We start from the raw sequence: 144,179 nt of genomic DNA, 5'->3' as shown, positions 1-144,179 counted from the left end.
GAGGTGCAAGATTACCAGGGCCAGGCGAGATGTCAATCGAGGGGGGAGTCTCTTGAGCAGCGGGGCCAGGCCCCTCCCTGCCCAAGCAGTCCGATTTCTGAACGCATTCGATTCTTATGAATCGACTTTCTCGTCACTACTGCACAGACATCGATTATGATGTAGTTCTGTGTGGACTGGCAGCTGGAGGAAAAAATATATAAACTAGCAGGATCACGTCCGCAGCGAGGATTCCAGCGTGCAGACGACGGAGAAGCCTCCGCCTCCTGTTTTCCCCTAACAAACAGAGGAAAGCACTGGGACACCGCAGCTAAGGATTGCTTCACTTCCCACATGGTACATTCCAGAGACGCATCTGACGTCTCATCGCTTACTGGAAGAAAGCGCTGTCACTGAACTTCCAGAAATTGTTTCCAGAGAGAATGCTAAAAATGTCAAGGATTTCATAAATGCCACAAGAGCCAAACAATGCGAGCGCTCAACAGACGGCGCGGAGAGGAGGCAGCATTGTTCTCATGTCAAATCCCAACACTATGCCCTGCGCTTTATAATTACGTATACGCCCGGCACGCCATACAGCCATGTCGCCGACAGGCGAGGACAGCACAGGTTTAGATCATTTCACACAAAATAGCGGACGGTCAGCACCATAATCTGAGGGACAGCGACTCTGCACGAGGGTGAGGACTGCGCTGAACGGGCAGATGTAGGTCTCTGTTGCCCACAGCAAAAATAAAAAATAAATGGGGATATTTATCAAACTGGTGTAAAGTAGAACTGGCTCAATTGACCATAGCAACCAATCAAATTCCACTTTTCATTTTCCAAAGGAGCTGTCAAAAATGAAAGGTGGAATCTGACTGGTTGCTACGGGCAACTGAGCCAGTTCTACTTTACACCAGTTGGATAAATGACCCCAATAGTTTTTCTTTTAGACATAAATATTCTCCACTGACAACTATCCAGCTCCATACACTACAACAGAATTGTAATGTATAGTGGTCCAGAATTTGCAGGGCCTGCCCCTAATTTTAGGAAACTGTCCTGGTAAATTCGGGCTTTTCCAGGCCGAAAATGGGCAGGGTGTATGCAAGTTCCACCCACTAAAGGTAGGTCCTGGGTGGGCTGCCGACAATATGCAAAGAGACTAGGGGAGAAAGAAAAAGTAACAACGAACACTCTGCTCCCTTTTCACTTTGCATTGGGCCATGTAAAAGGGGTTTTCTAAGTGTCTAAGGCCTCTTTCACACGGCCGTTTTTTTTTCCCGTTTACTGGCCGTTTTTTGCGGTCCGTATACGGTCCGTATACGGAACCATTGATTTCAATGGGTCCGCAAAAAAAACGGAATGTGTTCCGTATGCATTCCGTTTCCGTTTTTCCGTTCCGTTTTAACATAGAACATGTCCTATATTTGGCCGCAAATCACGTTCCGTGGCTCCATTAAAGTCTATGGGTCCGCAAAAAAACGGAATGCATACGGAAGTGCATCCGTATGTCTTCCGTATCCGTTCCGTTTTTTGCGGATCCATCTATTGAAAATGTTATGCCCAGCCCAATTTTTGCTATGAAATTACTGTATACTGTATTTGCCATACGGAAAAACGGAACGGAAAAACGGAACGGAAACACAACGGAAACAAAAAACGGAACAACCGATCCGTTTAAAACGGACCGCAAAACACTGAAAAAGCCATACGGTCGTGTGCAATAGGCCTAATACTGATGACCTATCCTCAGGACAGGTCATCAGTACCGGATTGGTGGGGGTCTGACACCCTGGTCCAATGATGATCAGCTGTGGCCTCCTCGCAGTTAACCAAGCACGGCGCCATCCGTATAGCAGGCGTTTTTTTTTGGTATTGCAGCTCAGCCATTCACCTGAATGGGACCGAGCTGCGCCTAGGCCACGTGACCAATGAACGGAACATCACTGGTCTAGGAAGAAGCTGCAGCGCACACCGGAGTGCTGCGGTCTCTTCAAACTGCCGATCAGCAGGGGGTGCTGGGAGTCGGATCCTCACCCCTCAGATACTGAGGATAGGTCATCAGTAATAAACACCTGGACAACCCCTTTAGACAAAATCAGCTAGACATGTATATTAATCGGCACTCATTTCCTTCCAAGCATCGGCCCGACATGTTCTGGAACGCTCATCTAGAATGTATTCTCCTGTGTGCAGAAACTAGGTAATAGATGATTAGCCCAAACCTTCTTTACTAGGCCTCATGCAACCTTCATTACTAGGCCTAATACATGCGCTGCAGTATAGGCTCCCCTGGGAAGGCCGAGACGTATAAAAAGGTACAGTAGAGGCTCTTCATACCTCCATAATGGCTCCATACAGCATGGAGCTGTATTAGGCCACCTGCACACGTTGCGGAATACATGCAGAAAAACCGCAGCTTGTTATAGTACCAGCTAAATGTATAAGATTACCCAAATCTCACGTACACTTTGCAGATTTTTTCTGTGCGGAAACTGACCTGCCACGCGGATTTAAAAAGAAATAGCATGTAAATTATGGGGAGGAACCTTATGGCCCCTTTCACACGGGGCGAGTATTCCGCGCGGATGCGATGCGTGAGTTGAACGCATTGCACCCGCACTGAATCCTGACCCATTCATTTCTATGGGGCTGTGCACAAGAGCGGTGATTTTCATGCATCACTTGTGCGTTGCGTGAAAATCGCAGCATGCTCCTCTTTGTGCATTTTTCACGTAACGCAGGCCCCATAGAAATGAATGGGGTTGCGTGAAAATCGCAAGCAAGTGCGGATGCGGTGCGATCGGGATGGGGACCCGATCATTATTATTTTCCCTTATAACATGGTTATAAGGGAAAATAATAGCATTCTGAATACAGAATGCATAGTAAACTAGCGCTGGAGGGGTTAAAATAAATAAATAATAATATTAACTCCCCTTAATCCACTTGCTCGCGCAGTCGGCATCTCTTTTGTCTTCATTTTAGCTGTGTGCAGGAAAAGGTATGTGCAGGTAAAAGATCATGTGATGGACCATGTGATGACCGGAGTGACGTCACCACAGGTCCTTTTCCTGCACACAGCTAATGAAGACAGAAGAAATGCCGGCTGCGCGAGCAAGTGGATTAAGGTGAGTTAAATAATTTTATTTTATTTTTTAACCCCTCCAGCGCTATTTTACTATGCATTCTGTATTCAGAATGCTATTATTTTCCCTTAGGCCTCATGCACACGACAGTATTTTTTTGCGGTCCGCAAAAAGCTGTTTCGTTGTTCCGTGATCCGTTTCCGTGTGTCTTCCTTGATTTTTGGAGGATCACGAGGCATGAAAAGTGAAAAAAAAAATCTAAGTCAAGTTTGCCTTGCAAATGATAGGAAAAAAACGGACGCGGACAATCTTGTGTGCCTACGTGTTTTTTCACGGACCCATTGACTTGAATGGGTCCGCGAACAGTTGTCCGTGAAAAAAAATAGGACAGGTCATATTTTTTGACGGACTGGAAACACTGATCACGGACGCGAATGACAAACGGTGCATTATCCGAGTTTTCAACGGACCCATTGAAGGTCAATGGGTCTGCAGAAAATCACGGAAAACGGAACAACGGACACGGGACACAACAACGGTCTTGTGCATGAGGCCTTATAACCATGTTTAGGGATCGACCGATATTGATTTTTTAGGGCCGATACCGATAATTTGTAAACTTTCAGGCCGATAGCCGATAATTTATACCGATATTCTGGGAATTTTCATTTTTGGAGAAAAAAAAAATTCCTACACAAATCTGCTGAAAATTAATATGTTTATTGTTAATGTGTATTTTTTTTTTAGAAATCTTTTTCATTTATACTTAATATTTTTGTGGGTTTTTTTTACTAACTTTTAGCCCCCTTAGGGACTAGAACCCTTGTCATATTCCCCCTGATAGATCTCTATCAGGGTGAATAGGAGCTCACACTGTCCCTGCTGCTCTGTGCATAGTGCACACAGCAGCATGGAGCTTACCATGGCAGCCAGGGCTTCAATAGCGTCCTGGCTGCCATGGTAACCGATCGGAGCCCCATGCTTACACAGCTGGGGCTCCGATCGGAGGAGCAGGGGAGAGGGGATCCTGTGGCCACTGCCACCAATGAGTAATACTGGGTGGGGGGGGGGGCGCACTGCGCCACCAATGTTTTTACTATTGATTGGGATGGGGGTGGGGGGCGCACTGCGCCACCAATGATTAAAACTGGGGGGCTTGGGGGGGGGCGCACTGCGCCACCAATGAAGATAAGTCTCTCAATCATTCATATACAGGAGGCGGGAGCCGGCTCCCGACCTCTGAGCGGTAGCTGCGATCCGCGGCACCTGAGGAGTTAACTACCGCGGATCGCAGCTATCGCTCATAGAGGTCAGGAGCCGGCTATGTGATTCTGCAGCCAGCTCCCGCCTCCTGTATATGAATGAATGAAAGGCTTATCTTCATTGGTGGCGCAGTGGCCACAGCCCCTCCCCTCCTCTTATGTTCTCTCCTCTCATTGGCGGCAGCGGCAGCAGCATCACAGGGGGAGGAGACACGGCTTCCTTCTCCCCTGTGCTGCGGAGGGAACACAGAGAGCGCTGAGAGCAGCGCGTTCTGTGTTCCCAATACATTATCGGTATATCGGCAAAATAGATGCCGATACCGATAACGTTCAAAATCCTCAATATCGGCCAAACCGATAATCGGTCGATCCCTAACCATGTTATAAGGGAAAATAATACAATCTACAGAACACCGATCCCAAGCCCGAACTTCTGTGAAGAAGTTCGGGTTTGGGTACCAAACATGCGCGATTTTTCTCACGCGAATGCAAAACGCATTACAATGTTTTGCAATCGCGCATGTTCCCGCAACGCCCGTGTGAAAGAGGCCTATGAGATCTGATGGTGTAAAACCGCATGGTGTGAAAGAGGACCTCAGGAATATCTGCAGCGCGATCCTATTTTCGTACAATTTCAATTATGGCTGTGGTTTTAGCTGCGGATTTCACCCTTTTCAATCGAAGGGCGAGATCTGCGGCAAAACCGCATCAAATCCGCACCAAGAACTGCAATTAGACATTGCGGATGTGCTGCAGAAATGCACATAAATCCGCGCAAAAATGTGCGTAGATCTTATGTGCCTTCCCCCGCACCTGAGTGCAGGTGGTCTTACAATCCAAGAATGAGACCTAAGTTAGATACTGGTGAGCTGAACCTATGCACTTGTATGGTCACCTTTATCTGAGGGGCATGCTACTGTCATATATATATATATATATATATATATATATATATCTCATAGTGTGTTACTGGATCTCTATTTATTAGCATGCATTGAACTATATGTAACACCGCAAAGTGGTGTTACCACTCCTACACCCTGCTACTATCTTTAATGGTCTAACCTAAATGCCATCTTGTGTAATTTTTGTCCAGGTCCTCTACACTGTGCATTCCTAGTCTCGTTATGCAACGGTTTTATTACATGTAATGTGCCTGGTTCACCAGCAGGTGGCAGTGCAAATGGCAGAGCTATACTTAGATTGGAATGGTGAGTTCCATTCAATTCTCCCCCCTTTGGGCAGAAGTGGGCCAGTCCTGCTTGCTAGCAGAATGGGGAGTGTCAGTTCTAGATTGTTCCGGGTTTAGACTCCATGTTGGTGCCGAGAAGACATGAAAGATATAGCAGCCATAGGAAAGTGTTCTTCAGCTGAAAATAAGTTATTTGCCGAGTCTCAGGAGGGGACACAGTTGATGGCACCCCATCCAAGGATACCAGAACAGACCTAAAGTACAGAAACCAAACTTAGGCTACTTTCACACTAGCGTTTTAACTGGATCCGACAGGGTTCAGCAAAAACGCTCCCGTTACTGATAATACAATTATCTGCATCCGTTATGAACGGATAGGCTATATTATCTTTAATGTTGCCAAGACAGATCCGTCATGAACTCTATTGAAAGTCAATAGTGGACGAATCAGTTTTCTATTGTGGCAGAATGCAGCAGAGAAAACGGATCCGTCCCCATTGACTTGCATTGGGGGTCATGCTGGATCCGTCTTGCTCTGCATCCTAGGACGGAAAGCAAACTATAACATGCTGCGGTTTGCTCTCCGGTATGGGAACGCAACTAAACAGAACGGAATGCATTTTGGAGCATTCCGTTCTGTTCAGTTTTGTCCCTATTGACAATGAATTGGTACAAAACTGAAGTGTTTTTCATCGGTATTGAGCCCCTATGACGGATTTCAATACTGGAAAACAAAAACGCTAGTGTGAAAGTAGCCTTAGGCCTCATGCACACGACCGTTGTTATGGTCCGCATCCGAGCCGCAGTTTTTGCGGCTCGGACCTATCCACTTCAATGGGGCTGCAAAAGATGCGGACAGCACTCCGTGTGCTGTCCACATGCGTTGCTCTGTTCCGTGGCCCCGGCAAAAAAATATAACATGTCCTATTCATGTTTTGCGCACAAGACAAGGCATTTCTACAATGGGCCACCAGTTCCGTTCCGCAAATTGCGTAAGTCACAAGGGCGGCTTCCGTGTTTTGCGGATCCGCAATTTGCGGACCGTAAAAAAACGGAATGGTCGTGTGCATGAGGCCTTAAGCAGAGTTTAATGCAGCACAGAGGAAGAAAGCAGTACAGCAGAGACAGAGAGCAAGCAGAGTTGAGTTTGCCTGCCAGTTTAAGCAAAAGCCTGCTGGAACTAAGACAAAGCCTGCCAATCGTTTGGAAGAATGTTTATTCAAGTAAAGCTACCATTGAATTTCACCACAAGGTCTGGACTCAAGTTATTTTCCATTCATCCCTCAATTATTCCCCCTTTATTTTGCTTCGGAGACAAAGCCTGGGGTCCAGCAGTATCCAGGTAGGAGCACTGTGACACAGAGACATTTAGGCCGCACTACACCACTCGGCATTCCTACTATACCTGGGACGCGATAGGGGCCCTGGGGGATGGCACATTGCATACATTTATTAGTCTATTCAAACTCGCCATCCAAAAAATAAATTAAAAAAAAAAAGCACAAAAAATAAAATAAAAAATAAAATACACTTGTTCTTATCATGCTCTACGAATTCTAATGTTGTAAATGTTGATGGCTAGATGGGTTCTCACAACTGCTAATGATAAAAACTCCACAAAAGCCATGTTTGTCCCTACCTAGAGCCGTCAGCAGTTTAGCATTGTCAGAACTGCTGACAGATTTCATTTAAAACAGAAAACCATTCCCCCCCTTACCTCAGAATTTCCTTTTAACACTCAGCCTCTCACAACTACTGGTTAAGACAAAATACCCTGAAAGTTCAACAAGTCAGAAAAACCTATTAAAAATTCTTCACATCTCTCTTTTCAAACATTGGCTTTTCAGTTAAAATTACCAGGAATCCGATACTTAAAAAAAAGCTGGGCTTGTCAAAGAAAAGTAAAAAATTTGTAGTAACAGCTCACCTGATGTGTATTTACTGCGGAGAGATGTGAAAGAAACAGTCCACAGTGTGAATGAACAAACTGTAAAATAAATGGTAGCAAAACATTAAATGGCAGCTCCGTTTTTAAATAAATCCATAAGGGAACTGAACTTAAAAAACTGGAATGTTTTTCGGAAATGCACGGACACCCACCGTGGGGCAGCCGCAGCGGATCGCGGACCCATTCACTTTAATGGGTCCGCGGTCCGGCCGTTCCGCAAAAAGACAGGACATGTTCTATCTTTTTGCGGAACGGAAGTACGGGACGAAACCCCACGGAAGCACTCCATAGCGCTTCCGTAGGGTTCCGTTCCGCACCATTCCGCATCTCCGGACCCATTTTAGTGAATGGATCCGCATCCGTGAATGGATCTGCGGTCTGCAATACGGCCACGGGGGGCGCACACGTGCAATAGGCCTTATTCTCACTTCTGGAACAGTCAGTTACACCATAAGTGCACAGTGCCCAGTATATAAAGAGGGTGGCACAGAGCAGAGTGGAGGACGTGTGGAGGACAATTTTTCGAAATTCTATGAAAATTCTGATTTGGAAGACGTCTCAGAAAACAAAATTATAATTCTATAACCTTTTAATTACGGTAAGTACTTTTGCCCGTTTCAAAATGTTCTCCATGCCTGGAATATTATGTCAGCGGCTCGAAGCAGATGGCACACAGCGTGGGACTTGGCCAGTAGACCGCAAGGGCTGCAATACTGCTCGCACAATAACGGAACGTCTTAACCCATTCACAAATACAACGGTTTCGGGTTATTTCAGGTATCATTTGGGACCTTCTTTATGTTCCCAGTATGATGCAGTATGGCAGGAAGACCTCCTGCGGCTGCACTCCAACTGGGCGTCTCCTGGACACACAAAAAATAAAATAAAAAAGTAGCCCAATGTGTTCTTGGTGAATTACATTTTATGAAAATCACCTTTTGCACGTTAAACGGGTTCGCCCAATCAGACATGTATCGCCTATCCTGTGGATAAGTGATGAATGGGATTTTTGGGGAAAAAGCTTTTAAACCTTTTTGTCTGCGGCAAACTTGGTTTACACTGAAATGAACGGACTATCAACATTCACTGAAATCAATGGAAGCCAAACTGGCAGACCTCGGCCTAGATTTACTGGTGCGTCTGCGCCAATACTCCATCTAGAAAGTGGTGCAAGTTGGTACAATTTGGCACATATAGGATTTCTACATGCTTGACAAGGGGGTGGGGCATAGCGCAAAGAGGTGGAGCTTTGTGAGAAATGGGGCAGGCTTCATTTTGTACCAAAATTGGGACACAATTCCGGCATAAAAATCTGTTTTAGGCCTCATGCACACGAACGTATACTCTTTCCGTGCCTGTTCCGTTTTTTTTGAAGACCGTATACGGTACCATTCATGTCAATAGGTCCGCAAAAAAAAAATCCATTTCCGTATGTCCGTATTTACGTTCCACAAAAAAAAAAAATACATTAGAACATGTCCTATTATTGTCCGCATTACGGACAAGGATAGTACCGTTCTATCAGGGGCCAGCTGTTACATTCCGCAAAATACGGAATGCAAACGGACGTCACCCGTATTTTTTTGCGGATCCGTTTTTTGCAGACAGCAAAATACATAAGGTTGTGTGCATGAGGCCTTAATGTAATCCAGCCATTAGTTGGTATAGCGCCAGAGAAAAGTGTCCATCTCGGCACGTGTGCTGTCCGCATCTGTATTTCTGTCCCTGGGCAAGATCAGACATTTGTGACCATGTGCAGGACCTGCGGAGGGGAGGGAAAATGAGAGAGATGCACACAGCCGGTATCCATGTTTTGCGGATCCGCGATGTGCAGACCGCCAAAACAGTTACGGTCGCGTGCAGGAGGCCTTAGGGTTAGTGGGTCTGGGCCCATATGTGTATGGCACAGCCGTGTGCATGAAACGTGTACTGCACCAGAGTGCCTATGGGTTTTGTACTACATGGGCTGTAGATACTTTGTGTGCTGCCATATGGCACCGTCATACCGCACCATGCTAGGAGGGTATTCTTAGAGATGGAACAAGGCACTTTATTTTTTTTATGGGGAAATCGAGGGAAAAAGAAATGTAATGAATTGGGCATAGGCAAACTGAGGTACAGCAAGGTCCACTGACTGTACAGAGCCGACATACAGCCATGTGCCTGAGGGGGCGCTGTCAATGTGCCTCCATTATTTTCCGACGAGTCGATGACAGGTCAAAAGACAAAGAAAGAGGAGTTAAGCCTCCAAAAATGTATTGTGCCAAGCAGACAACATTCTCTAGCCACATGGGCTGGCATTTCCATGTTTTATGGATGCACGCCGCTTATTTGCATAGACACAATACGTTTTTTCTTTCAGAAAGCCTGAGGCTCCTACGACGCACCGGCCCCCGTCATGCAAATGGAAGGATTTGAATGGTAAAAAAAAAATAAAAAATTAACATAACTGACTCTAGATTTTGCTAAAAATAAGAAAAAAAAGAAGCTCCCAGTAGTGTCTTGAAGGTTCTGTCGGCATCTCTTGGGGTCAAAGGTTCACTAGTTACTGGACAACTGCATATATAGCAATTACCTATCAGAACTCGATTAGAAATTGCGGCCACAGGGTATTTAAAACCCCTTTCATATATCAGTCAGCCTCCCACAGGAAGGGGCCAACAGGGGAAAGCAATGAGACGCTTGCAGGCCGACGGGAGGGACAGTACCTGTTCGCAGAAAGCAGCCTGTACTCTGCACACCACTTTATTGGAACAGCGCCTTGCTGGCGGATTTGCAGGGCGGCATAGAAAGCAGTCTGTACTCTGCGCAGGGCTTTACTGAAGTAGCGCCTGTGCTTGCTGATTGGAGGGGCAGCATGTTTCACATCGGAGAACTACTGTCAGTGCAGTTCCCTAATGCCCAAGCCCCGACACCCTACTGGCCTATGAAAGGTGAAGCTTTCAAGTTTGTTTTTTTCTTCAATGTATTCTTTTGCTGACTGTTGCCCACCTGAACAGATCACATCCATAGAGGATACCACTTAAAAGATGCAACTTCATTGAGCAAATAAAGGGCATCTGTCAGCAGATTTGTCCCTATGACACTGGCTGACCTGTTACATGTGCACTTGGCAGCTGAAGACGTCTGTGTTGGTCCCATGTTCCTATGTGCCCGCATTGCTGAGCAAAATGATGTTTTAATATATGCAAATGAGTCTCTAGGAGCAACGGGGGCATTGTCATTACACCTAGAGGCTCAGCTCTCTCTGCAACTGCTGCGTCCTCTGCACTTTGATTGACTTTAGAAGTCAGGGCGTGATCACTTACATGTCCTGGCCCTATCAAAGTGCAGAGGGCGCAGCAGATGCAGAGAGAGCAGAGCCTCTAGGTGTAATGGCAACGCCCCCGTTGCTCCTAGAGACTCATTTGCATATATTAAATTTTTCTCAGCAATGCGGACACATAGGAACATGGGACCAACACAGATGCCTTCAGCTGCCGAGTGCACATGTAACAGGTCAGCCAGTGTCATAGGTACAAAGCTGCTGACAGATGCCCTTTCATATGTTAATAGTGCTGCAAAATTGTTCTCTAATAATATCACCGCACTTCATGTGGCAACATTTAAAACTTTTATAAAAATAAAAAATGAACATATTTTCTTTCCGTGTCCGTTCCGTTTATTTTGCCGACCCATTCATTTCAATGGGTCGTCAAAAAAGAAAAAAATGGAAGTTACTCCGTGTGCATTCCATTTCCGTATGTACGTATTTACATGTACTATTATTGTCCACATTATGAACAAGGACTGTTCTATTAGGGGCCAGCTGTTCCATTCCGCAAAATACAGAATGCACACGGACGTCATCCGTATATTTTGCGGATCGCAAAATACATACGGCCATATACATGAGCCCTAATAGAGTAACCAGCCAAGTGAATGATATCAGACAAATCTCCTATACACTTTGCGCATTTTTTACTTACAGAAAGGGACCTTCCATGCAGATTTTAAACCGGCTGCAGGAGAAAAAAAAAAGTGCTGTACGGTCCAACGTGCTTATTCCCCATTGAAATCAATGGGGAAGTTGTGCATGAGTTTTTCACGTGGATTTTTGTGCAGCTTTAGGCCTCATGCACACAACAGTTGTTTTGGGCCGCATCCGAGCCTCAGTATTTGCGGCTCGGATGCGGACCCATTCACTTCAATGGGGCTTCAAAAGATGCGGACAGCACGTGTGCTCTCCGCATCCGTTGCTCCGTTCCGTGGTCCACAATAAAAATATAACCTGTCCTATTCTTGTCCGTTTTGCGGACAAGAATAGGCAGTTATATTAATGGCTGTCCGCGCCGTTCCGCAAATTGCCGAACAAACACGGACATCATCCGTGTTTTGCGGACCGCAAAACACACAACGGTCGTGTGCATGGGGCCTTAGGTGCAGAAAACTCATTAAATCCGCACCAAAACTGCACAAAAAAAATGCACATAAGGGCTCATTCACACGACCGTATGAATAGGGCCGCACCCGTTCCGTGGCACGGACCCATTCATTTCAATGGGGCCGCAAAAGATGCGGACAGCACACGCTACTCTGTTCTGTGGCCCCGCAAAAAAGATAGAACATGTCCTATCCTTGTACGTTTTGCGGAATAGAACAGGCATTTCTATAATGAGCGTCTATTCCGGTCCTCAAATTGCGGAATGCACACAGGCGGCTTCTGTAGTTTGCGGATCCGCAATTTGTGGACCACAAAACACGGCGCGGTCGTGTAAATGAGCCCTAATTCTATACTATTTATCAAATTTTTGGTGCGTATTTGATGCAGATCTTCCTCTTCTGCGTTTAGAGCCGAAAAATCACTGACCGAACACTGACGTGTGAATAAGGCTTTATATCTGCACAAGAGAAACTCAACATTTGACACGCTGCAGATTTCAAACTCTGCAGCCAAAGGGTCCATTCACACGACTAATTCTGGGTCCGTATCCGTTCCGCAATTTTGCAGGACGGGTGCGGACCCATTCATTTTAACGGGGCAGAAAAAGATGCGGACAGCACACCGCGCGCTGCCTGCATCCGCTGTTCCGTTCCACTCTCCCCCGCATAAATATAAAGCATGTCCTATTGTTGTCCGCGGTCGCAGACAAGAATAGGCATTTTCTATATAGAGCCGGCCATGGGCGATCCACTAAATGCAGCCGGTATCCACGTTTTGTGGATCCGCAATTTGCAGACCACACGACACTGAGGGTCGTGTGAATGCACCCTAAGAAAAAAACGTCAAGTGTACGTGACATTTTGTCTAATCTCATACACTCTGCTGGTACTGTATTACGCTACGTTTTATTTTCTGCACTAAAATCCAGGCAGAAAAACCGCACGTAATCCGCATCGCGTGCAGGCATCCCAAACGGTGCAGATTTCAGACATGATCAAAAAGCGGAGATCGGACCATCGCATAAAAGCATAATAATATTACATGATGATCCTAATATTTCTCGTATTCGTTCCCATCACTGGAAACTCCTGCGTCTTTATTCATAAATGGACTGGATTTAGACCGTCCGAATCTCATCCCAAGCCCCTCAGCACTTGCCTATGGAAAAGGGGGGCAGGGGCAGGTTTTGCACAGACCCTGAGAATGCAGCGGGCATTGTTCACAGTCAGATCCTCCGCCGGCCCCCAGCACATGTACAGACAACAGGCACCCAGGACTTACCAGGACATACAGCAGCACAGACAAAAAACAAACAACTTCTCTCCAACTTCCTTCATTCAGAGCCAAAGATCCCAGCGGCAGCAGCCGACGCAGCCCTCCCCCACAATGTGAGAGGCTGGAGGCTGATGGCTGCCTCCCCCCTCCTGTGACATGTGAAAACCTCAGGCAGCCTTTAACTTCAGACTCCTGGCTGTAGAGTAACCCTCTCCTGGCCAGCTGACCCCCCCCCTTCCCCAGTCTAGACAAATAGGCCACCGGCCCGCCAGCTCCCACCCAACCACCACAGGTAGTGCCCTTCCTCAGTCACAAGACATGGCACATGCCTGGAGTAGTAGTACAATAGAAACTGCTGCATCATACAAAGATGACCGCACGCCCTCTGTGTGTACTGCTATATATATCCCTGAGATCACCGCATGAGGTCATATAGACTAATGGGAATCGCCAATCAATAAGTCCAGAGAGACTAAGGATTTAGGCTAGGTCTACACAACGACACTGCGACATTTTGTCGTCGCGACAATTTTTATAACCATAGTCTATGGTGTCGCACTGCGACGTGACAGTCGCAGAAAAATCCATGCGACACCATAGACTATCATTACAAAAATTGTTGCGTGACAAATGTCGTAGTATAGACCTAGCCTTAAAGTTGTTGTCCTGGGACACTAAAAGATTGGGGGGGGGGGGGGGGGGGGTGGGGTCCATCACTTGGGATCCCCCACATTAGAGATGACGCACCCTGCGATATTACGTAGCCCTACGGCCGCTGCTGAATACTATGGCGGCTTCCTCTTGAGGGATTGTCCACTTTAAAGAAAATGTAGAATTTCTCTGAAGTTTCCAGGTCTGCTTACAAGTTAAAGAAGGAAAGGGGGGGGGGGGTCCCCATTCAGAATTCCCTTCTAGGCCCAGAGCAGATCTCTCAGGCTAGCGTCACACGGCTAAAAATCCACCACGTAAAAAACAGTGGCAGATCAGTCCGCTGGCTGCCTATGTCAGCAGTCCGTCATTTCTGCCACCAAAAATGTGCAAAAAAATAAATAAATATAGCTATTTTAGCCCTTCACCATTGACTTCTATGGGGAACGCAGCTAAAATCGGCTTCGGTTTAGTAACGTGCCACTTCTGAAGTGAAAAAAAAAAAAACGTCATGTGCGCAGGGTGTCGATTTCCCCCATTGGAGTCAATGGGAAGCTGCTGCTGTTGGCGTTCTGATTGCGGATTACGCCACAGACAATGGTTGTTTTCCCGCATGGATTTTCGCCACCGTTATGGGCGTCCCTGTAACATGGGCAAGGTGGTAACTAGCGTTGAGCGAACTTGTGTTTTAAGTTCGGCGTCTAAAGTTCGAGTTATCGAAGAATCGCGTTATGGATTGGTCCGTGGTAGCGGAATCCATAACGCGATTGTTCGATAACCAGAACTTTAGACGCCGAACTTAAAAAAAAAAAAAACACACAAGTTCGCTCAACACTAGTGGTGACATACATTACCCCACTACAGACAGCCACTTCCACCAGAATTAGGGCCATGTCCGATCCACGTTTTTAGGGTTAGCACACAGACCCAACAGGCAGTCCCCGGATGTCCATCCCTGTTCCACGCACGTGACTGGGTTTTGGACATTGCATCCATGTCCCATCTGCATTTTTTGCGTATTGCACACAAACCCATTAATTTCTATGGGTCCAAAAAAAAGAAAACGGACAGCACGCGTGTCCCGTCTGCATCTGTACGTCCATTCCACAAACTACAGAACACGTCCTATTCTTGGATGAGAATTGCCCCTTCTAGTGATGGGAGTGCGGATCGCACACGGAGGGTACCCATATTTTGCGGACCGCAGTATGGACACGGTGGCGTGCGCGAGTGATCGGTTCTGTCCAAAGCCTTTAACCAATGACTGCCCCCCAAAAAAATAATACAGAGGTCATGCAGATACAGGACACAGAGTGAGAAATATCTGAAATGAGAGGTCACAATCGATATCGTCCCAATCTTGGAACAATCCTGAACTGATCGATAGAAGTCAGCGTCCAGGAAAGGCAGGAAGTATGTGTCACATTGCAGGGACAGGCACAAAGACGCAGTAAACAAAGTGCCTGTCATGCCCCGTGCACACAGCAATGCAGGACGGAGACATGCACACAGTCACACACTGCAAACACAACTCACCAGAGCAGCAACTTTGTAAAGATCCAACGTGCTGGAGTCTGGGGGGGGGGGGGGGGGGAGCGGTCACAGGAATCCACCAATAATCTGCGGATTTGCAGATTTCTAAGCCCAGTGGTGATTTAAAGGGGGGATCCCAGCAGGAGTAACGCTGGCGAGGATAAAGAGTCCGCGTTCTCCTGGGTGGCACCTGCCGGGTGCTATCCGTGTAGGAGGAGTTGCTGAGGGGCCCCGGAGAGCTGCTGGTTGGGGGCTGCGGGGACCCCGGGGAAGCTCCTTGCACAGCGCCGCGCTCCGCACTAGGAATGTGAGGAATGATGGAATTCTCTTCCTGGCAGGTGGGCAGCGCAGTGCTCGCTGATTGGCGGAGCGCCGGTGAGGTCAGCGTACATTAGCATAATGAGGGCGTGACGTCACGCGCTAGGCAGCCGCAGGTAGAGAAGGGGGTGTGTGAGGGAAGAGGACGATGACAGTGAGGGACACTGACCGAGCGGGCACGGGGCGTCCTGTGGTCACAGGTGTGAGTGCATGCTAAGAACTACCATGTAACAGGGCAGAAAAATGTTATCTGCAGCCCTATGTAACACAGGGAAGTTACCATGACATATGCATTGGGTGGAGACAGCGCAAAAAGGTCATCTGCAGTCCCATGCAACAGAAAAGTGTATGCATAATAATTCTAAGAAGAGATAATCATTCAGTGAAGGTACCTGCAGTCCCATGTAGCACCAGATGTGGAACCATGGCATTAACTCTGAGTTCTATGTAACACCACTGGTTACATATGGTGAAAACTCTTGAGAACAGATCATGCAGTAAGATTATCTGCAGTCCCATGTAACACAAGTCATACATGGCAAAAAACTATGAGAACAGATAATCCACTAAGGTTTCCAGCAGTCCTGTGTAACACTGAAGGACACACATGGTGATAATTGTGAGAGAAAAATTATGAAGAACAGTTATCTGGTGGTATTAGAGGCAGAGCTTGTTAAGAGCCTATGCAGTCCTATGTAACACTGAAGGACGCATGGCGATAACTCTGAGATCATATCATGCAGTAAGGTTATCTGAAGTCCCATGTAAGGCCTCATGCACATGACCGTTGTGTTCCGTGTCCATTGTTCCGTTTTCCGTGATTTTCTGCGGACCCATTGACTTTCAATGGGTCCGTTGAAAACTCGGATAATGCACCGTTTGTCATCAGCGTCCGTGATCCGTGTTTCCAGTCCGTCAAAAAAATATGACCTGTCCTATTTTTTTCACAGACAACGGTTCGCGGACCCATTCAATTCAATGGGTCCGTGAAAAAACACGGAGGCACACAAGATTGTCATCCGCGTCCGTTTTTATCCTATCATTTGCAAGGCAAACTTGACTTCGTTTTTTTTTTTCACTTTCCTTCATGTCTGGTGATCCTCCAAAAATCAAGGAAGGCACACGGAAACAAAAACGGAAACGGATCACGGAACAATGGAACCCCGTTTTGCGGACCGTGAAAAAATACTGTCGTGTGCATGAGGCCTAACACTGAAGGACACACATGGTGATAACAGAACAAATCATGCAGTAAGGTTATATGCAGTCCTATGTAACACTGAAGGACACATGGTGATAACTCTGAGAAAAAAAAATCATGCAGTAAGGTTATATGCAGTCCTATGTAACACTGAACATCACACATGATGATAACTGAGAACAGATCATGCAGTAAGGTTAATATGCAGTCCCATGTAACACTGAAGGACACATGTGGTGATAACTGAGAACAAATCTGCAGCGTAAAGCCTCATTCACACATCCGTGTTTTAGTACGGTCCGTGGGTCCATGGTTTTAGCAGAGATGCACGCTCTATTTTGTCCTTGTTAACGGATCCATCACGCCTATTATAGTCTATGGGTCAGTGAAAACCACGGATATATGCAGTCCCATGTAACTCTAATGGTCACACATGGTAATAACTATGAGAACAAATAATCCACTAAGGTTTCCTGCAGTCCCATGTAACACTGAAGGTCACACGTGGTGATAACTCTGAGAACAGATCATGCAGTAAAGTTATATGCAGTCCCATGTAACACTAATGGTCACACATGGTAATAACTATGAGAACAGATGATCCCCTAAGGTTTCCAGCAGTCCCATGTAACACTGAAGGTCACATGTGGTGATAACACTGAGAACAGATCATGCAGTAGCCTGCAGTCCTATGCAGGGCCGCCATCAGGGGGGTACAGCCGATACCCCAGTAAGGGGCCCGGACCCCAGGGGGGCCCGGCCAGTTCCAATTTGAATAAAAATTTTTTTTTTTTTTTTTTGCCATTTGTCAGTGACTTCATTGCGTCGCTAGAAGGGGGCAATTGATTATTCCTTGCCCGTTCTCCCCCTCCCCGCTGATTCTCGTATACCTTCAGACTGCAGTCCCCTTTAAAAGGCTCTGACTCTCTGAGCCGCTGCACAGAGGAACGCAGCTGCGCAGGTGACGTCAGACGCTAGCCGCTGCCTAACGCCGCCGCCGCCTGCCTGCCAGCCACTGCCAGACAGTCAATTCTGGTTTGCAGACTTGCAGCCAGGAGCGGCGGCGGGAACTTCTGGGACTGGAAACTTGGAAAGAACTTTTGTGGAAGCCTGCCCTAGTGCCCTCGCCCCTCTTAGCCAGCCCAGGAAGGAGTCAGTGCCAGCTCCATGCTCCAGCCTCCACTCCATCACATGTTGGACGGACCCCAATGATTCAGGTTACTTGTTTCCATAAATAATGTTATCATTTTACTGTTAATGGTGGCATACAGTATTTTCAAAGCAGAACACACAGCTAAATGGCTGGGGCTGGGTGGGCTGGAAAGGGAGGGGTTAATAACAATAAGTGATGGAGGATCATGGCCCTGTGGGATAATCCAGAAATGTGGCATACTGAGCTGAGCTATTTCAAAGGCTCCAAATTATTTATTTTCATATTGATCCTTATGTTGTCTACTTGGCTAGGCAGCTCTATGTTGTGTAGTCTTTGCTCGGGGGTAAAATGCAAAGCTGTTTTCTATATTATCCCACAGGGCCATGATCCTCCATCACTTATTGTTATTAACCCCTCCCTTGCCAGCCCACCTAGCCCCATTTAGCTGTGTGTTCTGCTTTGAAAAAAATGTTTAGGCCATGAAGGGGTTAATTAAGTGTTGCAGGGGGTGGGGGGTGTTATTGTGCATATTGTGTTTGGGATCCATTTAACAAGTTTGACCAGTTGGGTTTGAGAGTGGTTGAGTGTCGTCCACAGATTCCCCCCATAACAGTGCGTCGTCCACAGATTCCCCCCATAACAGTGCGTCGTCCACAGATTCCCCCCATAACAGTGCGTCGTCCACAGATTCCCCCCATAACAGTGCGTCGTCCACAGATTCCCCCCATAACAGTGCGTCGTCCACAGATTCCCCCCATAACAGTGCGTCGTCCACAGATTCCCCCCATAACAGTGCGTCGTCCACAGATTCCCCCCATAACAGTGCGTCGTCCACAGATTCCCCCCATAACAGTGCGTCGTCCACAGATTTCCCCCATAACAGTGCGTCGTCCACAGATTCCCCCCATAACAGTGCGTCGTCCACAGATTCCCCCCATAACAGTGCGTCGTCCACAGATTCCCCCCATAACAGTGCGTCGTCCACAGATTCCCCCCATAACAGTGCGTCGTCCACAGATTCCCCCCATAACAGTGCGTCGTCCACAGATTCCCCCCATAACAGTGCGTCGTCCACAGATTCCCCCCATAACAGTGCGTCGTCCACAGATTCCCCCCATAACAGTGCGTCGTCCACAGATTCCCCCCATAACAGTGCGTCGTCCACAGATCCCCACCATAACACTGTAACAGTAAACCTTGTGCTTTTAAGGTGTTTTTTCTTAAATGTGCCAGGGGAAGATTGCTAGGGCAGCTTAGAACAGGTAGTGTAGTTAGTGTTAGTGTAGGGTCCTGCTTAAAAGAGTTTACCTTGTCGTGGTAGCAGGCTTCATATTATTTGGTCAAAAAATAATTCCTTACTGAAATCACTGATTATCACTTTTTGCTGTCTTTGTAGTTGTAAAAAAATAATGAAATTGGGGGTGGAGGGGGGCCAGTAGGTGGAGTCAGGACGGATTCTAAAGGGGCGGGGTAGGAGGGGGGGCCCAGGCCTTGAGCTGTGTAAGGGGCCCCAAAATTTCTGATGGCAGCCCTGGTCCTATGTAACACCTCCGATTAAACACTGTGATAACTCAGAACCGCTGTGTGCTCTCCATTTAATTCTATGGGACTTTCCAAAATAGCCGAGTACGCGGCAATGGAGGGTAGCTGTGCATGTGCGGTGCACCCTCCTGAATCTTGGGTGCTCCATTCTCTAGATAGGTGCAGGTTCCAGAGGTGGGACCTGCACCTATCTGACATTGGTGGCATATCTTATAGATATGCCTACAATGTTCGAGGTGAGACAACCCCAAGGGATTGCCCAGTCGTTTTTTTTTAGTTTTTTTTTAGTTTTTTTTTATTTATTTTTTAGAAAGGGTCAGAAGAGCATAAAAACTAAAGAAGTCATAATTACCTCACCAATCCCCCCACCAAATCCACTCGGTGCCTTCTGGATCCCAGCTGGTTTCAGAATCCTGCCCCCTCTCGACACACAGGAAACCAGTCAGCCAATCACTGGCCTCAGCAGTGGTCCATCTCAGCCAGATATTGGCTAAGCAGCCATTTCCTGTGGGGGGAGCTAGAAATGAAAGACCAGTGGGGATCATGGAATCATCAGAACTGGAGAAGTGGCAGATCAGTGTCACCAACATCTGGAAACTTCCAGAACCATAGGTCTCTAGTGTGCACGGCTGGATAGGGTCTGCATGCTGGACCACCACATACGGGGCACGGACATGTGAAGCTCCAACCTACTGAGCGTTGTCTCTGACAACTGACATTATGCTACACCTTTCTTGTTCCTGTCTGTAGGACCAAGTGTCTTCTGCAAAGTCCAGCCCGGTATTTTACATCATGCCACTGTAGACTGCAGGCTATGTTCACAATGGCATCAAGGCTTCCATTCAGAAGTGAAGCCATGGAGCCATGCTAGAGTTATAATGGGGTCCACCAAGGAACAGTCAAGGTTAATGTAGTCTTGACCTCCAGAATAGTGATTTAGGCCTCTTTTAGATGTTTGTGATGACATCCGTGACAAGATGGCCCGTGGTTCATCCATGAAGATGTCCTTGAAGGATCTGTGTTTGGTCCATGTGTCTGTTTTCTGCCCTCCTTGTGTCATCCATGTTCAACAGACACTGCGAGGCTAAACATTAGTTTCCAGAGCTAATTAGATACCAGACACAGCCTATGGACAAGGGTGGCGCCATTCTGGAAAAAAACTTTTTTTTTTTTAAACAATTAAACATAATGGGGGTCATTTATCAAAGACCTGTTGTTTTTTTTTGCCGGTCTTTGATTATCCCGAAGCTGCCAGGAGAAGCACATCATTTATTATGCGGCGGAGGCCTCGTTATAAATTAGGCGTACCTCCAGCAGTCCGTGCGTCTGTAGTGAAACTACTCCAGCCTCTGATTAGATTAGTTTTCACTCCTCTTTTAGGCCTCCTGCACACGAACGTGTGCGCCCCGTGGTTGTGCTGCCGCAATGCACAAACACAGTCCGTGGGGCAGCCGCGGCGGATCGCGGACCCATTCACTTTAATGGGTCCGCGATCCGGCCATTCCGCAAAAAGATAGAACAAGTCCTATCTTTTTGCGGAACGGAAGTACGGGGCGAAACCCCACAGAAGCACTCCGTAGTGCTCCCGTAGGGTTCCGTTCCGTGCTTCCGTTTCGCACCATTCCGCATCTCCGGATTTGCGGACCCATTCAAGAATTCCCCCCCCCCCCCCCGTGATTTAACCACATAAATGCCAAAGTACTGTAATTGCAAGACCATCAACATGCTGGCGCTCATACGGTTTGAGATGGATGCACATGTCCAAGCCACGTCCACCTGCTGCAGCCAATGACTGTGCCCTTTGGCGGTAAAATCCTGCGGCCATTGGCTGCCGTGGGTCGGCCGCGCCATTTGACCGTACTACACTGCTCAAAAAAATAAAGGGAACACTTAAACAACACAATGTAACTCCAAGTCAATCACACTTCTGTGAAATCAAACTGTCCGCTTAGGAAGCAACACTGAGTGACAATCAATTTCACATGCTGTTGTGCAAATGGGATAGACAACAGGTGGAAATTATAGGCAATTAGCAAGACACCCCCAATAAAGGAGTGGTTCTGCAGGTGGTGACCACAGACCACTTCTCAGTTCCTATGCTTCCTGGCTGATGTTTTGGTCACTTTTGAATGCTGGCGGTGCTTTAACTCTAGTGGTAGCATGAGACGGAGTCTACAACCCACACAAGTGGCTCAGGTAGTGCAGCTTATCCAGGATGGCACATCAATGCGAGCTGTGGCAAGAAGGTTTGCTGTGTATGTCAGCGTAGTGTCCAGAGCATGGAGGCGCTACCAGGAGACAGGCCAGTACATCAGGAGATGTGGAGGAGGCCGTAGGAGGGCAACAACCCAGCAGCAGGACCGCTACCTCCGCCTTTGTGCAAGGAGGAACAGGAGGAGCACTGCCAGAGCCCTGAAAAATGACCTCCAGCAGGCCACAAATGTGCATGTGTCTGCTCAAACAGTCAGAAACAAACTCCATGAGGGTGATATGAGGGCCCGACGTCCACAGGTGGGGGTTGTGCTTACAGCCCAACACCGTGCAGGACATTTGGCATTTGCCAGAGAACACCAAGATTGGCAAATTCGCCACTGGCGCCCTGTGCTCTTCACAGATGAAAGCAGGTTCACACTGAGCACATGTGACAGACATGACAGAGTCTGGAGACGCCGTGGAGAACGTTCTGCTGCCTGCAACATCCTCCAGCATGACCAGTTTGGCATTGGGTCAGTAATGGTGTGGGGTGGCATTTCTTTGGAGGGCCGCACAGCCCTCTATGTGCTCACCAGAGGTAGCCTGACTGCCATTAGGTGCCGAGGTGAGATCCTCAGACCCCTTGTGAGACCATATGCTGGTGCGGTTGGCCCTGGGTTCCTCCTAATGCAAGACAATGCTAGACCTCATGTGGCTGGAGTGTGTCAGCAGTTCCCGCAAGACGAAGGCATTGATGCTATGGACTGGCCCGCCCGTTCCCCAGACCTGAATCCAATTGAGCACATCTGGGACATCATGTCTCGCTCTATCCACCAACGTCACGTTGCACCACAGACTGTCCAGGAGTTGGCAGATGCTTTAGTCCAGGTCTGGGAGGAGATCCCTCAGGAGACCGTCCGCTACCTCATCAGGAGCATGCACAGGCGTTGTAGGGAGGTCATACAGGCACGTGGAGGCCACACACTACTGAGCCTCATTTTGACTTGTTTTAAGGACATTACATCAAAGTTGGATCAGCCTGTAGTGTGTTTTTCCACTTTAATTTTGAGTGTGACTCCAAATCCAGACCTCCATGGGTTGAAAAATTTGATTTCCATTTTTTTATTTTTGTGTGGTTTTGTTGTCAGCACATTCAACTATGTAAAGAACAAAGTATTTCAGAAGAATATTTAATTAACTCAGATCTAGGATGTGTTATTTTTGTGTTCCCTTTATTTTTTTGAGCAGTGTATAATGAAGCCAGGATCGTACTCTCTCCACGGACGGTAACATGTTCGTTTTTATTTTATTTTGTAAATGGTTGGAATGGAGGATAAAACTGCTCACACTTAACAACCTGCATTAATTCCAAAGCCGTCGCAAATCCGGGATTTCTGAGATCAAAGGCTCCAGAACAGATTCCAACAAGTGTTTTACATGGAACGTCTAGAACTTCAGAAGTAAGAACTAAACACCTGGATTACATTCCTGCCGCAGAGGAAAGGGGTGAGATGAAGGCGGATCAGTTCTGAGACAGCGCAAGAAGTGTCATAATCTCTAGGAAATGACAGCTATGGGCTATATTCGCATGAATGCATCGTGTCAAACGGTACGGCCTCATTCACATGGGGCAGTTTCTCGTTCAGATGCGATGTGTGTAGTGAAGCGTCGTCGTTGGATGAGCGTCGTTTTTCACGCATCATCTTTAGATTCAGTTAAAATTGCAGGATGTTCTATATTGTGCGTTTTTTACGCGGCTCCAATGAAGTGAATGGGGCTTGTTTGAAAAACTGAAGGTATCTGGATGTAGCGCTTTGTCACTGTTGGTTGCCAGGAGATGTAGATTCTCATTCCTCAGTTCTTCGTCACACGCTTGCGGGGGCCAGGTGAGGCACCAGGTAGGGACAAGAGGGGGCGCAGTGGAAGGGCCATGGGAAATGAGCACTTTCATTGTGGCATAGGGGTTAGGTTAAGAAATTGGCATGGGGGGGGGCGCCGTTTTAGTTTTCGCCTCAGGCAGCAGAAAGGCTAGGTGCACCTCTGCACTCTTGTAAAACGTATGCAGTACGGAAACAACAAGAACGGAAAAAACACATACATTGAAAGCAATTTCAGAAAAAACTGAGTTAACTTGTGTGCAAAACCATCCGTTTTTTCCTGAACGGATCCTGGCACAATCCTTATTGCTCATGTGAAATAAGCCTAAGTCTACTATCACACTTGCATTAAAGTTTTCCGGTATAGAGTTCCGTCCTAGGGGCTCAATACCGGAAGAAAACTGATCAGTTATATCCCCATGCATTCTGAATGGAGAGCAATCCGTTCAGGATGTCTTCAGTTCAGTCCCTCTTACAGTATTTGGCCGGAGAAAATACAGCAGCAAAATTCCAAAATTCCGGAACACTTGCCGGAATGCCGGATCCGGCATTATTTTCCATTGAAATTTATTAATGCTGTATCCGACACCAAGTGTTCCGGAAAAGCGGATCCGGATTTCTTTAAAAATGCAAAAATAAATAAATACCGGATATGTTTTTCCGGATGACACTGGAGAGACGGATCCGTATCCGTCTACAAATGCTATCCGTTTGCACACGGATTTCCGGATCTTCACAACGCAAGTGTGAAAGTACCCTAATGGACGCTCACAGGCACAAAAGCTCAAGACCCCACAGTCTGAAGGGTTCCTATGGCACTATAGGGGACATTTATTAAAGGGGGTTTCCGAGATTTCAATAATGATGACCTATTCTCTGGATTGGTGGGGGTCCAACAACGCAGCCTTCTCGCTGTTCACCAAACACAGCGCCGTACATTGTATAGTGGCTGTGCTTGGTATTACACTCAGCCCACTTCACTGGGCTGGGATGCGGACCCATTCACTTCAATGGGGCCACAAAAGATGCAGACAGCACTCCGTTGCTCCGTTCTGTGGCCCCGCAAAAAAGACAGAACGTGTCCATTTCTATAATGGGCGTCCCGGTCCCGTTCAGCAAATTGCGGAAGACACACGGACGACAGCCATGATTTGTGGATCCGCAGTTTGCGGACCGTAATACATGATGCGGTCGTGTGCATCTAGCCTTAAAGTCCCTGAAAAACCCTTTAAAGGGATTCTGTCACCTCGTTTTAGGTTATAGAGCTGCGGACATGCACGGCTAGATCGCCGCTAGCATGTCCGCAATATTCCTGTCCCATAAAGCTGTGTCCTTTTATTGTGTTTAAAAAATGATTTTATAGATATGTAAATGAGCCTGGTAAGGAGCCCAAGGGGCTGTACTAACCTTGGAGCCCAGCACCGCCTGCGTCCTCCGAATCTCCTCCTTGCTCATAGTTAGATTGCCGCGAGCTCGCGCATGTACAGTGCCGGTATAGTGTTCCTTCTCTGTGCTGGCATCAGCCTCAGGGAAGGAACTGCGCATGCGCGAGCTCGCGCATCGCAAGATTACGGCAATCTAACTATGAGCAAGGAGGAGATTCGGAGGACGCAGGCGGTGCTGGGCTCCAAGGTTAGTACAGCCCCTTGGGCTCCTTACCAGGCTCATTTACATATCTATAAAATCATTTTTTAAACACAATTAAAAGGACACAGCTTTATGGGACAGGAATATTGCGGACATGCTAGCGGCGATCTAGCCGTGCATGTCCGCAGCTCTATAACCGAAAACGAGGTGACAGAATCCCTTTAAGACCAGGGTATTTGTGCTGACAGGTGGGCCACAATTATTAAGAGGAGCACACCTCTTTATAAGGCCGGGTTCACATCACCGTTCTGATCAGTCAGAAGAACAGAAAAAGAAAAGCGGATCCTTTATTTTGAGAATCCGTTGTGCTTATTTCCCCTCCGTTTTTTGTCCGTTCCATTAGAGATCTGTTATTTTTGACTGGAGAAAAAGTCTTCCACGCAGGACTTTTCCCCCCTCATCAAAAATAACCGATCTCCAATGGAACTGACAAAAAACGGATGCAAAATAAAGGATCCGCTTTTCTTTTTCTATTCTGCAGACGGAAGTATTTTCTTTCATTTTAACCCCTAAAGGCACACAGTGTAGCCATTTTCAATGGCTGTTAGACGGGTGCATTCTTGTCTAAATGGCTCCGTTGATTTTAATGGGAAAACGGGCAAAAATAGGACATGTACTAATTTTGGTGGCCGCTATGCGAATAGTCTGAAAGACTTTAATTGGTTCTAAAAACCAACCGTGTGATGGTCGTTTGGCAACTGGCCTGCATTGCTTTGCAAACGATCCACTCTCAGTACTGTACGCCGCCTCCCATTCCTCCATCTTCCGTCCCGGCTTGTTTTCTTTCGGCCAGGGCATGGACATGGCCACGTTCTCAGTGGCAGCCAATGACTGGCTTCAGCGGTGGACACTGCTGAGGCCAGTCATTGATTGCAGCAATGCACATGACCCCATCAGAGTGGAAGATGACAGGCGGGGACGGAAATCCAGCGAAGAGAGACCAGGAGCTTTGGAGCCAGAAGGGAGCAGGTAGGTCTAGATCTCTTCACGACTGGGTGGGGGGAAATTCCGGACGACCCCATAAACCAAAGCAAGATGCATATCTAAATATTCTTATATTACACCGATGGACACAATGATCTGACGGTTTTCATAACACCGAGAAGTATGGTTTTTCCAGCTTAGCCAGTTCATCAGTACTGGGTTGCCTGCACGTTTTTTAGATCTGGCAGATGTATTTCTTCATGGTCTTGTCTGAGCTTGTCGTTGACTTGCTCTCCAAATCCAGTTCTCAAGCGCAGCTCAAGTGAGCCGGCTGGCAGAGAGACAATGTAGTCAACGTGACTCATTTACACTTGCATCTGAGGCTGACAGCTGGCGGTCTCATTGGGGAAGATGTGCTATTGTTACATCAGATACGCTCTAATCATAAATTCAGGACAGATATATGAGCCATTGGCTGCTGTTTAAACCGTATACACAATTTCATCTAATTTTCATATCTGGAGGAGAACCATCAGGTGTGTTGAGGGAGACAGGTTCAGACATGGGGGGGCTGTTGCGCATATTCTGCACCGTAAATCCACAGCATAATAGTGCGGATGAGGTTTTCATCCTGAAATTTACGCGCCACAAAATATTAAACGTAAAAAAAAAACAAGCATGCTGCAGTTTTTTCAAATGCACAGCATGTTGGTTGTGTTCAGCTGTCAATTTTGGGGTGAAATTTGTCGTGAATCCGCAACACAATGTACTGAATTTGTGATGCCATCCGTGGAAAGAAAAATTCCCGCCACATGTCATCTTGTCACTGCAACTTTGGTTAAATTCACACTTAATGGAATTGTTACAGAAATTTCTGCAACTGTAAAAATCCTTCCATACATCTGAACGGGGTTGTTCTAGCAGCATGTGCTTGGATTTCTGCAAACCCCGTCATGCTCCCTATATAGGAAGATGTGTTTTTTTTTTTTTTTTTTTTTTTTTTTTTTTTTAATACAACAAATTTCTAGAAGGTCTTTCAGCATTTTACAGGTTATTTATTGCTATAATCTACACAAAAAGTTGAGAAGCTTTGCATCTAGTGTACTTTACTTACCTTGTACTGATTCTGAGCTGTCACCTATATTATATACTTCAGAGCTGCATTCATAGTTCTGCTGCTCTGCAATGAAGATTTTTTTTTTCCTACAAATAAAAGTGTCAGCAGACCTCAGGTGAGGAAGTCAGAACTGTATCTTTGATGGATTTGCCAACACAGTCGTCAGATCAGGACAGTATTGGGGGATGGGCTTCACTGCAAGATCGAAGGAAATCTTTTTTTTTCCCAAAATCAGTGGATTTTTTTACTGATTCAACAATGCACACTAGGGCATGTGTAATGTCCCGGAGTGCCATTAACATTTTTTTTGGCACCTTGCTACTCTCCTAATAATTTGCATATTCATTCATGTAACTGGTTATGTTAATGCAGTAGCCTGGTTTACCAGCAGATGGCAGCAGCATTGGCAAGAGAGTTTCCTTGGAGAGGAACCTTCTAGTTCCTTCCAGCCTTCTCTAGAGAGGGAGGAGTTTAGGTAGTGAGTAGGTCAGTCTACCCTACCCGCTCATGGGGAAAGGTTGTGTGAGGAGTCTTGTCTGACTTAACCCCTGCTAGGGGAAGGCAGCAGGCCTGGTCCTATATGAACGGGTTCTGTTAGTCCTACGCCAGCCTGATCACTGGAGGTTGTGCACACCCAAGCATAAGTAAGCTTGAGGTACTTCAAAGCAAGGACAAGAAGTTCCTAGGATTCAAGTAAGAGACAGACTACAGCTAGACTAAGTTCCAGCAGAAGAGGAAAGTTCCTATTTACTCCAGCTAGCATAGCAGAGCTGAGATTGTTGCAGAGAAGCATGTGCCTGCCATTAATGCCAATACCTGCTGATGACCAAGATACTGTTTGGATCACCATTTATGCCAAGTAAAAGCAACTGTTCAACGTTACTACAAGTCTGGACTCCATTTATTCCACTTCATCATCCAACTTCAACTACCCTTTTTGCACTTGCTTCAGACGACACCACGTCTGGGATCCACAGATATCCAGGTAGGAACACCGTGACACGTGTATACAACATCTACAGAGACATTGTAGGCTACTCTACACCACTCTGGCAATCCTATCCTGGGTACCAACATTACCATCTATAAAGGGGACTCAGTGTCCTTGTTGCTTAACCGCAACTGGCGTCACGTTTACTTGTTCTATAAGTGGGACATATTTCGTAGAAACCTCCTAAGGGGCAAGGGTTCCCCCAGACGCTGTCAACTGCCCACTGCAAAGCAAGTGGCGTCACTACAGGCCAGGGACTCTTCCACTTTAAGGGACCCCTGGTAGGACCCGGTCCGATGCGCATGTTCCAAAATACTTACAGCTGCTAAAAGGGCCTACGTAGAAGAGGTGCCACTTCAGATTGGTTCCTCCACAGGCATCACGAAAGGGAAGGTGGAGACTGACCTAAGGGACACACTCCACATTACTCTGGCCAAATCTGGGAGGAGAGGTGGGTAAGAACCAGGACTTAACTACATTCTGAAGACTTTGCACTGAAAGGGGAGGTGGGTCTGTCACATGTTGACGGATTAATGACTTCCTGGTGCCCTGTAGGTCACATTCACAATATCACAGACATACTTTTTTTTTTCATGGTCATAGCTCCAGAAAAACATCTTTTGAGTCATAAGCAAATTAGTTGAAAAGAGCCCAAGGGGCAGCTCCTAAGGCTAATGGTTCCCGGGCACTCCCATCTACATCGAGCCCGACTCCTCACCTCAACATCTTCTCTACACCTCCTTCAGCTTACTACAGTGCATCAGCAGACCCAAAGATGAAATCCTGCACATGCGCCACTGCTGTTCTCCCGGTTGTGCATGCAGGGGAGTCATCTACAGTCAGGTCCATAAATATTGGGACATTGACACAATTCTAACATTTTTGGCTTTATACACCACCACAATGGATTTAAAATGAAACGAACAAGATGTGCTTTACCTGCAGACTGTCAGCTTTAATTTGAGGGCATTTACATCCAAATCAGGTGAACGGTGTAGCAATTACAACAGTTTGCATATGTGCCTCCCACTTGTTACGGGACCAAAAGTAATGGGACAATTGACTTCTCAGCTGTTCCATGGCCAGGTGTGTTTTATTCCCTCATTATCCCATTTAAAATGAGCAGATAAAAGGTCCAGAGTTAATTTCAAGTGTGCTATTTGCATTTGGAATCTGTTGCTGTCAACTCTCAAGACGAGATCCAAAGAGCTGTCACTATCAGTGAAGCAAGCCATCATTAGGCCGAAAAAACTAAATAAACCCATCAGAGAAATAGCAAAAACATTAGGCGTGGCCAAAACAACTGTTTGGAACATTCTTAAAAAGAAGGAACGCACCGGTGAGCTCAGCAACACCAAAAGACTCGGAAGACCACGAAAAACAACAGTGGTGGATGACCGAAGAATTCTTTCCCTGGTGAAGAAAACACCCTTCACAACAGTTGGCCAGATCAAGGACACTCTACAGGAGGTAGGTGTATGTGTGTCAAAGTCAACAATCAGGAGAAGACTTCACCAGAGTGAATACAGAGGGTTCACCACAAGATGTAAACCATTAGTGAGCCTCAAAAACAGGAAGGCCAGATTAGAGTTTGCCAAACGACATCTAAAAAAGCCTTCACAGTTCTGGAACAACATCCTATGGACAGATGAGACCAAGATCAACTTGTACCAGAGTGATGGGAAGAGAAGAGCATGAAGAAGGAAAGGAACTGCTCATGATCCTAAGCATACCACCTCATCAGTGAAGCATGGTGGTGGTAGTGTCATGGCGTGGGCATGTATGGCTGCCAATGGAACTGGTTCTCCTGTATTTATTGATGATGTGACTGCTGACAAAAGCAGCAGGATGAATTCTGAAGTGTTTCGGGCAATATTATCTGCTCATATTCAGCCAAATGCTTCAGAACTCATTGGACGGCGCTTCACAGTGCAGTAGGGTGACCACATTTCCTAACTGCCATTCAGGGACACTTACTTTCACAAGTGCATTTCGTCAAACTTATTTTATTATTTATATAGCGCCAGCAAATTCCGTAGCGCTGTACAATGGGTCGACTACAGACATGTAATTGTAACCAGACAAATGGACGCACAGGAACAGAGGGCCTTGCTCAATGAGCTCACATGCTACAGGGAGTGGGAAATCACAGTTATCAATGTATTATCTGACAAATACTAGTGGGGCGGCAGTGTGTCAAATGTCCAATCTGTGGTATTTTTACGTTTGTTATTTTAATCATTAGATAAACAAATTTTCACTGGAGAAGTCCAGTTCACAGCACCTTTATTTTTTCCTAATGTCAAAAACAATATGCCAGACTTGCATGCCCTAACATCTACATATCCATTGCTTATATGTTGCCTGAGCCTCTCTCCATTTATCTTTTAATTTGCACTTACATTCCATTTCCTGCCTCTAATTCCATGTAGTAACTAACTTACTACACGTTTTACAAGTCACACAACATCCGATCCAACTTTCTAATCCCCAAACCCCCTCAACTTCCATCTTTTCCCCATCATTCTTCTTGGATGAAGTAGCATTAAACATAGATTGTTAGGTTAGCTGTCTATTTCCGCCGCTGCCCCCTGCGGGCATGATACCCACGCAACTCAACATTCTACTGTCTCCATGCCTGAGCTTTAGGTTTCCTGGGGACTAATGAAGTGTTTTGACAGTCCTGTGCTACTGTGATTTACCTGCGTTTATCCTGCGTTTCTTCCTGCCTGTGTATTACAGCACTTCGAGTTTCTGTTCAGTCTGTGTTTAAGTTAACCCTGTCCACCTGCCTTGTCTGTATGTTCACTATAAGGCCTCCTACACACGCCTATGTGCATTCCGTATTTTGCGGAACGGAACAGCTAGCCCCTAATAGAACAGTACTTTTTTTGTCCGTAATGCGGACAAGAATAGGACATGTTCTATGTTTGAATGGAAATACGGTAACAGAAGGCATACAGAAGGTACTCCGCATGCCTTCTGTTTCCGTATTTCCATTCAAACATAGAACATGTCCTATTCTTGTCCGCATTACGGACAAAAAAAGTATTTTGCGGAACGGAACAGCTAGCCCCTAATAGAACAGTACTTTTTTTGTCCGTAATGCGGACAAGAATAGGACATGTTCTATGTTTGAATGGAAATACGGAAACAGAAGGCATGCGGAGTACCTTCTGTTTTTTTTGTAGATTTATTTAAATAAATGGTTCCATATACGGAGCGCAAAAAACGGAACGGAAACGGGAAAAAAAAGTTTGTGTGCAGGAGGCCTAACACTGCCTGCCTATTTATCCTGTGTCTTCAACCATCTACGCTTCAAGTGTGCTGTCTGGATCTCAGAAACCTGCATTCAAGTCTTAGTGACTCTCCAGACTATACCTGCGGTTTTCCTGCATTTTTGGTGCATTTTCGGTATCTGGCGCTTCTGGTGCTTGCACTAGAGTCCCTGACCTATGTGGGTCATCTGCCAACTACATCGGGACTATCCCAGGAGGTAGTTGTCCGGTTACTTCCCTACAGCAAAGGCCAGATCCCTGTACAAGGGGTAAAGGATGAATGCTGGGGGAGCGCCAGAATAATACCCTTAGGGTTTACCCTAACAGGTTGACCCATAACATGTTGTGAATTCTTAATTTAGCCTGGAATTGAGCACGCAATTCTTATGCCTTTTTTTTAAGCCAAGAACTGATTCAAAAGGAGTGGAAAATATTAAAAAAGGATTTATACACACACATGTCCTTCCTGCTGGATCCACGCCTGGCTTTGGCGCATCATAAACTGCATTTGTGTTTCAAGCCTAAGAGGATGTAGAAGCATGCCTCTATGTACTGAGCACTAAGATCTAATTATTTTGTATAATAATACCATAGGGTGGGCGGTGAGGAAGAATTTGCATTTTTTTTGCAGCCTACTCTCGTGTGGGACAAACCATGAACAAGGCCATTACAGCACATGGTAATGCACAAAATACGCTTGTAAATTAGGTTCACTATGCAACGGTTTTAGGCACATTTTATAGGCAAATTTAGGGCATTTTTGTAAGCCTATTATTGCTACGTATAAGCCAACAAAACTTTTTAAACCACGTTCGCTGGAAGTTATAAAACCGAACGACTCTGTGAAGGTGTCAGGAAAAATCCAGCTCCCAGGCTGAGACACACATGCAACGTATTAATGTCAGCAGCCTCAGTGTTCTCCGAACAATGACTACAATGCAGCCATTGTCACCCCAGCATTCATTAAAACTCAACACCAAGCGACCGGGCGGGGGTTACTTCTGGGTGAATTGTTCCAAGTGAAGAAATAGCAGCTCTTGAGTTCTCCCTATTTGTCACCTGAATTAAACCTTACGGTTAACCCCAACGATAGCAGCCATCAATAGCGGAAAAAATATTTTTAAAAAGTTCCATCCCTGGAATATTTAAAGGGTCACGCCACAGTCAAAGAATAGAATTCTCTGGCCGGAAACGCTCATTGAGAATGGCTATTAGTTTTATGTTCAATTTTAGGGCTCCTGCACACTGTATCCGATTTTGGATGCCACCTGAGAGCCTGCGCCACTTTTTTTTTTTTTTTTTGCTCCTTCAGAAATGTCCTATCCTTGTCTGCAAAACAAACAAGAATAGAACATGTTCTATTGTTTTGTGGGGCTGTGGAATGGACTCACGGATGCGGACAGCAAACAGGTGTGCTGTCCGCATTTTTTGTGGCCCCATTGAGATGAGTGGCAACTACGGAAATGAAAACTACAGATGTGTATATGAGCCCTTATTCAATGACCCTGAGTTGGGACAGTTTCAAATGAGCATGTTCGGTCCCGAAACATGGTCCTTGTGACGGCCACATCTCCCAGACCGACTGCAGCTCAGTTGACCCAAATAATACAGTGGGGCACATTTACTCAGATGGATTTTTTACACTGGCGTTAATTGTTCCCCTTGCCCTGCCATACCGTAGTATACGGCTAACTTTTGACAAGGCGTACGCCTCTTAAAATTGCCACTGTCAATACTGACTGATGAAATGACCAGGATTGGAGATATCTCTGATCCCGCCTGTTGGAGCAGAGTACCACCTGTGTCACACAGCCTGCACCAGCAAATGATGTCGAAAGCACAGTTCCTCTTTTTATAACCTTTATCAGGGATGTGTTCTTTCTGCTGTGGTTCTTTCCCTGTGACTGTCACAGATTTTAACAGAAGATACGGCTGGTGGCAATTGAAGATATAAACTGAACACGTGTGGCCATCTCAGTGAGGTGGACGGAGAAATAAAACAAAGAACAAACAGCAGGTGGCGCTATACAGATACATTTTATTGACTCACTGGCTATATTAAATTTGTAATTACATCTAATTACAAAAGTATTCAGATCCAGGTGCTGGTTTGAATTTTTTTTTAAATATTTTTAAGTATTTAAAAATAAATACTTAATTACATGGCCTGGGGCAGCCTGAACATAAATCCGGGTTGTAAGCACCATTATGCCGAATTTCGGGATCAGAGTCCTTCATGCCCTTTCCACGTTATCCTGTTATACAGATTAGGAGCTCTGCAGCTAGTGATACCTACAGAAGCAGAGTCAGAAAACACAACCTCAAATAGCCTAAAGTGGGACTGACAGCCGACCCATGCGTGTTCATGTGAGACTACCGTCTAGCTGTCTGCGAGCCAGTCATGCAGAAGCAATCCGCCCAGCTGCCTGCCCATTGAGGGGAAATCACATTTGGAGCTGGGGGCTGGGGATGAATCCACTTACTAATGACATAAATTGTACATTACCATCTGCCCATTAAAAGTAAAGTTCCCATGATCCGAAGGACCAAAATTGGCAAACGGTCAGGATTTTGTTCACTTTTGTGACAGCGTTTTATGCATTTTTGATCGGCGATTTCTTGCCTAGTATATATATTTTTTTTCCATATTGCAGATGCATAAAAATAAAATAAAAAGTGAACCCCCTGTTTGTATTATGGTTTATGATGGATCCACTTTTGCGACTCCTTTGATCACCTTCTGCACCCCACATAATATGGGCCATGTGCAATATTTAGTTACGTGGATTTTGTACTGAATGAATGCACCACTGACATAGGCTCATTCACATATCTCGATGTAGCCAGGGATTGTCAGTGGAGGAGAAAGCTGCATTTAAATGTGTATGGGGGCCTTTAGGTATCTTACTGAAGCCTTGAATTTTAAGGGATGAAGGCCAATTTAGGCCATTTTTGGTCCACTCTTGGTGTCTTTTCATGACACTATAGAGTGGTACATATGCCAAATGAATACTGAAATCTTTGCAAAATGTTTTTTTTTTTTTTCATGACTTTTTTTCCCCAGCTGTTATCAGGTGCAGTTGTTGGAAACATTTGGAAGTCATTTTCAAAACTATAGATGTGCACCCTTTCAAAAGAAGCCCAGCCTTGGTCAGCCGAGGTGACACATCAAGGCAGAGGTCGATTGCCGATTTGCTATTTTAACCTATGGCATCCAGACTGACAACCTTCATAAACCGACCACGAATGAGAACTTTGTCTGTACGGCCACTTTCACTCTAGTACTACAACTAGCATTCACTTTCCTTGTTTACGCTTTTAAAAGAGGCCCCTTGGCCATCAGTGATATGAAGGCATCCCTTGATGAGACGAGGGTGCATGTAAAAGAGACCTGAAGGTTAAGTGAACCAGTACAATGACCTCTCACCAAGGGTCCCAAGAGGACAGTAATGACTGTGGTCAGAAGCAGATATTGGATAATCCTCTACTTAAGATTTCAAAGGTCAAACATATGGTAGAAAGTGAACTAATCCAGTTTATCTTCTTTTAATTGTTTTTGTGCTTGCTTTGCTCTGACTTGCTGTCTTTCTATAACTGAGCTTAAAGTTGAAATATTTGAGAATATATTTCTCCCTTACACCAAGTGAAATTAGTAAAAGGCTTGTATCACTTTGGGAGTGGAGCAGGATTACAATCTCCGCATGTATAAAATGCATAATATATTATTAAAACAATATTCTAATGTTACTTTGCAAAATGAATAAAAACTAATTAGAAACAAGGACTGTTGGACTACGTACTCCCAGATGCATCTGAGCCTGATCACATATCTCCTTCCCCTCTGTATAGTGATCTCTGCGCTGGGCACAGAGCCTGCCTATTACAGTCTCCCATAAAAATGGGGTCATTTATCAAGGCCGGCACTTCTACCCCTGCACCGCTAAAGGATATGCTTAAAGGGGTATTCCAGTTCTAACAAGTTATCCACTATTCACAGGATAGAGGATGGCTATTAGATCAGAGGGGGTCCCACTGCTGGGAGACCCACTGGTCACAAAAATGGTGACTCCATACCCCTCAGAGCCCCCTGAAATGAATGGAGCATTAGGTTGAGCATGTCCACTGCGGCTTTATTCATCTCTACGGGGGTGCCAAAGACCGCCAAGTACAGGGCTCAGCTATTTCCCGAAGTCCCATAGAGATGCCCAAACTGCCGCTCCATTTATTTCAGGGGGCTCTGTAGGGTACCAAGTCTTCATTCTTGTGATTAGTATGCTTCGTATGCTACATCTGACATCGCTTCGCTTAAAACATCGGAACCGAACTCGACTTTGGTTCCGAGGTACCAGTCGGAACCGAAGCAGAGTTCAGTTTCCAGTTTTAAAGTGGTTTTCCACTTTAAAAATCAACTACCGAAGTTTTTCAACAAAGTCTCGCACAACTTTTCAAATAATAGACTTTGGCTCATCAGAGCCCATACATTTTAATGCTATACGGAGACGAATCTCGTACAGTATTAATCTGAAGTTTTTAGCGAAGCGACATCGGATGTCAGTGGGTGGATTTGTCAATTAGTCTGATATGACAGAGGATATAGCGTGCCTCATCCCTGTGGGCATGGCTACTGGAACTCTTACCTTCTCTCCTCTGTTGTTCCCCTGGAGGTCCGTGCCTGTTAGTGTCCTTCTGTTGCCTCCCTGCAAGTACTGCTGCCGAAATAGCACAGCTCTGTCCCCTCCATGCAAGCTGAGGCCTGTTTGTCACCTGCTCCACAAGTGTGTGTGCCTCCTCTGGCTCTTAATGGGCCAGCGTCGATCCACCTCAAGTCTTCCCCTGAGGTGCCTGAGAAATAGGTTCTAGTTGTCTTGTATCATGCAAAGGTGTGCCATTGTCTTGTTTTGCTTGTTGGATTTGACCCTTCACTACCTGACCTGACCTCTGCCAGTTCCTCCCTTGTTCTGACCCTGAGCTGGCTGCCCAGACCCTTGGACTACTTCTGGATTGCACAAACTCTGACAACCTGACCTTGGCTTGTACAGTTTTGACTGACCCTTTGGTGCTTCACACCAGTGTCTCATGACCACTGTGGTTCAGCGGCCTCTGAACTAAGACTACTCCAGGAGGTAGAAGCCTGGTGGTTCCCCTGCAGCAGAGTCAAGATCCCTGTACAGGGGTTAAAGTGTGAAGACCAGGGGGCTGCCATGATAATTAGAAGTAGCCCCAAGTCAAATCAGATCAGTAGGCACAGTGTCTCCACATCCACTTCTGTAGTAGTCCCCATCCTAGCCAGATCATCGGAGGTCTACACAGGATACTGTCTGCAGGTAGCGTACAGTGTTGTTCAGGTAAACACTAAGTACAACAGTGAACGTACTTGTAATGAATTATTTACATAAGCCCAATGAACACAAGCTGAACGGTTACTGTGTTCATAGTGATAACACTGAGCAACCAATATTTCCCTCTACTCTCTATATCTCTTACTAATATATAAAGTCACAGGTTACAGAGAGGCCACCAGGGACTCTACCGGCTCCTGGCAACTAGATTTGTTTTCTGGATAAGATCATTATGTAAATGTCTTGAGTGTTATGGTTAGGTATTACAGCAGAAATAAGCAATAGTAGTGCTCAGCAGGTGCTGATGCCGAGTTGTGCCATGTAACTAGTGTCACCACTGAGTTCTCTATGAAAACAACACAGGTGGGCGGTCAGATCCGCTATATAGTTAGTTTTATATTTATAGCTTTTTATTTTCTAAGTGGGTCCATAAGGCAACCTAGCATGTGTGATTTCATAGCCAATTTCATGGTAGGCAAGATGTCCTACTGGCATGACAAGTAGAGCTGGAACGTGCACAGCCCATTTCCATAGGTAGCAGGAAATAAATTAAATAATAATAATAATAATAATTAAATAATATAAAAACCCTTTGAAAATAGTTTCCATTTTGAAAAATCCAAATCAATATTTGTTGTACTGCACCAATATAAAATTATAGGTCTCCCCATGGTAACAGACTTCAAACAAACCATGTGTAGTCTGATCCTCTGACCCTGCAGTGATTGTCTTTTCTATCTGTTCTATATCTTTTAGTAAGTTAATGAATGAATGCATGTTAGCAACAAGAAGAGGACAAGCGGAAGGGAATAACATTTAACAATTGGATAGGGGTAGAGAAAGCTCGAAGTGGAGAGGGCGCGGCAGTTGCAGAGAGAACTGAGCCCCCCCGTTGCTCCTAGAGGCTCATTTGCATATATTAAAACTTCATTTTTCTCAGCCATGTGGACACATATATGAAGATGGGACCAACACAGATGACTTCAGCTGCCAAGTGCCCATGTAACAGGTCAGCCAGTGTCATAGGTACAAATCTGCTGACAGATGCCCTGTATTTTGTAGGGATTTTATGTGATAGACCAACATAAAGTAGCAAGTATGTGTGAAGTGAAAATCAAATAAATAAAAATCTGGAAAGTGTGGCGTGCATTTGTACTCAGCCCCCCTGAGTCAATACTTTGTAGGACCACCTATCGCTGCAATTACAGCTGCAAGTCTTTTGGGTTTATCTCTACCAGCTTTGCACATCTAGAGGCTGACATTTTTGCTCATTCTTCTTTGCAAAATAGAAGATTGGACGGAGAGTCTGTGAACAGCAATTTTCAAGTCTTGCCACAGATTTTCAATGGGATTTAGGTCTGTACTTTGGGCCATTCTAACACATGAATATGCTTTGATCTAAACCAGGCATGCTCAACCTGCAGCCCTCCAGCTGTTGCAAAACTACAACTCCCAGCATGCCCGAACAGCCTACAGCAGGGCATTGTGGGAGTTGTAGTTTTGCAACAGCTGGAGGGCTGCAGGTTGAGCATGCCTGATCTAAACCATTCCATTGTAGCTCTTGCTGTGTTTAAATGGTCGTTGTCCTGCTGGAAGGTAAACCTCCTCCCCAATCTCGTCTTTTGCAGCCTCTACCATTTAGGCCAGGCATCCTCAAACTGCGGCCCTCCAGCTGTTGTAAAACTACAACTCCCACAATGCCCTGCTGTAGGCTGATGCATGTAGGCTGTTCGGGCATGCTGGGAGTTGTAGTTTTGCAACAGCTGGAGGGCCGCAGTTTGAGGATGCCTGATTTAGGCCAAAAAGTTCAACTTTAGTCTCATCTGACCAGAGCACCTTCTACACACATGTTTGCCGTGTCCCCCTACATGGCTTGTGGCAAACTGCAAAAGTGACTTCTTATGGTTTGATTTAAAAATGGCTTTCTTCTTGCCACTCTTCCATAAAGGCCAGATTACACGACTAATAGTTGTCCTGTGGACAGATTCTCCACCTAAGCTGCGGATCTCTGCAGCTCCTCCAGTGTGACCATGGGCTACTTCTCCGCTTCTCTAATTAGTGCTCTCCTTGCCTGGGCAAGGTGGACGGCCATGTCTTGGATGGTTTGCAGTTGTACCATACTTTTTCCATTTTTGGATGATGGATTGAACAGTGGTCCATGAGATGTTCAGAGCTTGAGATATTTTTTGTAACCTAACCCTGCTTTATACTTCTCCACAACTTTATCCCTGACCTGTCTGGTGTGTTCATTGGTTTTCAGAATGCTGTTTGATCACTAATGTTCTCTAACAAACCTCTGAGGCCTTCACAGAACAGCTGTAGTTATACCGAGAATAAATTACACACAGGTGGACTCTATTTACTATTTAGGTGACTTCTGAAGGCAATTGATCACACTGGATTTTATTTAGGGTGTCAGTGTACAGGGGCTGAATACAAATGCACACCACACTTTTGAGATTTTTATTTGTTAAAACTTTTGAAACCATTTATCATTTTCTTTTCACTTTACACATACTTGCTATTTTTGTGGGCTATCACATAAAATCCCAATAAAATACATTTAAGGCTACTTTCACATCAGCGTTTTCCTTTCCAGTATTGATGTCCGTCATGGGATATCAAAACCGGAGAAAACCGCTTCCGTTTTGTCCACATTCATTGGGAACAAAACAGAACTGAATGGAATACATTCCATTTCGTTTTGTTGCGTTCCATGACGTTATGAGTGCGTCATGGGAGACTGAGCTAGACAGATCCGGCATGAAACACAATGCAAGTCAATGGTGCCAGATCCATTTTCTCGGACACAAAAGAAAACAGATCTGGTGTCCATTGACTTATAATGGTTTTAGTGCCCTGATCTGTCTTGGTCATTTTAGAGATAATACAACTGGATCCGGTTGTATTATGCTAACGGAAGCGTTTTTGCTGACCCATGACGGATCCAGCAAAAACGCAGATGTGAAAATGTAGCCCAAGTTTATGGGTGCAAAGTGAAAAAATGTGGAAAAGAAAAGGGGTATGAATACTTTTTCAAAGCACTGTAAGAGGTTTTATATAAAGAAGGACAATATTTTGTATTTGATTTTTAAAAGGTACAGCACTGCTGAAATTAAAAAAGTTAAACAGCCAAAAATTCTAAAAACAAATTTTTGTCTATGGATATAGATTTTATAAAAAAATAAAATACTTATTTTGATGGAAGTGTCTGTTTAGGGACTTGCAGTTATGTTCCAGTGTGGTTTACTTAGGGTACGGCCCAGTGGCGTAGCTAGAAATGACTGGGCCCCACAGCAAATTTTTGAATGGGGCCCCCCTCCCCCAGTAATTTTTTCACAACCCCTTCCTTTCATGCCGCCCCCATTCCTGTGGCTAGTAAAGATCGCTCTCTCAGACCAGGGCTGGCAGCTGTTCCATCCGTTTTCTACACTGTGTATACTGTCACTGTATATAATTTCGATGTGTAATACTGTTGAGGGGGCCTTGACAAAATCTTTTAGTCCTCCTCCTCCTCCTGGATGGGCCCCCTTCTGGGTCAGGGCCCTAAAGCAGCCGCTTCCCCTATAGCTACGCCCCTGGTACAACAGACACAACTTCTCCACTCTTTATAATTCACTTCCTGTTTTGGGCTTCCAAAATTGCATGCAGAAACCTGAACCATGTGGTCGTACCCTTAGAATTTGGGTCTGGTCATTGGTCAAAGAGAATGCAGCGTACGAGGAAGCAGGCTATCGAGGATCACTTTGCTTTGTAATCTCTGATGTTTATGCACTCAGGGCCCGATCGAAAAACACACACCCATATGAACGTGTACCCTGCATGCTGTAGTGAGCAGGGAACAACATGAACATATGCTAATCACTCTGGCCTTGGTCCAAGGAGGAAGAAACAAACAGAAGACCTGATCACTTGAGAGATGTTTAGGCATTCAGCACATCTTCTGTATCGTGCCAAGAAAACACAAACCTTTCTCATGTCACTTAAGACCCCAGAGCAGACAGTCTGTAAGTGGATGGAGTGCCGGAGACACAAGCAAGGCCTGGAGCTTAACCTGTGCCCCCTCAGGAATAATAAGAGATCTTTGCTGTTGCTGCACACAAAAACATCTCTCAGGTAGTAGGAGAAAGATGATCGCCAAGGTCCTCAAGGACACATGATATCTTCTCATGTTACCAGCAAGCACTGCTATAAACTAACACCTGCGAGGAAGTGCGGACGCCTTGGTTGAAGCAGACAGCATGCAGCTGGGAATGATCTCTGGCAGCACGGAGGGGGCATCTGGTCTGTTTAAAAAGAAGTTAATTGGCGCAAAGTGGCCAAGAGAGAGATTTCTTCTGTTAGGTTCTACTTGTTTTTGCTTGCCAAGTGGTCTAAACAGAAAGACTTCAGTTTAAAAAAGTTTTTCAATTAAAAATCTTCGGAAAAATTTTCCCTCACGGTAAATACAATTTATAGAAATCAAATTCATATCTTGTGGTGATTAAAGGGGTTTTCTCCTGGCCATCAATGTTGAATTGGTGAGAGTATGAACCCCACAGGGGGAAATTTATCAAGCCCTGCACTCCAGAATTCTGTCTTCTAAATTTAGTAAAATAGGTGATTTGTTGACTTTTTTGGGGCAAATGTACACAAAAAAATTTGCACCATTTTGCATTTTTACTCTACTTACTCTGGATTTGAAAAGTGGGTGGGTAAATGGGCACGGCTAGCCAGTCGGGGTGATGTAAGCCAGATTGATCAACTGAGACCTTTTAAAGAGTTGCAAAAATTGTTACAATCTTAATCCAGTGAAGGGATGGCATAGAAGGTGGAGATGCATCTTAAAGGGATTTCCCATCGCAGACAATGGGGGCATATCGCTAGGATATGCCCCTATTGCCTAACAGGGTGCGGGACCCACTTCTGGGACCTTCACCTACACAGAGAAAGGAGCCCTGAATGTGGTGGAGGGTTTAAATGAGCATGCGTAGCCGCCCTCCATTCATTTCTATGGGCTTGGCTATTTCCGTCGGCCCATAGAAATGAATGGGAGCGGTAGCCGCGCTAGGGCGGTGCGCTCCCATTCATTCTTATGGGGAGAGTGCTTGGTGGTGGCCGGACCCTGGCAAACTTGGGTGTCCTCCAGCCACCACCTTCCCTGCTCCATTCTTGAAATCGGTGCAGGTCCCATTTTGAAATCCACACGGCAGGTAAAATTTCCACGTGGAAAAAACACTTTGCTGGTACTGTAGTACACTGTGGTTTACATATTCCGCAACGTGTGCAGCCGGCCTTAGGGTACATTCCCACAACAGTAAAATAAAAAAATACTGGAAGAGGTGACAAATGTATAAAATATATATGCAACATTTGATAAATTTGGAGCAAATTATGCCAAAGCAGATTTTATGGTGAAGACTAGACCACCACCAATCATAAACTGATATTGTAAGAATAGGCTGTGAATGGAAATTTCTTGAAAATATACCCTATTGAACCTTTGTTTGCTTCCAACTTTATTAAAGTATGCAGCATTGCACGCAACGTTACAGAGGTACTCTTCCCTAGAGAAGGCCGTGTTGTGCCTGTATACGACGCAGCATCAGGGTAGGTCCGCACGTGTATAAAACCCTCCAAAAAAAATCAGCGTCGGCTAATGCCTCATTCACACGTCAGTGTTCGGTCAGTGATTTCCATCAGTGATTTGCCTCGGATTTAACGCTCTGCATTGTAAAGTGTGAAATCCGTAACAGAGCTCCACAACATACATCGCCATCTGCAGATTTTAAAAAAAATCTCCATTGCAGGTCAATTTTTTTTCTGCAGCTTGTGGATGAGATTTTTTTCAAATCCCGTCCACTTTGAGGTAAGGTATAACGCTGCCGATTTTCCGCACACAAATCTGCAGCATTTGTGGATGTACCCCTACGCAGGTATTTTCCCCTAGAAGCAATGCTTGTCCTACAGCATCTGAGGGAACCTGGCAACTGCCTCAGGTTTCGTATCATGGAAAAAGCGTCTTATGTTGTTGCACGCCATGCGGACACGCACTTAGGTCATTACAGGTGTCATATTACTGTTTGTACAGAACAGTAAGGGTTGTGCCTAAAACTATTTTTTTTCTGCTAATTTGTATTCCTAAGCTCTTAGTTTATCCGTTAATATCACACATAGGCTTTGACATATCGTTTTGTTTCAGGTTTTGAGATTCGGAAGAGGATCTCAAAACCTGACCAAAATGGTTCGTTAGGATGCAGTTGTGTGAAATTGAAATGGAACAAACTGGAACCGTTACTAAATACATTGTGAAAGTCAATGGGTGACGGATCCGAAAAAAATAAAATAAATGGATCCATCACCATTGACTTGCATTGCTTTTAGTGACGGATCCGTGTGTGTTCCGTGTCAATGACCCTACACAAAACTGCAGCTTGCAGCACAGGACGAAGGCATCCTGATGCATCCTGCATCTCTTTCCATTCAAATGCATGAGGACTAAACGGAAAAGTTTTTTCCTCTGCCGGATCAGAAAACCAGAATGCCAAAACGCATATGTAAAAGTAGCCTAATGCCTATGTAGAGGAGACGGTACACAGTACATTCATGACCCAGTCCCGCTGTCCGCATTATCACACTTTAGAACAGCTACGTGCAGATTTCATTACACGACTTTACAATAAGCAGTTTGTCAGAGCCTGGTACCTATGCAAATTCTCCAACAGCCGCATATCGACGTCACTGCCCCTTTTGTGGTAGCGTAACCCGAGATTCCCCGAATCCAAGTTCCAGTAATACAGGCAGCTAATAATGGAAGGTAGAGTGACAACTACTGGTCTACCAAAAGAAGTGTCTGCATTCGTTAGAAATGGGGGGCACTCTTTATACTGGAGATGCACTATGGGGACCATTATTTACATTGGGGGGGGGGGGGGAAAGTCAATAAAATTTGTTTTTAATGGCCATTAAAACGGGATGCAAAATGGCATGAAAACTGACAGGGTGCCTGGTTTTTTTTCACTATCGTGTGAATGTAGCCTAAGAAAGCTACTGTACACCTTGTTTAAAGGGTGTGTCCAGCTGCTGAATATACAGATTATCTCATAATGCTGCAAAGCCACCTGAGCCGTGCTAAGGCCCCCCCCCCCCCACCATAATTAAACAATATTAAAAGTAAAGCCATTAATGTTATGATAAATGCAGCTCCCACCTTTGGACTTGCAACTGCCTTAATCAGTGAGAAGAGACTTATATGCCATACCTGCTCCTCTGGAATTCTGGGAAGAAAGGGATGCAAATTGAGCTGTTAACAAGCTCCGCCTCTAATGCCACCTGATGTAAGGCAGCTATCCTATAAGTCACTGTTCAGCTCTTTAAACAGGCCTTGAGACATGACTTGGATATTAAATAAGCCAGCACCTCATCTGCAGACAGCTGTTTCAGGGTGATTGCCCCCTTATCAGTGCAGAGTAGAGAGCACTGGCTTAACTGGGGCAAGAGGCCTGTCAGGATTTGAGGGGGGTACTATCTCTCCTTGGGGAGAGAGCGCCTTAATCTGACACCCAGGTGAGACCTGAATCTACACTCACCTAAAGAATTATTAGGAACACCATACTAATACGAATGTTTGGACCCCCTTTGCTTCAGAACTGCCTTAATTCTACGTGGCATTGATTCAACAAGGTGCTGATAGCATTCTTTAGAAATGTTGGCCCATATTGATAGGATAGCATCTTGCAGTTGATGGAGATTTGAGGGATGCACATCCAGGGCAACGAAGCTCCCGTTCCACCACATCCCAAGAGATGCTCTATTGTGTTGGAGATCTGGTGACTGTGGGGGCCATATTAGTACAGTGAACTCATTGTCATAGTTCAAGAAACACAATTTGAAATGATTCGAGCTTTGTGACATGGTGCATTATCCTGCTGGAAGTAGCCATCAGAGGATAGATAAATGTTCTCATTCTGTTTACGCCAAATTCGGACTCTACCATTTGAATGTCTCAACAGAAATCGAGACTCATCAGACCAGGCAACATTTTTCCAGTCTTCAACAGTCCAATTTTGGTGAGCTCGTGCAAATTGTACCCTATTTTTTCCTATTTGTAGTGGAGATAAGTGGTACCCGGTGGGGTCTTCTGCTGTTGTAGCCCATCCGCCTCAAGGTTGTGCGTGTTGTGGCTTCACAAATGCTTTGCTGCATACCTCGGTTGTAACAAGTGGTTATTTCAGTCAACGTTGCTCTTCTATCAGCTTGAATCAGTCGGCCCATTCTCCTCTGACCTCTAGCATCCACAAGGCATTTTTGCCCACAGGACTGCCGCATACTGGATGTTTTTCCCTTTTCACACCATTCTTTGTAAACCCTAGAAATAGTTGTGCTTGAAAATCCCAGTAACTGAGCACATTGTGAAATACTCAGACCGGCCCGTCTGGCACCAACAACCATGCCACGCTCAAATTGCTTAACCCCCTCAGCCCCCTAGCTTAAACACCCTGAAAGACCAGGCCACTTTTTTACACTTCTGACCTACACTACTTTCACCATATATTGCTCGGTTCATGCAACTTACCACCCAAATGAATTTTACCTCCTTTTCTTCTCACTAATAGAGCTTTCATTTGGTGGTATTTCATTGCTGCTGACATTTTTTGTTATTAATCGAAATTTAACGATTTTTTTGCAAAAAAATGAAATTTTTCACTTTCAGTTGTAAAATTTGCAAAAAAAACGACATCCATATATAAATTTTTCTACTAAATTTATTGTTCTACATGTCTGATAAAAAAAAAATGTTGGGTAAAAGTTATAGCGTTACAAACTATGGTACAAAAATGTGAATTTCCGCTTTTTGAAGCAGCTCTGACTTTCTGAGCACCTGTCATGTTTCCTGAGGTTCTACAATGCCCAGACAGTACAAACACCCCACAAATGACCCCATTTTGGAAAGAAGAGACCCCAAGGTATTCGCTGATGGGCATAGTGAGTTCATGGAAGTTTTAATTTTTTGTCACAAGTTAGTGGAAAATGATGATTTTTTTTTTTTCTTACAAAGTCTCATATTCCACTAACTTGTGACAAAAAATAAAAACTTCCATGAACTCACTATGCCCATCAGCGAATACCTTGGGGTGTCTTCTTTCCAAAATGGGGTCACTTGTGGGGTAGTTATACTGCCCTGGCATTCTAGGGGCCCAAATGTGTGGTAAGTAGTTTGAGATCAAAATGTGTAAAAAATGACCGGTGAAATCCGAAAGGTGTTCTTTGGAATGTGGGCCCCTTTGCCCACCTAGGCTGCAAAAAAGTGCCACACATGTGGTATCACCGTACTCAGGAGAAGTTAGGGAATGTGTTTTGGGGTGGCATTTTACATATACCCATGCTGGTGAGATAAATATCTTGGTCAAATGCCAACTATGTATAAAAAAATGTGGAAAAGTTGTCTTTTGCCAAGATATATCTCTCACCCAGCATGGGTTATATGTAATAGACACCCCAAAACACATTCCCCAACATCTCCTGAGTATGGAGATACCACATGTGTGACACTTTTTTGCAGCCTAGGTGGGCAAAGGGCCCATATTCCAAAGAGCACCTTTAGGATTTCACCAGTCATTTTTACACATTTTGATTTCAAACTTCTTACCACACATTTGGGCCCCTAGAATGCCAGGGCAGTATAACTACCTAAAACCCACAAGTGACCCCCATTTTGGAAAGAAGACACCCCAAGGTATTTCGTGATGGGCATAGTGAGTTCATGGAAGTTTTTATTTTTTGTCACAAGTTAGTGGAATATGAGACTTTGTAAGGAAAAAAAAACAAAAAAAAACATCATTTTCCGCTAACTTGTGACAAAAAATATAAAATTCTAGGAACTCGCCATGCCCCTCACGGAATACCTTGGGGTGTCTTCTTTCTAAAATGGGCTCACTTGTGGGGGAAAGTTATACTGCCCAGGCATTTTCCAGGGGCCCTAATGTGTGGTAAGTAGGTAAATGACTGTGAAATCCTAAAGGTCTCTTTGGAATGTGGGGCCCCTTTGCCCACCTAGGCTGCAAAAAAGTGTCACACATGTGGTATCGCCGTATTCAGGAGAAGTTGGGCAATGTGTTTTGGGGAGTCTTTTAACATATACTCATGCTGGGTGAGAGAAATATCTCGGCAAAAGACAACTTTTACCCATTTTTTATACAAAGTTGGCATTTGACCAAGATATTTATCTCACCCAGCATGGGTATATGTAAAATGACACCCCAAAACACATTGCCAACTCTCTGAGTACGGCGATACCACATGTGTGACACTTTTTTGCAGCCTAGATGCGCAAAGGGGCCCACATACATTTTAGGAGGGCATTTTTAGAACATTTGATCCCAGACTTCTTCTCACGCTTTAGGGCCCCTAGAATGCCAGGGCAGTATAAATACCCCACATGTGACCCCATTTTGGAAAGAAGACACCCCAAGGTATTCAATGAGGGGCATGGCGAGTTCATAGAAATTTTTTTTTTTGGGCACAAGTTAGCGGAAATTGATATTTATTTATTTTTTCTCACAAAGTCTCCCTTTCCGCTAACTTGGGACAAAAATTTGAATCTTTCATGGACTCAATATGCCCCTCACGGAATACCTTGGGGTGTCTTCTATCCGAAATGGGGTCACATGTGGGGTATTTATACTGCCCTGGCATTCTAGGGGCCCTAAAGAATGATAAGAAGTCTGGAATATAAATGTCTAAAAAATTTTACGCATTTGGATTCCGTGAGGGGTATGGTGAGTTCATGTGAGATTTTATTTTTTGACACAAGTTAGTGGAATATGAGACTTTGTAAGAAAAATAATAATTTCCGCTAACTTGGGCCAAAAAAATGTCTGAATGCAGCCTTACATGGGGGGGTGATCAATGACAGGTGGGTGATCAGGGAGTCTATATGGGGTGATCACCCCCTGTCATTGATCACCCCCCTATAAGGCTCCATTCAGATGTCCGTATGTGTTTTGTCGGATCCGATCCATGTATCAGTGGATCAGTAAAAATCATACGGACATCTGAATGCAGCCTTACAGGGGGGGTGATCAATGACAGGGGGGTGATCAGGGAGTCTATATGGGGTGATCACCTCCGTCATTGATCACTCCTCTGTAAGGCTCCATTCAGACGTCCGTATGTGTTTTGCGGATCCGATCCATCTGTCAGTGGATCCGTAAAATTCATACGGACCTCTGAATGGAGCCTTACAGGGGGTTATCAATGACAGGGGGGTGATCAATGACAGGGGGGTGATCAGGGAGTCTATATGGGGTGATCTGGGGTGAATAAGGGGTTAATTAAGTGACGGGGGGGGGGGGGGTTGTAAGTGTAGTGTAGTGGTGGTTGGTGCTACTTTACTGAGCTATCTGTGTCCTCTGGTGGTCGATCCAAACAAAAGGGACCACCAGAGGACCAGTAGCAGGTATATTAGACGCTGTTATCATAACAGCGTATAAATACCTGTTAGGGGTTAAAAAAAAATCACAATCTCCAGCCTGCCAGCGAACGATCGCCGCTGGCAGGCTGGAGATTCCACTCTCTTACCTTCCGTTCCTGTGAGCGCGCGCGCGTTTCACAGGAAATCTCGCGTCTCGCGAGAAGACGCACGGATGCGTCCAGGAGAATGAATCAACCACCTTCCGGACGCATCCGTGCGTTAGGCGGTCGGGAGGTGGTTAAATCACCTTTCTTTCCCATTCTGACATTCAGTTTGGAGTTCAGGAGATTGTCTTGACCAGACCAGACCCCTAAATGCATTGAAGCAACTGCCATGTGAATTGGTTGACTAGATAATTGCATTAATGAGAAATAGAACAGATGTTCCTAATAATACTTTAGGTGAGTGTATATCACATTAATGCGATATCCTGGCACCCAGAGGTCAGACCTGAATCTACAGGGTGGGCCATTTATATGGATACACCTAATAAAATGGGAATGGTTGGTGATATTAACTTCCTGTTTGGGCACATTAGTATATGTGAGGGGGGGGAAACTTTTCAAGATGGGTGGTGACCATGGCGGCCATTTTGAAGTCGGACATTTGAATCCAACTTTTGTTTTTCAATAGGAAGAGGGTCATGTGACACATCAAACTTATTGGGAATTTCACTAGAAAAACAATGATGTGCTTGGTTTTAACGTAACGTTATTCTTTCATGAGTTATTTACAAGTTTCTGACCACTTATAAAAGTGTTCAATGTGCTGCCCATTGTGTTGGATTGTCAATGCAACCCTCTTCTCCCACTCTTCACACACTGATAGCAACACCGCAGGAGAAATGCTAGCACAGGCTTCCAGTATCCGTAGTTTCAAGTGCTGCACATCTCGTATAATCTGAAGGCAATCGTCTATGCTGTGAAGATACAAGATGGCAGCACTGAAACTACGGATACTGGAAGCCTGTGCTAGCATTTCTCCTGCGGTTGTTGCTATCAGTGTGTGAAGATTGGGAGAAGAGGGTTGCATTGACAATCCAACACAATGGGCAGCACATTGAACACATTTTGTAAGTGGTCAGAAACTTGTAAATAACTCATGAAAGAATAAAGTGATGTTAAAACCAAGCACATCATTGTTTTACTTGTGAAATTCCCAATAAGTCTGATGTGTCCACATGACCCTCTTCCTATTGAAAAAACAAAAGTTGGATTCAAAATGGCTGACTTCAAAATAGCCGCCATGGTCACCACCCATCTTGAAAAGTTTCCCCCCTCACATATACTAATGTGCCACAAACTGGAAGTTAATATCACCAACCATTCCATTTTATTAAGGTGTATCCATATAAATGCCCACCCTGTATATCACATTAATGGCATATCCTGGCACCCAGAGGTGGGACCTGAATCTATATCACATTAATGGCATATCCTGGCACCCAGAGGTCGGACCTGAATCTATATCACATTAATGGCATATCCTGGCACCCAGAGGTCGGACCTGAATCTATATCACATTAATGGCATATCCTGGCACCCAGAGGTGGGACCTGAATCTATATCACATTAATGGCATATCCTGGCACCCAGAGGTCGGACCTGAATCTATATCACATTAATGGCATATCCTGGCACCCAGAGGTCAGACCTGAATCTATAATCACATTAATGGCATATCCTGGCACCCAGAGGTGAGACCTGAATCTATATCACATTAATGGCATATCCTGGCACCCAGAGGTGGGACCTGAATCTATATCACATTAATGGCATATCCTGGCACCCAGAGGTCGGACCTGAATCTATATCACATTAATGGCATATCCTGGCACCCAGAGGTGGGACCTGAATCTATATCACATTAATGGCATATCCTGGCACCCAGAGGTCGGACCTGAATCTATATCACATTAATGGCATATCCTGGCACCCAGAGGTGGGACCTGAATCTATATCACATTAATGGCATATCCTGGCACCCAGAGATTTAAGGTGGGAATACCTCTTTAAAGACTAAGACTTCACAACCACAATATCAAAACATCCAACTTTTGCAAAGTCACTTGCAGCTGTCTTTTTCATATAGAAACAATAAATTGAGAGATGTGGTAAAGCCACAATTTATTGTTATTTATAGGTAACCGCGAAGCCATAGACTTTGTAATATTCTTTGTAAACCCTGCGCCACAACGTCGTGTTAAACGGGTTGTCCATAGAAAGTTGCAGTACTATTATTTCTGGTTAAATATTTTTTTCCCCCCAAAGTTTTTATTTGGAAAAACGATATCATGTGGTTTCTCTGTAATCTAACTTACTCAGAAAATGAAGGGTAGCAGGTCAGTTACCGCATAATGAATGCCATGAAAACAAACCCATAAAATGATGCAGAATTGTATTTTGTTTTTCCCAATTCCACCCCATTTGGATTTTTTTTTTCCAGCTTACCACTACATCATATGCAATATTAAATGGTGCCATTAAAGTACAACTTATTCCGCAAAAAAAACAAGCCCTCATGCAGCTATGTAAAAGTAAAAAAATGAAAGAGTTATGGCTTAGGAAAAACAAAAAACGCAAAAAATTTAAAGTCGCCCAGCAATGAAAGTGGTCAAGATTAGAGATAACTCTGACCCCAGCTTTAACTCCTTAGATGTACTGACTGTGCAACTAATGGGTATAACCATTGCTGAACCCAATAACGACCCCAGGACTGCTGTAACTAAAGCTGGTCATAATGGAGATAGGTGGCTCCTTCCGCTGACCATCAACCTGCATGTTCTGCTCGGATGTGATCTTAATCTTGGTGTACTTGGACAATTTTGTGTTCTTTTGAAAATTTCCTACAAAAATAGTTCAATGAAGTAAAGTATAGCTGATCCCAAAATGCCTCACACTTATAAATAGGCCGTCTTGTGAAAGTATTACTCATAGCCAAGCCCACATACTCAATCTTTCGAGCCTGCAGCCTCATTAACTCTGGATGGGCAGGTCTCCACAGGAACCACTGCTTGGAGGCTAAAGAATTATCATTTGTTCCTTTCTACCGCGCCACGACTTGTCCACTTATGTAAGTTGTAACTTTAAAGCAAGTCGCTCACAAGGCGCTCGCTGGATGCTCAGATATCACCCTGATAGAGATAAAATACCAACAAAAAGGCTAAAAACTTTCACAGATGAATTTTAAAAAGTTGGGCAAGTTTGTAAAGAAATTTGGGCCGTGTGAGGAAATGCTATAAAGCTGATGCCGCCCCGGTCGTGTAGTACCACGTTGATGACTTCAGCGGTGTACAGCACGAGATGTTGATGCCAGTGTCACATGGGTAGATGGATATGCTATTGCTGAAGCGGGGAGCCATAGAAAAAAGCCCCATTGCCATGGCTTTACAGCAGATGTATAAAACTGCAGGCACATAGAGGTACAGTAGGACACCATAGAGATTTATAGCACACGTATCTGTAGTACATGAGCCCAAAATAATCATCCTTTCAAATCCTTGTTTACTTTACAGCAGAAATTTCTTACATGATGGATGAATGATCCGTGCTTTGGAAATTGTTAAAGAGCTTGTCCGGGATCCTGATAGTCTATCCACAGGATTTAGCGGGGGATCTGATGTGAGAAGAGTCTATGGTGCTCTAGTGAGCGCCGCATCCTCTTCTTAGGCAAGTGGCGTCATGATCATTGGTCACATGGTCTAGGGGCAGCGCAGTCCAATTTAATGCTGCAATACCAAACACAGCCACTAAACAATGTATGGCGCTTTGACTGGCACGCTTTTAACAGCTGTTCAGCAGGGGTGGCGGGAGTCGGATGCCTGCCGATCAGATATAGATGACCTATCCTTAAAGGGTTTCTGTCACCTAAAAAATGGGTATTAAGCTGGCTGACATTAGAGATGTGTTAATGTCAGCTGAACATCACTATATTAGTGCCATCTCACTGCTGACGCCGTTAATGAGAAAGCAAACTTTATAATATGCTAACTATGCCTCTAGGAGTTGGGGGGGGGGGGCGTTGCCACACTAGATTGACAAGGGCAGGCATCGTTGGTCTCCTACCTCCGGCCGTGTCTGCAGTGTAAATCTCGCGCTGTTCAGTATTTAACGTAGGCGCAGTGAGGAAGTCACAGCCGCCGAGCGTCCTTCCCTCACTGCGCCTTTGCCGAATACTGAACGGTGCGGGATTTACACTGCAGACACGCCGCGGGAGGAGAGCAGCGGCTGCCCTGGCCCTGTTGATCAGAGAGAAAAGGGCGGAAAAGGAGGTGGGCAAACGAGGCCTCTAGGGAGCAGGTGCAACGCCTCCCCCCTTCTCCTAGAGCTAATTAGCATATTATAAAAGCTTGTTTTTCTCAATAAAGCTTCAGCTGTGAATGGCTCTAATATAGTTATGTGCAGCGACATTAGCACATCGCTGGATGTCAGCCAGCTTAATACCCATTTTTCAGGTGACAGAAACCCTTTAAGATAGACCATCAAAATGAAAGTACCTTTAAAAGGGGTTCTGCACTTTTATTTAACGTATTATCTATCCTCTGGATAGATCATCAGCTTCTGATCGTCGGGTGGTCGACACCCTGGACCCCGCCGATCAGCTGTTTGAGAAGGCAGCGACGCTCCAGCAGCGCCGCGTCCTTCTCACTGTTTACCGCCGGCCCACTGACGACACGACTAGTATCAACTAGCGTGGGCGGGGCTAAGCTCTGTTCACTTGAATGGAGCTTAGCCCCACCCACGCTAGTTGATACTAGTCGTGACGACACTGGGCCGGCAGTAAACAGTAGAAGCCGCGTGCGCTGCTGGAGCTACGCTGCCTTCTCAAGAACTGATCGCAGGGGTCCCGTGTGTCGACCCCCGCCGATCAGAAGCTGATGATCTATCCAGAGGAGTAGATCATCAGTTAAATGAAAGTGCAGAACCCCTTTAAAATATCTTTTGGACTTTCCATCTGTACAAACATTGCCAGAAATTTCTACTAAATTTTGTACTTTTACACATCAATTAACTACAGCGAATACTCTGTACGGAATGCAATTTTTCCTTTTTATCTTAAACAGATGGGACTTTTTAGTTTTAGTTTGTTTTTTTGTTTGTTTATTTTTACAATTTTCTTGTTTGAATCACATAAGTGTTACACCTAGATTAGCCGCCTTTATTTTTAGTAATATTTAGTACATAAAGTTAAGGGGTTTAGGGTGAGCTAGGTAGGGCTATGGATTACATTGGCCCAGGGGTGACAGGGTGTTTTCAAGTAATTATTACCCCCCTTCTACATCATTGGGGCAGATTTACTAAATATATCTAAGAATTAGACCAAACAGTCTAAAATGCCCCAGATTTATCAGTGGCTAGACATTTGGTATCAGACTCACTATTCTAAGTTTACATCACCCGATAGTTGGCTTACTTTACACCAGGATTGTACGCCCAAATTTTGGTGCATTTCTTGACTCGCACTGTTGCATTTTAACCACGTACTTTCCAGTAAGCATGTATGGCTTTTGCTACAAATTATGCCACAATTGTGGTACATCTGACTAGTAAATCTTCCCCGCTGTATTTTACGTTTAACCCCTTCCTGAAATCTGACAGACGGACAGTGCATGATGGGTCTTTTGCTTCACGGCGCAGTGGGCTCCATAGCTACCGGGTTTCTGCTGTTATAAACAGCAGAAACCCGGGGGTTAATGTCTGTGATTGACACTAACACTGATTGCAGACATTTAACCCCTCAAATGCTGTGATCAATAGTGACCATGGCATCTGAAAGGGTTTCCCCAGTGAGGGGAAGCAGTTCATTCCTTGTGGTAGCCTCGGTCCCTCTGAAGGATCCACCGCAATAGTTTCTATAGGGCCCTGCCTGTGGGAGGGCTCCATAGGAACCTATTGAAAGTTTTTTTTCATCGTTCACCTTTATATAAAAATAAAATATTTTTTTTAAATTAAAAGTGATCCAAAAAATCATACAAACTCCAAAATGCTATCACTGAAAACTAGAGAACTCCCCACAAAAATTGTTCCTAACACAACTCATATAAACATAACTATAATAGTTATCGTCAGAATATGGTGATGCAAGGAAAAAAAAATAAATATATTTTTTAAAGTTTTTATTCCTTTTCAGTATAAATTTGGGTATCTCTGTAATCGCACAGACCTAGACAATGGAGGGAACTGGTCAATTTACTGCAAAGGCAACGCCGGTAAAAAAAACTGCCCCCGTACGCTATGTGAATTGGGGAAAAAAAAAAAAAAAAAAAAAGAAAGCTATGGCTCTGGAATGCAGGGAGTGAAAAACGAGAGCAAAAACATGGAAAATCGCCATATTAAAGAGGTTGCCCGGGCTTTTTCTATTAATGACCTATCCTGAGGTTAGGTTATCGATATCAGATCGGCGGGGGTCTGACATCCGGCACCCTGCAGTGCCCACGTGCCATCTCCTTTCTCTCTGCTGTATGTCTATGGGACAGCAGCAGCAGACAGGAAGAGAGAAGGGAGACGGCACATGCGCACTCTCCTCATACAGCTGATCGCGGATATGCCGGATGTCGGACCCACGCTGATATTGATGACCTATCCTGAATATATACCAGACATCAGTAGGTTATGGCTGGGCCTTGTTAAAAAAAATTGTGAATTGGAGATGACGTCCCCTGTGCTGTGTGTATAGTCATACTGGAGGTAGAAATAGTTAAATGCATTTTGCTTTATCTGCTAAAAATGAAGTGCAAAAGCTATACAAATACATTTGAGGAAAGGGGGTGTTAAAGGGGTTAATGTGGTAATCTTACACAAAGAAAACCATATTATAAAAGTGGAATTACCGGTACATTTAGTTGAATGTGATAAAAAAAAAAAGAAACTTCATCAATCAGGTTCCAGAGTTTTTTTTTTTCCTTATTTGATAAAAGAAAATCCACATGAATAAAATAATGAAATGGCGAATCATCACAAGTTGGATTACGGATGGCGCATACTCCCAGCATTTGTACAGCTTCTTGCACTGTAGCAAATAGTTTTCTTTACCCCTGAAAGTGAAAAAAAAAAAAAAAAAATCAGATTAGAACGGTAATTAACATATTTAATAATACAAATACAGTTCTTCATTATTACATCGATTTTGTTTTGGCACTGGCCCCGGCCACTACGCAGTGGATGGGAGCTGTAGTTCTGATGCCTGCTCCGGCACCAAAAGCTACTCCGAGACACTAGTGTTAAAAAATTCCGGCAGAACAGCCTGCCAGAGTTCAAGCACCGTTTTTTGGTCCGGCCAAATCCAGCACTAATGCCAGAAACAGGCCGGATCCAATTATAGTAAATGGGAGCCTGCGGTCTCTGGTACTTTTGGCTATGCTGATACGATGAACTCTGACAGGTTGTTCCTCTGCCGAAACAGCTTGCCGGGAAATTGTAAAGCTAGAGTGAAACTAGCCTGAGCTGATTAGGAGTAGCTTCGGTGCCAAAGCAGGCATCAGAACTACAGTGCCGTGGCTCGAGTCGATCACTGACAATCTCAGATTGATGACCTATCCTAATGATAGGCCATCAATCTAAAAAAAATCCAGAGAACCCCATTGAAGATAACCCATCACTATAACATACCTCTTTGGAAGGGATTCTCTGATGGACAATCCCCTTTTGCTAGAAGAGACCCCAATGATAAGCTGATCAGGGGATGTCCTGGTAGGACCTCTAAGTCCAGCTGTTATCTTTTAGTCTCAACAGCAAATGTGATACCTTACATAGATCCGACAAAAAAATAATTAAAAAAAATCAATTGACTGCCCCTGCATGGAGCCTTTGGGTCCCCCAGAATAAGGGCGCTGTTTGCAGCCAACCGCTAATAGTAGAGCGTCTTGATAGGAGACTTCTCTCTATTAAAGGGGTTTTCTCAGGATAGGTTATCAATATCTGATTGGTGTGAGTCTGACTTTCGGCACCCCCGCCAATCAGATGTTTGAAGAGTCTGCGGCACTCCAGTGGGCACTCAGAATACTGAGCACAGCTCTACACACTGTATTGAGGAGGTGTTTGGTACTGCAGCCCAGGCCCATTTACGTGAAAGATTGGGCCCCCCAGAGCGTTCCAGCTTGGGAGACACATGGTGACATGGCTCTATTCTTATAGGTGGTCTCAAGTACCTTTTGGATCATATCTACCAGTACGAGCAGATTCATAAAGTCTGCCAGCTAGGACTCTAATGTTAATGGTGGAAAGAGTTTATCCTGAGGATTGGCTGCTATCAGCCCTGGCAGAAAAATTTGACTTCTTTATGTCAGGCGCTCCCTTACCTGAGGTCCGTCTGTGAAGATCTTCATGAACAGTTAAATGGACTTGTCACAATGTTTATTTTTTGGGGTTTAGTCTCTCGGGTGTAGTACTGGGAGGACTTGGTCACTATTAGATCACATGCTGGTTTTTATGGTAAGAGACATTACCAAACAAACAATTTTTTGCTACTGTATTGTTTGGGTATGGAGGAATGAGTGGGGCTTGTGTTACCAAGGAACTGAACTGCAAATAGGCCATGGGGCCAACGAACGTGACGCAGGGGCCCTGGAGCAAGACCTAAAAGCAAACCCATGTTGTAGGTGGGTCAGTACAAGAAGGCAGGGACAACATAAGTAAGCGGGGCCAGCAATACTATCGTGCAGCCCAAATACCACAGTGCAGCACAAAATCCTACCTCCCAGCTGCAGTATTTAACTGTATCAACGTCCTAAGGACTTGAATTCAAGAGGAGACCTGCGGCCGCCAGCCAGGAGCATAAGTACCTCATGCTTTGAGCATTAATTAATGCTGAAAGCATCAGATCGTTATGTACCTGGCCAATGTTGTAAGCAGGGCTTGGGTGGCCCCCCCGTGCATTGGCCAACTGGAAAATTTTGCCGTGGTATCTATTGCAAGTCCTCCCCCGACGTGAAGTCCCTGGCCTCAGAAGAGGCCACAGTGCTCTAGGAAGATGGCCGGTGCTACAGGATGGATAGAGTACCGTCATTATCACCGGTCCAACTAAAAGCGGGCAGGGGGCTGAATCACACTATTTGTAGTGTAGTCCGAGAAGCTGGCAACCACTTTACCTACATGAAATTTGAAGAATTGAGGAAGAAAGTTGAAGAAGGCAGCACCTGGTATTTTACCTTTACAGCCAGCGTGTAATGTGAAAGCGTTATGGAGACCTGGAGGGTCATGTCAAAAATACTGTCACTGACATGATGTCAAGCCCCTCAAAAATATATATATTGGTCCAATAGTCATAAAGGTATCCATCATTCACCGACAGGAGATCTCCTGGGGCATATTTAATCAGTAAATCACTTTGACAAGTCACAGGAGGCAGAAAAGACTTGTACCATTGTCTATGATTTTGAACAAAATCATATCTGGAAAGCAAACTGGCATTCACCCAAGGTACTCCAAGAACAAAGCATCCCACTCTTCTGTAAAGTCTAACGATGCAATATTCTTTTGTTATTTTAGGCTTTTGTAGCACATTACAGTCATTGCGTGCACTACAAAGCTCCCAATCACTGTTTGTACAGAGAAAGATGCATCACCAACACACCCCTCCACAGCCCATGCAATGGCAAAAAATAAAATATTGTAGAGGAAGTGGGATTTTAAGGTTGATGGACAGCTTTAAGGGGTTATCTGATCCTGTAAACACCCCCTGAAATGCTCGAGTCCCTCATAAAGAACATACTTACCTGGTCCCCGACTCCTACGTCCCTCGGGATCCCTGCACGGCCACCGCTGCATCTCCCCATCGCGCAGATCACAACATCTGACGACAGGGGGTGCAGCCAGTAGCAGGCCGCGACGGTGACTTGCTCCCATTGTGACACGGGTGACGTCACACGTGATGCAAGGCCTGCTATTGGCTGCACCCCCTGTCGTCCGATGGAAAGAATGCAGCGGTGGCTTGCAGGATCCCGAGGGACGTAGGAGTCGGGGACTAGGTAAGTATGATCTGTATGAGGGACCCGATCACTACGGGTGGTGTTTACAGAATCGGATAACCCTTTAAAAATGAATCCCATTGTGTGTGTAGCCAACACTAGCAGAAAATAAAACCAGAAAGTATGATCACACAACCAAGGTGGTGCGCCCAATATTTTGGGTTCTATAGCACAGTATATTAGTTCAATGCATGGTTCAACAATACTGGGTGGCATCTCCCTTGCCCTCCTCTAACCACTGCCGACATATCGATGCATTACAGAAACTTCTCGACCAACTCTTTCTGAGATTTGACAGATGGAGCCATCCACTTCCCAATGTACCGCTAATTCGGGCCCTTTGAAAGTTTGTTAATTGCACGAATCTAGCAGGTGTATAACACTTCAACAACACCCGATCATCAGGGGCATCTGTATGTAAAAAAGGGATCTTGGAACTCTGAATCACAGGTAACACCCTTCAGCATTGCCATAGTGTAAAACAGGCTTTTTATCTCATCTTACAGAAATTACTTGGTCAACCTGAAACAAATGGCGGATAATGCAGAATAAAGGGATTTTCAAACGTAAAAGGGACCTAAACCTTATAGAATATGCAGTGGAAAACTCAGATGCCGCTATAGTCAATGGACTCTGGCAGTGAATGTAGCGGTATCTGGCTAGGCTGGATCTGGTGAACTACGGCAGGCTGTTCCTCTGCCGAAACAGCCTGCCGGATACCTTACCTCAGGTGTAAAACAAGCCTAAAACAAAAAGGTAAAAAAAAAAATTAAAAAAAGAGATACCGGATTACAAATTTGCTCACAATATATTCCCTGTTAATGGAACTGACTATAAATCCATGTAAACAAGACGCATATTGTATGTGGCGAACAATTCCCCACAGGGGGTGCAGTAAGACAAGCAGACAAATTCAAGTCATTATTAAAACATTACTAGTGAGATTTCCAAATTTAAAGGGGAAATGTAAAACTTTCCCAAATGTAATAATACTTTATAATACAAAGATCCTTTTCATGTTCTCAGACGAGAGCTGGAAGACTTTCTGTCTGATTAATTGCACAATACGGTACATAGTCATACACTGCACTAAGCAATAAGTAACCCCAACGAGAGAAAAAATAAGCGCCAGGCATCAACAAAACAAATATTAAAGTGGTTGTTCACTTCTGGGGGTCTTTCTGGCAGAGGAAATCATACGCCGCTGAGTTCCAGCTCTGCAGCGGCTCTCATGTCCGGTTTGGCTGCTGTGGCCAATGACTGGCTGTAGCAGAGATGGGACCCCCATGTGCCTCAGGATAGGTCATCAATATCTGATCGGCGGGGATCTGACTCCTGAAAGCCCTGCCAATCAGCTGTTTGAAGAGGAGGCGGAGCTCTATGAGAGCGCTCCTAAAGTCCCTATTACACGGGCAAATTATTGTTAAGATCGTCGTATAAATGCTTGTTAGCGATCATTTGGCAGTGTAATACTGCCACCGATCACTCTCGTTCATCGGGTAATCGGGATCTTATATCATTTTTAAAAATGGTGGTTTGTCGGCGGCAAACAATGAGACATTATAGGGACGAGCGATTGCTCATCCCTATACTGAGGAGGAGATCACTGTAATAATAGCAGCAGTCTCCTCCTCTAGTAAGCAGGCGATTGCCTAGAATGAACTCTTCCCTCCTGCTCTGCCTGTGTAATAGGGCCCTCACTGCCCGATGTCTTGGAAGTCTCTGCGGCACAGTAGAATACAGGGATGGCCAACCTCTGCAAAACTACAACTCGCAGCATGCACAGACTGCCTACAGCACAGCAGTCATGGTGGGAGTTGTAGTTTTACAACAGCTGCAGAGCCGCAGGTTGGCCATCCCTGGTACAATCGCTTTAATGGAGCGAGTACATGCTGCTGCAAGGGAGATGACGGTCAGTGAAGGAAGCAGCGCTTGCATGGAGCGCGGCCTCCTCTTCAAACAGCTGATTGGTGGGGGTGCCGGGAGTCCGATATCGATGGCTTATCCTCAAGGATCGGTCAGTGTATACTGCCTGCACAATCCCTTTAAAATCACATAAAATTTCACGCAGACATCAATTTTAAGTTCTGACCTTTCTTTTACAAAGTCTCCCTGTGAAGGTCAGAGACAACAGAAAAGCCAAACCACAATTTATAGGCCTATCAACACAAAATGCAGTGCAATCTGATCGCACCAGGTTATAGAGCAGGAGGAGCTGAGCAGATTGATGTATAGTTGTGTGGGAAAAGATTCAGTAAAACCTGTAATTTATACATTTAGGTCTTTATTTTGTCCACTTCCTGTGAACAGCTATTGGTACAGGAGGGAGGAGTCAGCTGTGTGTATAAGGGCTCATGCACACAACCGTTGTTGTTTTGCGGTCCGTTTTTCACAGATCCGTTGTTCTGTATTGGAGTTTTTTCTTTTTCTCTGATTTAAGTCCTCTTCCGTTCCGTTATTCTACAAAACATATCCGTATGCGATCTGTTTTTTGCGGATCGGAAATGGAAACAGTAACTTCTTAATCATCAAACACATGAGCAATATGCACTAAGCATAGCATTTCTACAGTATGGATCCGCAAAATACGGATGACATACGGATGTGTTCCTTATTTTTTTGCGGACCCATTGACTTGAATGGGGCCTTGGACCGTGATTTGCGGACAATAATGGGACATGCACTACTTTTTTGCAGAAAGGAAATACGGAAACGGAATGCACACGGAGTACCTTCCGTTGTTTTTGCGGACCCGTTGAATGGTTCCGCATACAGTCCGCAAAAAAAAAAAAACGGAATGGAAAGAAAATACGTTTGTGTGCATGAGCCCTAAGTGTGTATACAGAGATAGCGGTCAGTGATAACGCCTCCCTGTACAGATAGTTTTTCACTGGGCTGCAAAAAGGCAAGGACATAAATGTATAAATGACAGGTTTTACAGAATCTTTTACCACCAATCTATATGTCAATCTGCTCAGCTCCTCCTGCTCTAGCTGCCTGCGGATTGGACTGCATTTTGTGATGACAGGACCTCTAAGGCCAAATAACAGAAGAAACTGAATATATACAAGTAATGGTGTCATAGTAATGTGTAATGTAGTATCGAGCTATAGTCAGGGTGGCAGGTGGCAGTAATTTTAAGGTGCCAATTAAATGGGTCCTGTCATGAGAGAGCGCTGCACTTTAACCCCTAGACTCAGCCTATTTTGGACTTCAGGATAGGGGAGCCGTTCCCAGCCTGGAAGCACAGCGCTTCTGGGTTTTGCGCTCTTAGATGCTGTGGTCACATCTGACATCTGAGGGGTTAAATGCCTGCAACTGCGCCGTTATTACCAATCGCAGACGGCAGCTATGGTGCCCGCAAGAAGAGATCATGAAGGGGTTAAAAAAGACCTTTCACCTTCCCTGACACGGATGTTTTAGTAACTACTTGCATTCCTCTTTCAGTAACGATTCTATTCTTATGACTCTTTGTCGTGCTATTCCTTTATTATTCCTGCTAGAAGTTGGTAATTACTAGCAGTTTGCAATAAAGGTCCATATGGGCGTTACCAGTTGAGGGTGTGCCCCTGCACAGTCTTGACATTATCTAATCATTGCTGCCAATGTCAGACTGTGCAGGGGCACAGCGGCACTGTTCTTGCAAACCTGATAGAAATTAATTCATAACATCTAGCAGGAATAAAGAGGACGGGCCACTGCACAGTACTTACTAAACCAGACATGTCAGGAGAGGTGATCGGGCCTTTTTTATACGCAGTTAGGATTATTCAGCTGGTACACAAAAGCAATGGCCAGAGCCCTCTCCTCTTTTCACAATCTGAGGGCTGTAGATTGGGGCAGGGTTCCCACGTAGGCGGCCGTGTGGAGGCAGTAGCGCGCCGCGCGGGACCTAGAACTGGGATTTATGAGACTTTACCTTAACTTGCTGAGAAACCGCAGGCAATTCACGGCAAGGCCGCCGCCAATGTAGAAAGCCTAATGATGGCATCTCCTGATGGAGGACCTCGGGGGTGTCCCGATCTCCCCTAATGGGCATATTTCGGAGGAGAGAAGGATCAGGCAGGTTAGATTTCACATGCCCAATCTTTTGTAGGGGTTGTCACGGTACCAAAATTAGATTCGATTTCGATACCATAAAAAAAGTATTGCCGTACACTGATACCATGCGAAAAAAATAAAAACCCCAAAAAAAAACACGTGCATCCGCATTTATAGAACGTCCGGCCCATAATTGAACAGTCCTAATCCTATTTTTTGGGGGGACAAGGTGACAAAGAAAACGGCGAATTCACTGCATATAAGATATTTTTTATATTTTAATAGTTTGGAGTTTTTCGGACATGGCGATAGGTAGTAGGTTTATTTTTTTATTGTTTATAAATTTTATATGTAAAAATGGGAAAGAGGGAAGATAAATTTTTTTATAATATTTTGTGTTTTTATATTTTTTACTTTTTAATTTTAAACTAATATCCCCCTTAGAGGGGTAGAACCCTTGTCCTATTCACCTTAATAGAGCTTCTATCAGGGTGAATAGGAGCTCACACTCTCCCTGCTGCTCTGTGCTTTGTCCACAACAGCAGCAGGGAGCTGACCATGGCAGCTATGATGGCTTCAGTAGCGACCTGGCTGCCATGGAAACCGATCAGAACGCCACGATTTCAATGCTGCCACTGCCACCAGTGAAGATACTGAGGAGGAGGAGGGGGGCCCTTTGGGCATTGCCACCAATAACTATAATACTGGGTGGGTTGGGGGGGGGGGGAACGCACTGTGCCAATGATTATAAATACCCGGCCTCAATGACAGGGCAACGGCGATCGCCATCAATTAAACCCTCAGGTGCAGCCCTGTCATTGACGTCGGGTATGATATATGGCTGGCACCCACAGCCTACATTAGTATTAATGGTTTATTACATTCATTGGTGGCACAGTGGCCACACGTCTCTCCCCTCTCTTTTCATTGGTGGCAGTGGCAGTCGCATCACAGACTCCTTCTCTGCTGTGCTCCTCGGGTTCTAGTAGCGCGGCCTAGTGTCGGAGAATAGCAAATCCCGGTATCAAATTGATCTGGGTGTAAAAGTATAGATTGGGTATCAATAGTTCGATACCTGCTGCAAACCTAGATACATGGCTGTTGACCTAAAATGGGGATCCATGCAACCTCTGGCAATCCAGCTGTTCTGAAACTACAAGTCCCAGAATGCGCCATTCACTTCGTTGTAGTTTCTTAGCAGCTAAGTGCCGAAGGTTGCTGACCCCCCTTCCCCCCCCCCCCCTCTAAAACATATGGCCAGCCTAAAGCTCGCTTTACTTGGGACGACAGAGCAGCAGATTATGGGGAAGGAAGCGTTCCTCCCCAACAATCTGCTGCTCGCTGGTGGAGGAGACCTCGGCACTTACACGCAGCGATCTCCTCCAGAGTATTGGGGGGAGGAGCGACCACTAAGGCCATCGCTCTTCTGCATACTGGCACAGCACAGTTTACACAGCACGATTGGCTGCCGCCAAACAACGATTTTTGTGTCTGCCCAAACGATCGGATTACCTGATGAACCAGCGTTTTGCTCGTTCATGGGGTTATCGGCGGTACATTTACACTGCCAGATAATCACTAACAAGTGTTCCTATGAATGCTCGCCAACAATGATCTTTAGGATTCTCGCTCTGTGTAAAGGGCCCTTAAGAGCAAAAAGACTGAGAATCTGATGCGGTTTTTCCCACAGATCTCACGCTTCCTTGAAAAGGGTTAAATCCAAACAAGAAAAGCGCAACGACATTTGACAAGCTGCAGATTTCAAAATCCGCACAGCACGTCCGTTTCTGCACCTAAATATAAAGCACAGCGTGCCTGACATTTCTCCCATCTCATACACTTTGCTGGCACTGTTTTTCCACACGTAATCCGCATCGTGTGCGATGGGTAAGGACAAGGAAGCTGTCCGAAACGCGTAGGCATCGTTTTTGCAACCACTTGTTATGTATGGATTTTCTTGAATAAAACCTTGATTTATTGATTCTGAGACCCTGGACTATTTTCTGCTTTAGTTTTCAACCTTTACGAGCGAAGTGATTGCAGCACAAGGAAGGGCGAAGCAGGATCCACTCCGCCAAACTGCAAGTGGTGAAGCATTCTGGAAGGTGAAGCTCTTACCGGCAGTCGCTATCCCTTTAACGCTTTGACTCAAACTCGAAGATTTCACTATGCCAAATATAGCTGTAGAGAGACGGAAAACAGCTGTTACTCATCTCATTCACGGAACAGCGTGCGATAGTAAAAGGACGTCACGTTCACAAACTACACGCAGTTACTGTTATTCCCCAGAAACACGTGATTTTCCCCCATCTTCAGCATTTATGGCCAATCCATAGGAGACGGCAAAAATACTTAACAGGCGCGGACCTGTCAGGAGAAGAGAGGCCCGGAGAACCCCGTTTGCCTGCGAGCAGGTTCGCCGGGACCCCCGTTCTCATGATAAGCGAGTATTCTAGAAGTGCGTACCACACATATCACATCCTGTGCATACGCTATAAATGCTGAATATGGGAATATCCCTTTAAAGGGTCAGCGCTCACACTGGGAAAACACATTGGGGCATTTATTAAAAAGGGGCTATCCAAGAGTATAAAGTGTCCCCCCATGTGCCGGGCCCCCTACATGGAATATACTTACCCCGCGCTGCTCCTGGTCCCCGCAGCACTGCTGCTGCTTCTCCCCGTGCGCGGATGAAAATTTCCGGTGTTGGGGGAGGGGGAGAGCAGCCAATGGCAGACAGGGACGAGCCTCCCTAGAATCGCTGGCGACGCTAGGGAGGCTCGTCTCAGTCTGACATTAGATGCTCCCCACAGACACCGGATGTTTTCATCCAGGCACGAGGAGAAGCGGCAGCGGCGGTGCGGGGACAAGGAGCGGGGCAGGGAGCGGGGACCCAGGTAAGCGTAATCTATGTGGGGGGGCCAGACACTTTATACTCTTGGATAACCCCTTTAACCCCGTCTAGAATCAGTCCATTGCAGTGGTCAACACCGTATGATAAATTGGGCGCATGGCTCAACACTTTTGTGGAACTTTATATAGGTTGGCTGACTTTGCAACACAATTTTGATGCAAAATGTTGCATCGTAGGCCACGCCCCTTTCCAATAAGTCACACCCCCTCATCAAGCGAGGCACAGTGGATTATTCTCTTTGGCTCATTTGCTTCATAATTATTTCTAAGGCTACTTTCACACTAGCGTTCGGGTGTCCGCTCGTGAGTTCCGTTTGAAGGCTCTCACAAGCGGCCCCGAACGGATCCGTCCAGCCCTAATGCATTCTGAGTGGATGCGGATCCGTTCAGAATGCATCAGTTTGGCACCGTTTGTCCTCCGCTCAGCAGGCGGACCCCTGAACGCAGCTTGCAGCGTTCGGGTGTCCGCCTGGCCGTGCGGAGGCGAGCGGATCCGTCCAGACTTACAATGTTAGTCAATGGGGACGGATCCATTTGAAGTCGACACAATATGGCTAAATTTTCAAACGGATCCGTCCCCCATTGACTTTCAATGTAAAGTCAAAACAGATCCGTTTGCATTATCATGAACGAAAAAATATATATATATTTTTTTGTTCATGGTAATGCAAACGGATCCGTTCTGAACGGATCTAAGCGTTTGCATTATAGGTGCGGATCCCAGACGGATCCGCACCTAACGCAGGTGTGAAAGTAGCCTAACACTAGATGTTACAGATTTTGGCACACAATAAACCCGAATTTAGGTGCAGGAACAACATTAAATGCGGGCCATCGTTCTGTGTATCACCAGCTTGTTGAGTGAAGGGGATCTGTCAGCAGTTCTGATCATGCTAATCTGCTTATGGCACTAGGTGGGGAATAGGAGGGGCAGGACAAACATATTTTTTGTGGACTTTTTTTTAAAAATTAATTATTATTAGGATTAGTGTGCATATGAACTTTTATTCTGCCAGTTTTCCAGGTACGCTCTCTGACCTGTGCAGAGGTCACTGTACAAGGAATAGATACACTTTGACAATCGCCCATTGTGAATGGTGGATCCTGTCATATCTGTACACAGAGGTGATATCATTACAGGCAGGATTAAAATGACAGATAAGCAGGTAACTGCAGTAAAAAGTGATCTGTACAAAAAAAGAAGTGGCGCCAATTATTGGACATAGTGGCCAGTGTGAAAACTGCAGAATTTTTAGTTTTAGTTAAAATATAAAAAGTGACATGGAAAATTAAAAACATCAAAAATGTTTTCAATATTTTAAACATAAAAAAGTGATTTAAAGAACCGATCATTTTCTGTGACACATTCCCTTTGAAACAAACCACAGATTTACCATTTTCGCATTACTTATAATCTGTTTACTGCCAACGACAACTATAAGAAAATGGCCGTACACTTAGTAAAAGGGAAAAAAATTAAAAACTATTTTAATGCATTTGTTTCACACTGTGACCTGTGGGATCATTCAGCACCTTGGGCCCTAATTATTCTGCCATAAATCAGGTCATGACAGCATGGGGCCCCCGGGGCGAACAATACAAGGGGTGTAAAAGAATGGGCTGATGAAATGAATGCCTTTAGGACTGAGAAGTGGCCTGTCCTATTCTGCTGTCATAGATGTGATGGAGGAGGATAAGTGGAAATAACAATCAATTCAGAGTTCTTCTAGTGTTGGGCGAAGCGAGCTTTGGATGCTTCATTCAAAACTTCAGAATAATACTGTACGGAGATTCGTCTCCGTACAGCATTAGAATGTATGGGCTCCGATGAGCAGAAGTTAGTTATTCGCGAAGTCGCACGTGACTTCATCGAATAACTTCAGTAATTGGTTTTTAAAGTGGAAAACCACTTTAAAACTTGAAATCCAACTCGGCTTAGGTTCAGACTAGTACCTCTGAACTGAAACAGAGTTTGGTTTCGAGTTTTAAAGTGTTTTTTTCTTTAAAAACCAATTACCAAAGTTATTCAACAAAGTCACGTGCGACTTTGCGAATAACTAACTTCGACTCATCGAAGCCCATACATTCTAATACTGTAAGGAGACGAATCTCTGTACAGTATTATTCCGAAGTTTTGAACAAAGCGACTTCACTCAACACTAAATTTCTTTAAAAAAAAATTCAAACACCATATTTTCTCATTCTGAGTACATTAAGGGAGTCCGACGTCCTTCCATTAGTGGATTAGAGAATGGCCACAAGACATTCATTTGTTTCTGCAAACAAGAATCATATAACGCTTCATTTCTCCTGGGGTGGTACTACAAGAAAAGTGGACACTCGCTGTCAGCACAAATCACATCTGATCGTTAAGTGTCCCAACAGTACAGCACCCTATGATCACCGTATTGGACCAGTAGAACATCAAGGGATTGTGGACAACCCCTTTAAAGCTAGTCTGTCAGCAGTTGTACCCTCCCCCAGGGCGCCAAGTTTGGAAGTGCCCAGAAGATGGTCCCTGCATGTGCAGTGCCCTTGGCTCCCTGCATTGAAAGCGCCTGGATCAGAGATTATAGCGACCGCAGTATCTAAGCGTTTAGACAGATGGAAAGGGCTCCCTCTGTCACCCAGTCAGCCCCCCACAGGCTTGCCATCTCAGTACTATTAAACCCTGCCAGGATGTAATAGGACAGTGCTGATGGCACAATACACTGCAATAAAGAAGTGTTGTGGTGTATTACACAAGCAATGAGATGCTCAAGTGCTGTAGAGGGACAAAGACAAAAAAAAGTTTCATAAAATGTTTAAAAAGATTAAAAAAAACACAAATATTAAAGCAAAAACATTTTCCATTTACTAGGTAAAAATTGAAATAAAAGAACACAATTGATTATCGCGTCAGTTAAAATCCGAAGGATTAAAATATTTAATCCCACACAGTGAGAATCATGAAAAAAATAAAAATAAAAAAAAACACCTAAATGTCGCAAAAATCTAAAAAGCCACAAATGTCTGCAGAAATGCTTGAGCAAGTAAAGTGACTTTTCTGCCACAAACATCGTGATAAATGCCACCTACATCTTCGCAGCAGAGGTCTGACTGCTGTAATGATACATTAAAGGGAATACGTCAGATCTGAACTAGAGTATTCGGTGTACGGTGTATGTGATGCCTAGTCCGGTTATATCATTTCTATCTTTATAGTCACTTGTGTTCTGACGCCGTGCTCCCACAAACCAGCAGTGAAATGCACTGAGAGGACTCCTGCGCTCACACACATAATGTGGAGGACTTAAGGAGGAGTCCTCTCAGTGCATTTCACTGCTGGTTTGTGGGAGCACGGCGTCAGAACACAAGGAAGTATGAAGATAAAAATGATATAACCGGACTAGGCGTCACATACACCGTACACCGCTTACTCTAGTTTAGGAGGCGATTTGGGGCCCTTTAAGAGGTAAATTAGCACAAAACAGCAAAACTATGTAAATACCCTGGTAGAACATCAGCATTGCCATCAAGCTCCTACCTTGCTGTACCACAATCCCGCAGTCGGGGTCCTGAGCTACTTGTAGTAACACCTCTTCTACATCCCGATTCCTTCCCGGCTGGTCCACAAGATCTGTAATATTCTGCTGTAAATGCTTTGGCAAACTCATCAGCTGCAAAAACTGACCCTCTGGACTCTTATCTACCTGAACATAAAAGAAGTTATGAATTAGTATACAAGGCGCATAGTCTTTTCCTCATAATTAAAGGGAACCGGTCAACGGGATTTTGTGTATAGAGCTGAGGACATGGGTTGCTAGATGGCCGCTAGCACATCCACAATACCCAGTCCCTACCATAGCTCTGTGTGCTTTTATTGTGTAAAAAAAAAAAAAACTATTTGATACAAATGCAATTAACCTGAGATGAGTCCTGTGAGTGAGATGAGTCAGGGACAGGACTTATCTCAGGTTCATTTGCATATGTATCAAATAGTTGTTTTTTTACACAATAAAAGCACACAGAGCTATGGGGATTGGGGATTGCGGATGTGCTAGTGGCCATCTAGAAACCCATGTCCTCAGCTCTATACACAAAATCCCGGTGACAGGTTCCCTTTAAGCAGTAACTATCAAACATTGTGGGCAAGGTACATCTTTCTCACCTTCCGGCAGCCTGTAATACCCTCATGACCTACCTACAGGCTCTCTGTAAACGTTCACAGACCTTCTTAGTTCCTAAAATGCACATCTTCTGAAAAACACCAACTGGAGACACAGAGGGGAGGGAGGGGGCAGGAGGAGAGATGATGCTGCAGACTCTCTAAGCTCATGTATTGGACTAATGTTGTGAGAACAGAGGCAAAGGGCAAACTGTTCAGTAGTGGGCTTCCTAGTGCAATGAAATTTATACATCACAGGTCTGGCGGCACTACATCTAATACCCATGTACTGCCATTAATGTGATTTTCTTTTTTAATAATAGGTAAGTTTTATATAAAAATATACTATTCCCCTTCACTTTCCCACTTTATTCCCACTTTCCCTTAGCAGTCATTTTCCTTTTTGATTCGGTGTTCATGAAATTCCTATCCTTATTATCCCCATTATTGGTGACAATGACCCTGCATAAACCCGCAGATTTGTGTATGGTGGCCTACTGTCTGCTTGGTGGTCAGGAAGAAGCAGCTTATTAGTCGTCTCGGGTTCGGAGGGACTCTTGGAATTCGCTTGTTAAGTAAGGCCTCCCTGTCCTAGCACGTGACTGCTGAAGCTAGTGACTGACCTGTCCTTAGTATCTGATCGGTGGGGGGTCCAACACCTGGGAACCCCGCCGATCAGCTGTTTGAGAAGGTACCGGCGCTTCTGAAAGCTTCATGGCCTTCTTGTCCGTGCTTACCGCCGTACACTGTATAGTGACTGTGCTTGGCATCACGCTCTGTCTGATTCACTTCAATCGGGCTGAGCTGCACCTAGGCCCCATCACCGACGAACATGTCATCACGTGGCCTAAGGAAAGCTGCAAGCGCCGCTGCCTTCTTGAACTGCTGATTGGCAGGGGTCCCGGGTATCGGACCCCCGCCGATCAGATACTGATGACCTATCCTTATGATAGGTCATCAGTATTCAACTCTTGGAAAACCCTTTTAAAGGGAAGGGGATGGGGCCAGTCCAGCCAGAGACAGTTACAATAATTTACACCTGAAAACCGTAGCTTTTAGCGCATGCGCAGCACAAGATGGAGGCCTGCGCCTCTTAATAAAGTGCCCGCTTTATACACCAGTATGAACAGCCTTTACTACATGAATCCCATAGGCTTTTGTTTTAAGAGAGAAACCGCTATTTTTTGCCTTGCATACCTTGTATCAGACAGGACAGGACTACTGACTTCATAACATCGTGGCTTCATTATGACGGCAGAAGCTTTGATCGATGGAGGTCCAGGTGCCAAGAACCCCCATTATTTGCTGGAAAGCGGGCAGAATTGCTCACACTGTTGCACAACCCTGACCAGCTCTGGCTGGGCACATGGGTATTCTGATCTCAGCCAAATAGCCGAGATCAGGGTTCCCCTTTAAAGGTAGGAATAGAAGTAGGGATTTCTCTAGAACAGTTTTACCCTTGGTAATAGAGTTGGGAATCATTATGACCATGTTGTAGTCGGCACCATCCAGCATACTGACCCGAGTACCCGAGCCATACAACTAGAGATCTGGCATATGCCAGCAGTACTGTAGTAGGTCCGGATCACTCTCTATTCCAATAATATTGTATAAAAATTGTATAAAAATTGTATAAAAATTGATTGCACTTTCAAAGGCAGTTTAGGTTTTTTGCTTGAAATTAAGTTCCCTGATCCACGCTGGCCCTTTTACCTCTATTTGGCCCTGTGCTTGCTTGTACACAGCCTGGGGACACTCCTGTAATATGTTACTGTACAGCTTCTGAAAATGTCCAATGTTCGGTCTAACAATATTCATCACTTTGGCTTTATCTTCACCAATTATCATCCTGAAGTCACCTAAAGAGAAGGAATAAGAGCATACGGTATAATCAAAACTAATATATATATTATATAAAGCTGTGTGTGTATGTCGCTAAAGGAATCCGCACCGTCGCATTTACAATCACGAAATTCGGCACACAGGTACATCAGGTGTTAGACCAGGTCTCAGCTCTCTAGTTCCCGAGATATTCCCCAAAAAATGCATTAGCCAATAGAAGTCTGGTCACATGACCCTCATCAGCCAATAGAAGCTCGCAGGCCCTTAGTCTCCACATACACACAGTTTTACACCAGGTTTCCATAACAATCCAGCCATTTTTCTTCACTGCTGTAGGTCAGCTTTAAAGGGGCAGGGCACTGTGGATGACACTGTTAATGGAGCGGAGTGCTGTGGAGGTTACAGTTCAGGGGCAGGTGGGGTGGCAATTCAGACCACCCTCAAAAGATAGAATAAAAACCCCGCCCCCAGGTCCCACTAAGCCACGCCCCCTCCCACTCCGCAGCCGACGGGATTGAAAAAAAATCAAGGTAAAAATCAACTTCTGTCAGCTGCAGGGGTGGTAAAGAGGGTGACTCTCTCCCTGCAGCTCATGTTCAGACAGAACAGTGCTGCTATCTGAGAGTGAGCTGTTCAAAAGGACATCCCTGTGTCCGTCCAGGCCCTGCGCCGGACAGGGAGTCTGAAAGCCGGACTGTCCGGCCTAAAACCGGACCTCTGGCTACCCTAAGGGCAGGCTGCTGTGGAGGTCGCAGTTAAGGGTGACGGTCCGCTATGGAGGTCAGTGTTAAGGGGCAGATTGCTGTAGAGGCCACTGTTAAGGGGGCAGGGGTGTTGTGGAAATCACTGTTAAGGAGATGGGGTACTGTGGAGGTCACTAATAAACGACCAGCCGCTGTGGAGGTCACTGTTAAAGGGGCAGGGAACGGTGGAGGTCACAGTTAAGGGGACGATCCGCTACGGAGGTCGGTGTTAAGAGGCGGGGTGCTGTAGAGGTCACTGTTAAGGGGGTGGGGTGTTGTGGAAGTCACATTTTAAGGGAACGGAGCTCTGTGGAGGTCACTGTTAAAGGGGTGGGGTATAGTGGAGGTCACTGTTAAGGGAGCAGGGTACTCTAGCAGTGACTGTTAAAGGGGCAGTCACTGTGGCGGTCTCTGTTAATGGGGCCGGGAATGGTTGAGGTCAGTTAAGGGGACTGTAACCTATGGTCAGTGTTAAAGGGCTGGTGCTGTAGAGGTCACTGTTAAGGGGGCTGGCCCCTGTGGAGGTCACTGTCAAGGGGGTGGGGTGTTGTGGAACTCGCTGTTAAAGGGGCAGGCTTCTGTAAAGGTCAAAGCTAAGGGGGTGTGCTGCTGTGGAAGTCCCATTTTAAGGAGACGGGGCAGTGTGTGTGTGGGGGGGGGGGGGGTCAGTGTTAAGGGGTGGGGGGCTGTGGATTTCAGTGTTATAGTGTATACTGTCGATATCTTTTAATGACACACACAAACATTAAAGGGAACCTGTCACGTAGATTTTGTGTATAGAGCTGAGGACATGGGTTGCTAGATGGCCACTAGCACATCCGCAATACCCAGTCCCCATAGCTCTGTGTGCTTTTATTGTGTAAAAAAAGCCAATTTTATACATATGCAAATTAGCCTGAGAAGAGTCCTGTATGTGAGATGAGTCACGGACAGGACTCATCTCAGGTTAATTTGCATATGTATCAAATCGTTTTTTTTACACAATAAAAGCACACAGAGCTATGGGGACTGGGTATTGCGGATGTGCTAGCGGCCATCTACCAACCCATGTCCTTAGCTCTATACCCAAAATCCCGGTGACAGGTTCCCTTTAAATGAAATAGATAAAATCCTTCAGCTAATATATATATTTATTTATACACACACATACAAACCGTATTTTCTTATTTTCTCCCCAGAAGACGCACTTTTTTACCCCAAAGTCGGGGGAAAATATCACTGCATCTTATGAGGTGAATACTAATGAAGCACTCATTAGTACCGGAGAACCAGGAAGCAGGGCATGCAGCGCTCTACGGGCCCTGTACGCACAGCTTCCTGGTCCTCTGCCGTCGACCGTGCAAGTCAGGTCACAGCACAGCCAACGGCAGGAAGAAGAAGTGGAGGTGAGGAGCGGCAGCGTCCATAGCAGGAGAGGTAAGTGGATTTTTTTTTTATGCCATATGAAGGATGTGGGCTGTTGATATGAGGCATGGGGGCTTATTTATATTGGGGCTCTTTCACATTGGGGTCTGAGGTGAGGTCTGATTGTGGGTTTGATCTGAGTCCTTATTGGGGTCCTATTAACATTGGGTGTCTGATCTTACATATGATCGAGGGTCTTATTAACATTGGGGGTCTGATTTTGGCTGTCAGCTGAGCTCTGATTGACATTGGGGGGTCTGATCGGTGGTCTGACGTGAGGTCTAATGAAAAATATTTTCTTATTGTCCCTTCTCTAAAGCCTAGGTCTTTTAGGGCGAAAAATACGTATACAGCAAGCGCTTCCCAGGAATGTCTCCGCCAGATTACAACACTTCCTTGGCTGCCCGGTCACCAGATCAGACCAAACGAGTTAGATCACCAAACGAGCATTTATGGGATTAGCTGGGAAGTAGCTTTGGGTGCAGGATCTACAAGCCAAGCTGTAACATCTGTGATTAAATGTGCCGCAGGATACCATACAGAATTCCTCCATGCCCAACAGTGTCCTAGAGTCTCCGTTCAATTGTACCATTTTCCCAAATAAACGTGTCCTTTCTCTCTAATATTCTGATCACTTATATACTGTATATCATCATTACAGTCACACATAGAAAACTGCATGCAATTCCACTTAGTGTGTGACATATATATATATATATATATATATATATATTATATAAGTTTATACATACATATATATTTATACACATATACCGTATGCACACATACAGTATATCTTGTATGGACCTCTGCTGGTAACAGACGACCACATGAAAATAATAAAACTAAGAGCAGCACACGTATATTGAAATAAAACAAATAAAATCAAGCCAACAGTTTTTAATTGGCAAAGTCTATTTTTCTTCCTTAACTCGACCACATCTTCTAGTGAACCTCGTAACCATAACAAAGGCAAAGCCCGCCGTCTGCTCGTCATTCAATCATATGCCAGCCGCTCCGAATAAAAACTATTCAAGACGACGCAACAAAAGATGAATCACTGCTGCATACACCTTGCAAAAGAAGGAAAAGAAATGAAATCTGTAAAGCTCGTCATACTTTCCCCCCAGCCGCCCATCTGCAGGCTGTGTAATCCCTATCTATTGAAAGCAAGAGGACGACTGCAGCTGCATCCTCTTCTGCGCAGGCGCTGAACAGCAGATGAAAGCATTCAGCGCATGCGCAGATACAGCAGCATCTCCTGTATCCGCTCCTGTGCTGGACACGTTCTGACTTGACAGCCATCCTTATGCTTTCTATGGATGAGGCGACAGCAGCTCCGCACCGTTTACACAGCCGGGCGGCTTCTAAAGAAAAATTGGGGCGGCTGTGAAGTTCATTGTGCCACTACAAACTATTTAGGGGCCTTTAGCACATTTTTTTTTTTTACAATTTTTTATATCTTTTTTTTTTCAATTCTGCATGCACAATGACTCCTTCTGCGCCCACTGTACACCTGGTCTCACCTGAATACGAAAGACCAGCGATCTGCAGGTAGAAATCTTCCTCAGAAAAGCTTTCAGGTAACATGAGGAAGGAGGCTAGGACAGCGCTCTTCAGGTTGCTGTTCAGCGCCGCTTTGAGCCGCTCGTTCTCTTTCTGCACCAGAATTTTCACCTGTAATAAGCAGGTTTGCACACGATGAAGAAGCTGCCTATTACCTTGTATAAATACATAGGCGACCTCTGATTTAATACTGAGATTTTGCATCACACAGAAGTCGACATACAGATCTCTATCGGAATCCTTTCTGGAGCTGCCAGTTAAAATGTTCACCCCTGAGGCGAGCTCTGTAGAAAGAATAATGGAGCTTTTATTAAAAGGAAGACTTTGTGGCAAACACTAATTGTACTAATATGACCCAGAATGGAAAAGTGGCCTTTGATGCCACCTAGTGGACAGCGTGAAAACTGTCTGTCCGAATGTCACAGAGCAGATAACATTATGTATGATTAAAGGGGTTCTCCGGGAGTAGAATATTGATGACCTGTCCTCCGGATAGATCATCAATATCTGATCGGACCACTGCCAATCAGGTGTTTGAAGAGGCCTCAGGGAGCGCCGTGGCCTCTGCCTAGGTGAGTGACTTCACGTTCAAAGACGTGGCCTAGGTGCCGCTCAGTCCCATTCAAGTGAATACCAAGCACAGCCACTATACAATGTGCGGCGCTGTGCTTGTCAAACTGTCAGAAGGCAGCAGCGCTCACCATAGTGCCATGACGGCTCATCGGGAGTCAGACCCCCACGATCAGATACTGATGACCTATCCCAAGGATAGGCCCCCCCCAAAAAAACAAAAAAAAAAAAAGTAAATTATGTAAAGAAGGCATAAATGGGACTTGTGCAACATAAAAATGGACAACCTTCTCATTTTGGGGGGCATACATATGACATTAGCTGTTTTGTGGTTGGCAAATCGCGGATCCGCTACCTACAGATGCGGTACGTGTGCATCCCGTTCATTTTGTGGTCCCCACTGAAAAAAAAGGCCTATAATTAAAAAACGGACAAGAAGAGGACATGTTCTATAATTTGTGGCTTGGCCACACAGATGAGGACAGCACACGGATGACGTTCATGCGCTGTCTGCATTTTTTTGTGGCCCCATAGAAATAAATGGGTCCGCGTGCGATCTGCAAAAAAAGGAAGGTTGTACAGGGCATGCTGTCTCTTGCAGTCAGGAAGTAAAACGTCACCCTGCTCCCTGAATTTTGCACCTTCAGCTCTATATAATGTCAAAGCTTAGGCTAGGTCTACACCTTCGTTTTAGCATCCCAGTTCTCGGTTCCAGCAGAGGAGCAGAATACCGGAATTACCATATCCAGCATAGCCAGACACCGCCGGGGCTAGCCGGATCCCTGTTTACTATAATGGGATCTGTCGGGTGTCTGCAAAAAACGCCAGCTTTCTGCTGGAAAAAAAACGCTGCATGTAGCAGAATTTTTCTGGCAGAAAGTTAGGGTTCATGCCAGAAACCCGACGGATCCCATCATAGTGAATGGGGAGGCGGTGGACCCAGGCTATGCCGGATATGGTAATTCCAGTAGTCTTCTCACAATCTTTTGCCGAAACAGAGTACTTGGATACTGTAAACCTAGTCTAAGATTGTGGGGGGTTAGTACGATGCTAAAATCCAAGCTATAGCCTTGATGTGACAAACGTCATCATATATGTCCTTGGCAGTGAAAGGGTTAAATCATACCGTGCTTTTAAAAGAATTTAATTAAAAATGAGTAAATTTACGAATATAAACTATTGTGCGTGCTCAGTGTGGCAGTCTCCCTACACTGGTGAGGATCCTCAGTGATGTGCTGCGCATGCGCCACCTCCTTGAATTGTGCCCGATGGGGTGGGGTGGGCAGTCTAGCTGAGCTGGGGACAGCCCCCAGGGAACCCGCCATCTCATTTGCATTAAATAAAATCTCTCTTTCTGTACATATCTACCAAGTCATGTTAGGGTCCGCATTTTGCCGAACCACTCATTTCTATGGGGCCACACTATGTGCTGTCCGGATCCGCACTTCCGGGTCCGCAATTCCGTTCCCGAAAAAAAAAAAAAAATAGAACATGTCCTATTCTTGTCCGCAATTGCAGACAAGATTAGGCATTTTCTATTATAGTGTCGGCGACGTGCGGTCGGCATGATGTGGATCCGCAAAACACATACGGATGTGTGAATGGACCCTTTAAGGGGTTTGCCAGGAAAATACATTTATGACTTATCCTCAGGATAGGTCATCAGTATCAGATCTGCAGGGGTGCGACACACGGGATGCCTGCCAATCAGCTGTTAGGAAGAGGCTTCAGCACTCAAGGCCTCTTCCTAGGCCAGTGAGATCACTGTATATCGGTCATATGGCCTTGTTGCAGCTCAGTCCCATTCAAGTCAATAGAGCGGAGCTGCAATACCAAGCACTGCCACTACACGATGTACGGCGCTGTGCTTAGAAAGCGGCTCCCTGAAACAGCTGATGGGTGGGGGGTGCTGGGGACCACCTGCTGATGTGATAATGATAACCTATCCTGAGGAGAATTAATCCTCATCTTTCCCAGAATAACCCCATATAATACCGGACAGGCTCCCTTTAATAGCATGGCTTTTTTTTTTTCTTCACATATATAGCGCTTTCACAATTCTGCTGGTTGCCCTTGGAGACCGGCAACGCTGTCCCCACTCCACTGTCAAGACCGCGTGTGTGGTCAACAGCCATCTCTGCCAACACAATCAAAGAATGTTCTTTTACCACCATAGGGAGGAGGGGGACCAAAAACTTGGGCATGTTCAAATTCAACATGTCTGATCCTTGTTGTGAGACAGACATGCGGCCCCCATAACGATTCGATGTTTGGAGACTGACGAAGGAAGCAGAATCTGTCAGGAGAAACTAAAGATCTTTACAAGGTTTCAACCTTTTATGTAAGGGCAGAGGTTTCCTTTAAAGCGGTTGTTGTCCTCAGGATGGGTCAGCGCGATCTGATTGGTGGGGGTGACTCCGCACAGTCACTGATCAGCCGTTCTGCAGTAGCAACAGAACTTCACAGTGCAGTGGACGAGGCTAGTTACTGCAGTGCTGCTCCCATTCACTTCAGCGAGGGTGCGGTGTGTTGGAGATAGTGATGGCCTCTGGTGAATATAGGGTTGGACAACCCCTTTAAGGGTTAAACTGCCAAAGCCCTTTTTAGGCTACTTTCACACCCCGCCCCTTACCTCTCCACAGTGTGATGGACATCTTGCCGTGATGCCGGGACCGCGCTCTTCTCGCACATGCGCCATCTGTTACAGCGCGATCCCGGCTCCCTCACTCACCGCCTTCATTTTGCAGACTGCGCATGCGCCGTTTTGTTCCATCGCTTCTCGTCTTTAGCGTGAGCGTGATCACTCGGCTCTGCGTCGGATCACGCTCGCGCTAAAGACGAGAAGCGACAGTCGGGCGCGAGCTCGATGGAACTGAATGGCGCATGGCGCAGACTGCAAAAGAAGGCAGTGAGTGAGGGACCCCGGGATCGCGCTGTAACAGGCAGCGCACGGCGCATGCGCGAGAAGAGCGCGGTCCCGGCATCACGGCAAGATGTCCATCACACTGTAGGGAGGAGAGGTAAGGGGCGTTCTTATCGTGCCTTGAAGCAAGAAGGCCGCTGCCCCCTTCACTTCAAGCCTGACTTGGAGCCAACAGCTGCGATTTTAACAAATATGAGACGACAGAATGAGGAAAGAATCATGATTAGCAACACACTGGGGGATACTGTAAGGTACTATGGTTGGTTTAAAATGCGTTTTCCAGGTGACAGGTTCCCTTTAAAAAAACGGATCCGTCACCCATTGACTCTCAATGTATTTAGTGACGGATCCGTTTTTTCCCCCCGTTTTGATTTCACACAACTGCATCCTACAGGATGCCTCCTGATGTGCAAAAATCAAAACGGATCCAGTTTCATTTCGGTATTGAGATCCTCCGCCGGATCTCAATACCGGAATTAACAACGCAAGTGTGGAAACGCAGCCTTACACACCTATGAAGTCTATGTACAAGTAGAAAACTGCTGTGTGGATGACACCCGCTCAGGAACTCACAGGTTTGTGTAAGCGGCCAGCAATGTACAAGGTCCTCCAGTGCAGTAAATCTTCAACGAGGGTATCCGTGCTCACGATGCCGTACTTTATCACCTGGAAGAGAGGCATCGGTGGTCAGAGGAGTCTGGACTATGGGGCGCGTCATGGTGGAAATACAGAGTGGAAGGGGATGCAACACATTGACAAGGGCAATGTGATGACCAGTTGTCAATTTTAGTCATACATTTCCAGGAGGAATAACAGAGGAACAGCACAACAGAGAGATCGAAGAAAAGATGCTCCAGAGTTGCTATTTTATGGCGAATCTATTCTTTAGTAAATAATTGGGTCCAAATAAGTGTCCCCAAGCAACACACGACCCGGCCACTAAGGTGCACGTGATCAGAGGGACGGAAGGATATTAAAAGTGACAGATCGGATTTAAAGGGGTTGTCCCATTTCACCTCTCCAGAGCTGCTGCTGCTGCTGGTCCACAGCTTGGACCTCCTGCCTCTTCTGTGAACAGTTATGGACCTGACAAGCAGCACTTTAGTGGACATCATCTCGCCGCTTGCCTGTGCATGACGTTCATTAGCAGCATCGACATTAGTTCTGTAGATCACCTCCAGGATTGATGTGCATGCCCTACAGAATCTTGAGAGGTCGGTATGAGGTGCCCGGGACGGGGGGCTGGAACCGCGTGCGACTCTGTGCACTCCCGCCATCCCGGCCACCACACAAGCAGGAAATCTGTGCTGCCCTGCGCAAGCGCAGTCTATGCTGCTAGATTGCGGCTGTGACCAAATCCTCTAACAATGCGCAATCTACATGGGGGTACAAGATGGAGATGTCCACCTAGAAGGAGGCGCTTAATCTAATAGAATGTAATGGGCGAGTTACTCACCTTTCATTGGGCAACAGCATGGGACATAATTAAAGATAAGTGAATGGATTTGTCTCATCGGCTACATGTGAGGGGGGACTGTCCTCACTGCCCCTGCTGATTGATGGACATCCTACTCAGCCCAACAACCTCGCACCGGCGCTGTTGTATGGAGCAGAGGCTCAGCTTCTGCTTCCGGAGCAGCCACTGTTCATGCGCCACTGCCGGAAAGTCTAGCAGTGCATACACTACCCGCAGCAGTGGCGCAGGTGCGAGACGTTCAGGGCCGGGTGAGATATCTGGCCCTGTCAATCAAACGGCAGGGGGAGCTTCTTCAGCAGTCCTTCTCTAAGAACTCAGCACCTCCATAGTAAGTTATTTTGAGAACGCAGGTGCACGCTACCTTGGCTGAAACACAATTGGATTAGTAGAACTAATGCTTATATCTTTGTGCAATTGACTAGCAGTGTGCTGTTACTTGTAGTTCTACTAATCCAATTGTGTTTCAGCCAAGGTAGCGTGCACCTGCGTTCTCATATTCACTTATTATGGAGGTGCCGGTTCGTTTGTTTTTCTTCCCTATTGTCGCCCCCTGGTGGAGAGTTTGAACCACGCACCACCGCCCATTTACCATGGGCTTTTAATTAGATAGATTGTACAGCTGTATTCTACTCAGCCCAGCCTGGGAGAGGCATGTGTAGGATATAGCCGGGTGCTACTTTGCCCAGATTGTAGGCTGTAAGCCCAGGAGAGGCATGTTAGAGTAGGCCCCATCTGATTAGAAGCCACCTTGTCGTCTAGTAGATGGGCCCGACATATGTTTGATCAATTATATGCGCAAAGAGCTTCTAACTGTCCTTGCAGTAAGTATGGCCAACAAGCAGCTATTTTTTATTCAGTGTTTGCTTATATCTTTGTGCAATTCTCGAAGAACTCATGGAGGAGACGAATCGATTCATCTGTTTAGAAGAAGTAAGGCTACTTTCACACTAGAGTTTTTGCTGGGTCCGGCAGGGCTCAGCAAAAACGCTTCCGTTACTGATGATACAACCGTCCGGATCCGTTATGAACGGATCCGGTTGTATTATCTTTAACGTACCCAAGACGGATCCGTCATGAACTTCATTGAAAGTCAATGGGGGACGGATCCATTTTCTATTGTCAGAGAAAACGGATCCGTCCCTATCGACTTGCATTGTGGGTCATGCCGGATCCATTTTGCTCTGCACCCCATGACGGAAAGAAAACCGCAGCTATGACGGATCTCAATAAGGGAAAATAGAAATGCTAGTGTGAAAGTAGCCAATCATGTGACATTCACTCCGCGAAACAGGAGTCATCTCAGGAATCCTTCCCAGAGTCCCTGATTGGATGAGATGGATCATGTGGTTTAAAGGTAAAGGTAATGTATGTATCGCTGCATATTGTTTACTAATTAAAACCAACTACCGATGAATATTCTTTTATTCTAAACTGTTTTTAATTCGGTTGGAGATTTTTGGGGGAATTTCATTTCCTGAACATGCTTATGGTTGCCATTTTGCCACGTTAACCACCTTCACAGATTTGTTTTACAGCAGCGGCCGTGGACCATATGAACCTGCAGTCTGTAGCCGTCTCCCGGACTTGTATGCAAGAGTTTTCCAGACCTGCTCTCTGATCTGTGCAGAGGTCATTGAGCAGGGAAGGGGAGGAAGCGAGCGGTGATTATAATCTACTGTGAATGACAGATCCTGTGTTCTCTATCGTGAGATGTTAGTCGTCATTGTAATCCTGCCTGTTGTGATAATGATATGACTGCTGAGAAATTATCTCTACAGACCAGAAAGTGTTAGCCCATTGTGAGGCTCAGTGGCCGGAGTGCACACTTCAAGATATTAGGGGGGAAAAAATTGTCATTCCAATTCCTGTGCCCCAGCATCTGTCATTCTCAAGTCCTCTGTATTAATCATCAATAGTAATATCTTCAGAGGTGTGGGAACAGGACAGATATTATATATGTCTACCATTCTGTGATGTGTTCTCATAAACTAGACAACTGCTAACCTCCTAACAGACACATTAAAATTGGAAAAACCTTCCCAAAAATGTGACTTTTATTGTAGATTTTTTGTGTGTCTGCAGTAAATCTTGGCGCACAACTCAGGGGACACTATTGCATTTTTAGTGACATGATTTATTTTAGCCTCAAGGACCAGTAGCATGCCCCCCTTTGTGTTCTAGAAACCATAACTTTTTAATTTTATGCTCTAAATTTGTTAATTTTTTTTGCAGGATTAGTTCTAGTTTTTTTAGGAACCATTTTGGGGTATATACAGAGTAGTAAATAACTTATAATTTTATTTTTAGGGGGGGGGGGGGGGGAGATAAAAATATTTAAAAAAAAACAGCAATTTTTACATTATTTTGTGGAATTTATTTACAGCGTTCACGGAGTGGTAAAAATAACAATTTTATTATGTCGGTCCATACAGTGATGAAAATGTCACATATACATATATATATATATTTTCAACTATTTTTCCTTTTCTCCTGCAGCCTGTCAGCTCTGCAGCTGCTCCCCCTCCTCCAGACTGAAGGAGGGGGGGGGGGGGGGGTTGGCTTTGTATTGTTTGAAAGCCGATTTTCTAAGCTTTCAAACAATGCCAGAACGACAGCATTATCTTCAGTACCTGAGAAGATATCACTGTTAGAAATCGGGATGCAGTGAATGTAGCTGAAAGTGAAGGTAAAAGCAAGTTTTACCCGTGATTATTCCCGACTCGATTTCTAAGGCCCCTTTCACACAAGTGAATTTTCCACGCGGGTCAAATGCGTGACGTAAATGCATAGCACCCGCACTGAATCCTGACCCTTTCATTTTAATAGGTCTGTGTACATAAACGTTTTTTTTTCACACATCAGTTCTGCATTGCGTGAAAAACGCAGCATGTTCTATATTTTGCATTTTTCACGCAGCCCTGGCCCCATAGAAGTAAATGGGGCTTCAGTGAAAAACGCATTGCATCCGGAAGCAAGTGTGGATGCGATGTGTTTTTCACTGATGGTTGCTAGGAGATGTTGTTTGTAAACCTTCAGTTTTTTATCATGCGCGTGAAAAACGCATCAAAACACATTGCACTCTCCGGAAAAAAACGGAATGCAATCGCAGACAAAACTGACCGAACTTGTGCGAGTTTCCCTGAACGCATCCGGAGCCAATCCGTATCGTTTGTGTGAGGCCTGACAGTGATCTCTCCTGTTTAGATTGGACTTCAGCTGTCATTTTGTCTTGTATGAAAGCTTGGAATGTCAGCTTTTAAACAAGACAGTTCCATGCTTCTATCTGCTACCAATCAGCAGATATCAGCAGCTAAAGCAGCCCTCCCCCCTCCACTTCTCAGCTCTGGCAGAACAGTTAAAGGGTTTGTCCCACAAAAAATATTCTACAGTTTTCAAACCAGCACCTGGATCTGAATACTTCTGTAATTGCATGTAATGAAAAATTTTGCTTAGTCACCGAGTTATTCAATAAAGTATATCTGTATAGCGATACCTGCTGTTTCTTATTTCTTTTACTTCTTTGTCCTGCTCACTGAGATGGCCGCACATGCTCAGTTTCATTCTTCAACTGCCTCCTGAGCAGTGATAGGGAGAGCATGGACACGCCCCCTGAGCTGTGATAGGGAGAGCTGAGACACGCCCCCTGAGCTGTGATAGGGAGAGCTGAGACACGCCCCCTGAGCTGCAGCAGAAAAGACACTCCCCTGAGCTGTCAGCTTGATATAAATCTCACAGAGCAATGAATGGGGAGATCTCTGGATCCATGTGAGGTACAGGGCTGGTTCTAGATTTGTTAGAAGGATATTGTCATGTCCTATATGACGTCTGATTTTCATTTTTACATTAGTCATGGGATAATCCCTTTAAGTACTTTTCCCACAGCTGGAGCTGAGCTCGGGCAGAACAGTTAGGTGGTTAAAGGGGTTGCCCAGGGTTTTTTAAGTAATTGCCTAGGGTCCAACACCCCACACCCCCACCAATCAGCTGGTCTGTGACGCTCAGTCAATGGAAGTCAGCACCAGAACGAGAGTGCACTAGCAACCTCGTAGCCGTGTGCATGGGGCCTTATACAAAGCTGTAGTATGGCACCTGCAGACTCCTATGGGACTCGCCTGTTCCCGTCCCCCCCATATGATGCTGATTTCCACATAGATTGAGCGGAATCCCTCCATGTAAGATCTCCACCCCATGGACACACAAACAGGTCATTTTCTCAGATTCACAGATAGACCTGTTTCCCACGGTCAGTATTTGTAAGCCAAAACCAGAAGTGGAACCTACAGGGAGAAAAGGTAGAATAGAAATATTTGTGCCTCTTCCGCATTATCGAACCACTCCTGGTTTTGGCTTATAAATACTGACCGTGTGAAAGAGGCCATATTGTTATACCGGGGCAAGGTGCACACAGGGAAAGTGATGACAGAATGACAGCCCATGAGATGGCTCTGGAACAGAAAATATACAAGTAAAAGTCCCGTACCTTCCCGTCACACGGAACCAGGGTGTTATAATAGACGCCGGCGCCATACTTGTTCTGTACGGTACTTATTTTCTTTGGTCCCAGATACTTCAGCACAGAGTAGTGACTTCGGTTCTGCATCAGGTTCATGGTGTGCCACGTGACAGGGTCGTCCACCGCAAACACAAAGTCCACCATGTTCTAGGGGAGGGAAATCAACAAGGCCATTTGTAACACTATAGAGCGGTACATAGGAACCTGTACAGTTTTATTTCTCAAAAAGCATTGCAAAAAATTATACACACACATATATTGTATTTATATATACTGTGCAGGAGAAGACAATATATAGACTGGTGGTCTAGAGACATGCCCACCCCATGTAAAGTACTTCATTCCCCATTCTCAGATCCTCTGCATACATTTACACACCTGTAGGTGAATTATAATAGCATTCCTTCTCCGTTTTCACTAAAACCGCTAATTTTAGATTTAATGGTCCTTTAAATAACGATCGCCCGGTACTGGATGTATTAAAGGGGTTTTCCAGGATTTCTATATAGATGACCCATGCTCAGGATAGGTCAACAATATGTGATTAAGGGTCCATTCACATGTCCGCAATTCTGTTCCGCATTTTGCGGGAACGGAATCGCGGACCCATTTATTTCTATGGGGCCGCACTATGTGCTGCTCGGATCCGGAAATGCAGAGAAAAAAAATAGAACATGTCCTATTCTTGTCCGGACAAGATTAGATATTTTCTATTAAGTGCCGGCGATGTGCGGTCCGCAAAATGCGGAACACGCATTGCCAGTGTCCGTATTTTGCGGATCCGCAAAACACACACGGATGTGTGAATGGACCCTAATGGGGGCATCCCCATCACTCAGCTGTTTGAAGAGACAGGTGATGCCTCGTTCAGAGGTCACATGGCCTAGGCGAAGCTCAGGCCCATTTAAGTGAAAGCAATACCAAGCACAGCCACTATACGTTGTACAGCGCTGTGCCTGGTAAGCTGCGAGAAGGCTGCGGAGCTCACCAGGTCACTGCCGCCCCTTTAACCACCTCCGGACCGCCTAACGCAGATTCGCGTTCCGGAGGTGGCAGCCCTGCGCAGAGTCACGCATATATGCGTCCTCTCGCGATGGCCGAGATTTCCTGTGAACGCGCGCACACAGGCGCGCGCGCTCACAGGAACGGAAGGTAAGAGAGTGGATCTCCAGCCTGCCAGCGGCGATCGTTCGCTGGCAGGCTGGAGATGTGATTTTTTTTTAACCCCTAACAGGTATATTAGACGCTGTTTTGATAACAGCGTCTAATATACCTGCTACCTGGTCCTCTGGTGGCCCTTTTGTTTGGATCGACCACCAGAGGACACAGGTAGCTCAGTAATATGTTGCACCAAGCACCACTACACTACACCCCCCCCCTGTCACTTATTAACCCCTTATTCACCCTTGATCACCCCTGATCACCCCATATAGACTCCCTGATCACCCCCTGTCATTGATCACCCCCCTGTAAAGCTCCATTCAGATGTCCGCATGATTTTTACGGATCCACTGATAGATGGATCGGATCCGCAAAACGCATACGGACGTCTGAATAAAGCCTTACAGGGGCGTGATCAATGACTGTGGTGATCACCCCATATAGACTCCCTGATCTCCCCCCTGTCATTGATCACCCCCCTGTAAGATCTATTCAGATGTCCGCATGATTTTTACGGATCCACTGATAGATGGATCAGATCCGCAAAACACATACGGACATCTGAATGGAGCCTTATAGGGGGGTGATCAATGACAGGGGGGTGATCACCCCATATAGACTCCCTGATCACCCCCCTGTCATTGATCACACCCCTGTAAAGCTCCATTCAGATGTCCGCATGATTTTTACGGATCCACTGATAGATGGATCGGATCCGCAAAACGCATACGGACGTCTGAATAAAGCCTTACAGGGGCGTGATCAATGACTGTGGTGATCACCCTATATAGACTCCCTGATCACCCCCCTGTCATTGATCACCCCCCTGTAAGATCTATTCAGATGTCCGCATGATTTTTACGGATCCACTGATAGATGGATCGGATCCGCAAAACACATACGGACATCTGAATGGAGCCTGACAGGGGGGTGATCACCCCATATAGACTCCCTGATCACCCCCCTGTCATTGATCACCCCTCTGTAAGGCTCCATTCAGACATTTTTTTGGCCCAAGTTAGCGGAAATTATTTTTTTTTTCTTACAAAGTCTCATATTCCACTAACTTGTGTCAAAAAATTAAATCTCACATGAACTCACCATACCCCTCACGGAATCCAAATGCGTAAAAATTTTTAGACATTTATATTCCAGACTTCTTCTCACGCTTTAGGGCCCCTAGATTGCCAGGGCAGTATAAATACCCCACATGTGACCCCATTTCGGAAAGAAGACACCCCCAGGTATTCCGTGAGGGGCATATTGAGTCCATGAAAGATTGAAATTTTTGTCCCAAGTTAGCGGAAAGGGAGACTTTGTGAGAAAAAAATAAATAAAATCAATTTCCGCTAACTTGTGCCAAAAAAAAATAAAAATTTCTATGAACTCGCCATGCCCCTCATTGAATACCTTGGGGTGTCTTCTTTCCAAAATGGGGTCACATGTGGGGTATTTATACTGCCCTGGCATTCTAGGGGCCCTAAAGCGTGAGAAGAAGTCTGGGATCCAAATGTCTAAAAATGCCCTCATAAAAGGAATGTGGGCCCCTTTGCGCATCTAGGCTGCAAAAAAGTGTCACACATCTGGAATCGCCGTACTCAGGAGAAGTTGGGGAATGTGTTTTGGGGTGTCATTTTACATATACCCATGCTGGGTGAGAGAAATATCTTGGCAAAAGACAACTTTTCCCATTTTTTTATACAAAGTTGGCATTTGACCAAGATATTTCTCTCACCCAGCATGGGTATATGTAAAATGACACCCCAAAACACATTCCCCAACTTCTTCTGAATACGGCGATACCACATGTGTGGCACTTTTTTGCAGCCTAGGTGGGCAAAGGGGCCCACATTCCAAAGAGCACCTTTCGGATTTCACAGGTCATTTACCTACTTACAACACATTAGGGCCCCTGGAAAATGCCAGGGCAGTATAACTACCCCACAAGTGACCCCATTTTGGAAAGAAGACACCCCAAGGTACTCCGTGAGGGGCATGGCAAGTTCCTAGAATTTTTTATTTTTTGTCACAAGTTAGTGGAAAATGATGATTTTTTTTTTTTTTTTTTTTTCCTTACAAAGTCTCATATTCCACTAACTTGTGACAAAAAATAAAAACTTCCATGAACTCACTATGCCCATCACCGAATACCTTGGGGTGTCTTCTTTCCAAAATGGGGTCACTTGTGGGGTAGTTATACTGCCCTGGCATTCTAGGGGCCCAAATGTGTGGTAAGGAGTTTGAAATCAAATTCTGTAAAAAATGACCAGTGAAATCCGAAAGGTGCTCTTTGGAATCTGGGCCCCTTTGCCCACCTAGGCTGCAAAAAAATTGTCACACATGTGGTATCTCCGTCTTCAGGAGAAGTTGGGGAATGTGTTTTGGGGTGTCATTTTACATATACCCATGCTGGGTGAGATAAATATCTTGGTCAAATGCCAACTTTGTATAAAAAAATGGGAAAAGTTGTCTTTTGCCAAGATATTTCTCTCACCCAGCATGGGTATATGTAAAATGACACCGCAAAACACATTCACCAACTTCTCCTGAATACGGAGATACCACATGTGTGGCACTTTTTTGCAGCCTAGGTGGGCAAAAGGGCCCACATTCCAAAGAGCACCTTTCGGATTTCACTGGTCATGTTTTACAGAATTTGATTTCAAACTCCTTACCACACATTTGGGCCCCTAGAATGCCAGGGCAGTATAACTACCCCACAAGTGACCCCATTTTGGAAAGAAGACACCCCAAGGTATTCGCTGATGGGCATAGTGAGTTCATGGAAGTATTTATTTTTTGTCACAAGTTAGTAGAATATGAGACTTTGTAAGAAAAAAATAAATGAAAAAAAAATCATCATTTTCCACTAACTTGTGACAAAAAATAAAAAATTCTAGGAACTCGCCATGCCCCTCACGGAATACCTTGGGGTGTCTTCTTTCCAAAATGGGGTCACTTGTGGGGTAGTTATACTGCCCTGGCATTCTAGGGGCCTAAATGTGTGGTAAGGAGTTTGAAATCAAATTCTGTAAAAAATGACCAGTGAAATCCGAAAGGTGCTCTTTGGAATATGGGCCCCTTTGCCCACCTAGGCTGCAAAAAAGTGTCACACATCTGGTATCTCCGTATTCAGGAGAAGTTGGGGAATGTGTTTTGGGGTGTCATTTTACATATACCCATGCTGGGTGAGAGAAATATCTTGGCAAAAGACAACTTTTCCCATTTTTTTATACAAAGTTGGCATTTGACCAAGATATTTATCTCACCCAGCATGGGTATATGTAAAATGACACCCCAAAACACATTCCCCAACTTCTCCTGAATACGGAGATACCAGATGTGTGACACTTTTTTGCAGCCTAGGTGGGCAAAGGGGCCCATATTCCAAAGAGCACCTTTCGGATTTCACTGGTCATTTTTTACAGAATTTGATTTCAAACTCCTTACCACACATTTGGGCCCCTAGAATGCCAGGGCAGTATAACTACCCCACAAGTGACCCCATTTTGGAAAGAAGAGACCCCAAGGTATTCGCTGATGGGCATAGTGAGTTCATGGAAGTTTTTATTTTTTGTCACAAGTTAGTGGAATATGAGACTTTGTAAGAAAAAAAAAAAAAAAAAATCATCATTTTCCGCTAACTTGTGACAAAAAATAAAAAAGTTCTATGAACTCACTATGCCCATCAGCGAATACCTTAGGGTGTCTACTTTCCGAAATGGGGTCACTTGTGGGGTGTTTGTACTGTCTGGCCATTGTAGAACCTCAGGAAACATGACAGGTGCTCAGAAAGTCAGAGCTGCTTCAAAAAGCGGAAATTCACATTTTTGTACCATAGTTTGTAAACGCTATAACTTTTACCCAAACCATTTTTTTTTTTTACCCAAACATTTTTTTTTTATCAAAGACATGTAGAACAATAAATTTAGAGCAAAATTTATATATGGATCTCGTTTTTTTTGCAAAATTTTACAACTGAAAGTGAAAAATGTCATTTTTTTGCAAAAAAAATCGTTAAATTTCGATTAATAACAAAAAAAGTAAAAATGTCAGCAGCAATGAAATACCACCAAATGAAAGCTCTATTAGTGAGAAGAAAAGGAGGTAAAATTCATTTGGGTGGTAAGTTGCATGACCGAGCAATAAACGGTGAAAGTAGTGTAGGTCAGAAGTGTAAAAAGTGGCCTGGTCTTTCAGGGTGTTTAAGCTATGGGGGCTGAGGTGGTTAAACAGCTGATCGGCAGGGGTGCCGGAAGTCAGGACGGTAGATCCTCCATAAAGAAGATCTGGAAAACCCCCTTTAAAAGTTGCAGGGTAACAAGTCAAACCATTTAACGGGTGGAATTTATTATGACGGTAATATCTGAATCAGAGTTGCTTGAGTTTACGTTGGTGTACTAAGCAAATATAGGTCGTTTGTTCAATTTGTCGCAATGCAAATCTTTAGTCTAGAAATGCCTCTTCAGATTTTCTACGCCACCCTGCTCTACTGAAGTGAGTTTGTGACTTTTTGAAAGAGTCTCCGATAAGTCTGTAATGGAGCTAATTCACATAGCTAATCACGTCCAGTTCCCCACCCACATTACAAACCTGGAGCGGGTGGTGGAAAAATGCAAAAGGTTTACATTTTTGTGCCAATAAATCCAAAAGAAAAGTCACAAAAGCCCTATTTTGTGACTTTTTGAAGCCAGAAGTCTTGAGTGCAGGGCTCATGCACACAACCATGTATGTAGGGCAGGACATTCCATTCTCAGCCTGTATCCGTGTTCAGCTACAGCCGTGTGCGTGAGCCCTAAGGCCTCTTTCACACGGGCGTGTCCGGATGCATTGCGTCAAACCCGCGCGAGTAGGTACCTAATTGCAGTCAGTTTTGACTGCGATTGCGTTCCGTTGTTCAATTTTTATCGCGCGGGTGCAATGCGTTTTGCACGCGTGTGATAAAAAACTGAATGTGGTACCCAGACCCGAACTTCTTCACTGAAGTTCAGGTTTGGGTTCAAGGTTGTGTAGATTGTATTATTTCCCCTTATAACATGGTTATAAGGGAAAAGAATAGCATTCTAAATACAGAAGTACAATAAAGCTGGAGGGGTTAAAAAAATAAAAATAAATTTAAACTCACCTTAATCCACTTTTTCGCGCAGCCGGCATCAAAGGTCCTATTGCTCACAGATAAAGACAGAAGAGATGCCGGCTGCGCGAACAAGTGGATTAAGGTGAGTTAAATTATAATTTATTTATTTTTTTTAACCCCTCCAGCGCTATTTTACTATATATTCTGTATTCAGAATGCTATTATTTCCCCTTATAACCATGTTATAAGGGGAAATAATAATGATCGGGTCTCCATCCCGATCGTCTCCTAGCAACCGTGCGTGAAAATCGCACCGCATCCGCACTTGATTGCGGATGCTTGCAATTTTCACGCAACCCCATTCACTTCTATGGGGCCTGCGTTACGTGAAAAACGCACAAAGAGGAGCATGCTGCAATTTTCACGAAACGCACAAGTGATGCGTGAAAATCACCGCTCATGTGAACAGCCCCATAGAAATGAATGGGTCAGGATTCAGTGCAGGTGCAATGCGTTCAACTCACGCATCGCATCCGCGCGGAATACTCGCCCGTCTGAAAGGGGCCTAAGGGTGCGTTTACACAGGCTTCTAGATGCATGGAGTTTGGTGCAGAGTCTGCAGTGAAACACATGTGGAGTCCAAGCCTAAATTGCCTCTCATTGTTTCCGTGCGGCTTTCAAGGCCACAGTAAAAAAAAAAAAAAAAAAAAAAAAAAAAAAGAACATTTCCGTTCTTGCCGCGGTTTCCGTTCGGACCCCACTAGGTTCCATTGAATGGCGCTAAAGCTGCAATTAGATCCACCGCAATCACCTCAGTGGATTTTGTCACAAAGGGGGAGATTTATCAAACTGGTGTAAAGTAGACCTGGCTTAGTTGCCCATAGCAACCAGATTCCACCTTTCATTTTCCAAAGAAGCTGTAAAAAAGGAAAGGTGAAATCTGATTGGTTACTTTGTACCAGTTTTGATAAATCTCCCCCAAAATCGGCTGTGTGAACTCCTCTGCTTCTCTCACATGGTCAGTAGTTTTCATCAGTAAGCTAACACTGGAAGCGGGTCCAAAACACAGAAGAGGCACAAATCTTCCCATTATACGTTTTTGCTGTAGGTTCTGCTCCTGGTTGTGGCTTACAAATACTGATGAGAAATACTGACTAAATACTGACCACGTGGAAGTGGCTTAAAGGGGTTTTCCAAGACCCCCTGGACCCCCGGCAATCATCTGCTTTATATGGACCCAATCTGTAGTCACAGATTGCCAATCTGTAGGCAATCAGAGCATGCGCGGCTCTGTTTCAGAAGCAGCACAAGGGAATGAAGAACCGCGCATGCCCGGCCGGCGGCGTGCGCGTTCATGGAAAAAATACAGCCACACACTGGATCAAGGTGGTTTCGCTCGCCGCGCATGCGCGGCCATTGCATTCGGCCGGCGAAAGGTGGCCGTAACTAAGGGAGGACACAGTACAACAATGAGGTAAAAGGGGGAGGTTTTTAGCGAGAAGGGTAGGAATTGGCTTAAACATTATATTTAGTAAAATGATCATTGTCGCAGCGTGGACAAATGTAAGCGATCCATCCTCGTGCGATATCATCCATAAGAGATATTATAATTTATATTGTCCAATCATCTGAATTATCAGCGCCCATCATCCCATCATACACCCCCCCCCTGTAAATCCCATCTTTACCTGGACATTGGTCTGTGCAGCCCCAATCTGCTTGAAGACTGCAGATCCATAGGCAAAGCCAAGGCTGATATCCTGGGGAAAATAACCCAGGATCCTCCGGAACTGGAATCCTGTGCCCTGGAGAGCTGGCAGAGCCATGACCTGTGACCGTCAGCTCACACACTGCCATGGTAAGGCTGTCAGATACACACCACACACGGGGAAAGTCAGTGCAGCGCTGGCAGATCACTGCAAACACAGTCCTACCCACTGCACAGCCTGACCTACACACATGTACACTCACTTCCGGGAGCTGTGGAACGCACGTGTTGATTGGTTAGGTCTTACGCCTCTTGCTATTGGCTCTGGGTGGATTGGTCAGGTCTGAGGCAGTGCTCCGTGAATGAGGCCAAGGGAAGGATATAGCTCCTCTTCCTCAGTGCTAGCCCTGTAGGGAGAAGACTACATCCACTATATAATGTGTCCTGCGTACACTGGGACACTATAGATAACATTATGCTTCCAGTAGGGCTGCTCTAAAATAATAAACTGCATTTACAGCTCGTCCCTCATTTAAAGGGGCTTTGTGGTACAGCGAACATGTACTGTGTGTGTGCGAATACCCAAATAACCCCACCAGAAGGCTACCTGCCCAGGGGCGCGGGTAAACATGCAGGAGACCCGCATTCATTTCCGTTCAGATTTCTGTGCGTTCCCGTTCCAAAAACCGAATGCGTGAGGCTGCGGTCACATCAGGTTTTTGTCGTACGTTTTAACGTACACAAAAAAATAATTGTTTACATTAACGGTTGCCTCAGACAAATGCCGTACTGTGGCATCCATCACCATGGCGTTCCATGGTATAACAAATAGTAAGCGTTAGCGTGTACGGTTTTATGCAGGTCTCTGCATAACGGGAAGGCGTAGTGTACCACGTTTTTCCATCCTGCAAAGTCCAGCAAAAAAAAAAAAAAATTATACATTAACGTATACTTTTTTTTATTTTCTTACAATGGGACCCTGTGGTGACGGATGCCACATGTCTGCGGCGTCTGGTAATATATAGGTTTTTAGTGCATGTTAAAGGTATAACAAAAACGTGATCTGAACCCAGCTTTACTGGCGGCTTTTGGTGCGGATTAGATGTGGTTTTGTAGCAGATCGCACCCTTCCGTTGAAAAGGGAGAAATCTGCACCAAAAGTTGTCAATATAGTTGACATGCTGCAAATTTCGAAATGCGCACAGCGGGTCAATTTCCGCATGGAACGTAACAGCACGAGGCACATGAGATCGGTCTAATGTCACACACTTTGCTGGTATCGTATTACGCTGCCGTTTTTCTGAATGAGAAGAATCTGCGGAGAAAAAACGTGTGTAATCTGCAACATGTGCAGGGTTACCGTTTCACTACTGTGACATCACTGTGTGCATTAGGCTACATTTACACGTCCGTGGTGTGTTGCGGACTTGCAAATAGCGGGTCCGCAACACACCAGCCCGGCACCCCCATAGAAATGCCTATTCTTGTCCGCAAGCTGTGGACAAGAATAGGGCATGCTCTATCTTTTTGCGGAGCTGCGAACCCAAAATCGGGGCCGCACTCCGCAATTGCGGCTGCAGACAGCACACTGTGTGCTGTCCGCATCCATTCCGTCCCCGTAGAGAATGAATGGGTCCGCACCCATTCCGCAAAATTGCGGAAAGGATGCGGACCCATTTTGCGGACGTGTGAATGGAGCCTTATTCCACTAGTGGGCCACCACTGTGTGCATTATCCATGTTCTTTAGGGAAACTTACTGAACTTACTGCTTTAGGTGGTCATGGTCGACTGGGGCTCCATTGAGGGTTGTGCCACTGTAACGCCCCAGAGTGGCATCACCACGTCTTCACCCCGCTACTGTCTTTAATGGGCTAATATAATGTCATCTTATGTATTTTGTTCAGGTCCATTACACTGTGCATTTCCGATGTTTGCAACTGGGTCGTGTTATAGAGGGGGAGGCGCCCGTTGCACCATGGGGTTCCATGGTTACTCGTTACACCCCTGGGTGGTATCAAATAATACATTCCTGTAGAAGAGTATTTCCTTTTTGCCCCTGTTAGAGTACGGCTGTCGTGTCCAGGTTTGCAGAGTTGCAGTGATTCCATAGAAATGAATGGAATCGCCGCTCTAGTTGCAAGAAATTCTGCAGTGTTGGATTTCTTGCAACTCACCCGGCTATCACATTCATTTTTATGGGCTCACCAGTACTCTGTGAACTTGGCCGCGACAGGTGTTGCGCGACCATTGTCGCCTTGTAGCCGTAGTAGTAAGCTTTATAGGCTAGAGAGAATTATATTATGTCATACCTCCAAGTCACAAGCAGATGGCGCTGTCATCACTGCATGGAACTTCTGATTAGCACTGCAGCAATCTCCAGGGTGGGCCATTTATATGAATACACCTTAATAAAATGGGAATGGTTGGTGATATTAACTTCCTGTTTGTGGACAATTAGTATATGTGAGGGGGGGAAACTTTTCAAGATGGGTGGTGAGTGACCATGGCGGCCATTTTGAAGTTGGCCATTTTGAATCCAACTTTTGTTTTTTCAATAAGAAGAGGGTCATGTGACACATCAAACTTATTGGGAATTTCACAAGAAAAACAATGGTGTGCTTGGTTTTAATGTAACTTTATTCTTTCATGAGTTATTTACAAGTTTCTGACCACTTATAAAATGTGTTCAATGTGCTGCCCATTGTGTTGGATTGTCAATGCAACCCTTTTCTCCCACTCTTCACACACTGATAGCAACACCGCAGGAGAAATGCTAGCACAGGCTTCCAGTATCCGTAGTTTCAGGTGCTGCACATCTCGTATCATCTGAAGGCAATCGTCTATGCTGTGAAGTTACGAGATGTGCAGCACCTGAAACTACGGATACTGGAAGCCTGTGGGAAGCACATTGAACACATTTTATAAGTGGTCAGAAACTTGTAAATAACTCATGAAAGAATAAAGTTACGTTAAAACCAAGCACACCATTGTTTTTCTTGTGAAATTCCCAATAATTTTGATGTGTCAAATGACCCTCTTCCTATTGAAAAAACAAAAGTTGGATTCAAAATGGCCGACTTCAAAATGGCCGCCATGGTCACCACCCATCTTGAAAAGTTTCCCCCCTCACATATACTAATGTGCCACAAACAGGAAGTTAATATCACCAACCATTCCCATTTTATTAAGGTGTATCCATATAAATGGCCCACCCTGTATTAATATGCAGCTCAGTACTTACGAGCATATATTATAAGTAGGGCTGAGCGAATCGACTTCGGATACAACATCCAAAGTCGATTCGCATAAAACTTCGTTCTAATACTGTACGGCGCAGGAGCTCTGTACAGTATTAGAATGTATTGGCTCCTATGAGCCGAAATTATTACACTCTTCACTTATGAGAAATATCTTCTCAAATAGGGTTGTAAAACAAAATCCACCTACGCTTATAATTAGGGAGGAGATAATCGACTTTGGATGAAACATCCGAAGTCGATTCGCATAAAACTTGGTTATAACAGAATCCATAAGACAGAAGGACAGATCGGTTCTTCTGCCTATAGACTTGTATTATGACGGAATGCAAAACGGAAGCCTTTAAAAGGCATTTTGTTTGCTTTCCGTCCTAAACGAAGTCTATGGGAATCAAAACGGATACGTCTGGGTCCCATTATGCAAGACGGAAAACAAAGTCCTGTCTACAGGATTTTGTTTTCCGTCTTGCATAACGGGACCCAGGCGGATCTGTTATGCTTTCCCATAGACTTCTAATAGGACGGAAAGCAAACTGAATGTCTTTTAAAGGCTTCCGTTTTGCATTCCGTCATAATACAAGCGCTTTTCTTCCTTTTTTTTATCGTTGCGTTCCAAGAGCTATAACTTTTTTAATTTTTCGTCTATATAGCTTTATGAGGGGTTGTTTTTTGCAGGAAAAGTTGTAGTTTTTAATGGCGCCATTTTGGGGTACACATAACTTTCTGAATAACTTTTATTAACTCTTTTTGGGAGGGAGATGGGAAAAACAGCAATACTGCCACTGCGTTTTTACATTATAAATTTTACGACGTTCATTTTTCGGTACAAATAACATAATATCTTTATTCTCTGGGTCAGTACGATTAGTGATACCAAATACATATAGTTTTTTTTACATTTTACTACTTTTTTGCAATAAAACCCCCTTTTTTTAAAAGAAAAAAAATGTTTTTGCATTGCAAGACTCATAACTTTTTTTATTTTTTATTTTTCTTTCTATGGAGTTGTTTGAGGGCTTGATTTTTGCAGGACGACTTGTATTTTTCATTAGTATCATTTTGGAGTAAATGGCTCTCACACAGTTCCTGAGTCTCAGCTCCCTCTAAGATGGCTGCTTCCTTTCTCTTCCTCTCTCTCTCTGTGTAACTCCACCTCTCAATAGCAACACTTGTGGCCTGACACAAACAGAGACCCTAACTAACTACAGGCCTTGTCTCAGTCTCTAGGCGCCAACACTGTAATGAGGTGCGTGCACGATCTTACCGAACCGGGTCTGCTCTGCCTCCGCTGGTGACTCTGAACAGAACAAATGCCTCTCCAACAAGCATGCGGTGCCGTAGTGTATGTAGCTTTGCCTCTCAGCTCTCATCAGCATTCCTGGAAGCAATCCTCGTTCAATCAGCTTCACTTAGGCCTCTTTCACACTTGCGTTGTCCGGATCCGGCATGTACTCCACTTGCCGGAATTACACTCCGGATCCGGAAAAACGCAAGTGTACTGAAAGCATTTGAAGACGGAACCGTCTTCAAAATGCTTTCAGTGTTACTATGGCACCCAGGACGCTATTAAAGTCCTGGCTGCCATAGTAGGAGCGGGGAGCGGGGGAGCGGTATACTTACAGTCCGTGCGGCTCCCCAGGCGCTCCAGAATGACGTCAGAGCGCCCCATGCGCATGGATGACGTGTCCAATGCGATCACATGATCCATGCGCTTGGGGCGCCCTGACGTCACTCTGGAGCGCCTGGGGAGCCGCACGGACGGTAAGTATGCTGCTCCCCCGCTCCCCGCTACACTTTACCATGGCAAACAGGACTTTAGCGTCCCGGCAGCCATGGTAACCATTCAGAAAAAGCTAAATGTCGGCTCCGGCAATGCGCCGAAACGACGTTTAGCTTAAGGCCGGATCCGGATCAATGCCTTTCAATGGGCATTAATTCCGGATCCGGCATTGCGGCAAGTGTTCCGGATTTTTGGCCGGAGCAAAAAGCGCAGCATGCTGCGGTATTTTCTCCGGCCAAAAAACGTTCCGTTCCGGAACTGAAGACATCCTGATGCATCCTGAACGGATTTCACTCCATTCAGAATGCATTAGGATAAAACTGATCAGGATTCTTCCGGCATAGAGCCCCGACGACGGAACTCTATGCCGGAAGACAAGAACGCAAGTGTGAAAGAGCCCTTAGCTGTAGCTCTGGTGTATGTAAATTTATTGTATGTTCCCAGCATTTGTGGTTGTGTTCATTACCACGTTTAAAGTAATAACTGGAATGGGGCAACTACAGTACCCTGAAAGATTATCAAAATTAGGGTTATTCACTTTAGAAAAAAAGACGACTGAGGGGAGATCTAATTACTATGTATAAATATATCAGGGGGCAGTACAGAGATCTCTCCCATCATCTATTTATCCCCAGGACTGTGACTGTGACGAGGGGACATCCTCTGCGTCTGGAGGAAAGAAGGTTTGTACACAAACATAGAAAAGGATTCTTTACGGTAAGAGCAGTGAGACTATGGAACTCTCTGCCTGAGGAGGTGGTGATGGTGAGTACAATAAAGGAATTCAAGAGGGGCCTGGATGTATTTCTGGAGCGTAATAATATTACAGGCTATAGCTACTAGAGAGGGGTCGTTGATCCAGGGAGTTATTCTGATTGGAGTCGGGAAGGAATTTTTTATTCCCCTAAAGTGGGGAAAATTGGCTTCTACCTCACAGGGTTTTTTTTTTTGCCTTCCTCTGGATCAACTTGCAGGATGACAGGCCGAACTGGATGGACAAATGTCTTTTTTCGGCCTTATGTACTACACTGCTCAAAAAAATAAAGGGAACACAAAAATAACACATCCTAGATCTGAATTAATTAAATATTCTTCTGAAATACTTTGTTCTTTACATAGTTGAATGTGCTGACAACAAAATCACACAAAAAAAAAAAAATGGAAATCAAATTTTTCAACCCATGGAGGTCTGGATTTGGAGTCACCCTCAAAATTAAAGTGGAAAAACACACTACAGGCTGATCCAACTTTGATGTAATGTCCTTAAAACAAGTCAAAATGAGGCTCAGTAGTGTGTGTGGCCTCCACGTGCCTGTATGACCTCCCTACAATGCCTGTGCATGCTCCTGATGAGGTGGCGGACGGTCTCATGAGGGATCTCCTCCCAGACCTGGACTAAAGCATCTGCCAACTCCTGGACAGTCTGTGGTGGATAGAGATGATGTCCCAGATGTGCTCAATTGGATTCAGGTCTGGGGAACGGGCGGGCCAGTCCATAGCATCAATGCCTTCGTCTTGCAGGAACTGCTGACACACTCCAGCCACATGAGGTCTAGCATTGTCTTGCATTAGGAGGAACCCAGGGCCAACCGCACTAGCATATGGTCTCACAAGGGGTCTGAGGATCTCATCTCGGTACCTAATGGCAGTCAGGCTACCTCTGGCGAGCACATGGAGGGCTGTGTGGCCCTCCAAAGAAATGCCACCCCACACCATTACTGACCCAATGGCAAACCGGTCATGCGGGAGGATGTTGCAGGCAGCAGAACGTTCTCCACGACGTCTCAAGACTCTGTCACGTCTGTCACATGTGCTCAGTGTGAACCTGCTTTCATCTGTGAAGAGCACAGGGCGCCAGTGGCGAATTTGCCAATCTTGGTGTTCTCTGGAAAATGCCAAACGTCCTGCACGGTGTTGGGCTGTAAGCACAACCCCCACCTGTGGACGTCGGGCCCTCATATCACCCTCATGGAGTCTGTTTCTGACCGTTTGAGCAGACACATGCACATTTGTGGCCTGCTGGAGGTCATTTTGCAGGGCTCTGGCAGTGCTCCTCCTGTTCCTCCTTGTACAAAGGCGGAGGTAGCGGTCCTGCTGCTGGGTTGTTGCCCTCCTACGGCCTCCTCCACGTCTCCTGATGTACTGGCCTGTCTCCTGGTAGCGCCTCCATGCTCTGGACACTACGCTGACAGACACAGCAAACCTTCTTGCCACAGCTCGCACTGATGTGCCATCCTGGATAAGCTGCACTACCTGAGCCACTTGTGTGGGTTGTAGACTCCGTCTCATGCTACCACTAGAGTGAAAGCACCGCCAGCATTCAAAAGTGACCAAAACATCAGCCAGGAAGCATAGGAACTGAGAAGTGATCTGTGGTCACCACCTGCAGAACCACTCCTTTATTGGGGGTGTCTTGCTAATTGCCTATATTTTCCACCTGTTGTCTATCCCATTTGCACAACAGCATGTGAAATTGATTGTCACTCAGTGTTGCTTCCTAAGTGGACAGTTTGATTTTACAGAAGAGTGATTGACTTGGAGTTACATTGTGTTGTTTAAGTGTTCCCTTTATTTTTTTGAGCAGTGTATGTTACTATGTTTAAGTAAAATTCTGTTTTGGCAAAAGCTGGTGGTGGAGTTGTTTTCCTTGTTCGTGACTTCGCTGTATCCTCGGGAGCCCACCCTGGTACACGGCTTACAGAGGTATATGGATGCAGGAGCGGACTGGGAACTTAAAGTGGCCCTGGAAAAAATGCTAAAAGTGGCCCTAGTTTATATTCGGTTCCAAATTGATGTAAGTCAGGGCCAATACATGTAGGCAGGCCAGCAATGCCATATTGCGGCACATTATACCAACCCAACAGAGCCAAATATCACAGTCCATCACAAACTACTGCCCCCCATCAGTACAAAATATATCTCCAAAAACTTCCACTGGCAGCTGTGATGAGGGCTCAGGTGGCTCCTTGGGCATTGGCCCACCGGGAAATTTCCCTGTAAGGTCTATGGCCAATCCGCCCCTGTACGGATGTCATAAAACGGGTGCATATAGCTCCTTTAGCAAGATAACTGCTTTTCCCGAGTCAACTTCACCTGCTAGCCACACTGCCCCCATAAGGATATGTTTGCACGTCACAGATATGATGGAGATTTTCTGCTGTGGAATTATGTGCATCAAATCAGCAGCATTTTACAGTGCCAGCGAAGTGAGTGAGATTATTTTCAACCACCATGACGTATCCATACGTCACAGTGGTTGAGGGAATGTATGGAGCGGACTGCTGCGGTGAGCCCGCTCCATACACAGCGGGTGCTGGCTGTATCATACAGCAGACACTCGGCCGCAATGATGGAACAGCAATTGCGCAGAACCTCGTCATTTACCCCTCAGTCGCGATCAACACTGATTTCCGCACCTGTGAGGTAAGGCAGAGGGATGCGGCTCCCTCTGCCTTCTGATTGGAGCCCCCACAGTGAAATTGTGGGGCTCCGATCGGTTACCATGGCAGTCTGGACACTTCTGAAGCCTTCCAGACCTGCCATGGTAAGCTCCCTGCTGCTGTGTGCATGAGGCACAGCTCACCAGGGACAGTGTGAGGGCTCATGCACACAAACATATTTTTTTTCCATGTCTGTTCCGTTTTTTTCGTTTCCATATGTCCTTATGTCCATTCCACAAAAAAATGGAACATGTCCTATTATTGTCCGCATTACCGACAAGGATAGGACTGTTCTATTAGGAGACAGCTGTTCCTGTTCCGCAAAATATGGAATGCACACGGCTGGTACCCGTGTTTTGCGGATCTTCAATTTACGAACCGCAAAACATCCAACAGTCATATGCATGAGCCCTTAGAATTCTACACACCCTAATAGATCTCTGTTAGGATGAATAGGACAAGGGATGAAAAGATCCCAGGTTCTAGGCCCCTAAGGGGGCTAATAGTTATTAAAAAAAGTTTAAAAAAAAACATTAAAAGTTTAAATCACCCCCTTTTCCCAATTTTACATCTAAAAATATATTAACAATAAAAAAAAATATATATCAGGTATCACTGCATGTGAAAATTTCTGAACTATCAAAATATATTTGAAAATTTCCTGTGTGGTAAACGCTATAGAAAATTAAAAACACACAATTCACCATTTTTTTGTTACCTTTCCCCCCCAAGAAAACTGTGGCCCCTTCACAGTAGTTATGGCCACCTTGTGCCCCTTCACAGTAGTTATGCTCATCTTTTTGCCCATCTTTTGTTGGGTGGGTTGGGGTGGATGTCTGATTAATAACAAACATATATATCTAAATGGCGGGGGGGGGGGGGGGGGGGGGGCGCTCTGTTGGTGGTGGACCTTGTCCCAGCCCTGGCGTCAGGCAGCAGGCATCTCACGGAGTGCCACGGGAGCCTATGGCTCCCTTCCCCTCTGTTCTGCCTCATAGACTTCAGGCCAGGCCTGAAGCTATGAGGCAGTAGAACTGTGCAGGAGATCGCGATTACCTCACTGTGACCTCCTGTGACGGGTCTCGCGAGATGACGTGGCGCGGGAGGGCACAGTGAGGTGTTCGTGATCGCCTGCGCTGGGACGCCACAAGCGGTAATGGAGTGAGGAAGGCAGGTGAGTTAGTATTTTTTTTTTTTTTTTGCGCAAGTACCCTAAAGCAGGCCATACTGGGGGCATTATGGAGGTGGGGGGCATTATCAGTTTAAATAGAAGAAAAAACTAAGAATATATATTATACAGAGGGGCCACATTATATATTATACAGAGGGGGCCAGTATATATATTAATTTTACAGAAGGACCATTATATATTATAATTATACAGAGGGGCCATTAATAATGACCCCTTTTTATAATTATAATATATAATGGCCCCTGTGTAATATTAAGATATATAAAGGCCCCCTCTGTATTATTAGTATATATAATGGCCCCTCCGTATTATTATAATATATAATGGCCCCCTCTGTATTATTAGTATATATAATGGCCCCTCCGTATTATTATAATATATAATGGCCCCTGTGTAATATTAGGATATATAATGGCCCCTCTGTATTATTAGTATATATAATGGCTTACTCTGTATTATTAGTATATATAATGCCCCCTCAGTATTATTAGCATATAAAAGCCCCCTCTGTATTATTAGTATATATAATGGCCGCCTCTGTATTATTAGTATATATAATAGACCCCTCTGTATTATTATAATATATAATGACCCCCTCCTTATTATTAGTATATATAATAGCCCCCTCCATATTATTATAATATATAATGGCCCCTCTGTATTATTAGTGTATATATATATATATAATGGCCCCTCTGTATTATTAGTATATATAATGGCCCCCTGTATAATATATAATGGCCCCTCTGTATTATTAGTATATATAAGGGCCCCTCTGTATTATTAGTATATATATATATATATAATGGCCCCCTCTGTATTATTAGTATATATAATGGCCCCTCTGTATTATTAGTATATATAATGGTCCCCTGTGTATAAGGATAGTAGAGGATGATAGTAAAGTGAGGAATCTAAAAATGTTTTCTGTGAAACTTTGTAGAGATGAGATGCGGCTGAAAGAAGGTATCATGGCGGTCTTATCTCCGAATGAAGACGTCTACATCACAGGAGATGTCACTGGATGGATGAGGTATGTGGTGCTGTATTATACTGTATATAATAATGTCCATCCACATATTTGTTTCACGTTAGGGTTTGGGGGTGGATTGAGAATTTGGCCCACCCTGCCGCATCCTGGCCCCAGACTTCAGGTCACACTGTGCATGTTCTGAATTCTGGGGCCTTATACCCATCTACTACATCATCTGTACTTAGAGAGTTACCACCATGTTATCTGTAGTGTTACATAGGACTGCAGGTTACATCTACTACATTATTGGTAAAAAGGGGGGGGGGGGGGGGCAATACATGGCTTGCCCCGGGTGCTGGTAACCCAGGCTACGCCTCTGGTGGTCAGAGTAAATGGCCTTGTGGGGTAACATAAATGGGGAAGTTTGCCATTTGTAAATGCATTTAAATAAAAAAATTAAATGCTGATTGAAAAGAGTAGTCATTGGACACCTACTAAGTGCATAGGATAGAGCACCAGACCAACCCTCATTACAGACTACTCACGGGTAGAAGGACAGAGGCGGATACAAGTGAAGAGTAAAATTATAATGATAAATCAGACTGCTAAAGGTTGCAGGGGAAAAGGGGTAATTAAATGAATTGTCCATCCATCCACTATCATAATGAGCTTCTGGGACTCACAGTTTGGGAGAACATTCTGTGCCCATTTCCTTAGGCACCAAGACAGCTTGCCCCACCCCTGAGGGACAAAGCTCCACCTAGTGTGTTTACATGGTTGTGCATTTACTGCCTGGTATTGACAGGTATAATCAGGTTGATGAAGAGATGCAGGAGAGGTGTAGAGAATGGGTTTGATAATAATCAGACCGCTGCACAGAGATGCACTCATGCACATGGGAGAAATTGTTTTTATTTTGTTCCCTTGCTTTTACAAATCTGTAAATTATTAAAATCCCTTTCCTTTTCAAATATGTTATGTTCACAGTGTCAAGGCTTATTGTCTAAGATGTCATATCTCAGGAGAGAGAAACTAAGGTATGAGAATAATGTAAAATATGGAAGGCTCATAGAATGTGGTATCACTCATGAATAAGCTAACTAACCCTCATTTGTAAAAGGATTTCTATACTTAAAGGGGTTATCCGAGTTATGGGAAAAAAAATAAAACCTAACAAAATTAATCAGGATATACATATACATTAGTCAAGCTTGATTTTTTGAAAAAAAAAAAAAACGATCTTTACACCTTTTCTAGGTTCTGTTATTGCTGTGTTTACATGCAGCAGTAACAACAATGACTCATCTCTCCCTCATGAATATTTGTGGGAGGGGATCTGTGGATGGCACTGTTTAGGGGGGAGATCTGTGTGGATGGCACTGTTTAGGGGAGGGGGGATCTGTGGATGGCACTGTAGGGGGATCTGTGGATGGCACTGTTTAGGGGGGAGATCTGTGTGGATGGCACTGTTTAGGGGAGGGGGGATCTGTGGATGGCACTGTAGGGGGATCTGTGGATGGCACTGCCTGCCATCCACAGACCACAGATCCCCCTACAGTGCCATCCACAGATCCCCCTCCCCGACGCTCACAGCAGCAGTACTAATCAGTCACTTCATTTCTCAATGCAGAGCTATTTTCTTATTATTTTGAAATCTCTGAGTCTCTGACTCTTACTTTGGCTGAGCTCCGGTAACAACAGCAGGCAGTGCAGGCAGCGTTCATTCACTGACGTCACGCGCCTGCTCCGCCTAGTGGGAGGAGCAGGCGCGTGACGTCAGTGACAGTGAGTGAGCGCCGCCCCCCGAATTGCCTGCTCTGCTATTACCGGAGTACAGAGCTAAGAATGCAAGTAAAGAGCTCACTACAGCGCCCTGTATATTCTAACCCCCAGGCAAGCGTCCCTGTCACCATGGGAACGCTTGGGGGTTAGAATATACCATCGGATTTGAGTTTTTTCACAATCTCACTGAGCTCGAAAAACTCAGATCCGATGGTATATTCTTACCAGGCAAGCGTCCCCGTCACCATGGGAACGCCTGGGGGATAGAATATTTTATACCATTGGATCTTCTGACTTTTACTCTGCTTGGCCAGCTCGGGGCCCCAACCAGTTCGGGGCCCCAAGCTATTGCTGGTTTTGCCTGGCCTGATGATCGCGCATATGCGATCACCTATTAGCCGCAGGGAGGAACTTTGAGGTAGCCGCGGCACAAGTGAGGATCGCGCATGCGCGATCAACTCACAGCCGCACGGACTGTAATCCAGAGAGGTGGGGGCGTGGCCAAGGCTGATGACGTTCCGTTTACATGGCTTAGTCACTCCGACAAGCAGAGAGCTCCATGTAAACGGAACGTCACAGCTGATGACGTGGGCAGTCACATGACTGTTTAGTGTAGCAGAGAAACGGCACAAGATAGGTACTGCAAGTTATTTAGGAAAACTAATGTATAGGGGAAATAAAGCCATAGAGAGAAATTAAGTTAACTCGGATAACCCCTTTAATGATAACAATTAATAAATATCACTTAATTTAGTGTTCTGGCGTCATAATGTACGGCACACTGTTCAAAATGTAATGTTTGTGCCGCACCATCACTGCTACTAACTTCCTTCTGTCTCTTCCATGTAGATTACAAGGGTCTTTACACAATCATTTCTCACCGTACATTACAACCGGACAACCAGCGCCATAAATATGACAACTACTGTACATAAGATGTGAACCGGAAAGAGAGCTTATGTAAGATATAGGTTTAGAGGTTGGAGAAGGGTGCATAAGCTGTGTGAGTTCTAAAGGTCTGTGCAAGTTATAGACCAGGACCTTGTCACCAATAAGAGCAGGCTTGTTCTTCTGCAAAGAGGTGGGGAAGACTTGAGGCTGTGACTGAGGAGCTGGTGGAACAGAGGTTGGAAGTTGTGACAGGAGGCCTGCCTGGAGCTGAGGAGTGGGTCATCTTCAAAGAATTAGCGGATAGAGGTATGGCTGCTTTGCCATGTGGGCTCTGGAGACTTTGTCATGGAGCAGATGGTGAGCTAACAAAGTGACCAGCAAGGGGTGGACAGACGTAGCATGTGGAAGCAGTGGGCCTGTCAGTGTGCCTTGTTGGTCTCCACTGAAATGGTGACAGCTAAAGTGCCTCACCAACCTGAATGGTTAGGTTTGGGAAGTCTACTAGGGCTGTGGGAATAGGCAGCTTGGTCGGGAAACCATTGGTGGTTTGAGTGGTATTGTGCTCAAACCTTGGGGAAGCTGTAGTTAGGGCCAATTGTGGGACTGAGAATGTTCTCTGTCCTGGCGAGGCAAGCGACAGTATCTTCTTGTTGCCTCTGAGATTTGTGTAGTACAGTCCTGACCTATAAATCGCTGAAAAGAATGCACCAAAAGGATATGCCACTGACTATACTGGCTGGTCATACAAGCAGATATTAAAAGCTGAGACTTTCGCCAATATATTCCTGTCAGGAAAATATCGGAGCCCATCATGCACCACGTCACGGTCACTCAGCATGGCAAGGGGTCCTACCACTACGCTAACTGTGGTGTGAACACGGTCTGAAGGTGATGTAATCCAGCTCACAGCCAAGCTTCCACACAACCGCCTAGCAGGACAACTAGTGCAATGTGAACAAAGCCAGACTGTAAGCCACACCCATATCAGACCATGTGATGGAGGTTACCAGGTGCAAAGGAGTGTTTAAATGCCAGGTAAAGGCACATTCACTACATATAAAACAAAATCACAGAATTGCAGTGGCCAATATGGGGGAACTGCTCAAACCCCAAACACTGTAGTGTGTTTCTCATTGGGCGAGCAGTCCCACCACATGTGAACCACAGAAATATCGTGGCAGATATGGGGGAGCTGCTCAAACCCCAAACACTGTGGCGTATGGTCGTTTGCTGCGGTCCACATGCAGTGGGACTGCTCCCCCAATGAGAAACACGCCACAGTGTTTGGGGTTTGAGCAGTTCCCCCATATTGGCCACTGCAATTCAGTGATACAGTCCTGACCTACACTGAGAAGGTGCTCTAAGGAGTCAGGACTAAAGTGAGAAGGCTGCTTACTGTTGGAGTGAGTGAATATGAATTGGACCTGAATTGCTTACTGGAAAGTATTTTTTTTTACATTGCATCCTTTTTATTAAAGTTATTAATATTTTTTGAAGTTTATACAGTAAAACAAAATACTCCCCCTCATAACCAGCAGTAAATCAAAAAGTGCACCAGTCATGAAAAGTCCAGTGTGTCGATGAGTTCTTCGAGTCCATTTACAGATGTAGCTGATGGACTTGAGTGTGATATCACAACAAAAAAGCCATTCAGAAAGTGAACGCAAAGTCTCCTGCCTTTGTTTACTTATAGGGGTTGTCCCATGAAAAAGTTTTCAAACCAGCACCTGGATCTGAATACTTTTGTAATTGCATGTAATTAAAAATTTTGCATAGCCACTGAGTTAGGCTAGGTCTACATGACAACATTTGTCGTGCGACAATAAGTTGCGCGACAGATAGGGCACAACTACACTGCAACATTTGTCACGCAACATTTTGTTGCACCAATGTCGCGCGACAATTTTTATAATGGCAGTCTATGGTGTCGCACTGCAACATGCTCAAATGGATTTTCTGCGACTGTCGCGTCGCAGCATGTCGCATGTTGCAGTGCGACACCATAGACTGCCATTATAAAAATAGTCGCGCGACATTGGTGCAACAAAATGTCGCGCGACGAATATCGTCGTGTAGACCTAGCCTAATTCTATAAAATATCTGTATAGTACCACCTGCTCTTTATTCTTTTCTTATTTCTTTGTCCGGCTCAGTTTCATCCTTTAACTGCTTCCAGTTGTGCTCCAGAGAGCTGCAGCAGAATGGACACACCGCTTGAGCTGCAGCAAAAAGGACACTCCCCTTGAACTGCCAGCTTGATATTCCAAACTACATATAAAAAAATAAGCCCTCTGGCCACTGACCCTGTCGCTTCCCACAGAAACCATAACCCATGCATTATATTAGATCCAAAAGGTATCTCATCAGTTCTCTGGATGCTAGCCCAGAAGTGTTGATCCAGAGCACCCATCATCTGAGATGGGCTAACTGCTTTAAGGATAATAGTGTGCGTCAGCTATGCATGCAGCAGAGCTGTGTGTGTATGTGTGAGCTTTGCATGCAGGAGTGCTGTGTGTGTATAATGCAGTGCTTCTCAAATAGGGGGGGGCGCCAGGCTCCGTAAAGGGGGCTCGTTCAGGGCCGGCCTTTGGGGTGTGCGAATTTCTTCTGTATAATGCCGGCAGGCAGGCCGGGCGGCCGGCGCGTCCCTCAGTGATGTCACGTGCCTGCGCCGCCTGCTTTATGAATGAAGCAGGCGGCGCAGACAAGTGACGTCACTGAGGGACGCGCCGGCCTCCCGGCCCGCCTGCTAGCATTACACAGAAGAAATTCGGATATACGGTACTATTAGGAGTGAGGGGGGCATGTTTAATAGCTTTAAACGGCGGCGGCGGGCACACGGAATCTGTGGATGGCACAGTTAAGGGGTGGGGGTCTGTGGATGGCACTGTTATGGGCTGGGGGGGCACTGTGGATGGCACTGTTATGGGGTGGGGGGTCTGTGGATGGCACATATATAACAGTGCCAACCACAGATCTCCCTGTAACAATGCCAGCCACAGATCCCCCCCCCCCTGTAACAGTGTCTGTCATCCACAGATCCCCCCATAAGTGTCCGTCATCCACAGATCCCCCCATAAGTGTCCGTCATCCACAGATCCCCCCATAAGTGTCCGTCATCCACAGATCCCCCCATAAGTGTCCGTCATCCACAGATCCCCCCATAAGTGTCCGTCATCCACAGATCCCCCCATAAGTGTCCGTCATCCACAGATTCCCCATAAGTGTCCGTCATCCACAGATCCCCCATAAGTGTCCGTCATCCACAGATCCGCCCATAAGTGTCCGTCATCCACAGATCCCCCCATAAGTGTCCGTCATCCACAGATCTCCCCATAAGTGTCCGTCATCCACAGATCCCCCCATAAGTGTCCGTCATCCACAGATCCCCCCATAAGTGTCCGTCATCCACAGATCTCCCCATAAGTGTCCGTCATCCACAGATCCCCCATAAGTGTCCGTCATTGTCACGGCTGAGGATGGGGGAAACCCTCAGCCGTGAGGTGCCAGATGTTGAAGTAGCTACTCGGCCATGAAGCCACAGGACAGGGAGCAGGTCACCTCCTACAGCGTCCCTACCCTGACCCTAACTCCTAACCTGCATGGGGGCGACCTTTAAGGTAGGAGGGCCCATGCGCCGGAACCTCGGAGCCCTATCTTACCCTCCGCAGATCCCTGAGCTAGGAGCTGGGTAAGGCAACCTACTCCTCCTTGACACGGAGGAGCAGGAGCCTCAATGGCCAAGCTGTTGGGAAAAGGGGAACAGAAACAGCAATACGGAAATGGCAGGTGAACAGACATTCAGCAACCTGCCACAGCCCTGCTGACTGGATCCCTAAACAGACAGGGATCCAGAACCGTTATGCTGCACAAACACATATGAAAATCCCAACAGACAAACTTGCTACAACACACACATAAAGACATAGGCATACATAAAACTTTAACTTAAACCTAAACTCAAACTTAAACTATGACCACAGTGGTGGCTCTCACTGGCGGATGAACAAACACAGGAGGCTGCTATCAGCAAACATGCTGAAGCAACCTACTGAGCTCTGCAAGAGAGAGGGTCTTTATAGGCCCCAGTGGCCACACCCAAGGATTGGACACACCCAGTGACATCACACACACACTGGGAAGGAAGTTAACCCTTCCAGTAACACAGAAGGGAAAACAAACATACATAAAGGGAAAGTGCACACAATAACTTACAACACAGTGCACACAACAAACACACCTAACAAAAGGAACGTCAGGTGAGACCGCATGCCAGGGCAGCAAGCTGCCTAGCGACGCTCAGGCTGCTCTGCTGCTAACAACAACACTGGTTGCCCGCGGCAACCACAAGTGAGGCCACAGACAAGCAGCCCTCACCCGTGGTTGAACGCCCATACAAAACCGCAGGCAACCGCATGCGGTAAAGGAGTCACGGTCATGGGCATGGCCGTGACAGTCATCCACAGATCCCCAATAAGTGTCCATCATCCACAGATCCCCCCATAAGTGTCCGTCATCCACAGATCCCCGCATAAGTGTCCGTCATCCACAGATCCCCCCATAAGTGTCCGTCATCCACAGATCTCCCCATAAGTGTCCGTCATCCACAGATCCCCCCATAAGTGTCCGTCATCCACAGATCCCCCCATAAGTGTCCGTCATCCACAGATCCCCCCCATAAGTGTCCTTCATCCACAGATCCCCCCATAAGTGTCCGTCATCCACAGATCCCCCCATAAGTGTCCGTCATCCACAGATCCCCCCATAAGTGTCCGTCATCCACAGATCCCCCCATAAGTGTCCGTCATCCACAGATCCCCCATAAGTGTCCGTCATCCACAGATCCCCCATAAGTGTCCATCATCCACAGATCCGCCCATAAGTGTCCATCATCCACAGATCCCCCCATAAGTGTCCGTCATCCACAGATCCCCCCATAAGTGTCCGTCATCCACAGATCTCCCCATAAGTGTCCGTCATCCACAGATCCCCCATAAGTGTCCGTCATCCACAGATCCCCTATAAGTGTCCGTCATCCACAGATCCCCCCATAAGTGTCCGTCATCCACAGATCCCCCCATAAGTGTCCGTCATCCACAGATCCCCCCATAAGTGTCCGTCATCCACAGATCTCCCCATAAGTGTCCGTCATCCACAGATCCCCCCATAAGTGTCCGTCATCCACAGATCCCCCCATAAGTGTCCGTCATCCACAGATCTCCCCATAAGTGTCCGTCATCCACAGATCCCCCCATAAGTGTCCGTCATCCACAGATCCCCCCATAAGTGTCCGTCATCCACAGATCCCCCCATAAGTGTCCGTCATCCACAGATCCCCCCATAAGTGTCCGTCATCCACAGATCCCCCCATAAGTGTCCGTCATCCACAGATCCCCCCATAAGTGTCCGTCATCCACAGATCCCCCCATAAGTGTCCGTCATCCACAGATCCCCCCATAAGTGTCCGTCATCCACAGATCCCCCCATAAGTGTCCGTCATCCACAGGTCCCCCCATAAGTGTCCGTCATCCACAGATCCCCCCATAAGTGTCCGTCATCCACAGATCCCCCCATAAGTGTCCGTCATCCACAGATCCCCCCATAAGTGTCCGTCATCCACAGATCCCCCCATAAGTGTCCGTCATCCACAGATCCCCCCATAAGTGTCCGTCATCCACAGATCCCCCCATAAGTGTCCGTCATCCACAGATCTCCCCATAAGTGTCCGTCATCCACAGATCCCCCCATAAGTGTCCGTCATCCACAGATCCCCCCCATAAGTGTGTGTCCGATCCACATTTCTTTCTTTTTTTATTCTCTTATACGTTAATAAGGATACAGTGTTATGCAGAGGTGTACTTATAACAATTTTATAGACAAATGATACTATTTACAGTCGCGCGGGGGGCGCGAAATGTTTTCTTCTTCCTAGGGGGGGCATGACAGAAAATAATTGAGAAGCACTGGTATAATGCATTTGTATCTATTATGTGTGTGCTGCAGAGCTGTGTGTGTATAATGGACGTACAGCACGGGCACACTGCTGAACATGTTTGGATATAGTATATGTACAGCACAGCTATGTGTGTATTTTTATAATGTAATAATCATGGAGAGTGAAAAAAATACAAAAATAATTGGACACTACAGAGCTATGACATGTGACACATGGACTTTGATAGGTATATTTAAAGGGGTTGTCCCCTTTAAACCAGCACCTGGATCTGAATACTTTTGTAATTGCTTGTAATTAAATATTTAGCATAGCAACTTAGTTATTCACTAAAATGTACCTGTATAGCGCCACCTGCTGTTTGTTTTCTTATTTCTTTGTCCGGCTGACTGAGATGGCCGCACATGCTCAAATTTAATCCTACAACTGCCTCCTGAGCTGTGATAAACAAACACGACCCTATCTGGGAAGGGTTTAGATAAATCACCAAAACTAAAGCCTAATTAGGCTACTTTCACACTTGCGGCAGTGTGATCCGGCGGGCAGTTTCGTTGTCGGAACTGCCCGCCGGATCCGCCGATTTGGATGTGACTGAAAGCCTTTGTGAGACGGATCTGGAGGTGGATCCGTCTCACAAATGCATTGCAAGAACGGATCCGTCTCTCCGCTTGTCATGCGGACAGACGGATCCGTCTTGTATTTTTTTTTTTAATTCTTACCATTCTGCGCATGCGCAGGCCTGAAGGACGGATCCGGCATTCCGGTATTTTGAATGCTGGATCCGGCACTAATACATTCCTATGGGGAAAAATGCCGGATCTGTCATTCACGCATGTCTTCAGTTTTTTTCGCCGGAGATAAAACCGTAGCATGCTACGGTTTTATCTTTTGCCTGATCAGTCAAAACGACAGAACTGAAGACATCCTGATTCATCCTGAACGGATTACTCTCCATTCAGAATGCATGGGGATAAAACTGATCAGTTCTTTTCCGGTACAGAGCCCCTAGGACGGAACTCTATGCCGGAAAAGAAAAACGCTAGTGTGAAAGGCTAAGGCTAATAACCTCACTTGTTCCAGATATTATTATTATATATTTTTTTATCTGGGACAAGTGAGGTTATTAGCCTAATTAGGCTTTAGTTTTGCTGAGCTGTGATAGGGAGATCATGGACACGCCCCCTGAGCTGTGATAGGGAGATCATGGACACGCCCCCTGAGCTGCAGCAGAAAAGACCCTCCCCTTGTGCTCCCCTTATAGTTCAAAAAATACAGTATGTTAAAAAAGATTTATTACCAGTTTAGACATTAATGACATATCTGCTAAAAATGTCTGATTAATGTGGAACCCACCTCTAGGTGTAGATTGAGGGTCTCAGACCTTACTGGTCAGGGGGCCACTGGACGCCCAATTCAGATGGAGAATTAATGAGAGGTGGCTGTGGATGTGTGCCGCTCTCTCTGTCACCTTATTTTGCTTATTACACTAAGCGTTGTGTCAGGTAATGCTAGCCGAGACATTGAAATTGTCAACTTTCTCAGAGTAAACCGCAGCTTCAATTAGTAGAAAGAGTAGAGTGAACACATAGTGTACTGTATGCAGATTGGGTGTTCGGAGCACTAAGGGCGGGGCATATTCCTTGGTGCACCTTTGTTCCTTCCCTCTGGTCACTAAGCCCCTCCCACCATTTGTAATTGACAGGGTCAGGCTTCTGGGAACTGCTCTCGCCTGGTCCTGTAATCTCATCTCTGAAATATTACTGAAGAGGATGATAGGGATTGTCTCAAGAGGAAAACCCTCTTTACATGGAGCCGCAGCAGTCAGATGTGAAGACAACATGTCATCGGTGCAGCGGAGTAAACTGAGAAAGGTGGAGACCAGGGACCCATCAGAGGGATATAGCAGAGCTACAAATCTTATGTGCGCTACAGAGCCTTTGTGTTCCTCTATAATTCCTATTATCACTGCCAATCAGCATAATAATGAATAAGATGAAATTTGCCCATATAAATTACTGCAAATTAAACAAGTCACCTATACACCTGGCAGTATCTTGTATAGAAACCCTCATTCTTCCATAATGGAAAATGTACACCCCCAACAATCACACAAACCATGGCCGGCTACTAAAACTGGGACCAATCCAAAATTGTCCAAATGAAGCCTTTCTAACATTTCCCACCTTAGAATAAATTGTAATTGTGGTGAATCCCTATGCAATCTCCACAGAAGACTCCTTCACCCAATTCCTCTTGTCCACAATGTCTTCTCCTCCCTGTACACCCAGAATTACCTCCAACAAGGCTTTATTATTCCTGACATTAGCAGCAAGTACAATTTATGGTTTATTTCTCCACCTGGTTCATGTGGATTTCCACACAAGTGCAGAGTTTCTGAAGAACTACGGACACCGCTGCCACCCCAGATATAAAGGTCCCATCCCCTCCCCCATCTCCTAATAATATAGCACTAGAAGACACCGCCATGAATGTCTCCATTCCTCTAGACACTGGACCACCACTCCTGATGCCCATATCACAGTGTAGATGGCAGAGCAGGTCCATGCACCACTGGCAGGCAGGTGCCACCTGAGGCTTCCATGACCTCTGACCTCATGCCACCTGCACACGACCAACTGCCGTTCATTTTCAACTGTCATCGGCAGCGACTGGACTGAACCCGACAGGAGAAGAGAGAATGGCGTCCACTGGACACAGAGAAGACGGCGAAGAGAGAGAAGATAAGAAGAGGAAGAGGGAGAAGAACAGCAAGAACTCCAAGGAGATGAAGAGGAAGAAGAGAGAAAAGAAGAGAGAAGATGAGAAGAGAAAGAGGGAAGAGGACAACGAGAGCGGATCCAAGGAGATGAAGAAGAGGAGAGGAGAGAAGGCCAGAGTATTGGAGGATGAGGAGCCAAGAGCCGGCAGCAGCCAGGACCCTGGAGCACCCAGCCCCTACCCCAAATTAAACATCACTCGCTTCACCATCCATCAGGTGCTGGGTAGGGGCGGCTTTGGTGTAGTAAGTTTTATTACTTCTTATTTCCTGCTATAGAGACAGAGATCCTAATTCTACATGATTTCCATCTTCTGTGCAGCTAGATGCAGTCTATTGTCTTCTGTTATCAGCCATTTCAGACTCCTAAGAGGCTAACTGTACATTTCTACATCGGGATAAGTGACAGGCATTCCAGAAAGTTCTCTGCTCCTATGTTCAGTCCTTTCTATCTCTAGTGCTGAGACCTCCAGTAACATTACCGCCCCTATCTACACTGTCCTTAGTTATTCCTATGTGATATGGTAAAAGAAAAATCCCCAGAACCTTCCCAAGAACAGACACCACAATATGTCCGCTCACTCATTTCTTCCACAGATGAAAGGCCTAGGGATCATTCACTGTGTGACCGACTATTAGGGAATTGCAGGGTCTCCTAGTACAATATAAGGGCCGTGGTCTGGACGCGGTCGCCCTTGTCAGGGTGGGAGCTCCATGGTTCAGATACTTAGGGCAGGATATCCAGTGCAGAGAGTAAAGCCTGTATTACACTGACCGATATTTCTGCCGATAATCGCTAATGAGCGTTTGTATGAACGCTCGTTAGCAATCATCTTGCAGTGTAATAATACAAGCGACCTCCTTGCTTCAAGTCATGGTAACCACGCCCCCTTCGCTGTGATTGACAGCGCTTATGCACGACAGTTCGGCTGGCTTTGCTGTCAGTCACAGTGAAGGGGCAGGGATGGGGGCGTGGTTACCATGACTTCAAGCCTGACTAGAGAAGCGAGACGGCAGGGGATTAAAGAACGTTTTTACAGCTTTTGCAGTCTTAACAGGGTAAGGATACCCCAATGTTTGGTGCAGTGAGGGTCTTCCATAAGACCCTTTCATTCTGTGTGTTCCAAAACTGAACAGGCGTTCTTACTGAAGGGCCTGCTATATGGAAATACATGATCTTATAGTTTGGTTCCTATCACATCATAGTCCTTTTAATCACTGGTAATGAGGATTAATGCTCAATGTTCTGTTTTCACCTCTTATGTGGTTATTGTGAAGATATTTTAAAAAAAAGAATTTGATTAAATGTGAAAATGTAGATAATAATGGTTCCCCCTTGTAGCTCTCTTGATGTGGTGTAACAGTAGGGTCCCATGATTGGTGACCCATATCTGTATGGACCTTATCGGGATTTTATTTTGTGATCCTCACTTTTGTGCAGCTGTAGGGTCTGGATGTTACCTGACTGACGACCACTTCCCTCATTCCTCTTTCTTAGGCCTATTGCACACGACCGTATGGCTTTTTCAGTGTTTTGCGGTCCGTTTTTCACAGATCCGTTGTTCCGTTTTTTGCTTCCGTTGTGTTTCCGTTTCTGTTCCATTTTTCCGTTCCGTTTTTCCGTATGGCATATACAGTATACAGTAATTACATAGATAAAATTGGACTGGGCATAACATTTTCAATAGATGGTTCAGCAAAGAACGGAACGGAAACGGAAGACATACGGATGCATTTCCGTATGTGTTCCGTTTTTTTTTGCGGACCCATTGACTTGAATGGAGCCACGGAACGTGATTTGCGGGCAATAATAGGACATGTTCTATGTTAAAACGGAACGGAATAACGGAAATACGGAAACGGAATGCATATGGAGTACATTCAGTTTTTTTTGCGGAACCATTGAAATGAATGGTTGCGTATACGGACCGTATAAGGAACGCAAAAAACGGCCAGTAAACAGGGAAAAAAAACGGCCGTGTGCAAGAGGCCTAAGGCTACTTTCACACTAGCGTTTTAGCTTTCTGTTTCTGAGATCCGTCATGGGCTCTCGCAAGCGGTCCAAAAACGGATCAGTTTTGCCCTAATGCATTCTGAATGGAAAAGGATCCGCTCAGATTGCATCAGTTTGCCTCCGTTCAGTCACCATTCCGCTCTGGAGGCGGACACCAAAACACTACCTTTAGCGTTTTTCTGTCCGCCATGTGCTGCGGAGCAAGACGGATCCGTCCTGACACACAATGTAAGTCAATGGGGATGGATCCGTTTTCTCTGACACAATAGAAAACTGATCTGTTCCCTATTGACTTTCAATGGTGTTCATGACGGATCTGTCATAGCCATAGAAGACATAATACAACCGGATCCGTTCATGACGGATGCATGCGGTTGTATTATGGATCTGCAAAAAACACTAATGTGAAAGTAGCCTTAGCTGAATAGCCAGAAACCCCTGGAGATAAATCCCCCATGTAATAAATGTAGAAGAATTCCCCTGTGACCACTTCCATTTGTCCTCTTCAGGTGGTCCTGGCATCAGTCCCCCGCCGGAACACCTACACGGCCATTAAGATTATCAACAAAAGAGGGGACAATGCAGCAATTTTAATGAGAGAGCGGCGGATACTCCTGGTGGCCCGAGACTGCCCGTTCCTGTGCCACCTCTATGCCGCACATCAGACACAGGAGCGGGCCTATTTCGTCACCGAGTATCTGTCGGGCGGCAGCCTGGAGGATTTAATCGATCTGTGCGGCTACTTGAACATCAACAACGTAAGGTGAGTAAATGACCGATCAGGAGACAGAGAGGAAAATACTGAAAAGAAAGTGACTGAAGGGTGGAAAATAAAAGGAGACATGACAGGTCAGACTGAGACGAAGGCAGAGAATGGAGGGAAAACAGGCTGTCATAAACAGCGCCTCCGCTCTGCTGGTGGTGACAGATAATAAGGTAGTAACATAATGTTAGGGAATTGCTAGAGAAGGATTTCATGTCATTGACACTACACCCTGTCCTCTCCGTCAGATTCTACACAGCAGAGATTGTGTGTGGCCTCCAGTTCCTCCATGGACACAACATCGTCCACCGGTAAGAAGAACTTCCCCACATCTCCCTGTAATGGTGGAAGTGATGCACCCAGCTTTCCTAGAGTCCTGATGTCCCATGTATTCTGTGTCAGTGCCTCACTGGACAGATTCACCATTCTCTTTTCTTTATCTGTCCCCTTATTTCAGAGACATAAAGCCAGATAACATCATGCTGGACAAGGATGGACACATCCGCATCATTGACCTGGGTCTGGCCCAAGACGGCGTCACCTCCTCCAATAAGACCAGTGGAGTGACGGGCACAGATGTGTATATGGCCCCGGAGGTGATTGCCGGATTGGAGTATTACACAGCAGTTGACTGGTGGAGCCTGGGTATTGTAGTGTCCAGGATGTCCTCAGGATGCTCCCCATTTTACTATGGCTCCATCAGTGAAGAGGTGTGCAAATCCATCACCACAGCCAAGGCAGACATCCCATCTTGGCTGGACGCTGATGTACAACACCTTTTGAAAAAACTGCTGCGTAAAAACCCAGAGAGGCGGCTGGGTGTGTATAAGAACATCAGAGACCATCCATTCTTTAACACCATTGTCTGGGAGGACCTGGAGGAGAGGAGAGCACAGCCACCATGTGTACCATTCAGGGCAGCTCTGGAGAACCAACATCTGCAGTGGCCGGAGGATACCACACCCCTTCACCCCGTGGCCGGATTCTCCTACATGTCACCAAGCTTGGCCCGGTAAGATCCCCCTCCTCTACTGATGATGTTTTCAGTCTCACCTCTGTGGTCATCATCATTGTTCCTCTGGACCTGTCACCTGTCCAATCACTGTGTCTCTGCTTCTTCTTAGGATGGTGAAAAGGTCCAAACTGTGAGGGGATCCACGACCATCTGGTGAGCTCCCCCTGCACATATCTGTACATACCTATATACACTGGACACCTACCATCATAGCCATGCATTTCACATACATTGGAGAGTTTATAAAGAACAGTTCTTCAAAAATAATATTAGTCTCCGAGTCATCCTCTCCTGAGTTATAGCTGTTTTTAGAAAATCTAATGGACATTTGCAAAAGTCCTAGTATGGACTCATACTAAGGGCTCATTCAGACGGCGATAGTTTTTTGCAGAAGACGGATACCGGCTGTGTGCGTTCCGCAGTTTGCGATCCCCACATGGCCGGCACAATCATAGAAATTACTATTCTTCTCCGTGATTGCAGACAAGAATAGAATTCGCTCTATCTTTTTTTTTTCTGCGGGGCTGCGGAACGGATCTATGGATGCTGAGAGCACACGGTGTGCTGTCCGTATCTTTTGCGGTCCTATTGAAATTAATGGGTCCGCACCTGTTCATCAAAATTGCGGAGCGGATGTGGACCCATTCACACGGTCGTCTGAATGATACTTAAAGATGTATTTTGGTGGATCTGCAGAATTTTACATTTTAATATATCAGGTAGAAATCTGATCAGGATAAGTCATGTTACTGTAGGTCACTTTTCTACATCCACAATAGATAAAACTAACAGCGCTCTGTTATGTCTTGCAGGATCGGCCCGCGCCTCCTGCCCAGAGCTTTGTGCCTCCTGCCCCACGTCTCTGCTGCTGTAGAAGACCTCGGCTTGCCTGCAACATCCTCTTTTTACCATCTTATTGCTGCTCATTTTCCATCATGTTGTTGCCCCGGACCTTGACTCGGCATCCTCCAATATCTCGCCGGCATCAGACATCACCACCTCCTCCTGAAGACCCTCTACACCCCAGGAGCGGCCTGTGCTTGATCCCATCTGGCATCCGGTGAGTTCAGGAGAAATAGCCGCATATTGTAGTCCTGGGGCAGATAGCAGAGATCTTACCAGAGCGGCTGTTATCCCTGAACTCACCAACTTCTAACAACATCTATGTACAGGCCTGGTAAGTAATGCCTCATTCACATGTCAGTGTTTTGGTCAGTGATTTCCATCAGCGATTGTGAGCCAAAACCAGGCGTGAAGCCTCCACAGACATAAGGTATAAGGGAAAGATCTGCACCTGTTCTGTGTTTAGAGCCGCACCTGGTTTGGCTCAAAATCACTGATGGAAATCACTGACCGAACACTGACATGTGAGAATGAGGCTTAACATGCATCACACACATCACACTACACACATATAGATAGATATAAGTATAGAGACATAGATATAAGTATAGAGACATAGATACACATATAGACACACTGACATACAGACACATAGGACTAATAGATATAGATATCGGCTCCGATCCTGGGACTTGTTCTGATCGCCATATTTGGGGTCGGGAAGGAATTTTTCCCCCTTGAGGACAATTGGCTCATTCCTCAAGGAGGTTTTTGCCTTCCCCAGGATCATCTCAGCCTTAAATAGGTTTAGTATTATAGATCTTCACTACACATATTTATCTTAATTTAAAAATAAAAAAAATATATCAAATAAAATAGGTATATTAGATTAGAAAAATATAAATAAAAAACAAAAAATTATTTATACTAAGCAGGTTAGGTAGTGACTTTTGATCCTGGGACTTGTTCTGATCGCCATATTTGGGGTCGGGAAGGAATTTTTCCCCCTTAAAAAGAGGATAATTGGCTCATTCCTCAAGGGGGTTTTCGCCTTCCTCTGGATCAACAGTCTACACATAGGTTTAGCTTAATACACTTTACATTTCACACATAAATTGATAGTAAAAATATATATTAAATAGACATAAAAATTTATTTAAACAATAAAAAAATAAAAAAACATAGGTTTAGCTTTAGTTTCATACAATGTAGGACATACAAATATTAGATCATTAAAAATATAAAAAATATTAAAAAATGTTTTTTTATACTAGGTAGGTTAGGTCGTGACTTTTGATCTTGGGATTTTTTCTGATCGCCATATTTGGGGTCGGGAAGGAATTTTTCCCCCTTAAAAAGAGGATAATTGGCTCATTCCTCAAGGGGGTTTTCGCCTTCCTCTGGATCAACAGTCTACAAATAGGTTTAGTTTCATACATTTTCCATTTCACACATAAATATATAGTAAATAGAATTAAAAATAAATTTATAAAATAAAACTTTATATTAATATCATATGTATAGGAATCAGATAGGATAGATAACGGCTTTGATCCTGGGATTCATTCTGATCGCCATATTTGGGGTCGGGAAGGAATTTTTGCCCCTTGAGGACAATTGGCTCTTTCCTCTTATGGGGTTTTCGCCTTCCTCAGGATCAACTCAGCCCTAAAATTCCCCTCATAAAAATCCCCCCTCCTATAAGTAGAAATAAATTGTTATTTTCGCCCCCTCCCTTACATCTTGTGTCCGTGTCTTTATTTCCATTGTGTAGTGTTCTGATAAATGTGGTAATCTGTCAGCAGAATACAGGCTGCTGTTTACCGCAGGATATAGTCTGCATTTTCTGAAGCACAGGCTCCCAGAACGTATCCTGTGTCTGCGGATGTGCTGACGAGTAATCCTCTGGAAATCTGACCGTTCCATCTCTTTCCAGACGCTAAAGGGAGAAATTACTATTAGGCATGATATGGCGGCAGTATAGGGTCACCTGAGGATTTCTAAATTCTTATAGGTTATTATATCAGACTGGTTATTAATATCAGACTGGTTTGGGGTCTGAGACTTCGCACCCCACCAATCAGCTGTTGGGGAGTAGCTGAGTGAACGGGAGCAGCACTGCAGTAACCAGGTCCATACACTACACAGTGGACGGAGATGTGTAGTTCCTCCGCCGAAGCTACTCCCCAACAGCTGGTAAGCAGAGGTGTGGGGTGTCGGACCCCCGCCAATCTGATATTGGTGATACATCCTAAAGGGCTCTTTACATGGGCCGAGAGTATTATAGATAATCGCGTTATAGGAACGGTAGGATTGTTCCTTCCCGATAATCTGCTGCTCTGTCGTTCCATGTAAAGGGGTCTTAAGGATTGTCTATAAATATCAAAATCTTGGAGAATCCCTTTAAGTTTCAAATTGGGTCAGAGGGGTAAAAGTGGATGAAAAACATAAATAAAGCGATTCTCTCCTCCATTGATCCCCCTGGCGCTGTCCAGGTCCCTGCTGCTCTCTACTTCCAGCTCCCATCTTTATATGCAAGAACTGCCTGCACTCAATCAATCACCGGCTGAGGCGGGACATGGATTTCGGAACATTTCCTGCATGTCGCGACAGGAGCTGGAAGTAGAAAGCAGGGCGGATCCAAGCAGCATTAAAATGGCAGCTGCGGGGGCTCGGTGGAGGTATATATATATATATTTTTTATGTTTTTAAGCCACTCTGACCCACTGCCAACTATTTTGGTTTCGCTGGAAAACCCCTTTAATGGTGCCAGCTTCACAATAGAGCCCATAATGCAAGAACAGAAGAGCCGATAATGCCAGCTTCAAACCAGAGGATCAGCCTCTTCTCAGGTCTCCAGGGCAAGCGGCCAGCGTTAGACATGTAAGCAGGCAGTCAGCGACATTAGAGATCGGCCCAGGAGGAAAGGTCTGTGCAACAGGACAGCAATGAGCAGAAGACGTCACACTGAATGCTGCTGGACCTGCTCACCTGTGACCGGCCACCCGCCCACCATCCACCAGTCATGGCATTGGAGCTACAAAGCCTCATTTGTAAGTGAAGGCTTCATATAATAGGACATGATATGGACATCTGGTTCTGGTATCTGTAATGTCACATCATTTTATATACACAGTCCCAGTTAGTTTTCCCTTCCCCCTCTCTTATGATCTCAGTAAATATATAATATGGGCCTGGGAACCTGTATAAGGCCCCTTTCACACGAGCGTGACGTGAACACATAGCACCCGCACTGAATCCAGACCATTCATTTCAATGGGTCTGTGTACATCAGCGTTTTTTTTTTTCACACATCAGTTCTGCGTTGTGTGGAAAATGCAGCATGTTCTATATTCTGCGTTTTTCACGCAGCCCTGGCCCCAAAGGCCCCTTTCACACGGGCGAGTATTCCAGCGCGGATGCGATGCGTGAGGTGAACGCATTGCACCCGCACTGAATACCGACCCATTCATTTCTATGGGGCTGTTCACATGAGCTGTGATTTTCACGCATCACTTGTGCGTTGCGTGAAAATCGCAGCATGCTCTATATTCAGAGTTTTTCACGCAACGCAGGCCCCATAGAAGTGAATGGGGTTGCCTGAAAATCGCAAGCATCCGCAACAAGTGCGGATGCGGTGCGATTTTCACGCATGGTTGCTAGGTGACAGTCTATTCACTGTATTATTTTCCCTTATAACATGGTTATAAGGTAAAATAATAGCATTCTGAATACAGAATGCTTAGTAGGTGATCAATTGAGGGTTAAAAAAATAAATAAAAATTAACTCACCTTCTCCTCTTGTTCACGTAGTTCCCGGTCTGTTCTTTACTTCTTAAAAGATGAACTATCGGCTAGGACCTGTGGTGACGTCAGATCACATGCTCCAATCACATGGTCCATCACCACGGTGATGGACCATGTGATTGGAGCATGTGATCTGACATCACCAAAGGTCCTTTAGCCCACAGCTCATCATTAAAGAAGTAAAGAAGAGACCGGGAACTACGCGAACAAGAGGAGAAGGTGAGTTAATTTTTTTATTTTTTTTTAACCCTCAATTGATGACCTACTAAGCATTCTGTATTCAGAATGCTATTATTTTCCCTTATAACCATGTTATAAGGGAAAATAATAACATCTACAGAACACCTAACCCAAGCCCGAACTTGGATGCCATCCCCAGATCCTCCACCCCATAACAGTGCCATCCCCAGATCCCCCATTAAAAGTGCCATCCCCAGATCCCCCATTAACAGTGCCATCCCCAGATCCCCCATTAACAGTGCCATCCCCAGATCCCCCATTAACAGTGCCATCCCCAGATCCCCCATTAACAGTGCCATCCCCAGATCCCCCATTAACAGTGCTATCCCCATCTGGGGGGTTTCTTTGCTGGGCTGGACTTTTATAGCCCCCCCCCTGTTCTCTAAAGGGGCGGTTTTAGGGGGCGGTCCTAGGGGTGGGTAGGGGGGTGGTCTTAGGGGCGGGTAGGGGGCAGTCCTAGGGTTGGGTAGGGGCATGGCCAGGGGAGGGGGGGGGGGGTGTTCCACCACCTTTTCTCTGAGAAAAAAAGCCCTGTCTGTAACACTGAGGATACTGGATTTCTGTGTAACATCAGCTGGTCCATTGCAAGTATGACCTGTCCTGAACTGTTTGCATTTTAATTCTTCAATAAAGAAACCTGTTAGGCTGGTGGTCTGAGTCCACCGCTGTTCTGCTGTCCCGCGCAGGTGCGGGCGTTGCTCCGCACTCCCTTTGTGTATTGGGTCTAGTACTCTGGGAACTTCCTTTCAGCACTGCCAGAGTAAATCCTTCCCTTTTGCTCCCTGTCCAGCTAATGACTAAGGAGCTGATCAGCCTCCCTATTTAGCTGGGCTTTGGATCCACCCTCTTGCCCGAGCTTTGAGGTTTTCTAGTCTCTAGTAACCAGTGAAGGTGTAATCTTTTATATGACTACCTCTGCACTGTACTTTGACTGTTTACAAACCAGGGCAGACAGAACAGGGATCAAGCTGAGGTTAGGTGGCGTAGCCTATCTAACCTAAACGTTTCTTTTTGTCTGCCGGTTTCTGAAAGTTTTTACGCTTTTTATTTAATGCTCTGATTTCAATGCTTCATCATGGGCTATAAAAGGGACAGACTGAGCAGAAACATCAGCTAAAAACCTGCATAGCTGATTTTAATATGGGAATGGATACTATAACCTCCTCTCTAGGGGTTTTATTTCTCAGATGGTTTTCCAATTTATTTAACTATAAGTACACAGTTCATCATGCCATGTCTTGACATGGATATCCAAGAAATGGCTTGAATATGTGGGCAGGGAGTCTGGGCCTTACAGCCTGTTTTAGACTCTGGGCAAACAAGACAGATTTGTAGCAGATTTTTTCCATCAAGCCTCTACACTGAACATCAGTAACAAAATACAATTCAACACATGCATCTGGGGAGTACCACCTAAAAAAGACAACATGCAATGAAAGTGCCTTCAGATTTCCCCCAACTACAGGATAAATAGCAATCCATAGTACATAGATGGCTCTTGCCTTAATATGCATGTGGGACTTGTTGGATAAAACATAAATAAGCTACAACCACATGATGGTGAATGGTACTGTTTATTGGTGGTAGATGTCCTTTTCTGTCCCTCTGTACCACTAGTGGATGGTGTGAGCTCCACTGAGGGCAAAGTCTAACAAGTCGCCATTTTCTTGTTGATGTTATGATCCATTGGCACGCAGGAAAGGAAAAACCCCCTGTGGAGGAAACCTCTAGGGAACCATGGCCTAAGGACCACCCTTCCCTTTGGGCACAAGAGGCAACTTGTCGACTAGAAGTGCTGGCGGTCAAGTCATTGATTCTTGGAAGAATCTTCATCGACTCCATAGCTTCTTGGCTGCATGCTAGACTGCAGGTCACAGCCCTCAGGTTACTTCTAGTGGCAGCTGGAAATGAAGCTGAGGAACAAGGACTGGTGTGGCACAGTACCGATGAGTAGTCAGGAGAGCAGATAGAGGTCAGAGTTTGGAATCTGAGGCTCATACAAGGACAGCAAGTGTTGGTTGGTTTTTCTGCTGTTTATGATGTCAGCAAGAGGCTCTGCTGGAACATGATGTTTTTCAGCCACTGATCTACTGGGGACATCTGTATACAGAGTGGAGCTCTTTACTTCCAGTTTTTCATCTTCCTCCAGATCCTGCGGATGGTCTCTCTCACAAATCTGCCAAACGTTCTACCAAGAAAAAATTAAAACAGGTTGGAAATGAAATGAAATAGCCTTGCAAAATGGTAACCACCTTCAAGTTTGCTCTGTCCACCCATGAGCAGACTATAAGCCAGTGAATGGAATCCACACTGCACAGATTCACAGGGAATCTCCAATAATCCCCATCTGTATTCCCCTCTCAGCTACAATGACTCACCTGCGTGGTCGTATGAAAGGTTCTTTAATTGGCTTTACGACCTGCCAGTTCTCATTGGCAAATGTGAATCCACAGAACAGTTGTTGATCTCTTTCAGCCATTGGTGACTTTTTGGCTTCGTTGGAGGACAGGATGTCATCGATTTTTGTCAATGTCATCACTGGTGGCTATGGAGAGAACATACCAAAAGTGGTGTTGATAAAGAAGGAAAACAATGGAACTGTACTACTAGCCACATCTTCTCTGGATCATTTACTTACTGGTCCTAGTTGGAATGGTGGACGAGCTCCTGCTCCCTCTATATCTGTCCAGTTGATTTCCATGAAAAACGGATGTTCCCTGATGTTATCTACTGCTACCTGGCGACTCTCTGGTGACTTGTTTAAGAGCTGGAAAAATGTAGAATAAAGACATTCATTCCATCACACGTTGCAATGCTATCCCTGATTTTCAATGTCCTCATTTTCATAATATTTAGCCGCTGTATTACTGTTATGTGTCTTTCTACTCACCCCCACTATAAGGTCTCTAGCTTGGGGGTTGAGCCCTTTTGGGTAGGTGGGAACATCATTGATCAGTGACTTTTCGATTGTTTCAGGAAGTATACCGGCATTGAATGGATATTTGCCAGTAGCCATCTCATATATCATCACACCAGCTGAGAACCAGTCCACTGCCGTGTTGTAGGGCTTCCGTAGAAGAATCTGTGAAAACATCCAGCAGACAATAAGAGTTAGAACATTGTCCAGGCCAGCAGAAGTCATGCAGCTGTCCAGCCCTGTAGAAAGAAACAGCTCAGTAGCATGTGCAGTCGATGATTCCTCACCTCAGGAGCCATGTATCTAAGAGTTCCGGCATATTCTGAGATCTTCTTATCCCCAAAGATGTTCATCACGGCAAGACCAAAATCGGCGATCTTCAAGTGACCGGCGCTGTTCATTAAGATATTGGCTGGTTTTATGTCCCTGTGTATGATGCCTCTGGTGTGGAGAAACTGCAGCCCACAGATGATCTCAGCTGCCATAAATCTGATGGCAAAAAGAAAAAATATCAACATTTCACCCATTAAACTACCAGACTAATAATGACACAAAGCTGCATGTTCCTGACAGCAATCGTCAGTTTTATCTAATATATCCATGTTCTGTCTTACCTGGTGACTGGAATGGTGAATAGGGCGTTGGCTCTCATGAGGCCACTTAGATCTCCTCCGCTAAGAAACTCCATGATGAAGAAGGCATAGTCCTATGATAAAAGACAGAAAATATGATCCAGGTTTCTAAAATATTATAGTAAAGGTCCTGCAGCCTCCTCAGTTGGGATCGGGTATAGCTAACCCACTGATCAAGCCTCGATAATGGTTTAGACTCTTACCTTGGTCTGGAAGGTGGCATAAGCATGGGTAAACAATGGACTCTTCCCAGTCACCTCCAGGACCTGTCGCTCAATCAGGACAGTGTCTTTAAAGTCCTGAAGCAGGACCCTCTTCTTCACCAGCTTCACTGCCAGTTGTTGTTGGCAGGCGGGATGTGTGGCCAGCATGACCTGTAGGAGACAGAGCATTAGAACTGGAAGAAAGGCCTGTCCTGCCATGAGACCTGATGAAAAGACATGAAGCGTTGACATCCCTAGAGTGATATTACTGCGACACACATGACACACATGAGGAAGAAGTCCCAAGAATTCCTAATACTCACTTTACCATAACCACCCTCTCCAAGGATTTTATGGAAGGTGAAGCTTTCCAGTCCAGTCACAAGGATGGGGGCGTCTGCTGGAATTGCCCCTGGTGGAGACAGGAGAGATACCGTAAGATTTAATATTTCTATATTTTTGCCATTACAATACAATGTAACTACATTAGGGGGTAGCAAAGAAGGGAATTCATAATCTTGGTCATAATTAGGGTTCTCCAAAAGTGGAGAATCCCATGAATTCGTACATTAGGGGGTAATGGCTCTAGGAAACTTAGATCTGCACTCACCTGACAGCTGTTCCATGTCAGTATTGTAGGACATGCTGGGTCTGTCATCAGCTTTTTCCCCCATCTCTTCTCCCCTCTTCCTCTTTCTCTGGATACTCTCTTGTATAGGGCTTCCAGGTCTTTTTGAAGCCTTGATCATTTTTTCTTTGCCGCCATCATTTGCCCTCTCCGGTGTTACTATTCTCCTCCTCTTATTTGGCGGCTGAACTCTCCTCTTTCTCTTCCTCTTCCTTTTCTTTGGAAGATTCCTGGAAGTCTCCATATTCAGCCCCTAGATGTTATGTTAGGCTGAGGAAGGTCCTGTCTGCCTTCAGCACGTTCCGGGGTGACACTTGGAACGGTTTGGCTAACAGTCCTTCTTTTCTGGTCTTGTATTTGAAAAATTTGCCAAGCACTAGCAAAAGTCGCCTTCACCAGTCAAACGATGAAGAAATATGGCTGCCGTTCAGGTTGCAGAGTTCTAAACCTAACTGTTGCATGATGTCACAAAGGGCCCTGTGACATCACCATATTCTAAAGGTCACATGACATGACAGAGGGACCTGTGGCATCATCAGCCAGGCTGACAGGCCTGCAATTATCAGCAGCTACAAAGTTCCATGCTTTTCTGCTATTTACCTATTCTCTCTATCATTTTAATCCCATTGGAAACAATATATCACCAAAGTAAAAACTTTCCTTACTACAGTTACCTTAACAATGCAACACAAGACAATTCAAGTGTAGTCACGCTTCTTGTCAGGGGCAATGACACATTGTATCCTTTAGAATGCCTCGTAGCCATCCATTAGTTCTTATGTCGTTTACGCAGACTGCGATATTGATGGCCTATCCGACTTCTATGCAAAAGTGCTGGGCACTCCAGCTGGACCACCGGGTGGCTTTATTTACCCAGGAACAGCACCATACATACGGTTGTGGCTGTGTGTGGTACTGCAGATCAGTCCCATGCACTTGAAAGAGATTGAGCTCTGTGAGCTACAGTATGTTACGCAACCAGAACCGAATTGAAGGTGCTGTTCCTGGGTAAACAATGAAGGGGACACAGGGTCCCCTCTTTCAGTTGATTGGATCGGACAGATCGAATTTGAAATCTGCTGCATGTCAGTTTATGCTGCAGTTTTCCCCAGTGGATTTCACCCTTTGAAATGGAGAGGGAAAAGTCCTCTGGCTTTTCCATGGCAAAAGCGCACATCGTATATGTGGCTTTTGTTGCTCGTTTTGTTGCATTTTTTTAGGCAGAACTGCCTGCTCCAATTTCTGGCAGGTGTGGATGTGAACGTACAATAAAAGCAAAGTGGATGAGATTTAATCAAATCCACACGCTGCAAAAAAGATTTCCACCCAGAAGAGAACATAAGGTTCTCTGCAGATTTCATCCATATAGGATGATATCCGTGGTAAATACGTAGCAAAAGCTATCTGAAGTCCATGAGACCCTGCCTCTGCAGTGTCCCACTCACGTGACCGTGGGCACCGCAAACGTGCTTTTATCATGTATTAATGTCATGTGATATGCCTGTATTTTGTATTTTATCTCCTGTCATATTCTCCATGTCACAATGTGATCCTATATGCAAATATCCTTTACACAGGCCTAGTCAGGGTGCACTACACTTGTTTCTCCACAAGATGGAGCAGTGTCAGTGTGTATATATAGCTTAGCTCAGACTTAAGTTAGGCAGTTAAGTTGTTGGCTGGTTGAGGTCAATCCAAACCAGTTCAGATGAGCTCAGGTCAATCCAAGTGAGAGTTCAGTTGAAAGCAGTTCTTTCATGAGCCTTCAAGAAAGAAACAGCCATGTAGCTGAATATCTGGAGGGAGGCATATTCCTAGCCTCTCTACTCTGTCCCTGTCGGCTCCACAGCCCAGGGCTAAGGCCTGCAATCATTCTACCTAGAGGTGAGCAATCCACTCCTATAGATCGCACTTCCAGGGTGACCAATCTCTAAACTGCATGCAGCCGAGTATTTAAGGAATTATCACGTTTATGCAAGACAAAGGATTAGCAAGATAGTCGTTACCTGAGGACTTATTAGGCACCTTTGTAGTAGGTGTAGGAGACAGCATGAAGCATCCACACCTCCAGTTCAATTCCTGAGGACAGTTAGGCCAACTGTCAGAACAACATTGGAATAGAAGTTTCAGGATTCAGAAAAGCACCTTTAACCACCTCAGCCCCCCTAGCTTAAACACCCTTAATGACCAGGCCACTTTTTACACTTCTGACCTACACTACTTTCACCGTTTATTGCTCGGTCATGCAACTTACCACCCAAATGAATTTTACCTCCTTTTCTTCTCACTAATAGAGCTTTCATTTGCTGGTATTTCATTGCTGCTGACATTTTTACTTTTTTTGTTATTAATCGAAATTTAACGATATTTTTGCAGTTGTAAAATTTTGCAAAAAAAACGACATCCATATATAAATTTTTCTCTAAATTTATTGTTCTACATGTCTTTGATAAAAAAAAAATGTTTGGGTAAAAAAAAAATGGTTTGGGTAAAAGTTATAGCGTTTACAAACTATGGTACAGAAATGTGAATTTCCACTTTTTGAAGCAGCTCTGACTTTCTGAGCACCTGTCATGTTTCCTGAGGTTCTACAATGCCCAGACAGTACAAACACCCCACAAATGACCCCATTTCGGAAATTAGACACCCTAAGCTATTCGCTGATGGGCATAGTGAGTTCATAGAACTTTTTATTTTTTGTCACAAGTTAGTGGAAAATTATGATTTTTTTTTTTTTTTCTTACAAAGTCTCATATTCCACTAACTTGTGACAAAAAATAAAAACTTCTATGAACTCACTATGCCCATCAGCAAATACCTTGGGGTGTCTTCTTTCCAAAATGGGGTCACTTGTGGGGTAGTTATACTGCCCTGGCATTCTAGGGGCCCAAATGTGTGGTAAGGAGTTTGAAATCAAAATGTGTAAAAAATGACCGGTGAAATCCGAAAGGTGCTCTTTAGAATGTGGGCCCCTTTGCCCACCTAGGCTGCAAAAAAGTGTCACACATCTGGTATCGCCGTACTCAGGAGAAGTTGGGGAATGTGTTTTGGGGTGTCATTTTACATATACCCATGCTGGGTGAGATAAATATCTTGGTCAAATGCCAACTTTGTATAAAAAAATGGGAAAAGTTGTCTTTTGCCAAGATATTTCTCTCACCCAGCATGGGTATATGTAAAATGACACCCCAAAACACATTCAGTTGATGCAGTTCCTTATATCAATGTTCCACAAGCAGGCTTACATTCAATAATATGGCAGGTAATAATCTTGCAAGATACTTGGAGGGTATACAATTAATGCTTCACAGCCCCGGCTGCACTATCTCCACAGCTATTCTGGCTGGCTGTATCCCAAGGCTCGGATGCCTAAATGCTGGCTTTAATCCTTGGTAAATAATCTTCCTCCCGTATTGACCCTTGCTTCTATTTTATAGTACTTCTGCCCATCAGCTTACTTGTCTGAGCTGGTTGTATTGCCTTTGCTTTGCTGGAGGATAACTGCAGGTTTCTCCCAGAAGGTAAGCTCTTCTTCTGGGGTAATCTTCTGAGCTAAGCTTAGACTCAGGAACTTCAGGCTGACTAGGTTACACTTCTAGCCACCTGTACTGAACTAACTCTCCCCTGTCTGGGCCTACCTATATATACTTAGGACTCTCTAACTCCCTCTAATGTCTAGGAGGCTAAACTACACCCTAACAGGCCTGACACCCAGATAACACAGGGAAATGCATAATTAAACATCACAGTAACGCAAAAGACTTGTTAACCCTTGTGGAGTGCCCACCTTTACCTAGTGGGACACTACACAAGTAATGTCGCTGTCACCAGTGGCCAAAGAATTGCACTGAATTTCACAGATATTATTATCAGGTTGCACAAATTATTATATTGTTTCCAGATATAACAATAGTCCTTAAAAGGACGTTTGGGTCTCTAACAAGTTTTTTCACTAAAATATTACTATTTCACTCCCTACACTATCTGTCCCTTCTTCAGCACAGCTCTCCCTGATGAAGACTGAGCCAAACACGTGCCATTGGTGCTATATAGCACCCAATCACGCGTTCTGGCCAGCCAATCACTGTAATGCCAGTAGCCAACATTGCTACGGCACTACAGTGAGTGCCAATACCTCTGCGCACTTTTATTGGCTGCGAGTAAAATTTGTGTTCGGCAGAGCATGCTCGCCGAACACTAGTTAGTATGTTATTACCATATCCTGCACAATGTGTATTCATTTCAATGCAACTTTTATGTTATCATGCAATATGCCTGGTTCACCAGCAGATGGCGGCACCTCTGGCAGAGCTATGTTAGCTGGAATGGAACCTTTCTTCCATCTCAGCCCTCCTTCTATACAGGAAGGAGTTCAATGTTAGTGAAGGTCAGAGTAGCTTACCCTCTGTAAGGGGAAAAAGCAAGCCTTCATCCCTGTTGGACGGGCCTTGCCAGAACCAGCCAGAGTACCTTCAACTCTGCTGGAACCAGAGAAAAGAAGTAAAGAACTTCAGAAGCCAGGAAGAAAGGTTCCCTGGATAAAGATAAAGAGAGAGCGAAATAAAGATAAAGACAAAAGGTACAGATCAAGATACAGAGTCAGACCACAGAAAGTTAAGTTGCAGCCTACAGCAGAAAAGGAAAAGTTCCTATTTAATCCAGTCAGCATAACAGAGCTGAGAGAGTACAGATGTAGCAGGGCTGAGAGTGTTTTCCTGCCAAAATCTGCTGATGACCAAGATAAAGCTTGAAGATTGTTTCTGATGCAAGTTTACTCAAGTAAAGCTGTTGTTCAACATTATACCAAGTCTGGACTCCATTTCTTTCATCATACCTTCACCTACTAATCCTTTTAGTTGCTCGGCTGCGGGCGACTACGCGCGAGGTTCCAGGATATTCAGGTAGGAGCACCGTGACACATGCTACAACACCAAGGGACATTAGGCCACCGTTACACAACTCTGGCATTCCTACCCTGGGTATCACCATATCTACTAAAAGGGGGACTCCATCCTTCGTTGCTGAAATGCAACTGGCGTCACGAAAAACCCTTTCCCTTTAAGGAACCCCCCAGTAGTGAGCCCTTATTTGGCGTCTATGAACAGGATACGGACATTACCCATCTGTGTGCCCTTGACATATCTAGCCTATTTGATTACCAAAATTGCCTTTAAAAATGATTTTGATACGTTTATTGCAGAGTGACTGGCGAAAAACACTGCGCGCTGGCGCTCGAGGAGTTAAATCGCCATTTTTGTGTGTCATGGTGCAACTCTAGCCCAGCCCACCGGGAGCGATGTTACTGTGAAAGGGAGGAAAGGGAAGCTCCACCCCTATAGCTCCTCCTCCTTCACCAGTTCGAGTTAGAGAAAGAGAAGGCAACATGGTGGTGCCCAAACCGAACTGGGGAGAAGTGCTGTGCGGCAATGACCTGCCGGAACTACGCGATACTATGAAGGAGATTAAAGTGTCGCAGCTCGCACAGAGACCTGAGGAGGGGTCCGGAGCACTCCCCGTGACGGCTGGCACGGCGGAGGTGGCAGGAGATCCCACTCCGCCACCCAGAGTAAGCGAGCCGCCCAGAAGAAGTGAACCGCTGGTCCCAGTGTCCACACCGGAGCACTGGCAGGAGGACCCAGCTTCAGTAGGGAAAATCGGATACCTGCAAGAGACTGCAGGGGGAGCATTTAAGGGAACATCCCCAAACAGAGCCCCTTATACAGGGTCTGCCCGCGCCCCCAACACCTCTTCCTCAACCAGCATTTGTGGCTAACACCTATCAGCTACCTTGGCAAATGGAGGCATTGAGAGAATTAAACAAGTGTAGAGACGGGCGGCACAGCTGCGCGAACTCAGACCCTTTCAAACAACAAGCAGAGTATAGCAAAATCCACTGGTTCTCCTGTTCATATACACTGACGGTGGTGCACAGCTGAGAAGATAGGTGTATATGAAAAATAACAACAAAGAAAGTAGTCAGCGGCACTCACCAGTGCACTGTATCAAATCGATGCTTTATTTTACCAAAAACATGGCATGGGGCAGACAGACAACTGCACGCACCAAACAGTGGCGGCCGTTTCGCGCTACATGCGCTTCATCTGGCTGTGTGTCAGCGCGTCCATTTGCGCTGCCCCTTTAAAGGTATTAGCGCTACGCGTTGCTATAACAACGGGCAACAACAATGTGCCTACCTAAAGGGTCAGTAAAAACATTTCATAACATATAGAGACTAGGGATGAGCGAACCCGAACTGTATAGTTCGGGTTCGTACCGAATTTTGGGGTGTCCGTGTCACGGACCCGAACCCGAACATTTTCGTAAAAGTCCGGGTTCGGTGTTCGGCGCTTTTTTGGCGCTTTTTGAAAGGCTGCAAAGCAGCCAATCAACAAGCATCATACTACTTGCCCCAAGAGGCCATCACAGCCATGCCTACTATTGGCATGGCTGTGATTGGCCAGTGCAGCATGTGACCCAGCCTCTATATAAGCTTGAGTCAGGTAGCGCTGCACGTCACTCTGCTGATACAAGCGTAGGGAGAGGTTGCAGCTGCGACGTTAGGGCGAGATTAGGCAGTGATTAACTCCTCCAAAAGACTTCATTCAGTGATCGATCTACAGCTGTGGATCATTGAAGTGCTGATATTCAATTGCTCACTTTTTTTAGGCTGCCCAGAGCGTTTTTATATCACTTTTTTCTGGGGTGATCGGCGGCCATTTTGTGGCTTGTGGTGCGCCAGCACAAGCTGCCACCAAGTACATTTAACCATCAATAGTGTGGTTATTTTTTGGACATATACTACATCAGGGGCAAGTTGAGCCTGTCACCCAGCGCCTAAAAAATAGGCCTCACATTTATATTCAACCAAATCTGTACTGTTTTAGCTGGTCAAGTTATTGTTTGTGACCGTGAAAGCACAGTTTTTGTTCTGGGTTGAAAAACAATTCCCAAATTTGCAATTCTCAAAATTAGTGGTTTCTGCTGTATCAGGCCTACTTTAAATCTATCCCTAAAAGGGTATATTAGATTCAAGGTGCTGATAGGGTCATTCTGAAAAACTTAACACACACGCTACAGTGCAGATCCAAGTCTAATTCTGTGATTAAACGTATACCTGTCACCCAGCGCCTAAAAAATAGGCCTTACATTTATATTCAACCAAATCTGTACTGTTTTAGCTGGTCAAGTTATTGTTTGTGACCGTGAAAGCACAGTTTTTGTTCTGGGTTGAAAAACAATTCCCAAATTTGCAATTCTCAAAATTAGTGGTTTCTGCTGTATCAGGCCTACTTTTAATCTATCCCTAAAAGGCTATATTAGATTCAAGGTGCTGATAGGGTCATTCTGAAAAACTTAACACACACGCTACAGTGCAGATCCAAGTCTAATTCTGTGATTAAACGTATACCTGTCACCCAGCGCCTAAAAAATAGGCCTCACATTTATATTCAGCTAAATCTGTCATTACTGGTGTGCCTGTATTAGTGTAATACGACCTAAATAGATAGCCAGACAGTGTTAGGTGTCTGTAAAAAAAGGCCTGAATTGGAATTCAATACATTGGCCCGAATAATATTTTTCTTATTGTGGTGAACGGTAACAATGAGGAAAACATCTAGTAAGGGACGCGGACGTGGACATGGTCGTGGTGGTGTTAGTGGACCCTCTGGTGCTGGGAGAGGACGTGGCCGTTCTGCCACAGCCACACGTCCTAGTGTACCAACTACCTCAGGTCCCAGTAGCCGCCAGAATTTACAGCCATATTTGGTGGGGCCCAATGCTGTTCTAAGGAGGGTAAGGCCTGAGCAGGTACAGGCATTAGTCAATTGGGTGGCCGACAGTGCATCCAGCACGTTCACATTATCTCCCACCCAGTCTTCTGCAGAAAGCGCACAGATGGCGCATGAAAACCAAGCCCATCAGTCTGTCACATCACCCCCATGCATATCAGGGAAACTGTCTGAGCCTCAAGTTATGCAGCAGTCTCTTATGCTGTTTGAAGACTCTGCTGGCAGGGTTTCCCAAGGGCATCCACCTAGCCCTTCCCCAGGGGTGGAAGAGATAGAATGCACTAACGCACAACCACTTATGTTTCCTGATGATGAGGACATGGGAATACCACCTCAGCACGTCTCTGATGATGACGAAACACAGGTGCCAACTGCTGCGTCTTTCTGCAGTGTGCAGACTGAACAGGAGGTCAGGGATCAAGACTGGGTGGAAGACAATGCAGGGGACGATGAGGTCCTAGACCCCACATGGAATGAAGGTCGTGCCACTGACTTTCACAGTTCAGAGGAAGAGGCAGTGGTGAGACCGATCCAACAGCGTAGCAAAAGAGGGAGCAGTGGGCAAAATCTGAACACCCGCCGCCAAGAGACTCCGCCTGCTACTGACCGCCGCCATCTGGGACCGAGCACCCCAAAGGCAGCTTCAAGGAGTTCCCTGGCATGGCACTTCTTCAAACAATGTGCTGACGACAAGACCCGAGTGGTTTGCACGCTGTGCCATCAGAGCCTGAAGCGAGGCATTAACATTCTGAACCTTAGCACAACCTGCATGACCAGGCACCTGCATGCAAAGCATGAACTGCAGTGGAGTAAACACCTTAAAAACAAGGAAGTCACTCAGGCTCCCCCTGCTACCTCTTCTGCTGCTGCTGCCGCCTCGGCCTCTTCTGCTGCTGCCGCCGCCTCGGCCTCTTCCTCCGCCTCTGGAGGGACGTTGGCACTTGCCACCCAGCAAACATGGGATGTACCACCAACACCACCACCTGCGTCACCAAGCATCTCAACCATGTCACACGGCAGCGTTCAGCTCTCCATCTCACAAACATTTGAGAGAAAGCGTAAATTCCCACCTAGCCACCCTCGATCCCTGGCCCTGAATGCCAGCATTTCTAAACTACTGGCCTATGAAATGCTGTCATTTTGGCTGGTGGACACAGACAGCTTCGATTGCTGTCCCACAGTATGTTGTTCCCAGCCGGCACTACTTCTCCAAGAGAGCCGTGCCTTCCCTGCACAACCAAGTATCCGATAAAATCAAGTGTGCACTGCGCAACGCCATCTGTGGCAAGGTTCACCTAACCACAGATACGTGGACCAGTAAGCACGGCCAGGGACGCTATATCTCCCTAACTGCACACTGGGTAAATGTAGTGGCGGCTGGGCCCCAGGCGGAGAGCTGTTTGGCGCACGTCCTTCCGCCGCCAAGGATCGCAGGGCAACATTCTTTGCCTCCTGTCTCCTCCTCCTCCTACTCAGCTTCCTCCTCCTCTTCTTCCACCTGCTCATCCAGTCAGCCACACACCTTCACCACCAACTTCAGCACAGCCCGGGGTAAACATCAGCAGGCCGTTCTGAAACTCATATGTTTGGGGGACAGGCCCCACACCGCACAGGAGTTGTGGCGGGGTATAGAACAACAGACCGACGAGTGGTTGCTGCCGGTGAGCCTCAAGCCTGGCCTGGTGGTGTGCGATAATGGGCGAAATCTCGTTGCAGCTCTGGGACTAGCCGGTTTGACGCACATCCCTTGCCTGACGCATGTGCTGAATTTGGTGGTGCAGAAGTTCATTCACAACTACCCCGACATGTCAGAGCTGCTGCATAAAGTGCGGGCCATCTGTTCGCGCTTCCGGCGTTCACACCCTGCCGCTGCTCGCCTGTCTGCGCTACAGCGTAACTTCGGCCTGCCCGCTCACCGCCTCATATGCGACGTGCCCACCAGGTGGAACTGCGGTACGCCAGACCTGCAGGGTAATGCGATTGTGAGGTCACGGTTAATGGCAAGCGAGGGTTACTCACAGTTCTATAAGGAAACCCTGGGCAGGCATACAGCAGTGAAGGAGAGGCTGGCACAGGAGTCCTCTGGGGCACACTCTGTATTTAGGGACCAGGCCTGGTGATAGATGAGGTGCCCGGGATGTTGCAGGTGTTTTATGTGCCTGGGGCAAGGTCCCTTTAAGGTACGTAACGCCAGTGCCTGTAACGGTGGCACACCGATGGATGGTCTTAATAAGCGAGGAACACAGATGGTATGGTGAACCAAACTTTGCTTTACTGTAATCAATTCCACTTTATACAGTAAGATGACAACTCAGTTCCACATATCAAGTACACTTCGCAAGCAGGGTTTCACAATTATGGCAGGTATACTGTTTCCTGGCAAGATACACAGAGGGTAAACATCCACACGCGCAGAATCAGGCTGTACAGACTCCTCGGAGATAGTGTACACTGTTCCTTAGAACTCCTGTCTGGCTTTGATCCCAAGGCCCGGATACCTTATTGTAGGCTTTTATCCTTGGTAAATAATCCTCCTCAGGTACTCATGCAGCGTACTCAAGTTAGGTTTAGAAATGTTCCTGGGTGTTGTAGTGCAATAGACACTAACCTGAGACGGCTGACTCTCTGCAAGGGCAGGTGATGATGAGAAATGTTTGTGACGCCAGTGCCAATTAAACGTGGCACGCCGTTTGCTGATAGCAGGAATAACTGAGGAACCACGTGATGTTAAAACAGAATTCAAACTTTAGTAGTCATCATTTAGGGACATTGACGGAAGCGCAGTTCCTTTGAAGACAGTTGATTTTCAATACAGTTGATGCAGGCAATATATATATATATAGCAAGGTGACTTTAGAGTGTTAAACACAGGACTTGCAGTACAGGCAGCTTGCACAATATTCCTGACTGATCCTGGAACATAGAAACTCTTCTCCAAGGTCCAATGCCCTAGCTCTGGCGTATATCCTTGGTTTTATCTCTATCAAGTACCACCTCTGTTGTCTTGAGTACCTCTTGCTTTTCTTGACTTGCCTCTGTCTCTCTCTCAGTTTCCTCAGGCTCTAGAAACTTCAGCACTCCTGCTTCTGCGTATATGAATTCAGGAGGGGAACCTTCTCCTTGGATCTGGAACCCGGTTACAGGGACTGCATTACCCTCTCCTAGTCTGCAGGCTTCAGGCCTGGACTTGACTCTGAAATTGTCTAATCTCTGGTTAGACTAGACTATCAACCTTAGACTGCCTTTCCCTTCCCTGACTGGGCCTTATATAAACTAGGGCTCCCTAGCTCCCTCTTGTGACTAAGAGCTGGAATAACACCCCTAGCAGGCCTGCACATGCAAATTTCACAGTAACAGGGAAGTACATAGCATTACATTATGAAGATGACTCATACCAACCTCCCCATAAATAAGGGGAAACGACAACACAACAAGTGACCCTTCCGTAGTGACGGGCATTACAGTCCCCGTACACTACATACCCCGCTGCTTTAAGCTGAGTACGACCTCGTACTCCATCAGGGCCCGCCCAACTGGAATTTTCACCTGAAATAGAAAAAGAGACATGCAGGCATACATATATGTAATTCATCTGCATTTACATTCATATCAGGTCCAATTGGCAAAGGTGAAGGGTGGTGACAAGGGGCGTCGTTCTCTTCTCTCAGGATAGTGAATGGAACTGGGGCGCTGACCTGGCACAGCGTGACATTAATACCAGGATAGTCCATATGTGCAAATTGTCCTTAATAGAACAGCAAGAAACGGTAAAACAGTATAAAAGTTCTTGGAGGCTCAAAGAACAAATATGAGTCCGTACCCAGGTTACTTTCCTATAAATCACAGAGGCTCTCATGCGGTGGAGTCCATCTCTGGGCACATTTCCTTTAAAAAAGAGTAAGAATCTCAGAGGCTCAGGTTCTTTTGAGTCTATCTCCGGGCACGGTTCCTTAATATCAAGTTGCACAATATAAAACAAGTGCTGTAATACCCCTGATCAACCTGAAAAGGGGGTTAAGGGTAAAAGGTGCAACAAAGGAACAGGCAAAACTTGGCGTGGGATAGCAAAAGCAGGCAGGAGGTCCTGGAAACAAACTTGGCTTCGTTGACTTTAATACTTCAGTGGTTAACACCTACCACTGAGCCGTGGATAAACTGGCAGCAGCAACAAACGACCAAGAAACAGAGACTTCTGTCCTGGAAGGGTTAAGCTTTCAACATCATTCTTTAGCAAAATAAATCAAAGGCCTAGCAGGCTGATTCACAGTGGCATGTCATAATCACCTGGCTCTGCTGGCAAATACGGCCTGTAGTAGTCCTCTTCAGGAGGATGTGCCCACATTACAGTGTTAGGGGGCAGCTGCAAAGTGAAGGGACCCCTAATAGGTATTGGCCCCATAGGCCTAGGGGTAAACACTCTTGTGGACCGTACCGGTCCCGGCATAACTACTGTAGGCTGTAGTGGACTTGGTACCGCCGCCACAAGCGGTCCGGTGGGCTCTGTGCAGCAATTCACAGCAATAGGGGGTCTTCTTTGGGACCTGGACGGAGCAACATTAGTAGAAGGTGGTTTACGGGTGGTGACAGGCCCCCTTACCTCGTCCTTCTTAGGCGGCGTCTGGATCCTGGCGGTGGCAATCTTGCGCAGCTCCCGCAACTTTTCCTCCAGCCGGACAATCTGGTCACCGATGCTTTCCGTGTCGGAATCGTTGTCCTCTGCTGGCGTCGCCGGCGCAGGTACAGTCAACGATGCGTCGGACGCGGCCGCGTCAGGCTCCGGTGGCACATCGGGTCTCTTTCCCTTACGGATATTCTCCAGGGTAACACGGAGTCCCTTGAGATTTTCCAAGTCCTGGATTGTCTTCTCCCGACGAGGCAGCTCGGGGGAAGGATAGGGGCTCACCCATTTTTCCAACACGGTTGGCTGCCAGAAGACATTAGGCCCAATGAAGGAGCCTCGCTCCTGGAAGGCGTGGTGGGCCTGTTCTGGAGAGCGTTCAGGTTCCCGCTCGCAGCCAGAGTAGTCTTCTTCTGCCTCCCAGTCCTCAGGTTCTCGCTTGGGACGGGTCACAGCAGTCGCATATGGGCCTCTCAGGCTCTCGGCAGGGGTGAACTCCACCTCCTCTCCCTCGCGGAGGCTATGCTGATACGAAGGGAGGTAGTCTCTCTTAACAGATCTCCTGTTGACGTATAAGTCTCTGCCAGTTAGGTAGTCTTGTATGAACCCGTAGCCACGGGTTTTGTCAAAGGATACCACCAACCCCTTTCTCCTTTCCAGGCGGGGTTGGGTACTGGTGTGGCGCTCGTGAATAGTCTTGGTTAATTCCTCATAGTAAATTTTAGTTTTTGTGTTCCTCTTTATAGCGGCCTCCCGGATTTCTGCCATCAATGAGGACCACTTGAAAGAGGGCTGAAAGAAGTCTCTCCAAGAGCCATAATGGAGCTCCGGTTCTTTCCCCAGTGGCGGGCAGGCGGGTCTCTCCGGTCCCGGAGAGTAGGCCGGTGGAGCCTCCTCTGGCTCGACACCAACGACATCCGTCTTCAATAGCTCAGGCGCAGACATAGTAGCAGAGCAGTCCTCACTCTCCAACATGCTCGATCCTTCTCTGGAGAGCGACAGGGTGGCGCCAATAAGATCAGCCAGATCCTCCCATTGCACTGGGAGGCCGCCCCCCAAGTATTCCAGTATACGGAAGGCGGAATCCATGCTGGCAGACATGCAAATGTCCAGACAGGCTATGGCGCCTGACCTTGAACCCTTTCCCGCTTTTTCATCAAAAAGGCGCCAACTTTTCCCGCAATTTCGGGATGAAGATGACGCAGCAGTAAATTCAGCAAGCTCAGCGGCCATCTTTAGCAAAATCCGCTGTCTATTCACTGACAGCAAGCAGGATGATAAAAAGTCCATAAAACCACACTCCGGTGTGGCGATTTCTTTCCTCTTGATAGCGCAACACTGCACAGCGCTTTTTTGAGGTTTTAGGGACACTTTTGGTATGTTTTTCAGTCCACAAAGTCCACTTTAATAAAACAGGCAATTTGTCACTTTGGTCACAGGGCAACTGTATAAGGCACAAAGTTCACGCTTCTTGCACTAGAAAGCGTGCGTATCCTGTTCGTGACGCCAAAAGAGAGGTGCAGCGTACTCAAGTTAGGTTTAGAAATGTTCCTGGGTGTTGTAGTGCAATAGACACTAACCTGAGACGGCTGACTCTCTGCAAGGGCAGGTGATGATGAGAAATGTTCGTGACGCCAGTGCCAATTAAACGGTGGCACGCCGTTTGCTGATAGCAGGAATAACTGAGGAACCACGTGATGTTAAAACAGAATTCAAACTTTAGTAGTCATCATTTAGGGACATTGACGGAAGCGCAGTTCCTTTGAAGACAGTTGATTTTCAATACAGTTGATGCAGGCAATATATATATATATATATATAGCAAGGTGACTTTAGAGTGTTAAACACAGGACTTGCAGTACAGGCAGCTTGCACTCTATTCCTGACTGATCCTGGAACATAGAAACTCTTCTCCAAGGTCCAATGCCCTAGCTCTGGCGTATATCCTTGGTTTTATCTCTATCAAGTACCTCCTCTGTTGTCTTGAGTACCTCTTGCTTTTCTTGACTTGCCTCTGTCTCTCTCTCAGTTTCCTCAGGCTCTAGAAACTTCAGCACTCCTGCTTCTGCGTATATGAATTCAGGAGGGGAACCTTCTCCTTGGATCTGGAACCCGGTTACAGGGACTGCATTACCCTCTCCTAGTCTGCAGGCTTCAGGCCTGGACTTGACTCTGACATTGTCTAATCTCTGGTTAGACTAGACTATCAACCTTAGACTGCCTTTCCCTTCCCTGACTGGGCCTTATATAAACTAGGGCTCCCTAGCTCCCTCTTGTGACTAAGAGCTGGAATAACACCCCTAGCAGGCCTGCACATGCAAATTTCACAGTAACAGGGAAGTACATAGCATTACATTATGAAGATGACTCATACCAACCTCCCCATAAATAAGGGGAAACGACAACACAACAAGTGACCCTTCTGTAGTGACGGGCATTACAGTTCCCGTACACTACACTCATTCTTGCTTTACATTTCTACTCTCTCTGCCCTTCAGCTTACTTGTATTAGCTGGACATGTTGACTCTGCTTGACTTGGTGGGAACTACAGGGTTTCTCTCCCAGGAGGTAAACTCTTCCATTGGGGTACATCTTCTGAGCTAACCATGGCTCTCTGGATCAGTAGGTAGACTAGGATCCCTCTACTGGTCTCCTGGTAGCAACTAGAAGCCTGGGCTGTCTAGTTGCATGTCAGGAGAAGGCTCTGGCTTGTGCCTTCTAGCTTGTCTCTGCAGACTCCTGACCTTCAACCGCCCCTCCCTGTCTGGGCCTGAATACTTATACCAGGGGTTCTCTAACTCCCTCTAACGTCTGGGATGACTAACTGCATCGAACTAGGCCTGATATTGCATATTACAGGGAACATTGCATACAAACAATACCTTATAAATTACATAAAATGCACAATTAGAGATAACATTCCTGTACCTAATGAGGAGGGATAACGCACACACCAATTGACCCTTGTGTAGTGCCCACGCTTATCTAGTGGGGACACTACATACCACCACGCTTTAACGTTGCCCGACCTCGGCGCAACATGGAGGGGACCTGCCCAGCTGGATATTGCACCTGAAAAAGAGACCATAATGCAAAGCAGGAGAAATACATCTACATTTGCAGAAGCACATTACATGCATAAATCAGGCAGTCCACTGGCTTAGGAACAAGTAACGGTGAAAAGGGGCGTTGTTCTCTTCTCTCAGGATCATGTGAGGGAACAGGGGCGCTGACCTGGTGCAGCGTAACATTATTACCAGGATAGTCCATATGTGCAAATTGTCCTTAATAGAACAGCAGGAAAATGTAAACAATTTAAAAGTTCTTGGAGGCTCAAGGAACAAATATGAGTCCGTACCCAGGTTCCTTTCTTACTTAGAGTGAGTGCCTTTCACCAGCAAGGCAAGGTAGCAAATTACAGAGGCTCAGGTACTTTTGAGTCTATCACTGGGCACGTATCCTTAAAATCCAGTTGCACAATAGAATGACAGCACATGAAAGATAGCCCACACTTTTCAAATGGCATAGTATAAAAACAAGTGCTGTAATACCCTTAATCAACCTGAAAAGGGGGTTAAAGGGTTAAAGGTGCAACGTAGGAACAGGCACAACTTGGTGTGAAATCGTAGAAGCAGGCAGGAGGTCCTGGAAACAACATGGTTTTGCTGACATATTTATTTCAGTGGGTGACCACTACCACTGAGCCGTGGGTAACTGGCAGCAGCAACAAAGGACCATAACAAAGGACTCCTGTCCTGAAAGGGTTAAATCTACTAGAAATAAATCCCTTGGCAAAGCAAATAAATCATGGGCCTAGCAGGCCAATTCACAGGGGCATATCATAATCACCTGGTACTTCAGTGGTGCTCCCTGGCTCTGCTGGCAAATGAGGCCTGTAATAATCCTCCACAGGCGGATGTGCCCACAACACAGTATTAGGGGGCAGCTGCAGCACGAAGGGACCCCTAATAGGTATTGGCCCCATAGGCCTAGGGGTGATGACAGCTGCTGACCGCACCGGTACAGGGATGACAATCGCAGGTGGCGCTTGCCTAGATACCGCTGCCGCAAGCGGTCCTGTGGGCGCTGGAACAACTGGCTCTGCGCAGCAAGTCACAGGGTGAGAGGGCCTTCTTGGGGGCCTCAACGTAGCTGTGGTAGCAGAAGGTGGCCGACGGGTGGGGACAGGCACCCTTACCTCTTCCTTCTTAGGCGGCGTCTGGATCC

At 45.6% G+C, this 144,179-nt stretch overlaps 4 protein-coding genes across 6 annotated transcripts in view; 1 reads left to right on the top strand and 3 right to left on the bottom strand.

The window, feature by feature from the left end:
- VGLL4 (vestigial like family member 4) overlaps window positions 1-15,646 on the bottom strand; it is a 117,113-nt gene extending 101,467 nt beyond the window's left edge. The window contains exon 1 of one of the 3 annotated variants that reach the window (XM_040407003.1): window positions 15,359-15,646. Coding sequence is in view for 2 of the 3 variants with exons in the window: in XM_040406999.1 (XP_040262933.1) it covers window positions 13,181-13,188 (8 nt within the window). In the remaining variant the exon portion in view is untranslated. Of the gene's footprint in view, window positions 1-13,180; window positions 13,219-15,358 lie in introns of those variants that run through there. The other 2 variants (XM_040406999.1, XM_040407002.1) reach the window with 2 other exon arrangements.
- A 39,642-nt stretch (window positions 15,647-55,288) lies between these two features.
- Window positions 55,289-92,708, bottom strand: TAMM41 (TAM41 mitochondrial translocator assembly and maintenance homolog). The gene is made up of 9 exons (XM_040408213.1): window positions 92,658-92,708; window positions 92,417-92,627; window positions 84,458-84,637; window positions 79,074-79,166; window positions 74,968-75,118; window positions 71,166-71,311; window positions 68,832-68,997; window positions 64,511-64,573; window positions 55,289-55,420 (listed from the first exon to the last, which is right to left on the bottom strand). Exons 2-9 carry the CDS (start codon window positions 92,552-92,554, stop codon window positions 55,353-55,355), a joined length of 1,005 nt encoding a protein of 334 aa, XP_040264147.1. The 5' UTR covers window positions 92,555-92,627; window positions 92,658-92,708; the 3' UTR covers window positions 55,289-55,352.
- A 21,695-nt stretch (window positions 92,709-114,403) lies between these two features.
- LOC120979839 (protein kinase C theta type-like) lies at window positions 114,404-119,292 on the top strand. The gene is made up of 6 exons (XM_040408795.1): window positions 114,404-114,727; window positions 117,005-117,258; window positions 117,507-117,569; window positions 117,716-118,270; window positions 118,383-118,426; window positions 119,086-119,292. Exons 1-5 carry the CDS (start codon window positions 114,404-114,406, stop codon window positions 118,405-118,407), a joined length of 1,221 nt encoding a protein of 406 aa, XP_040264729.1. The 3' UTR covers window positions 118,408-118,426; window positions 119,086-119,292.
- Window positions 119,293-125,789: 6,497 nt separating this feature from the next.
- On the bottom strand, window positions 125,790-126,959 carry LOC120979838 (protein kinase C theta type-like). Its single transcript, XM_040408793.1, has 5 exons — window positions 126,916-126,959; window positions 126,695-126,786; window positions 126,368-126,569; window positions 126,054-126,245; window positions 125,790-125,930 (listed from the first exon to the last, which is right to left on the bottom strand). The coding sequence occupies exons 2-5, from the start codon at window positions 126,766-126,768 to the stop codon at window positions 125,790-125,792; spliced, it is 609 nt and encodes a 202-aa protein (XP_040264727.1). The 5' UTR covers window positions 126,769-126,786; window positions 126,916-126,959.
- Between the last annotated feature and the right edge of the window lie 17,220 nt (window positions 126,960-144,179).

The sequence above is a fragment of the Bufo bufo genome, chromosome 9 (genome assembly GCF_905171765.1).
Source record: "Bufo bufo chromosome 9, aBufBuf1.1, whole genome shotgun sequence".
Classification (NCBI taxonomy): domain Eukaryota; kingdom Metazoa; phylum Chordata; class Amphibia; order Anura; family Bufonidae; genus Bufo; species Bufo bufo.
Note: the sequence above shows the minus strand (reverse complement) of the source record. Positions and strands in the feature narration are given on the sequence as shown.

Bases quoted from the DNA above. Each gene is read 5' to 3' on its own strand.
- TAMM41 (XM_040408213.1), bottom strand. From the start codon at position 92,554: ATGGCTCTGCCAGCTCTCCAGGGCACAGGATTCCAGTTCCGGAGGATC. The intron at 71,312-74,967 runs GTGAGACCAGGT...CCTTCTCTTTAG, and splicing joins CGCTGGTCTTTCGTATTCAG to GTGACTTCAGGATGATAATT. The intron at 68,998-71,165 runs GTAAAAGGGCCA...TTTTATGTTCAG, and splicing joins AAGCACAGGGCCAAATAGAG to GTAGATAAGAGTCCAGAGGG.
- LOC120979839 (XM_040408795.1), top strand. From the start codon at position 114,404: ATGGCGTCCACTGGACACAGAGAAGACGGCGAAGAGAGAGAAGATAAG. The intron at 114,728-117,004 runs GTAAGTTTTATT...TGTCCTCTTCAG, and splicing joins GTAGGGGCGGCTTTGGTGTA to GTGGTCCTGGCATCAGTCCC. The intron at 117,570-117,715 runs GTAAGAAGAACT...CCCTTATTTCAG, and splicing joins GGACACAACATCGTCCACCG to AGACATAAAGCCAGATAACA.
- LOC120979838 (XM_040408793.1), bottom strand. From the start codon at position 126,768: ATGGAGTTTCTTAGCGGAGGAGATCTAAGTGGCCTCATGAGAGCCAAC. The intron at 126,570-126,694 runs GTAAGACAGAAC...TTTTGCCATCAG, and splicing joins TTCACCATTCCAGTCACCAG to ATTTATGGCAGCTGAGATCA. The intron at 125,931-126,053 runs GTGAGTAGAAAG...ACATTTTTCCAG, and splicing joins CTAGAGACCTTATAGTGGGG to CTCTTAAACAAGTCACCAGA.